The sequence below is a fragment of the Saimiri boliviensis genome, chromosome 4 (assembly GCF_048565385.1).
Source record: "Saimiri boliviensis isolate mSaiBol1 chromosome 4, mSaiBol1.pri, whole genome shotgun sequence".
Lineage (NCBI taxonomy): Eukaryota > Metazoa > Chordata > Mammalia > Primates > Cebidae > Saimiri > Saimiri boliviensis.
In genome coordinates, this window is record NC_133452.1 from 38071069 (window position 1) to 38215247 (window position 144179).

Sequence of the window (144179 nt, forward strand, 5' to 3'; positions counted from 1 at the left end):
TTTATACTCCAGGACATATTTCTCCTATTTTTCTTTGCTTCCCATGGGAAAAAAAAATTTGAAGATTTTATTATGCACTACTTTTCAAGAATTTGGCACTGCCCAATCAAAATCTCTCTCAGGAGATTTTAGAGGTAGAACAAACCTAGCATAGTGCCAAGGTACAGGGTGGTGGCAGGAGGTCATGGGAATGAAGCAACAAAGACTTCCAAGACCGAGTGGCTAGATACTTTGTCATCAGATGTTGACAATGACAGTGGGAGCAGAATGAAAAGTCCATGGTCCACTGACCAAAGTCCATTATAAAGATCAAGAAGGGCCAGGAGTGGTGACTCACACCTGTAATCCCAGCACTTTGGGAAGCTGAGGTGGGTGGATCACTTAAGCCCAGGAGTTTGAGACTAGCCTGGGAACATAGTGAAACCCCGTCTCTACTAAAACTGTAAAAATTAGCAGGGTACAGTGGCACAACTAGTACTTGAAAGGTTCAGGTATGGAAGGATCACCCAAGGCCAGGGAGGAGCTACAATGAGCTGAGATTGTGCCACTGCACTCCAGCCTGAGAGACAATGAGACCCTGCCAAAAAAAAAAAAAAAAAAAGTGGGGGTGAAGAAAGGTAAGAGAAAAACACTGGAATGATAATGAATCTCAAATGAGCAGGGTGAAAAAGTAAAGTCCAGAAAGTACAGGCGGCAATGCCAACTACAGATGTGGGCTTCCAATGGGTAGAGTGGAGAGAGGGAGATGCTTAGAAGCCGAATGCTGCATGGAGGACAGTGGAGGCTTAGGATGGGAGATAAACTGAACCAAGAGAAGAAATAAGGGAATGTTCCGAAAAAAGGCTGAGGGGTATACCGAGGGGTATACCTTGGTTTTCCGGTTTCCTGAGTCCAAGCCCCAGTCCTAATCCAAGTGACATGATCACCAACAAAGCAAGAAGAACCTATTGCAGAAAAGAAAAAGTCACTTTTATAATTTTTTTAAAAATTGCAAAGGTACAATAACCACCCTTTCTCAGTACTCTCTCTAAGTACCTGCAGCATGCCAGTTATGCCAGATACCAGATGCCACAATGATCTGGTGTCTGGCATAACTACAGGCATAGTATTTTATTTAATACTTGAAAATAAGAAAAAACATTTTGTAAGAATTTAAAAATATCGTGAATATACAGATATACATATATTACAGATTTTTAAATTCAAACACATGTACCATTCAAATGCAATAGACTTTACTGCAAAATGAGTTAAAGTTAAGAATTGAAACTATCAAACCATTTTTCTGGGCCATTTTTTTTTTCTTTTCTTTTCTTTATCTTGAGATGGAGTTTTGCTCTTGTTGCCCAGGCTGGAGTGCAATATCGTGATCTTGGCTTACCTCAACCTCTGCCTCCCAGGTTCAAGCGATTCTCCTGCCTCACCTACCGAGTTGGCTGGTATTAAAGGCATGTGCCACCATGCCCAGCTAATTTTGTATTTTTGGTAGAGTGGGGTTTCTCCATGGTGGTCAGGCTGGTCTCAAACTCCTGACCTTAGGTGATCCACCAGACTCAGCCTCCCAAAGTGTTGAGATTACGGGCATTAGCCACCGTGCCTGACCCATTTTTTTCTTTTAAAACCAGGCACCATTTGCAGATCATTTACTGAAAAGCACTCCAACACTATGAAATCCTTAACTGCCTCATTCTAAGGGAGCAGGGCTTTTTTTTCCCCACTCTATCACAGGATGATGATAATATTTAACATAGAGAAAAATATAGTGTCCAAATAGTTGCAGATCATGTATTGAAAAGCATTCCAGAACTATAAAATCCTTAACTGCCTCATTCCAAGGGAGCAAGGCTTTTCTTTTTCTATTCTATCACAAGATAATGATAATATTTAACATATATAAAAATATGGCATCCAAGCAGTTAACTGGCAAATGACCTGCTTTGGTCTTCTACTCATACAAACCACTTAGGGTAATTGGGAAACTGCCTGACCAAAGATTGTTTGTGTCATTCATTATCACTCTGCTTACAAAGCCCTTTGGTGTAACGGACTTTATGCTATGATTAGATTAAACAATGATATAATTAAAGAGAATTCTTCTATCTGCCCTCTTCCCTCGTCCATGAAGTTCAGTGATAAGCGTGCTGGATGACAGGGCTTGAATACTGTATGTTGTCATAAAGAATGGCAAAAAGGCACAATCAAATTACTTAGGAAAGTATTTTACAATAGGCTTGGTTATAGTTTAAGATACAAAAAATAACTCACAAAAAATCAGATTTTGCTCAGATAATTAAGAACTACGTAAAGCATTTTTTTGAGGGTTGTTTTCATTCTGAAAGTCAGCTGGAACATTAACACATCTAATGTTTACGATGGAAGTGAATTCAGCGATTGGGAAGCTATGTTAAAATACTAGGAAAACAATTCTCATATGAAGTCTCAAAGTTAGCCCAAGGGTCAGTGACTTCTCAGTATGTATTAATTTAGTGGAGAGAATGGAGAGGAGAAAATGAACATTAGTTTACTAAATAACACTATTGGATGAACTGCTGTTCATCCATTATCATGCTGCTCAGAAGACACAGGTGGCTGAGACTAGAGTTACTATAAAGCAGAAAAACAACGTTGGGAAACTCCTTCTGGTAAACCTCACACATCATAGACTTACAAATGAACATATTTTGGTTTGTCTTTGGTACTTTTGCTGTTCAAACTTGCTAGAAAAATCCACAACATCTAACTATTCTCAAGCTGCTTTAAAACTTTGCAATGTTTAATCTCAGAATCTGTTTCTTCATGATTTTGTGTTTGTTCCACATATTTGTGGCTTGTTTTCTACATTATTCTGTAAGCACCTTGAGAGCAAAAGTCTTATTTTTATTTATTTATTTATTTATTTATTTATTATGTTTTAGAGTTGGAGGTCTCACTATATTAACCAGGCTGGTCTGGAACTCCTGGCCTCGAGCGATCCTCTTTTCTCAGCCTCCTAAAGTGCTGGGATTATAGGCACTGGCCACTGTGCCCGGCCTAAGAGGTTTATTTTTAAGCTTTTATAATCATTTACATAGTCATTATTATAAATAGATAATTCCAAAAAAGCTTCTTGATATTGAGGTACACAAGTATCTTAAACTGTTATACCTTGCGCAAAGTGAGGAGAATTCTCTGGACATCAAAAACGTTTGGCTTTAGCTGGGCTAAACAAAGAACTCAACATTTGGCTTTAGCTGAGCTAAACAAAGAGTGCTAGAAACAGCAGATAGCTTTAAAATTTTTATATGAAACTTTAGTAAAAATTTGAAGATATCAGGGTAGTTTTGAAACAAGGATTTAAGAATATTAAACTTCATTACATATACTCAAAAACCACTAGAAAGACACAAAGAAGGGAAATTAATGATGTGCAAATTTTGCTGTGGAAGATTTTGTAACTTCCTGAATTGATAAGCTAGGATAAATATAATAAATAGACTTATGAACCCAACACTTTGGGAGGCTGAGATGAGAGAATCACTTGAGGCCAAGAGTTCAAGACTAGCCTTGGCAACATACTGAGACCTCATCTCTACAAAAGATTTAAAAATTAGCTAGGCATAGTGGCACAAGCTTATAAGTCCCAGCTACTCAGGAGGCTGAGATGGGAAGATCACTTGAGCCCGAGTTGGAAGCTGCAGTGAGTCTCGATCATGCCACTGTCTTCCAGCCTGGGCAACACAGCAAGAACATGTGTCAAAAATATATATATTAGCAGAAGAACCGCAAAGAGCACTCTAAAATTCCCAGAAGGATAAAGAATAAATGGAATATATTGAGGATTTACTTTGTCACTGGGCTTAATACTTACACACATTGTTTTTCATTGTTTTACTTACTTCTTGAAACAATTCTAGAGAGACAGAGATTAGTGGTGATGTTAAAGTATGGGATATAGGGAAAAGCTGCAGCTGCATAGGTGTGAAAAAATAATGCAGTTGGTTTTGGTTTAAGGTACTGAGCAAGGAATCAGGAAGCGGGCATTTGAAACAGGCTAGTGCGTGGGTCCACACACCTAGTCCCCAGTTACTCAAGAGGCTGAGTGGAAGGATTGATTGAGTCCAGGGTTCAGGACCAGCCTGGGCAACACAGTGAGACCTCACTCTCTAAAAATATATATATTAACAAAATAATAAGGTAAAGAAATTGTGTGACAGAGACTGGGCAAAAAGTCAGAGCTAACAGATTACTTAAAATTCTTGACTGGGGATATGACTCTTAAAACCACTAGAAGCCGGGTGCGATGGTTTATTCGTGTAGTCCCAGCACTTTGGGAGGTCAAGGCAAGTGGATCACTTGATTCAGGAGTTTGAGACCAGCCTGGGCAACATGACAAAACCCAGCCTCAAAAAAAAAAAAAAAAAAACAAAAAAACACACACACAAAAACTTAGCTGAGCCCCATGGCATGTACTTGTGGTCCCAGCTACTTGGGAGGCTGAGGCAGGAGGGTCACTTGAGCCTGGGGAACAGAGATTGCAGTGAGGTGAGATCCCAACAGTGGGAAACCCTGTCTCAAAAATAAAATTAAAATTAAAAAGATTATTAGAGAACATGAGGGTTTTTTTCCTTTGTCCATTTTTTTTTTATTATACTTTAAGTTCTGGGGTACATTTGCAGAAAGTACAGGTTTGTTACATAGGTATGCACGTGCCATGGTAGTTTGCCGCACCCATCAACCCATCATCTACATTAGGTATTTCTCCTAATGCTATCCCTCCCCCGGCCCCCACCCCTTGACAGGCCCCGGGTTGTGATGTTCCCCTCCCTGTGTTTGTGTGTTCTCACTGAGAATATGAGATTTCTTAAGAGATTTTAAATAGGATTTGGTGAAGCTTGTGTTGTAATTTTCAAGAGAATAAAAATAAATTGTTGGCTAAGAATGCAGATAAGGAAAAACATCAAAAAAATGAAAATGTCAATGTCATGGTGGAAGCAAGGGGAAAGAATAATTCAGAATGAGAAAGTACCAGAAAGCATTGTTGTTATGAACACTCAAGTGGACGCAGAACGAGGAGGACTGACTTTTGAGTGGGGGGCTTAGTACAGTAGAAACAAACAGACAGCAAAGGAATGATTGGAGGCTGAGAAAAATGAAGCAATGAAGTGAGCCCTCTTTTCCCCAAAAGTTTGATGGTAAAGGGAAAAAAGAGGGAGTAACAGAATCAAGGAAGTGGGTAAGCATATTTTTGGAGTAAAAAGAAAAAGAAAAAATTTAAAAATTAAGAAAAATAAAGAAAAAAGAAAAGAAAATCAAGGAAAGATTTTTTTTTTTTGGGAGGCGAAGGGTGGTGGCAGGAGACCTTACCACGTAACAGGACAAAAAAGAGAAAACAGGCTAAAGAGACTATCTCTAGGAGTGAAGTAAGATAGGATGAAATTGTTGGTTCAGCAAATAGTAGGATACAGTTATGTTAATTTCTCACTTCCTTGTCTTAAAATACTTGTAAATACAATTTAAAGATAAATAGTTGTAAATTATTTACTTGCAAATACTTGTAAATTTATTTACTTTAAAATACTTGTAAATACAATTTAAAGATAAGTAAAATAATACAATTTATTTTAATATAACAAGAATAATACAATTCATTTCATTAATCTCAAAAGTTGGAATCCATGAGAGAACGTTCTGTAGCATTGATTTTTTTGCTTGCTTATAACTAACTCTCAATCCCTTTTTTTATTGCATGAATATTTTAAGACAAGGAAGTGAGAAATTAAAATAATTGTATCCTATTATTTGTTACCTTAACTTGTTACCATAATTTCTTACTTGTAAAATATGATTTCAGATATTAACTTGCATTAGAGTTTTCATAAGAGATAATACCAAATACAGTTACTTAAAAGTTTAAATTTTAATAGCAATGCAAATCTAAATGGGAAATGATACACTTTTGACATTTGTCACAAAGCTAGAAAGACTCAAAAAAGAAATTATACTTACAATACAAGCTATTTTATATTTCTTAAGAGTGTTCTTCTTAACAGGTTGTTCTGTTGCTAAAGTCAGCATAGATTCCATTGTCCTGGTAGCTTTCTAGACCTGTTTTACCAGAATACAATCGTGCTCCTTCCTTCCTCTAGTCTGGCAAAGAGAAACTGTATGAGTTATATAGCTGTGCCTGACTTTTAAATGTTTAGGAAGATCACAGCTCTTCAGTGATTGGGCAATCTGGAGAGAGGAAAAATGTTGTAATAACAATAGTGTGAAAAGATTAAAGTTCCTTTCTAGTATATTGCAGACAGCTGTTCCTTTTTTTCTTATAACTTTCACTAAATACTAATCAAGACATATATAACAAGAATAATACAATCAACAAATTTTAATACAATCTGATCATGTGTTTTCTGTAAAAATAACCCCAAACACAAAGCCTTGTCCCAGAAATTTCAGACTTTCAGTTTCTCTACAAACTTCATAGCAGCTGAAAATCAACATAGCAAAACATGTGCTTTGACTACAGCAGAAATTCTGAAGCTCTATTGAACCAATTTAAAGTACTTAGTTCTGTGATGATTATGTCTTGAATTTTGCAGTGTTTACAATTTGACAAGTTTTTATACACATTAGCTCAGGTCAAACTTAACAATATCCCATATAAATATTTTATTATTGTTTTTAGGTGAGCAAATTAAGGCTCCAGTTATTTAAATTATTATATATGACTTATTGCTCAACGTTACTTATTTACTACATGCCAGCACTAGAACTGATACCCAAGACTTCTAACTCCCCAAATCCAAACAATTTTCACTAATCAATTTAAATTCATTATTTTCTTATTTATCTAGACTGGGCATCTTAGCATGTGTGCTCCAAACTGAAAAGGGGCTAGAGTTTTGTGATTAAAGAAGCTAAATTAATAATAGTGCTGGCCAAAGAGAGTTTTAGCAAATAGTAAATGTTAAGCTCTTCTAGTTTCAGTGACCCTAAACCAATGGCTCTCAAAGTGTGGTTCCATGGAACATGAGTTCTATGATAACCCTCTTGGTTAAACAAAGCTTGAATACCCTTCTTTAGTGAAAAGATTATCGAAATCCTGTAGACTGCAGTATACTCTTTGGAATACATGACTCTAACTAAACTCTTCCCACCCTAAAAGCAGTGAGAAAAAAATATGAAAAGAATATATTGTAATATAAATACAATGACTGAGTCACTACTCTAATTAAACATGTCTAAATCTTGGTATTTAGCCATGATTTCTGAAAAATCATTTCTAAATGCTCTTCAAGTTATTAAAGTCCACTCAAAATCTGGGCTCAGTGCAGTGGCTCATGCCTACAATCCTGGCACTTTGAGAGGTCAAGGGGAAAGGATTACTTGAGTCCAGGAGTTTGAGACCAGCTTGGGCAACACAGGAAGATCCTGTCTCTACAACAACAACACAAATTAGCCGAGCATGGTGGCACATACCTATAGTCCTAGCTACTGGAGAGGCTGAGGCATGAGGATTCCTTGAGGCCAGAGTTTGAGGCTGCAGTGAGCCATGACAGATATACAAACAAGTAGAGACAAATTTCAAAGACAAGAGAAGGTACACTCAGGCAGAACAGACTCAAAATGCACTCAAAACCTGATCTTAACTAAATGCAAAGTGGATGTATAGGCGAGCCCTATTGCTTCCCCGGAAGTACCAGGCAAAAGGCTTAACAAACCCAGATAGGAAAACAATAGGCTCTTGGCATACAATCTGGTTTCACCCTTTGAGCACGTCCACCCCCATCTCTGTTATTTTTGGGGAGGGAGAGGGACATGTGGTTTTTCACATGGGATATAGCCCTCAGGAAAGTCCCCAGGAAAATCTCACCTGGTAGCTGCTGGTAAGCTCCCGAAGACTATCTTGTCAGAAGCCAGTGGCTGATGAACAGAGCACCATCCCAGTGGCTCCTGGCTGGCTCACCAAATTTGTTCCTGGATCAAACCAGGGGTGGGGTTGTTTATTTTCGCAGTCCAGTAACGAGATGCAGATAAACTGAGAAAGAAGACTGGGCACAGGGCCATAAAAATATCACCAGGCCAACTCAAAATTTAAAAGTTATATATACCTTCCAAGCTCTATGTCTACATGTAAGTGTACATTCATCTAAATACATAAATGATTAATTTCTTCTAATCTATAACTAAGGTCTGAGTCTTGGAGACCTTCCTCTGGAGACTGAGGAAATTTACTTAATCCACATGGGTCCAGGCACCAGAGGTGATCACCCTTATCTTGTCTCCTGCTAAGTTATAGAGATCTAGGGAGTTCCTTTAGGTGCTCAATGAAACTCATTTAATCCTAAATGGGTCCTGGTATGAGGAGTGTGAGTATTCTTTCATTATCTTGTCATGCTTCAAGGCCCAGGACGGCCTGGGCAAGTATCTTGGTAGGCCTTTGTTACTTGTTCCAAACTTTGTGTAAGGGCACTGACTCTCTCGGCCTTTAATATTTAACCTAACTATTCAGTCAGTGCTGAAACAGTTGTTATGGAGGCCTGCCTGTTCAGCTTTTGTGAGCCCTGGCCTGCCACATGATCACGCTACTGCATTCCAGCCTGAGAGACAGAGCAAGGCCCTGTATCAAAAGATAAAAAATAGCTAGGTGTGGTGGCTCAAACCTGTAATCCCAACACATTGGGTAGCTGAGGCAGGAGGATTGCTTGAGTCCAAGAGTTCAAGCCCAGCCTGGGCAACAAGGCAAAACCCTATCTCTACTAACAATTCCAAAAATTGTCCACATGTGTCCTGTAGTCCCAGCTACTCGGGAGGCTGAAGTGGGTATCACTTAAGGCTAGGAGGTCGAAATCATGCCCCTGCACTCCAGCCTGGGCAACAGGAGTGAGACCCTGTCTCAAAAATACTTTTAAAAATGAAAAAATAAAAAATAAATCTGCAGCGTGAAAGTCATGTGTCCTTTTCTGGCTTTGTGGTTTTTTTCCCTTGGTCCAGTATACCCCCAACTTCACCAATCCCACCTATATCCAGCAGAAGCATCAGCATTAGTTGTTGATACAGAAGAATTCATTTTAGGACTAGAAGATCCCAAAAAGACAACCAAATCCAGGTTCTATTTCTTTCCAAGAATCATATGGACTATCATGTGTTAAAAACCAGAATTAAAAAATCTGAATAATTTAGGCACCTGATTCTCCGCACTGGATGAACTTAGAAGTACTCAGAGAAGTTCGGGCTTTTTTTTTTTCTTTCAAATTTTTTATTGTTCTAATTCTGAAGCCCAGGATCTACTTCAGTTTAATGATCTTCTGTAGTTGTGGTTAGGGCAGCAGTATTTTTCAAATATCCTGGCAGGGTCAAACCTGTAATCCCAGCACTTTGGAAGGCCAAGACAGGCAGATCACCTGGGGTCAGGAGTTTGAAACCAACCTAGCCAACATGGTGAAACCCATCTCTACTAAAAACACAAAAATTAGCCAGGCATGGTGGCAGATACCTCTAATCTCAGGTACCTGGGAGGCTGAGGGATACCTTTAATCCCAGGTACCTGGGAGGCTGAGGCATGAGAATCAGTTGAACCTGGGAGGTGGAAGTTTTGGTGACCTGAGATTATGCCACTGCACTCCAGCCTGGGCAGCAGAGTGAGACTCCGTTTCTAAATAAATAAATAAATATAAATAAAAATATCCCTCTTAGTGATCTGATATGTAACCCAGGGCAGTCTAAACACTTTACATTCAAATTCTTTTTTGCAAACATTTGGTCGTTATTCTAATCAGACTTTCGAATTTTACAGAAAGGGTCAGAGGACCACAAAAGGGATTTGGTCACTTATGAAAGAGTCTTTCAGTTAGTGATATCTCAGAAGGGAAATATCACCAGGTTCCTACTTCCGAGTATTTTGAATCATACTGATTTTTTAAAAACCAAGACCAAACCTAGGTCATAATTTGTCTCAAATGCAGGATATTCCTAGGATCTATGGTTTTTATCTAATCATTGGATATGTGCCTTCCATTTCTATGGGTTCTGATTTCTTACTTGATCCTACTCTGCCTTACCTCCAGTTCCTGGGAATCCTACTTTTCCTCCCTGCTGAGATGACTAGTTGTGTGTGTCAACTTGGCTAGTCCTTAGTATCCAGTTATTTAATCAAACACTAATCTAGGGTGATGTTGTGGTGATATTTTTAGATGTGGTAACAACTATAATTAACTGGCTTTAAGAAAAGGAAATTGTCTTTAATAATGTGTGTGCCTCATCCAATCAGTTGAAATCCTTATGAGCAAAAACAGGTTTATCAGAGAAAAAATTCATTCCCAAAATAGTAGCATTAGCCTCAGTTGCCGGCCTGCCAGCCTGCCCTGTCCTACAGATTTTAAACATTCCTTCCCCACTACAATCAGGTGAACCTGGGCTTCAGAATTAGAAAAATTAAAAATTAGTGCAGTATACCTCCAACTTCACCAATTCCACCTATAGGCCTAACCAGTGAAAGCATCAGCATTAGTTGTTGACCTTAACCTGGTTCTTTGAATCTAGGCTAAAGTCCAATGCACTATCCATTGCACCACAGAGCCTGCTCTTAACCTGGTTCTGACAGTCCAATTGCCCTTTCGGATGCTCTTCATAGTATCCTCCAAGATGTAACTTGATTCTATACCAGTTTTGTATACCAAGTGTATTAGTCCATTTTCACAGTGCTATAAAGAACTACCGGAGACTGGGGAATTTACAAAGAAAAGGGCTTTAATTGACTCACAGTTCCACACGGCTGGGGAGGCCTCAGGAAACCGACAATCATGGCAGAAGGCGAAGGGGAAGTAAGAAGCTTCTTCACGTGGTGGCAGGAGAGAGAGGAGAATGTGTGCATAGGAGTTACCATCAAACACATAAAACCATCATATCCCATGAGAATTCACTATCATGAGAACAGCATGGGGGACACCACCCCCAGAATCCAATCACTTCCCTTCCTCAACATGTGGGAATTACAATTCAAGATGAGATTTGGGTGGGGACACAAAGCCTAGCCATATCACCAAGGTACTACTGACTCTCACTCCGTATCTTTACTAAGTGATTCCTTACGTCCCACACTGCCAGAATTTATCTTCTCTCTTCCTTCATCCTCATCCCTCATCCTCTTTCTTTTTTTAATTAAAAAAAAAATTGTGGGTACATAGTAAGTGTATCTCCATCCCCTTTCAACCCTGAAAAATACACAAAAAAAATCCTAGATGGGGAAGTTAGGGGGCCTCTGACAAAGGCTTAGCTTGTAGGTGTCTGTTTCTATCACAAGTTAATTGATTCCGTACATTGAATTCTTCATTTTTAAGAATTATTAGAAATTATTAGATTATCTCTAAGTCACCAAATTTTGGATATTATAATAGAGACACATCTAGTCCTTCAGGTCCTGAGATCGGCAAACCTCAAAGAATCTACCTATGTAAAATATAAGTAGGTATAAGGAAGACGGTTGGCATTGCCAAGTCCTTAGCCATATTTTCAGCTATAATAATTCCTCTAAATGAACTCTAATCCCTAACTTTGTTGGAGTCTTTCAACTTCTAGAAACTTATTCCTGGCTGGATGCAGTGGCTCACACCTGTAATCTCAGTACTTTGGAAGGCTGAGGCAGGAGGATTGCTTAAGGCCAGTTTGAGACCCAGCAGGGCAACATAGTGAGACCCTGTCTCTATAAAAAATGAAAAATAAAAAATTATACAGGAGTTGTGGTGCACACCTGTAGTCCTAGCTGTCACTATTCACTTGGGGTGTCTGACAAAATATTAAAGATACTAACTTTTAGGAAAAGTTATAGATTAATCTCAAACCTTTTGGAAGGCCAAAAGGTTTTACTGGGGCAGGCTGAAGGCAGGCGGTGGGCTGTTCTATTAAGTTGGGGAGAAAATAGGGACAAGGCTTTTTCCAATTTAAGTCTGTTTACCCCACATCCCTGTGTCTCCACTCTAACTGCTTACTCATGTTAACTTTGTGCTGGATGGCTCTCTCAGTGGGAGATCAAAGGGGAATTAGCTGTGAATCGTATTTACTCAGGGCCCCGAACCTAAAGCTTTTATCATTCCTATAACCACTCTTTTAACCAGGTTAATTATCCACAAGTGTGTTAACTTAGAACCTCTGTTGTAACGTCTTGAGAGAATAAATGTGTAATGGACAGAGGGTCTGGGTCGACTGGTTGCATTTCACCCTCGGAGGGCAGCCAAAAGCCATCCCTAGCCCACTTGAAACACTATAATGGTATGAGAATGCATTCATTCATCCGTCGTTGAGTCAGGGTCTGCAGGTCAGACTTCCACAGACCGTGTCCCACTCACCTAGCTACTTGGGAGGCTGAGGTGGGAGAATGCAGGGAGGATTACTTGAGCCCAGGAGTTTGGGGCTGTAGTGAGCTATGATGGCACCACTCCATTCCATCATGAGCACCAGAGTAAGACGACCATCTAAACAAAAAGAAAGAAACATTCCTAACAGTTTACCTGATCAATGGACACAAGCCAAAACCACACCTTCAATGCAACTTAGACTTTGGAATAGATTGCCTATGTCACTTACATCTGAACCTACACGTTCTAAGTTAACTGGACCTTGAAAGCGTTGCTATTCTTCTTCAACTTTAGAACAATCTGTACCTTCTTTTATTTTCTTCTTCAACTTCAGAACAACCTGTGTCTTCTTTGTTCTGAAAACTTCACTCGGAACATTTTAATGCTTAATGGCCTAGAACACTTGCATTCTGAGAGGCAGCGACAATTTCATCGCCCATCAATGAAAACCATAAACATTCCTCATGTTACAGAAGGTCCCAGTGTCCACAGAATTCTGGGAGCTTTTCTAAAATCACAGAAAACCCATTTGATGCTGTCTCAGAAAAGCCCCAGGGGCCTGCTAACACCAACTTCCTTAAGTCTCAGGAACCTGCCTTTCCTGGTTCCAGTGCTAGAGCTTGGGTGGTAGGTGGACAAGTTAGACTTTGAGAGCCCGGAGCAACTAATCACACTGAGGAGGGTGGTAGAGGTGAGCAGATACTAGGCTCAGGTCCAACAGCAAAAGGAAGAACGAGTCCACGAAGGAAAGGAAGCCTCAAATAATAATATAATAGCAGAGATAGATGGGCAGGTGACTAACTTCAGGGAGGTCCAGTCATGAGGAAAAAGCAGAAAAATCTGCAAGGAGATTAGCAAGCACACAAAGCAATCAGAAAGGTAACCAGGTAGGCGGCTGGTATAGGAAGGACAGAAGCTAATCCTCAGCAAGTGGAGATCCAGCATCGCAGCTGAATTGAGGACTGGCTGTCTTGGTGAGACTGGTGTTAGCAGCGCCATACCAGGTCTAAGAGGCAATGGTACATACCAGGAGACAAAGCAAACACCTCAGCATGAAATAGAAAGCCCAAGTTCTTGGGACTGAACTATATAAGTAAAATGGCTAAGTGACTAGTCCAAACAATGACTATGGCAAAGCGGAATCAATGATCACAGATTGATACCAGTGTTTGCAAGTAACTAGGTGTGTGACAAGCTATTTTCTGACTAAATAAGTAAAAATCTCATTACTGAGCAGCACAATGAACATCTATAATCAGTTTGGAGATGAGGAACCTGATGTGAGGAATCTGTTGTATAGCAATTGTTTTCTACTGTACAGTCAGCAACTAAGGTTGTCTCTGGGTCCTGGGAGACTGTTCTTCTTACTTTGCCTCAAGCATAGACATCTTCACTAGTAGTGTCAGATTTCTAGGAGGCTTTTCTTGTTCATTTTGAAACTCAGAAATAATTTGATTTCCACACATTTTCCAGGTTTTCCTAGGCTCTTCTCATGTTTAGTGTACTCACGAGGGCCTCATTTATGACCCAGATTCTAGAGATGTCTCCAGACGAGAAATTCTAAAACAACCATTCTGCCTGGGCTCTTTGAGGTAGAGCTCAGTGCCACAGTGGCCCGCGGTGCCCATCCATGAATCAGAAGGTACAGGCTGTTCACCGTTTACATCTGTGAAACCTGGCATGAATCAAGTTATTTCCCCAAACCTTTAAATTCCTCTCTGCCATGTCAGCTCCACAGTGTCAGGGACTAGGTGAGTTCGGGCTTGCAGTTTTGTTCTAGTATTTAGCACAGTGGCCAACACTTAGAATACATTCAATGAACACTTGCTGAGTAAATTTTGTAACGGTTTCAGAAATAAAATTAGAAGTCTAAGCTATCACATACATAAATGTCCAGTAAACCCAATTGCTGGAAATTATGATAACTTTCTTAGTTATAACTCTTTAGGTCGTCCAAATCTTTCTCTACATCCAGCATTGCAGAAATAGCTATTACCTCAAAGGAAGTCTTGCCCATAAAATAACAGCACTTCGGATTTTTTGTTGTTGTTGCTGTTTTAAGACAGAGTCTTGTTCTGTCGCCAGGCTGGAGTGCCGTGGTGCAATCTCGGCTCACTGCAACCTCCACCTCCTGGGTTTTTTTATTCTACCCAAAGTAATGAATAATGACCAAGTACCACCAAGTACCATACTTTATGCCAGGTGTTAGGAAATGCAGGCATGTTTAGTTTCTGTATCCACTCTAAAGAACTTTAGTCTAGTGGAAGAAGTAGACATTTTAAACCAAAATATAATGCAATGCGTACAATACTGGTGGTGCTAATAAAGTGCTGGGGGAAAGAAGAGGAAATAGAAATTTTTCTGCAGAAAGGGATTTAGAAAGTTACCTGTGTGAGTTTGCTCAGTCTGCTGTGAATAGCAGAGTATAAACTGCGGCGATTCGAGTGTGAGCAGACTGAAAGCTGAGAATTCAGGCTTCTTGTTCCATTTGGCTGCAGGAACATTGGCAGCCAGCCAGAACTTCACCCACTTACTTGTAAGAGATTGGATGTATCTTCCTTGGTGATTCACACCAGCTTAAGAGGCGAGAGCTGATGATACTAACTTCTGGGATTCTCCAAGAAACAATGGCCCAGACTACATGATAATGATGCTCAAAGTTGACAAGCCCTGCCCAGCTGCTCAGAGTTTCCAGTTGGCTCTTTAGTCCCCCACTCTAAATCATAACAGGGCAAGGATAGAGTCCAGACAGCCGAAGAAAGCCTGTAACAAAGGCAATAGAAACCAAGACGAGTAAACAAGACTTATTTGGAGATAACAAGAAAATAGGCAGAGAAAAAAACCTTTTAAAAAAAACTGTGATTCATATTGATAAATATAGAAGACTGGGCACAGTGGTTCACACCTGTAATCCTAATTTGGGAGGCTGAGGTGGGAGGATCACTTGAGCCCAGGAGTTTGAGACATACTGGCAAAATAGGGAGACCTTATCTTTATTAAAATAATAATAATAAGAAGAAAAAATTAGCCAGGCATAATGGCACATGCCTGTAGTCCCAGCTACTCAGGAAACTGAGACAAGAAAATCACCTCAGCTCAGAAGGTCAAGGCTGCAGTGAGCCATGCTTGCACCACTACACCCCAGCCTAGGCAACAGAGTGAGGCCCAGTCTCAAAAGAAAAAAAAAAAAGAAAAGAAAAGAAAGGAAGGAAAACAAAACAAAAAGATATAAGAAAAAAATTTATAAAACAGGCAAAAAAATGAAACTTCAGAGAAAATAAAAATTTTTAGTTATCAGATACATGGTAGCAGAGATTAGGAATGTTATATGAGAAGTTCAATCTATCAAATAATGGAGTCCTAGAAATACAGAACCAAAAACATGGAGGGGGAAATAACCAATGAAGCAATTCAAGGAAATTTCTTAGAACTGAAGGGCATGAGTAGCAAGACTGAGGGGCCCATTGTTTTCCTAGAATAATGGATAGAAAATAAACAGCCATCAAGACACTTTGTAGCGAGATTTCTGAACACTGGGCAAAGCAGATTCCTGAGTTCTTATAAGAGAAAATAGGTTACATGCACTATCTCAAGAATAGAAAAGGCTTAGCTTTTCAATATCCACAATATTAATAAAAGCAATAAGAGTGGACACGGTGGCTCATGCCTGTAATCCCAACACTTCAGGAGGTCAAGGTGGGAGGATCACTGAAGCCCAGGAGATCGAGACCAGCCTGTGCAACATAGCGAGACACCGTCCCTACAAAAATAAATAAATAAATAAGCCAGGCCTGCGGCACACATTTGTGGTCCCAGCTACTGGGGAGAGGGAAATGACGGGGCTAAAGCGGGAGGATCGCTTGAGCTTGAGAGGTCAAGGCTGCAGTGAACTGTGATCATGCCGCTGCACTCCAGCCTGGGTGACAGAGTGCGACCCTGTCTCAGAAACAAAATGCATCTTTTAATAATTAAATGATTTCAAGGTCATATACTAATAACCCAGCTAAAGGTTATGGGAATTCCTGAATTCCTTTTATAGATAGAGAAGAGGAAGGAAGAGGGTGAGGAGAGAAAGGCAGGAAGGCGGGAAGGAAGGAGAAGAAAGACAACACAAACATGGGACGAATAACCTCCCTGAGTAAGCTCCCAACCCACAAGATAGTCTTATGTATTTATATATTTACGTATTTACGTTCTGAGACGGTGTCTTACTCAGTGACCCAGTCTGGGGTGCAGGGGTGTGGTCATGACTCACTGCAGCGTTCCCCTCCCAGGCTCAATGGATCCTCCTTACTCAGCCTCCTGAGTAGCTGGGAATACAGCCTTGTACTACCACACCCGGAATTTTTTTTTTTTTTTTTTTTTTTTTTTTTTTTGAGGTGGAGTCTCACTCTGTAGCCCAGGCTGGAGTGAAGTGGCACAATCTCGACTCACTGCAACCTTCACCTCCCAGGTCCTGGTTCAAGCAATTCTTCTACCTCAGCCTCCCTAGTAGCTGGGATTATAGGCAGGAGCCACCATGCCCAGCTAATTTTTGTATTTTTTAGTAGAGATGGGGTTTCATCATGTTGGCCAGTTTTGAACTCCTAACCTCGTGATCTGCCCGCCTCAGCCTCCCAAAGTGCTGGAATTACAGGCATGAGCCACCTCGCCTAGCCAATTTTTTTATTTTTTGAGAAAAATACAGCTATGTGCTACCACACCCGGCTAATTTTCCTATTTTCTAAAAAAAAATTAGTGTGGTAGCACATAGCTGTAGGGCATAAGATCTCCCTATGTTGCCCAGGCTGGTCTCATACTCCTAGGCTAATGGGATCCTCCTGCCTTGCCAACCTTCCAAAGTGCTGGGATTACATGCCTGAGCCACAGCGCCCTGCCAAGGTAATCTTTTAATGACAGCAAAATCTGTGACCAATGTAATCAGAAAGTAGTATTAAGATGAAAGGGCAGGGAGAATGTTTACCATTGTTGGGGTCATGAATTATGCAGAACTAATTCCAGAATTTTGCCCTCAGGCCTAAGGAGATAGTCACTGAGGAAAGGGGCTGAAACCCAAGTGTGTGAGCTGAGAGCCTCATGTTTGGCCCTATGGAAAATGAGCAGGGATGTCTCTTTGGCTTTTTCCCTCTGAATTTTAATCTAATATAAAGAAAAAAAAATAAGGGAAGGAATGGGAAGAAAAGGAGCCTTTAATGATTTCTTTCTTTCTTTTCTTTTTTTTTTTTTTTTTTTTTTTTTTTTTTTTTTTTGAGATGGAATTTTGCTCTGTTGCCCAGGCTGGAGTGCAGTGGCACGATCTTGGCTCACTACAACCTCCACCTCCCAGGTTCAAGCAATCCTCCTGCCTCAGCCTCCCGAGTAGCTGGGATTACAGGCATGCACCACCATGCCCGGCTAACTTTGTATTTTAAGTAAAGATGGGGTTTTGCCATGTCGGACAGGCTGGTTTTGAACTCCTGACCTCAAGTGATCCAACCGCCTCGGCCTCCCAAAGTGCTGGAATTACAGGCATGAGCCACCACGCCGGCTGCCTTTAATGATTTCTTATATTTCTCTTGCTAATCCTCCTCCACCTACATTCTCGCCCAAGGATATCCTTGGATTCAAATCTCATCTTCATAGCCACTGCTTCTTGTGAAGCATTGATGGAGGTAAAGTTCATATGTAAAGTAGTCTGGCACTCCCTTGAGAGACTAATCAATATAAGAGATGTTCAAAAGTACAGGGCAGACTTTACCAGCTTCTCCCTCCTACAAACCAAAAGAGTGTTACATGAAAGAACTTTTATTTAGAGAGTTAAGAGAATAGATTAGGCTAGCCTTGGTGGATCACGCCTGTAATCCCAGCACTTTGGGAGACCAAAGGAGAGCGGATTACTTGAGGTCAGGGGTTCAAGACCCGCCAGGCCAACATGGTGAAACCCCATCTCTACTAAAAATACAAAATTTAGCCTGGTGTATTGGCATATGCTTGTAATTCCAGCTACTCAGGAGGCTGAGGTGGAAGGATCGCTTGAACCTGTGAGGCGGAGGTTGCAATGAGCCGAGATTGTGCCACTGCACTTCAGCCTGGGCAATAGACAGAGACATCAACTCAAAAAAATAAAAAAGAGAGAGAACAGATTAAACATTGTCATGTTGCCCCACAATATAAATGGATTTTGGGCTACCACTGGCCTTCCAGATGTCTTGGACCCAATCCATTGTTTAGGAAAGGTCTTACAATGTCCTCGGTCATGGAAAACCTGTGGGCAACTTTCCATACACTTTCTGAAGGGATAGATGAAAGTCAGAGGTATGGGTGACATTCTCCTGTTTATTTATTCAATGAATATTTAGGAGAGTTTATTATGTGCCAAAGGAGTGAACAAAGAGACCCAAATTCCTGCCCACATAGATCTTACCTTCTTATGGCAGAAAGAATGTAGACAACAAACAAAGAGTAGAAACTATCTTTAGCTTGCCAGCCATACAAAAGTAGATGGCACACCAGAACTACCTTACAGGCTTTAGTCTGTCAATCGCTGATCAAAGACAGTGGAAGCACAGAGTTGACACTTACTGAGATGGGAACAACTTTTGAGAGGAGCGGACTGGGGCAAGTGGCAGAGTAGATTAGCCAGAGTTTGGATAATCCACCTGGGTTGAGTTAGAAGCAGTGAGGATGGAGACCATCACCTCACAGCAATGGGAAGGTCTGTTTCAGTGATAGATTCCTTTCTTAAGAGAAGAATTAATTTTTATTCTTGTTTTCATCGTACACCTGAAAGTTTATTTTACTGCCAGTTTAACATCTATCTACAAATTTACGTTTAGTGATTCCACAACCAAAAAAAGATCATGTTTTAAAGGTTACGAGTGCATTTACTTAATATTTCTCTCTCAACACCAAGCTTCACTTGTCACGCCTTCTTCCATTCGTTGGACTGATTAAGCAAACCATATGCAATATGGAAGTCAGTATATCTTCTGTGTGTGTGCACGCATGCATGTAATTTTATAGAAGAAAGGAAACCATTATTTAGAAAGAATGCATTGGATTTGTTTTCAGTTTGTCAATGGGAAAGGTCAAATAAAGCTATTTCTGTTGGTTTTGTTCTGGTTTTAACAACATTCTGTTCTCACTGAGGCAGTCATATTTCCCTTGGGGAAATATTAGTAGAAGCATCTCTGACTTGGAAAGAACATAGTCTCACATTTCCAAATCATATCTACTATATTGATTCATTTATCAAATATATTTATATTCATCAAAAGTTAATATAATCAGAATCCCAAGGGAAGTCTTCTAGATATTTTTATAATATCAAGTATGAGATGTTTTTTAAATATCAGATATTTAAAAATATATATAAATAAATAAAGTATTATGGTTCTTTGGATTTGCTTTTACTTAGAATTGTGTGTGTGTGTGTGTAATGAGATGATATCTATATGAGATGATATATCTATATTAGTCCTTCTTTTGGGACTTTCAGAAACAAAAGCACACAATCTGAACTACTGTCAACATTTTATTTGTATAAGCCATTTAATATGCATAGAGTGGAAGGTATTTTGTGGCAAAATGAAGGAGGGAAAGTAAGAACAAGTCACTTGAATTAAATAAATTTGAGTGTGAGTCTGTGGGAAATGGGAAGACAAACAGGGTTTAGAGCAGAGTAACATGATGAAAAACATGCTTTAGGAATATGTGTTTGGTTCTGGAGAATGAAATGAACCAGAGTGGGGAGAGATGAAGGCAGATGGGCCAGGTAGTTATAGCTGTCACATTTCTGATGAGAGGTAATAAAACTAGATCAAGGCAATGGAAACAGAAAATAGGAGTAGGTTTGAGAAATGTTGTGAAGCCAGCACTGCTGAGCTCAGAGAATGATTCTAAACCCAGGTAACTAGGGAAAAAGTCAAGCCATTAGGAGAGAGAGGCGGGGGGTACCAGGATGGGAGGCTAGTTTTCTAGAAAGGTAAGTTTGGATTTTAACTTAATGATACTGTTATTTATGAAACATGTATTGGAAATCTTCAGTATCAAAAGCAAAGAGAATGTATATATATATATATATATATATATATATATATATATGTATATATATGTATAATATACATATATACATATATACATATAACATACACATATACATATATACATATATATATATATAATATTTCCAGGCAGGGTTTCGTTGTGCTGCCCAGGCTGGTAGCAAATTCCTGGCAAAAAGCAATCCTCCCACCTCAGCCTCTCAAAAAGTATTACTTTAATATAAATGATATAACAAGTCAAATATCTCTCCAGTTTTCTTAGGCAACTATTGTTGATACTTTGACATTATATTAGTTTTCCATGACTGCTATAGCAAGTTACCACAAACTTAGTGGCTTAGAACAAAACAAATGTGTTATTTTACTATTCCAATGTTTATTAGTCCCATACAGATCTCATTAGGCTAAAAATCAAGGTGTCCACAAGGCTGGATTCCTTTCTAGAGGCTCTAGGGAAAAAATCTGTTTTATTGTCTTTGGATTTCTTTTTACTAAGAATTGTGTGTGTGTGTGTGTGTGTGTGTGTGTGTGTGTGTGTGTGTATTATATATACATAATGTTTGTCTGTTTCCAGCTTCTAGAAGCTATCCACACATTCCTTGGCTAACAGCTACCTTCCACCACCTTCAAGGTCAGAAACCTTTGCACCTCTCTGGTCACTCTTCCCTAGCCACATGTCCTTCTAACCCACCTCAAAAGATAAAAGATGGGCGGCCCGGTTCAAACAGAGAGCATGCATTTGCCCTTCCTCATTTTTTCTGTTCTATTCACAAAAGACTGAGTATCTACTTTTCTTAGCCCACTGATTCAAATGCTAATCTCTTCCTGAAATGCCCTCACAGACTTACCCAGAAATAATGTTTTGCCTGCCAGCTGGGCACTCCTTAGCCCAAATAAGTTGATACATGAAATTAACCAACACAGCAAGTTTGGCGGAGTCCCGCATAGTGAACCGTTGCTCAGGGATGGCAGAAGTAGTGTGGGAGATGGTACTGGGATGTGGGGCTTCTCTTCACCAGAGACCAGGAATGCTGGAAGCCAGTTTTTTTGTTTGTTTGTTTTTTGTTTGTTTGTTTTTTTTCTTTTTCTTTCTTTCTTTCTTTTTTTTTTTTTTTTTTTTTTGGCTGGTAGAGTAGGAAATAAAGTGAACTAACATGAGAACAGGAACTCCAAGGTCAGTACTGGAGAGGAGTACAGTAAATGGAATGGAGATGGCATGAAGACATGGAAGATTCTGAGAAGCCCGTGTGTCAAGCTTGCTAAGTGACCTCAGTCTATGTATGTAGTATTTACGCACGTATGCACACATACACGTAAAAACATAAGCATACACAAAAACACATACAAGTGCGCACACACACATACTTACAAATGGACTCCGTTGTTAGCCTGGGTTCACATTCTGATACTGCTACTTTGTGTGCCAGTCCCTTAATCTCTTGAAACTTCAGTTTTACCATCTGCAAAACAGCTCATTCCTTTGGAAAGGAAAATGTGCTTAAAGGATCCACTCTAGTACCAAGTATAGAGTAAGTGACCTCTAAGAGGGAGCTCTTGGTCACTTAGGACTTTTTGTGGTGATTCCCTTATTCCATTAGATGACTGGGTCCATCAACAGTTTCCATTACACAGCAGAACTATGATATAAATTAAAAGGTGGGAGACAATCCTTACTTCAGGGATAAGACCTTTAAAAGAGAAATTTAAGCTTTGTTTGATGCATATAGTTGAAGGGGAACTTATCCTGATAGATATGATGCTGGGAAAAATATTATTGGGAAGTCATTTAAGGTAACCCTACAAAGGAACGTCATCCAACCAGCTTAGCGTTTGTGTATGTGTTGGAGAGTGGGAGTAGGTGCAGGGGAGGCTGTATAGTAATGAGTATTGTGTGACCCTGTAAGACTTTTACCTTTAGGCCTGGTGCAGTGGCTCACACCTATAATCCCAGTGCTTTGGGAGGCTGAGGCAGGAGGATCACTTGAGCCCAGGAGTTTAAGACTAGCTTGGAGAACATAGTGAGACCCAATCTCTCAAAAAATCTTTTTTTTAAATTAGCCAGGTGTGGTGGCATGCATCTGTAGTCCTAGCTATTCAGGAGTCTGAGGCAGGAGGATCCCTTGAACCCAGGGGTTCAAGATTACAGTGAGCCATGATGGCACCACTGCACCCCAGGCTTGGCAACAGAGAGAGGCCCTGTCTAAACCAAGCCAAAACAAAACAAAAAGCAGAAAAAAGCAGTTTACCTTTGACCACAAAGAGATCTGGCCTTTGCCCTTAACTTGGAATGTCACCTTTAATAGAAATGTTTCTGCTTGACTAGAAGTCTTGGCTATCTTGGTTGTATCCAGATAGCCTAACAATATGTTTTGGAATGAGGGGATTTGGTATGGGCATGAATACATGTTTTGGCTTGCCTGGGGATCTTGAAAGGCCAACAATGTGATTTGGTCTTGTGTGTGGTTGGGTCGTGAGGTATCAGCTTTACCTCTGGAGAGACTGGAAAACAGCTCAGCAATATGGACGGTGAACCACACTTACATGATGGTGCCCCAATAAAATCTCTGGGCACAAAGGCTCAGGTAAGCCTCGCTGACTGGTAATATAATCTCTCTCTATGTATCTCCACATGAAATATATGTATAATCCTATTGGTTCTGTTTCTCTGACTAATACAGTTGCCCTCTTTAAAACCACTGAACTCCCTTAGCCAATGGGATTTTCGTGATCTTAACCAATGAAATTTTCATTTCAGAATCCAGGTTATTTTTCAATTTCAATGTTAGTTCATAGTTTTTTTTTTATTCATTCATTCATTTATTCCAAACATGTTTGTTAATCTCCTACCATAGGTGAGGCATTATACTAGAATTTGGAATAGAAAACCTAAAGATACAGATGCCCTTAAGTTACTTACATGCTGATGGCATATGCTGAGTGCTTCCCTACTTTCTACTCACATCTTCCAAAAGCCCTAAGCTGCTTTATCTCCATCTTCAGCATCCAGGGTTTCCAGCTTCCCATTAGAGTTCCACTAGGGAGGTAGGTATATCCCCTGACCCTCAAATCCAAACCAGTATTTCTTCTAAACCAAGTGTTATTTCCTTTTTCCTGTCTTTCTCATAGATCAGTTTATTATTTACCAGCCCAAGCAATCAACTCATTTGCTGCCAACTTAGACTATTCATCCTGGCTTTCAGGGCCCTGCAGGTCTGAAAGGTGTGTAACCTGGCCTCACTCTCCAGAGTAAGGTCGAGCCTACTTTTTGTCAGGCCAGCAGCTCTTACAAAGATCTGAAGATAATCAGCTTTTTTGAAGAGACAAACTAGGTGCTCTCACTTTGTTCCAGTCCTGCTAGCCACCTCTACCCTCTTTCTGCCTCTACTTGTTTCCTAAAACTTCTGACTTGGCTCCTAGACCCAATGAGATGGGATCATTCCCTTGACCTCAGCCCCCTTCATGGGCAGGAACTGGAGTGGCTCATTTCACTCAGCCTGCAGTCTGTGGATGGCTAAGCATTTACAGCTCACTGAAGGGTCAGGGCGTCCTGCACCTGCCCTTTTTGATTATTCAGTGTCCAGGAAGAATCAGGTAGTGTATGCAGTGTATGAAGGGTAGTGTATGCAGAGGGTTTTATTGGGCGATAAAAGTGGCTCTCAGCAGGATGGGGAACTGGAAAGGGGATGGTGCAGGAAGAAGGTGATCTTCCCCTGACGCCGACCCATCTCAAGTTAACCAGGTCTATCTATTGTCTCCTATGCTCAGCTGCATGTATTTCTGATGTTCAGCAGCTTGCATCCGTGACCACTTGCATCAGCTGCTTGTATTGCTCTGCTAGCCAAAATCTTTTCATGGGCACAGGATGGGGGCGGGGCGGGCCAAAAAAGCAATCATTTGGGTGGGAAAACAGGTCAGTTGTTTTCACTTAGAGCTGAGGTTCCAGGCTTGAGAGTGGAGTTTAGCTGGAGAGCCAAGCCATTCCGTATCACCCACAAGGAGCCTCTACCTTGAACAATTTAATAGCACTGGTTTGATTTAGCACTTTTTTACTTTTGCGTCCCTTCTTCCTCACCCTTTGCTTGATCTGCTTTTAGCTGCTCCAGGTAGTTAATTATTCCTTCTGATGAAGCCTTGGTCATTTCTGAGGAATGCTGGGACCATTGATATACTGCTCATTCAAGTGTATCTTCAACCAGTCCTTTTTTTTGGTATGTTCTCTTTTCATTCTAGTGATCATTGCAGTGGTTTGATATTTTCTTCTGAGAAAAGTATAAACCATTTTATAGAAATACCAGGCTAAAGATTTACAGAAATATATAAACTAAACTGACTGGTCCTTGGTTATGCCATAACAAAATTCACAGGGCCACCTCATTCTTGTCACTAAGAATTGGTTTGGAGAAAACCAGCTTTCAAATTCAAGTATTTGAGGGGACGTGCTGGCTTTCTTTATTAGTCTTATTCTTATTTGCAAATGAAGTTTGTTTCAGTTATTTTTAAATTTTCAAATATTTCTTCATAGAGACAGGTTCTCACTGTGTCACCTAGGCTAGTTTTAAACTTCCAGGCTCAAGTCATCCGCCTGCCTCTGCCTCCCAAGTATTGGAATTACAGGTATGAGCCACTGCAACTGGCTGGGTTTCTTTCTTTATGTTTGTTGCTTTACTTTCACTAATTTTTTAAATGTAGAAATAATTGGAAATCAGCAGAAAAGCTGGAGGTACCAATGCAAAGAACAATTTTCTTTCTGAACTATTTTAGAGTTCAGGGAGAAACTCTGGTTTCACATCCTTCTTCCTGCAGTTTATTCTTTTTTAAAAAATATTTTTTAAAAAAATTATTTTACAAATAGAGATGGGGTCCCACTATATTGACCAGGCTGGTCTTGAATGCCTGGCTTCAAGGAATTCTACCACCTTGGCCTCCCAAAGTGCTAGGATTACAGGGGTGAGCCACCTCATCTGGTCAGTTGGTACATATTCTATAAATAAAGACGTTTTCCTACATAACCACAATATTACCATCAAAATCAGGGGATTAACATTAATATATATCTACCATCAAATCTTCAGATCCCATTCAGTTGCCACCCCAGGCCCCCCCACCCCCACTTTTTTGTGATGGGGTCTTACTCTGTCTCCCATGCTGGAGTATGGTGCCGTCTCAGCTCAGCTCACTGCAACCTCTGCCTCCTGGGTTCAAGAGATTTTCATGCCTCAGCCTCCCAAGTAGCTGGGGCTACAGGTGTGCACCACCATGCCCACTCATTTTTATATTTTTAGTAGAGATGGGGTTTCACTATCTTGGCCTGGCTGGTCTCAAACTCCTGAGCTCAGATGATCTGCGTTCCTCGGCCATTTGACTTGTGTGTGTGTGTGTGAAAGGATTATATTCAAAAGCATGTTTTGCATTTACTTGTCATGGAACATTTCCTCCCTCATTCTGGAAGAATTTCTTAGTCAATACTTGACTTTTTTGACTTACACTTTTGAATATTACAGACCAGTTGTTTTGTAGAACATCCCTTAGGTTTTGTTTTATCTTTCCTCGTGATTAGATTCAGGTTACGCAACTGTGGCAGAAAAACGGAAGTTAGGTTGTAGTCTTCTCATCACATCCTAACAGGCTGGTGCGTGTTTTCAACGTCTCCTTTGCTCACTTGATTAAAATGATAGCTGCTGGGCTTCTTGGTCACAGAGTTACTTTTTGTCCTTTTTAATTAATAAATATTCTCTGTGGAGTTACACTGAAGCTATCTGACTATATAATTTCTCATCAGAAGTTTAATGTATTCACCTCTTTCTTCACAGCTTTGTGGACTCATGGTTTTCTATTTTACTTAATGAGTTGTAAGGCATTATTTGTTATTTTGATAATCATATTGTCTCTGATACGGCCAGTGGGAATGCCTTCAAGCTTCTCATCATTCTTTAAGAAATTTTGGCCCAGGCACGGTAGCTTATGCCTGTAATCCTAGCACTTTGGGAGGCTGAGGCAGGCAGATTGCTTGAGCCCAGGAGTTCAAGACCAGCCTGCGCCACAAGGCAAAAACCCATCTCTACAAAAACTACAAAAATTAGTCGGGCATGGTAGCCCAAGCTTGTGGTCCCAGTTACTTGGGAGGCTAGGGTGAGCTCGCAGGCATTAGCTTGGTGCCCGCCGCCGCTCCAGCGTTTTCCGAAGGCTGCAGCCTCTGGGTTCCAAGCTTTTTATTTCCCAACCTGCACACAAGTTAGCCTCGAGCAGGAAGCAACTCCCTCTCCAGCCGGCAGGTGGCGCCCTACGGTCGACGACGCCTCCGTGAAACCTGGGCTCGAGGTTCCGTTTGGGGGCGCTCTCGTCCGGCTTGCGGACCGCCCTTCAGAGACGGAACCATCCGGCGGCACCGCTGGTTTCCGCGGGGTTTGTAAACAGCGCGCACCGGGCTCTCCCCGTCTTCCGTGCGGGTTCCTGCTGTTGGCTGGGCGCTGTGGGGAACGCTCTTGGTAAAGCGCTGCGGGAGGGAAGCGACGCCGGGGAGCTGCGCTGTCCTCCGGAGGTCTCGGCCCCTCTGCCTCTTTCTTCCCAGAGCTCGGGTCTGACCTGGGCCTTTCCCGGCATCCGGGAAAGGCCGGGGTGAGAGTACAGATGGAGACGCAACTACAGAGCATTTTCGAGGAGGTGGTGGTGAGTTCAGCTGCCGGGCATCCAGGACTACGGCTCAGGGACGCGGAGACGCGGGGGCAGCCGACCAAGGAGACCGGCCTGGGCACCCTCCTCCCACGCCTGCCTTTGTATCCCCTTGTTTTGACACCGAGGCTGTATGCGGGTGGGGGGCGGCGGGGCTCCGTGGTTCTCAAACTGCTGTCAAGTTCTTTGTATCCTTTGAAATTGATACAATGACAGGCCAGAGAGGTATCGGTAGTTTCAGAGCTGATTAAGGTGACTTGCCCTGGGTTACATTGTAAATACTTCGCTAAGGGAGGCCCTTTTTAAACATTGTTTACATTTTTATTTTCTACAGAAAACGGAAATTATAGAAGAGGCTTTTCCTGGGTGAGTGTGTTTTTACGTGATTGTTATGTCAGATTTCACTTAGTTTCGTGTTGGAGGATTATAAGAGCCACTGTTCTGATTATGTGTGATTACCTTTTTAAAAGGAGTGACAGCTAACGAATTTTTTTTTTTTTTTAGCATGTTTATGGATACCCCTGAAGATGAGAAAACAAAACTAATTAGCTGTTTGGGGGCCTTCAGACAGTTTTGGGGTGGTCTTTCCCAGGTGAGCACTTCATTTTTAATACATTCAGCTGATGATTTTTGACCCCTTTTTTATTTATTTTTTATTTTTAACATTAACATTGATGTTGCTCTTAAGATCTTCCTGAGAAGGGAGAAATAAAATTGTCATCATTTTTTAATTCTGGTTTCCATCTGTTTTAATTTGTATATTTCAGTGGAAAACTTATGTTAAGGAGTCGTTTATACTGCACAGTATGAGATGTTAAAAAAAAAAAAAAAAGTAGCCTCCTCTATATTAGCTTATTTAAGACCGTTTTCATCCTGTTCGGATTTATTTGGTACCCTTGGAAACAGATGTGTTAAGCTGTACTTGTAAAAGATACAAATTACAGGTTTTTTTTTTTTTTTTAAACTAAATAAAGGAATTGGCACAGTGTTGATGCAAAGATGCTATAATAGGAATAGCAAGATTCTATTATAAGGATAGGAAGATGTTATAGTAAAAATGAGGAAACAAACTGTAAAAGTAACAAAGAACCAGAAAATATATCTATGAAAAAGACAAAATATGTCATCCTCGAACGCATGACCTTCTCATGGTGCACTATAGGTAGGGAAATGAGAACTGTTTGCATATCGACCACTGGTGATAAGATTTGCCACTCAGACATGGTCATATAATCTCAACAGAGTCATGTTTTAACCTTTAGTTTAATTATTTTCTGATAGGTAGTATATTCATATGGTTCAGAATGCACAAGTATAAAAGTGTGGATCCAATAATTAGTCTCCTTCCCCTCTCTTACCTGTTCTTTTTTCTGTCTGCAGCCAGTTTCCCCAGGTTATGTTTTCTTCTAGAAGTATTTTATGCATATAGAAATATTTTTATAGAATGATCATATATATACACTGTTCATTAATTAGTACTTTGCTTTTTTCTCTTAATAATCTGAAAGTAATTCCCTATTAGTCCAAGAGTTACTTGTTCCTTCCTTTCCTACTTTTTTTTTTTTAAATAGTAGTGTAATATTTTGTTGTATGGCTGTACCTTCCTCCATTTAACCAATCCTCTACTGACTTTTAAGTTTCTTCTTACTTTTTCTAATTTATCCAATGCTGTGATGAATAATATTATGCATGAGAAATAGGATAAATTCCTAGAAATAGTATTGCTGAATCAAAGGCCGTATCTGTTTGTAGTTTTTATAGAAATTCTTAAATTTTCCATAAGAGTTATACCAGTTTATACTTCCACCAGCAGTGTTTGAGAGTATCTTTTGCTTATAACCTCACAATAGAATGTTAAGCTTTTTGATCTTTGCCAATCAAAAACATGAGAAATTTTATCTCAGAATAGTTTTATTTTGCATTTCTCTCAGTGATGTTGAACATCTTTGCAACATTTTTTTTAAAATTCATTAAACACTTTATGAATTATGGTGTGGCCCTCTCATGGAGAAACCAGGAAGAAAATAGGTGTTTCTTAATCATTGTTATATGTGCCACAATAGAAGTATGTATGAGAACAGTGGTCATGCAGAGAAGCAGAACATTGTAGGGTCTTCTTGGAGATATGCTAGAAGACAAACTTTGATATGGGCACAACATTTGGGCATCATATTTAAAGTTTTGCAAGTCTAGAAATGTGTCATGTCATTGTATTCATAGTGAGCTCTTGTTTGGGCTCTTAGGCATTAGATTCACTTAAGGCTGATACATACTGATCCATAATGAATTTTAGCCCCAGTGATGGTAATATTTATATATTCCATAAAGGGCTGTTTACAATGCCTTGCAACAATCTGTGTTAAGAGTTTTCTGTTGACCATTAATATGTTAATTAGTAGTTAATTACTACTTTTGAAGGTCCCATGTAATAAAAATGGTGACATTTTATCTATATAATTGCAAAATTTTAAGCTTAATGTGACAAATACTAAATCTGATTTTTTATTTTGCTTTTTAAAAAATTATTTTTATCTACAGATGTTCATAGTGAAATATTTCATTCATAATATTGGTATACTTCCAGTTGTAGTATCAACTATTTGTTATAAAAATGTAACTTTAGACCGCAAATAAAATCATTCTCTAATTTTCCAGGAGTCTCATGAACAATGTATCCAGTGGATTGTTAAATTTATTCATGGTCAGCATAGTCCTAAAAGAATTTCTTTCCTTTATGACTGCTTAGCAATGGCAGTTGAGACTGGTCTTCTTCCACCCAGGTATGTTTAATGGGTGTGAACAATCTGAAGCATTATCTTTTCTATACTTGATTGAAAATTGGTTCAGGTTTTTGTTGTAAAAAGATAAGAGAATGAAGAAGAAAGTAAGGTTCATCAAATAAACCTTTATATAATACCTCAGGTTTTAGTTTCTAGGAGTAATTGTCTTTGAATTATATAATGCTTGTAAGGTCAAAACCAGGTGCCTTTTTGCCCAGGGGCTAAGATTAATCATTTTGGTTAGTTTGTAACACTTTACTTTTGCTGTACAACCTCAACACCTAATGGCTTTAAACAGTAATACTCAGGTTTTAAAATTACTATTCGTGGTCTTCATAGTTGACTGGGCTAATGAGGCACATTTCCTTCAAAGTCTTAATGGTGACAAGTGATGTAGCTGGCACTGGAGCATGGCAAAAGCTTACCCACTTAGATACCTGGTGGTTGGTTCCTGGCTGTCATCTGGAACCTCAGCTGGGATTTTTAGCCAGAACCTACACAGGCCTTTGCCTTGTAGCTTCGACTGTCTCACCTCATGGTGGAGTCTAACAGTAAGTGTATAAAAGAAGACTAGACAGAAATTGTCTCACCTTGTCATGGAAGTCATACTGCATCCTTTTGGCCATAGTCTTAGGCCTTCTCAGATCTACAAGGAGATAACATAGACCTTCCACCACCTCTCCTCGGGAGAAATGTCAGTGTTACACTTCAGAAGAAAATGTGGGATCAAAAATCTTGCCATCCTCTTGTAAAAATCCAAGGTGATAGATGGTAAACATGTAACTGAAAACTTTAAAAAAGTTTTCTAGTAAAAATATAGCATAATGAATATTACTTAGTTCTTTGTTTTTGATCTTTTATTTAAGTAAAATATGTTAAATGCTACACATATTTATAAGTATGCTTAAGTAATAATGCACTTTTATGAAAAATACTTGGTATGATAAATATCATACTCAGTCCACATATTATAACTGTATTCATTTGTCTGTCGCATGCTGCTAACAAAGACATACCCAAGACTGGGTAATTGATAAAGGAAAGAGGTTTAATTGACTCACAGTTCAGCATGGCTGGGGAGGCCTCAGGAAACTTACAGTCATGGCAGAAGGCACCTCATCACACGGTGGCTGGAAAGAGAATGAGTGTCCAGCAAAGGGAGAGGCCCCACATAAAACCATTAGATCTTGTGAGAACTCACTCACTATCATGAGAACAGGATGGAGAAAACTGCCCCCATGATTTAATTATCTCCACCTGGTTTTTCTGATGACACATGGGGATTATGGGAACTATAATTCAAGATGAGATTTGTGTGAGGACACAGCCAAACCATTATCAGTGGCTATTAGAGAACTTGGAAAATTCTGTCTGGTAACTGGAATGGCTGTTTCTTTTTTATAGGCTGGTTTGTGAATCCCTGATAAACTCGGACACTCTTGAATGGGAAAGAACACAGCTTTGGGCCTTAACATTTAAGCTGGTTCGGAAAATAATTGGGGGAGTGGATTACAAGGTATATTTTTCTCATTATAAAAAGTGATTGCTTTCAGATATGATTGATTTTTCGGTGTGCGTATCTTACTTTCAGGTGAGAGAAATGATGTGGAAGCATTTACAAAATCTGTCTATTGTGGTACATTTCCCGGAGAGATTTAAAATTGCTCAGTATTCCCTTGGCTCCTCTACTCCCCTCTCAACATTCTTATATATACAGGTGGCTGACATATTTTTATGAAGACTAGGGAAGTCACAGAGCAGAATCTGTATTCCTTCATGCTGCAAGTATTGTGATGTTAGCATCTTTTCAAATGAAAGAGCACAGAGCAGGGGTGTGTGGAACTGAGAAGGGATAGAGGCAAGACCTGCTTCAGCTCTAACTTGACCTCCCTTGGACGTGGGTTTTTCCTCAACTAAAATGTTGAGGAAATTAATCATATATATATATGATTAATAATATAACTGGTATTGGATATGTGGAGATGATTAACAGAATAGCCTTGGATATCCTTGAGAGATTAAGGTATGTGATGGATGAGAAGGGAGACTAGGCCAGTCACAGTAGCTCACACCTGTAATCCTAGCACAAAAGGGATTGAGCAGAAATAGTCATCTACCAAAAAGTTTAATATTGTTACTCAAGTCTTCAGTGCTTTAAAGTCCTATTCCAATATATTTCTGTCTGTATGTATAAATTAAGGTTTTTGACCCTTATAACAATGGAAACCCTTCTAATGTTATGAGAACCAAAAAAGCTTGACCAACTGTATAATGACTTTATTTGTTCATTGTATTGTAAGACAATGTTTAGAATTCTGTTTTGGAACATTACTTTTCTCTTGGATTAATGTTAGGGACTTAAATAGCAAGTCTGATTCAGAAAATTTAAGGATGTGATTTTGGAGGAATCTATAGCCCTAAAACCTTTGGATGTTTTAGCTAACACAGTAGACACTACTTAATTTTAACCCATGTCTTTTTTCTTATATCAGGGTGTTCGAGATCTCTTAAAAGTGATTTTGGAGAAAATTTTGACAATTCCTAATACAGTGAGCTCTGCTGTTGTACAGCAGCTTCTGGCAGCAAGAGAGGTAATTTAGACATGTCTGAAATTCATTGATCATAACCTCAAAAAAGTCTAGCTTTGTTTAGGTCTGTGCTTTTAATACTTAGGATATTTTATAAGATGCTCTATTTCTTCTACCAAAAAAAAACTCACTTCTATTTTAAAAGATGCTAATTCCCTTATCTTTCAGAAGGACATTTTAAATTTTAATTTATGGTTTTAAATTAGGAAAACAATGGTATAGAAATTAAAATAGCTTGAACCATTACTAGAACTCAGCATATGGACCACTTAAAAGATCTTTGTACTTTCTCACTAATATTGCAAGAATTGTTACGTTGGTCTGTTGCTCTCCCATGTAAGTATGCCAATATTTAAAGCATGTTCAAGGTTCTTTACTAACCATGAACAATCCATTCCATTGTTTATTAATCTTTACTTTTGGATACTTTTTACATATGTGTTCTTTTATGCTACAGTTGAAACCCAATAAATCCACAAAATAATATCTCTACATTTTATTTTAGTAGCAATTGTCTGTGTATATATATATACATTGTGGAATGGCTAAATCAGGCTATTTAACATATAGGTTACCTCATATACTTTTTTTTTTTTTTAATTTTAACACTTAAAATCTACTCTCTTAGCAATTTTGAAGTATACGCTATATTGTTATTAACACCTAGTCACCATAATTTACAGTACATCTCTTGAACTTTTTTCTCTTTTTGAACTGAAATTGTGTTCTTTGACCAACATGTCTCTCAGAAAGTAATGTCTCTACTTTTTAATATCCTTTTTGTTATTTTTGTCACTGTTGTATTTAAAAGGCTCATGTGATGTATTTAAAAGGCTCATGTCAGATGCAGTGGCTCATGTCTATAATCCCAGTGCTTTGGGAGGCCGAGGTGGAAGGCTCATTTGAGCCCAGAGTTGGAGACCAGCTAGGACATTTTAGGGAGACCCTGTCTTTACAAAAAATTAAAAAGTTATTTGGGCCTGGAGGCATGCACCTGTAGTCCCAGCTGCTGTATATGCTGAGGTGGGAAAACCACTTGAGCCCCAGAGGTTGAAGATGTAGTCAGCCATGATGGCGCCACTGCACTTTAAGCCTGAGCAACAGAGCAAGACCCTGTCTCAAATAATAATAATAATAATAAATAAAAATAAAGGGCTTATATATAGGACTAGCCAAGAATAATGTTGCCTTTTTATTTTTCTTAGGTAATAGCATATATATTGGAAAGAAATGCCTGCTTATTACCAGCCTATTTTGCAGTCACAGAGATCAGGAAACTGTATCCTGAAGGCAAACTTCCACATTGGGTAAATTTTATATTTCCTGAATTTTTAATATAAATTTTTGGCTTGGCTTAGTGACTCACACTTGTAATCCCAGCATTTTGGGAGGCTAAGGTGAGAAGATGATTTGGGGACAAGAGTTCAAGACCAATCTGGGTAACATAACAAGACTCTGTCTCTCCAAACATTTTTAAAGAGCACACACATTAGCCAGGCATAGTAACATATGCCTGTAGCCCCTGCTACAAAGGAGCTGAGACAGGAGGTTTACTTGAACCCGGGAGTTTGAGGCTGCAGTGAGCTGTGATCACACCACTGTACTCTAGCTTTGGCAACAGAATGAGACCCTGTATCAAAAAAAAAAAAAAAAAGGATATTTTATCAAAAACAGTTATATTAATCTTATTTTTGTATGCTTATTTTTTAAATGATGACTTTTATCCTTAGATAATACATATATTTTTAATCACGATGTATTTCTTTTATTTCTCTGCATTTCCATTGAGACAATTTATATGCCATGTGATAAATTATGCTCAGCTTCATCAAATAGCTAAGCATATGGTGGTGTGAGTTGGTTTAATTCAGGGACACATGAACTGGTAAGTGATTTTTTTGAAGGAAACAAAAGGGAGCTAACCTTTAAACAATTACCATGTGCCGGACATTGTACTAATCTTTACATATACTATCTCATTTTATGTAAATGATCACTGTATTTCAGGGGCAGTCTCAATTTTCTTTTATACTTATTTTTTTGATTTCCTCTCTCTCTCTTTAGTTACTTGGAAATCTGGTATCAGACTTTGTGGATACCTTCAGGCCCACAGCAAGGATAAACTCCATTTGTGGTAGGATTATAGTTTTAAATATGCCAAATAGTACCTGATTTTTAGTAATCTAACTATTGAACAAAGCTGAGGAATGGTCTCTTAATATGTGTCATTTTGGTGACTCTCTAAGAGCTTAATATAATGCCTTTCACTTGTTTTCACTTATTTTGTGTGCCAAGTACAGGAGGGAAAATAAACTCTGGAATGGGTGAGGAGCACTTTTACACTGTTGGTGGGAGTGTAAATTAGTTTAACTGTTATGGAAGATAGTGTAGCTATTCCTCAAGGATCTAGAAATAGAAATATCATTTGAACCAGCAATCCCATTACTGGTTATATACCCAAAGGATTATAAATTGTTCTGTTATAAAGACACATGCACATGTATGTTCATTGTGGCACTGTTTACAATAGCAAAGTGCTGGAACCAGTCCAAATGCCCATCAATGATAGACCGAATAAAGAAAATGTAGCACATATACACCATGGAATACTATGCAGCCATAAAAAAAGGGTAAGTTCATGTCCTTTTCCAGGGACATGGATGAATCTGGAAGCCATCATTCTCAGCAAACTGACATAAGAACAGAAAACCAAACACTGCATGTTCTCACTCATACGTGGGTGTTGAACAGTGAGAACACATGGACACAGGGAGGGGAACATCACACACTGGGGTCTGTTGGGGATGGGGAACTAGGGTAGGGATAGTGAGGGGTGGGGAGATTGGGGAGCAATAACATTGGGAGAAATGCCTGATTTAGGTGATGGGGGGATGGAGGCAGCAAACCAGCATGGCATGTGTGTACCTATGCAACAATCCTTCAAGTTCTGCACATGTACCCCAGAACTTATAATAATAATAAAGTGAATCTATACCTAAATAATCAAATACAACCAGAGGGGAAAAAAAAGAAAGTGGGTTTCTTGGTGATTCGAAAGACATTTTAATACAGCTAATAAAACACTAATATCTGAGTGGATATTGATACCATGTAGTGAATTATGGTGACAAAGTAGGTTTGAGAAGTATGATGAATTGAATTTGAGAAATGTTAAGCTTGAAGTGCTTGTAGAACATCCAAGTGACAATATTTGTTAGGCAGTTAGATATATGAGTTGATAGTCTTATGTGACATCTAAGGCCTCTAGGAATATAAAGTTTAATAATATTGACACTGGACTGGTGGTCTTAAAACTTTTTCTGTAAAGGGCCATCTAGTAAATATTTTAAGCTTCATAGGCAACAGAATCTGTTGCAACTACTCAACTCTGCCATTGGACTACAAAAGCAGTTTTGTTCCAATAAAATTTTATAAAACAGGTGACAGGTGATTATAGTTGATTGACCTCTGCCATAGACATTTAGACAAAAAGCAGTTTTGTTCCAGTTGTGACAGGTGGATTATAGTTGATTGACCTCTGCCATAGACATTTAGACAATGCAACATTTTTGAGTTTGGAAAGCCCATAACAAATTGATCTTCAACTATCTGAGCTAAAAATAAAATTCCCAAACTTCGGTCTTATTGAAACATTTTTTAAGTCATTTTAAAACCAAACCACCAACTAGTTCAGCATATATGTTCATTAAATATTTTTGAAGTGAAGTATTGTGTTCACATTTACTTAAAAACATTTTTGTAATACATATAGGTCGCTGTAGTCTTCTGCCAGTTGTAAATAACTCAGGTGCCATTTGTAATTCATGGAAACTGGATCCTGCAACTCTTCGTTTTCCTTTGAAAGGCCTTTTGCCATATGATAAGGTATGTTGCTAAATATAATGGAACTTTTAGTCCATCTGACAATCTTCAGCCCACATTATGAGTGATGCTAAATTGTTGCTTCATAATCTCAAGACGCAAATATTTAATGAAAGATAGTTTATAGTTTATCATGTTATTCTATTATCTAAATATACCCTGTGTTTTATGCTGTTGTGGGTGTTTATGCTCCAGTGGTCCACCTCTGGCAAAGTATTTGGAGATGGGAAACTGAAATTTTAAATGGAAAACTGAAATTTAAAACTGATTCATTGATTAAGGCCCCACATTTTAAAAGTGGTAAAGCTTTTTAATGTGAACTCCATCTAATTCCAGAATCTATACTCTTAACACCTTTGCTATCAAGTTATTTGTCCTTCCATATTTGGAAATAGTGTTTTTGTGTACATTTGTAAGAGAGTATTTAGAAACTGTCTCCATTCTTCTTAGATTACATTTCTGAGCAGAAAATTACTTCTTACAGTGATACTTAAGGCTAATGTGACTATATCTAAAGTCACATTTCTAAGCCTAACTCTAAAGGGAGGAGGGTATGTTTTTTCTAATCACTGAAATGTTGGTATACCCTTTAAGGGGCACTAGTCCTTCTAAACTGTTGCATTAGTGAACAGTTTTGCTGACTGGACTGATAATTTTTTTGGGTCTAGTTGCTCTTTTTACAGTTATATCTGCATTGTTAACTCTTGCTATAAGAACATCTTCTTAAAACAGTCACTTTGGTTATTGTTTTAAAACGTCTTTGAGAAGCTTTAAAACTAGTACATTGAAGTGAATGCTTATGTACTCAGACCCCTTTCCCAGACATTTTACTATTAAAATGAAGAAAGAAACAGTAAACAAAGACCATTCTGGTAGTTGGAGTGAATTGAGAAGGATTACAGGCTGATAGGAATGAGTTTGAAAGAAAAAAAAAGAAGAAATTTAATACAGTAACTGTTTCTAAAGTTTTTACATCATAGTTACAGTAGCACAGTCTTTTAAAGATTATTTTAAAAATCAGTATATAAAGTGATTTTCTTGTTTCTATCTATCCATTCATTCACCTAAGGGGACATTTTGAAAAACCCAGCTAACATTATGCAAACAGTACTTGACATTTATAAGAAGAAAAACTTTTCATTGACTTTATCAAAATGCTGTGTCTCCAGCAACATAGATAGAAATGAAAATGATGTGCCCTAGAAAGCCATTAGATGACTCAGAAACCATCTAGCATCATGGAAGAGTTAGAATAAACTAGAATGAAATTCTTCTAAATTAATATATTTAATAAATATAAATTAATATTTTTAAATATATTTTAAATATGGACAAGCAAAATTAACAAATATAAATAGGCTTATGACTGTTTCATCTACTTCTCAAAAAGTTGATACGCTTTAAGCTAAAAAGCTGCTTTTTGAATCTTACTAGAAAAATAGGGAATTGATTGGTCTATATTCAAGACATTGAATAAACATTCAGCCTGTCATTTGGAAAACTCTGAAAAAGATTTTGTTTTTAATGTCACTTTCTAGTATTATTTTTTTGTTTGATTGATTGTTTTTTCAGTCAGGCTCTCACTCTGCCGCCCAGGCTGGAGTACAGTGGCATGGTCACGGCTCACTGCAGCCTCAACCTTTCAGGCTCAGGTGGTCCTCCCCATCTCAGCCCCCTGAGTAGCTGGGACTACAGGCACATGTCACCACGCCCAGCTAGTTTTTTGTATTTTTTGTAGAGATGGGGTTTTTCCATATTGCCCAGGCTGGCAAACTCCCGGGCTCAAGAGATCCTCCCACCTCGGCCTCCCAAAGTGCTGGGATTATAGGCAAGAGCCACTATGCCTGGCCTGGTATGATTTATTATATACTGAATTTGGCTATCAGAAATTGTATACTTACATGCCTAGAAAGAATTCTAAAAAATTGACTTGTCAAGTTTGTTTTTATTTTTTTATTTTTTTTTATTTTTTTTAGCTAGAATCTCATTCTGTTGCTCAGGCTGGAGTGCAGTGGCACAATCTCGGCTTACTGCAACCTCTGCCTCTCAGATTCAAGTGATTCTCCTGCCTCAGCTTCCTGAGTAACTGGGGCAACAGGCATGCACCACCATGCCTGGCTGATTTTTCTATTTTTAGTAGAGACAGGGTTTCACCATATTGGTCAGGCTGGTCTTGAACTCCTGACCATGTTATCTGCCCACCTCAGCCTCCTAAAGTGCTGGGATTACAGGTGTGAGCTATCACGCCTGGCCTCGACCTGTCAAGTTTTAACAGAAAGGAAGCAAAGACATTCTTAATGATGCTTCTTTATGTCTAGGAAACATTATCACCTAAGACAAAATCTATATAAATTGGTGTTAGTGAAACTCTAAAATTTAAAAAATTTTAACCTTCTGCATTTTCAGGGAAAGTATAGTGGAAAGTGCACTGGTGAAGGGGGATTGGAAGATCTGGTTCAAGTGTTATCTTTAGTGTTACTCTCTGTATGATCTTGGGGCAAGCCATTTCATCTCAGTTGTCAAATGAGGCAAATGGGTGGGAACAGATTAACTATAAGCACTAAAATTCTATGATTTTTTCCCACTAGATACTGCCTACTCTGTGAAGGTAACAAGTGCCTTTAGAGGATTTTTAAATCTCATTTCTAATAATTTGGATTAATGTTGACATTGATCTCAAAGCAATGATTTTCTTATTTTCTTTAAAGGATCTGTTTGAACCACAGACTGCTTTGTTGAGATATGTTTTGGAACAGCCTTATTCCAGGGATATGGTCTGCAATATGCTAGGTTTAAATAAGCAGGTACTGTACTATGCTGGAAACCTAGTAAATTCTGCATAGAATCTGCACTATTCTTTTCTCTTTTCTTTGCTATAGCTAACTGAGCAAAACAGTTAAGAACTATTTAGTGATTTTAAAATATATATATGGTTTATTAAACAATGTATTATTCCTATCATTTATATATTGCTTTAAGAATGTTTAAATTAAAAAAGAAAAATTTTAAAGTTGATTTATTTTGCATTGCTTTTTTTTCTATAAGGCCAGTTTCAAGTATACCTTTTGCCAGAGAAACCTACACATGACTGAACCATGTTTTTTTGACTTTTTTTGTTGTTTGGGTGTCTATTTTTATAACCCTTGGTATCTTCAGCGTGGCCTTCTTGCTGATTTTTTTCTTTTTTGTTCTTTTTTTTTTTTTTTTGGTGTACGTTTGCTTGTTCTTGGTGGTTTAACATGTGGGAGGGTTTGTGCTGACTCTGGGTTCCTTGAGGCTGGCCTCATAGTCACTGTTTTGTCTTTTCTTTTTTTCTTCCTTTATTTTTGTTCTGTCCTGTCTTGTCCTGCCCATCCTCCAATGCTCTAGACCTTGAACATTGCTCAGGTATGTTCACAACCTTACTGTTGTATTGTGACTAACGATACGCTGGCCGCTTTGTAGCCACTGATTCCATTTAGAGAATACGTGTATGGTCGGGGCTTGAAATTGGCAGGACCATGCTGAGACCAAGGCCACTAAAAAACGATTTCTTCTTGGGATATGAGAGTTATTTTTGGTGGATTGTTTTTGTTTTTGTTTTTGGTGTTTGTTTTTTTTTAATATTCTTTTTTCTTTTTTTCATTTTTTTTTTTCTTTTTGGTAACAAGGAGACAACACCTGGCACTCAATGAAGCCTGTCCCTTTTTGATGATTTGTTTTTCCTTCCCACTCCATTTTACTTTTTCCTACTCTAGGGCTAAAGCTAGCCTGGTGGAATTTTCAGAGATGGAAAGATTTGTGGTGGCCTTTATCTTTCCAGACTACTAAAACAAATAAAGAAAAATAACAACAAAAATACTTAACGTTGCTTTGCCTTAAAACAAAAACAAATTAAAAACAACACAAAAAAGAGGAAAAAAAAAGCACTTTAATAGAGATATGCTGCTTTTAAAAGTTGGAGTGGTAAACTTTATACAGGAAAGGCTTTTTTGGAAACATGGGGATTGACTCAGAAATGTCAGACTCTTAGGTGACCCCACACCTGCTTGACAAACACCCTTCTTTGTCAGTCTTTGCCAGAAGTGCCCTCCTCCTAGAGTGAGCTCCTCTCAACTGAAGCTCACCTGTGGTGGGAGCAAAACACTGTGGCCAAACTTTATAAATCAAACTCTTAACAGTCCCAAGTCTGTTCCAGGACTTTTCACCTTTGATATTTTAAACAAAATAGTGGTTCCAACTATTTTTGTTAAAACTTTTTGAGCCCAACATATTAAAATACACCAGCTTTTTGATTTTAAAAAGACGTTCTTGTCTAAGACAGGTTATATAATATAGCGTTACTGTTTGCAATACTATAGTGAAGGTTGTGCCAGTGCTTCCATTTATAAAACCCTATTTTTAAGGACATATAGCTTGGCCATAAAACTTGCTCAGTGTTGAAACTTTGCATGCCAAACCTCACCCTAGTAGCAGTATCTCTTTTATTATTTTAAGTTTTTTCTTCTGAAAAATTTGCCAAGTTTCCTTCTTTGGACAAGCTTTTGTACATGTGAAACTGAAACTGCTTCACAGTAGAGTATCTGACAGTGACCTCATATAATCTGTCAAGTTAACATCTTAAATACCAAGTCATTAATTCTGATCAACTTTCATTGAATTAGAGGTAAGTATTCAATTAACTTTGAAAGAATGCTTCATGCTGTTTTAAAACTAATTTTTGCAGTGAACTTTAAGTCATACTTGACTCAGTTTTTTTACAGTTTGGTGGATAAATGTACCCATAGCCATTTGAGCTGCAAATACCTTCCCCCAGATGTCCTTCGCTATCCTAAGCATTTTTCTTTTGGTGGGGGGGGGGGGCAGCTCTTCTCAAACTAGAAATTGACAAAACAATTGAGAGTATTTCTGATCTGATCATTTTGATAACAAGTTTCAACCTAAAAAAAGTTTATGACTAAGACATAAATCCATAAAAAATAAAGTTTATAATGGAAATGCTGACAGAACATTATTAGTATTGGTCCCACTGTAGTGTAAACATTGTCAAAAATTCACAATTCATCAGTAATCGTTTTTATAGAAAACTCTTTAGTTAGGGAACGTGTAGATAGAAGATAATATGCTCAGTTGACTTGATATTTTTACCTGCTGGAAAGTAGACTAGAAAACGAGAACACACTGTATAAGAAGCATATGATTAAAGATCACCAAGTCATCTTATCACATCTTTTATCATTACAGAACTACATCCTACACTATACTTTCTTGTCCTTTCTCTAGCAATGTGATAATTTACTTACAGCTTTGAAACCTTAAGAGCTGTTGATATTGCATTTTCCAGTAGGAATTGGGTTATATTTTATGCTAATACTGGTTACATTCAGAAAGTCATAAATAGCCCAGTTCCATAACTGGCAAGGTGGAGTGTTAGATTTAAACTCACAGTGGAAAAATCTTGTTTTTTATGTGCTTACCTGGGAGTTTGTATTCTTTCTGCCAAATACAAGCATTACAAGACAAATACACTCATCAGGCTCTTATGTGATGGTGTATGAATCCTGGCTACTATGAGACAGAGAAGTATTTATCATTCATTTGATCTTATGTTAATCACTAAGTTTCTCTTTGAAATTATTGTGATTATTGGTAATTTTCTTGGTTAAAGCAAAGAATATGATACATGGCATTGAAAGGAATTTTTCTTCCCAACTTCTCCTAAATAGATATTATTTTAAAATTGATTGACATCACTGCAATAATAATTTAAAATTAAGCTCACCTAGGTACAGTATGTTAAAATTTCACTGCAAAAGCATTATGAGAACTACATGAATAGTGTCAAGTGCCACTCAATATAGGATATGAGATGCTAAGGCTGAAAAGCGCTATCATTGACCATTTGAAATAGTGGTGGAAGAAATTGGGCATAGGTTGGGGGTTAATATTAATGTTTTTATTCTTTTGCCTGATTTTTAGCTTTTATCAAAGCTGAAAATTTTAAATGAAGTTTCAGTATAATTTGGGCTACTATGTAGAAATAGAATTGTTAAAATACTGAGTTTAAATAGTCTTAAAACAGGTATTAACCAAATATGCATGTAGTTATGATATACACTAACAAATTTAACTTTATATGTCAGTATTTTGAGGACTTGATTTTACCAAAGCTTTCACAAAACAAGATGTGAACAGTCATAGGGATAGCATCCATTAGTTTATGAAATTATCTTAGCCTAATGATTGACAGTTAACTTTTATTCATGGATTCTGAAACTGCTTTACAAATGTTTGTTCCACTTAGTAAAACCATCTGCTATGTAGTAGAGAGTCTTAATTTTAATGTGCCTATCTTTAAATAATTGAAAACTAAAGCAGTTTATTGTTCTGAAGGAGTTAGCAGCAAAGATCATTTCGTATCTCAGATTTTTCCTTCTTTTTTGATATTACCAAAATTTTCAGATAAAGCAACTTATTTAAGCTGTCTTTAAACTTGAGTTGAGAAATATCCTTGGCTTTAACCAAAAACACCTGGGAAATTTGTAGTTAATCCTGACAGCTATTCTGCTACCATCAGGTACCAGAGCATTAGGTACTGTAGAGATTCCTGACTGACTGAATTCTTGACAGAAAAGTTCAGGGTAATCTTGAGTCATGCCATAAATTGAAAGACCATCAGCTTTAATTGTAAATTTCCTAGTGGTTCTTGCTTTGTCAAAATCTTAATCTTTTTGCTTTCCTTTAAAAATCATTAACTGTATGACAATAACTATATGCCTAATAATATGTAGGTGAAAATCCAGTTTAAAAAACAAAACAAAACAAATAGCTAATACTAAAAAGGGAAACTCTAAAGTGACTCAGGTGCTAAAAACCAATTTTATTTAGTTTTCTCTTTTTTCCTAAAGCAGACTGATGGAAGACCATTATGGGTGGAGAAATAGATGACAAATTTGTCTGTTTCCAAACTAGAGGCAAATTCCCATCACTAGTGAAAAATTCCTACTGGAAATCCTGGCTTTACTTCTTTTCACAATTTTTTCTGACTCTGTATACTTTGAATGATCTCACTCTAAATTTGTGTTGTCTGACACATTTCTTAGGTTGTTGGTGGTTGGCAGAACTAGTGAATTTCAAGCCCTGTACACAGTAGTTTTGCATGCTGATTTAAGAAATAGTCTGTAGTGTTGTCTGTTGCACTTTGCTCTGCTTTATAATGATAATTAAATTTGGAGGAAAAGTACTGTAGTCTCAACTGGTGGTGTTAATATTGCTATTTGTAAATCTGTAATGTGGTTGAACTGTGGTCATGGCATTGTGTTTTTGGAAAAAATATGAAACAACCATTGATGCTTATCATTTGGATACTTGTTTGTTTTATTTGCATGCTTTAAGAAAAACTGCAGCTATATTGGAGCTTTACAAGTTTGGAGCTGGCAAAGAGCATGCAAAAGAGGGGATGCTATTCATTATGTCTTGTTTATTTCCAAATTTGTCCCCATTTTGCATTTTTTTCCCTAAATTTGAAAAAATCATATCCCTTTTTCATGGCAAAAGACTGATAATCACATCTAAAGTTTAGAGGAAAGATCGGTATTAGTAATTACATTCACCAGAAGGGCTTCCAACTGCCTGCTACTAACTCATATAACGAATTTATAAAGGAAATATGAAAATGGCTTAAATATGGCTTATTTCTTTTGGTAAAAGTATATTTTTTAAATCACTTTTAAAAGCACAGATCTTTTTGCCTCTAGAAAGGGAAGTTGCATTCTCATTTTTAGTGTTTAAACTCAATTATTTTTCTTGTTTTAGATTTTAAAGTGGTCTAATTTAAAATTAAAGCTGCATTATGTTTGGCTTCCAAGAAGGGAAAGCAGAGATCAATTTTTTCCCCCCGTGGAAGAAGTTTCTACTTCAGTATCAGAACCAATACCACACATTGAAAAACAGACGTTGAATAATCTGTTAGCTACTTAGATATACCCTTGGATATAAAGTTAGTGTAAACTTGTAGAGGTTACTTTAAAATAAAGAGATTCGCATAACCGCTTTATTTGTTCTATCACAATGTTTGATCCCTGTAAATCTAGGGTTTTGATCTTTTGATGTAGATTGCAAAATTAATACTAGTATCCCTGTTTCATATGCCCTTTAAAATGTTACCTTTTCTCAAAGGATAAATAACAAAATTTTCTACTATGCATTGCCCTTTGTCTAATTGAAACAAGTGATGTCCACAGTGGAAGTCCAACGCTAACGGGAAGTCTGTTTTGTGGGAAACGTGAAAAAATAATTTTTTCTTGAAACTTATCCTCTATGATAATATAACATAATGCAGCTTTAATAGACTAAATCTAACCTTAACTTCTTAAGTTCAACTTCATTCCATGCTTCTCAGCCTCTTGTTACAATTAATGCCCGTTAACTGGTAACTTCTGAAACTAACCGAGAGGCTTTTGGAATACTGTATTTAATCTCTGCCCTACAGCACAAGCAGCGCTGCCCTGTGCTGGAGGACCAGTTGGTGGATCTGGTTGTTTATGCCATGGAGCGATCTGAGACCGAGGAGAAGTTTGACGATGGGGGAACAAGCCAACTTCTGTGGCAGCATCTCTCGAGTCAGCTCATTTTCTTTGTGCTTTTCCAGTTTGCGAGTTTTCCACATATGGTACTTTCTCTTCATCAGAAGGTATGTACTAAATCTTTTGGTCAGAGTGACTTCACCTGTTGATTAGCGTATTTTAGACTGCTATGGACATTCCCTAGTGATTTAAGAACTGGTAGAAGTTTTGAATCCTAATTTCTGTCCTATTCACTGCTTTTACGATTTCTTAACTTTTTACTTTCTTGTCACTTTAAAGCCAGGATTCAGCCATTCATTCTGCCTATTCCCAGTGCAGGCACCAGGGGATACAAGATGAAAAGGCACTGTAATATCCTCAAGGAGCACCTCACTAGAGGAGGAAATACTCATCCGCACGCGTGCGTGCGCGCGCACACACACACACACACACACACACACACAGACAACATGATTATATTTTAATAGTTGTCACAATGAAAGCACATTTCCCTGCAATACAAATAAAAGGAAATAGTCCCTAAGGTTGCAGTGAGCCAAGATCACACTACTGCACTCCAGCCTTGGCGACAGAGTGAGACTCTCTGTCAAAAAAAAGGAATGGTCTGTATTAGAGATATCAGGGATGGCGGTATCAAAGAGGTCTTTAAGCAAACACTTGAAGGATGACTAGAAAGTTGCTAAGAGAAAAAGACAGAAAAGTGTTTCCCTAGCAATAAGACTAGCATTTAGAAAGGGATAGGGATATGTGACAACTGGAAATAAAAATATAAAAGGGAAATCACTGTTGAGATAAGGAAGGTAGGAAAGGGAGGGCAGACATGGAGAACTTTGAATGGCCATGTGCCTGTTCTAAGGAGTTTAAATTTTCTTTTGGAGGCAATGCGGACGGGAATGCCATCATTGTATGCAAGTTGGGAAAATGCTAATGGCCACATGGAGGAAGAGAGTGGTGTAGAGATTAATGGGGAGAAAGCCAGAGGCTCGCTGTAACCTTAGGGACCATTCCCTTTTGTTTGTATTGTAGGGAAATGTGCTTTCATTATGACAACTATTAAGATATAATTATATTTCGTGTGTGCATGTGTAAAGCCAGAGGCAAGGAAATTAGCAAGGGAGATAACTGCAGTGGGTTAGGTGAAAGCTGCTAAAGGCCTAAACCAGGACAGAAAGGAGGAGCCAGAGATCGGGTGTACGGAGGTGGAATAGGACTAGGTGACCAACAGCAAATAATGGTAGTTTAGGCTTGCTCAGTGGTTCCTGCTCTGGGAATTAATAGAAGGGAGGATGATGAATCCAAAAAAGGGAGACAAGTGGAAGACTTAAGTTTGTGGGAAAAGTCACTTTTTGTCAAAAATTTTAGACATATTGAATGGGAATAAAATGTTGATTTATATAACATCTCCATGGCATGGATTATCATGGAGAAAATTTTTCACAAAAATTGTTAAAAATCCTTTTAACCGCCATCTCCTACCCACCCCCCCACCCCACCCCAACAATCGCCATTAGTTCCTGTTACAATGTACAGAAAACCAGCCGGGCCAGGTGGCTCACTCCTGTAATCCCAGCACTTTGGGAGGCTGAGGCTGGTGGATCGCTTGAGTTTAGGAGTTCAAGACCAGCCTGGGCAATATGGCAAGACCCCATCTCTATCCTTATTCTAAAGATGTAAATAAATAAACAAAATGTACAGAAAACCAGGAAGCATGTTTTATGATAACCAGTCCTTTATACTTTCAAATTTAAAAAAATATATCCTTTTGGTATGATAGCGTATTCCCTACATTTTGATGAGATTTTTTAAAAATAAGAATTATCCCATATTAAACTCGATTCCCTTGCATACATGATCAACTTGATTATGTTCTACAACATTGCATTTTTGGTGTGCTTAGTCGTTTTGGGGAGCAGGAAATATTTATATATAATATTAAAATAATATAGCAGGCTTTGCATGGTGTGTCTTGAATTGAGAATAAGTAATTACTAAATGCCAAAGTGAGATGCTGACTTTCTGAGAACAAGAACCAGGGTTTCTCCTTAAAAAACAAACAACAACAAAATCTTCCTCTGTTTATGTCTTTAAGTAACAATGTATACATGTGGATTTAAACATCTTTTATAGTTAGCAGGGCGAGGACTGATTAAAGGCCGAGATCATCTTATGTGGGTTCTCCTGCAATTCATTTCTGGAAGTATTCAGAAAAATGCATTAGCTGATTTTCTCCCTGTCATGAAGCTCTTCGACTTGCTATATCCAGAAAAAGAAGTAAGCTTTACTGAATAACTATTCATAACAACATGATGGGTAAATTATGTATAATTATGTTTAAGGATTTTAGTGTGGTTTTGTGAGTATTTCTAAAGTTTATGCTAAATCACAATTGAATACAAAGTATAGCAAGCTCTTTCTCTACATTCTAAGTAGGTCTACATTTTTAGAAATCACTAAAGCTGTTTTAATCTGTATACACCATTGAATGGCCAGACAACAGTCTCTATTAATAGCTATTTTTTTTTTTTTGAACAGTTGAGCCTCAGTGTGTCTCCTTGGTGTTTTATCATATGAGATATTTGAGTAAAATGTGAGGTACTTTGATGATTGCCATTTTCTAGAAGTACTTTATTATGAAAATTTTTTTAACATACACAAAAAGTAGAGTGAAGAGAACAGTAAACCTACCATGTTGTAACCATCATCAAGAAATACTCTCGTTTTATCTTCCCTCTTTATCTTTTTTGTCAATGTTGGACAATTTTAAAGCAAATCCCAGACATCAGTATCATTTTACCCATCAATAATCTATATGTTTAATAACAATCATTTAGATTGCATATTTCTTAGATTTTTCTATGTTCTTAAAAAGTATTCTGAGACTTTTAGAAAGTCTTGTGTTTTTAGTTACATTATCATATTTAGTAAGATTTCATGATATGTTTAAATTTTTAAAAAGTAAAAATTAAAAAATGATTTTTGTTTGAGAATGCTCTGTGATTGTAGGAAAAGCTTGACAAAGCACCTGTGAATCTGTGTTACTTTCTTAGCAAATAAAAACATACCAAATAAAGCATCTTGTAATAGTTTCAAAATTTTATGACTGTTAGACCTTCTGATTTGTATTATTGAATTATTGGGGCTAAAGTAAGATATGATATGTTAAAAAGAGATATATCAGAAATGATTACTAAAATACATGTAATTATTTAATTCTTCTCTTTCTTGTATTATTTTTCAAATTGTTATTTTTCAGTATATCCCAGTTCCTGATATTAATAAACCCCAGTCAACCCATGCCTTTGCAATGACTTGCATTTGGATTCATCTCAATAGAAAAGCTCAAAATGACAACTCCAAGCTACAGATTCCAATACCTCATTCCTTAAGACTTCACCATGAGTATGTTATCTGTTGCTTGATATTTAATTTTCTCATTTAATTAATAGTGGATTGTAGACTAATATTGGTGTCAGTGTCTGTGTGAAATTTGGAAATCTCCCCATACCCACTAGAGGTAAGGGTGAATACTTGATGTATAGGTCATACCAAAAGAATCTGTCCAGTACCTGTATCAGGAAACAGCTACAAGATTAGTCTTGCTTATATGAATTTTTTTTTTTAATTTCCATGGCTGATCTTCAATTGTGTATGTTATACTTTAAAGTTATTGATATAATGAAAGCATATCAATTTTTATAACTGTAAAAATGTTTCAGAATTTTTCAAGTTCTTGGAACTTGAACATGAGCTGACTGAGATATCGCTCATCACTGGGCTGCCAGGATTGATTGAACTCATCTGGCTGGCATGACTCTTAGTATCTCTTCCAAAGTTAATATCCCTTCATAGAAGATGGCAGGCCAGTCAGACTTGATAATTTCATTTGGTTTTCATTTTATGAGATACCCCTTAACTACCTTTTCATAGTGATATCTGTAATGAAGACATTGTTATGTTTATACAGGCAGATAATAAATAGAGTCCTGGTTCATGGACTTGTGAGTTATTTCTTCATTCTCTGAAACTTAGCCTAATATGGTGGCTGTATATGTTTGTAGTACGTACTTAACAGATAACTATTAATTGTTTATTTAAAATTATTTTTCTTCTGAAATGCTACCTAAATGTCTGTGTATGTTCCCACTCTACATTTCAAACAGAAACTATAGTACCTATAGGAACAAAGATAGCATTAGTGAATAATTGCATAAAATTGAACTTTTAAAAAATACAAATTAACATTATGGAAGTTATTTTTATTTTTTCTTTTTAATGGAACGTGAACTTTTAGGTTCCTGCAGCAGAGTCTGAGAAATAAAAGTTTACAGATGAATGACTATAAGATTGCCCTATTATGCAATGCATACTCTACAAATTCAGAATGTTTTACATTACCCATGGGAGCTCTGGTGGAAACTATTTATGGAAATGGAATTATGAGGATACCTCTCCCTGGAACAAACTGTATGGCTTCAGGATCTATTACCCCCTTACCTATGAACCTCCTGGATTCACTGACAGTTCATGCCAAAATGAGGTATGTTCTTTTTATTAATTTGGTTCCTTGTCAGGGAATTGCTAAGAATATAGCATAACCCTTTATTTCATGATTTTGTATATTATTTTATGGTCAGGTACATTTAAGAAAATAATGGCTTTATTTTATTACAAAAGTGAATATTTTGTATTAAGGAACTCTAGGATAAACAAACCCAAAGAAAGTGATTGTCATAATCTCTCCATGAGAGATAAGCATTATAAAAATTTTTTTGCACATATTCTTTTCTTTTTCTATGGATGGTTAAGTATGAGGACCAGTGTCACTAGAGCTTCCAACATTTTTGAGAAGGGCTAGAAATCCAGATTATTTTCCTACTAGTCTTTCAGCTTTTAAGTATTGGCTTAACTTTTAAAACAAACACTGTATAGGCCAAAGAGAATTTGTCTTTGAGCCTCCAAGTGGAGCATCAGTTCTAGTAGAGCTATACTCATTTTCAAATGGTAACTATTGTGGTAGAATTACACATGTGCTTCACTTGCATATATAACAGGTTCAAGCAAAGTCCCATTAGAACCTAACATTTGGGTCTTCGCAGTGATTTATTAAAGTAAAATCTGTGACAAAGTTATATCATTTCCCAAATGTATTTTTATGCATCATATGAGTGACCAAAATCCTTCAAGCATGCTCTTAGGAGTTTTTTTTTTTTTTTTTTTTGCTCTTAGGAGTTGAAGCCAGTTTGTTTTTCCATGAGCAGGGGAATCCATATGCACATTGAAAGCACTGTAGAAACCAGAGTGAGTCTCAGGTTGTGCGGTGCATCCTTACCAAGGGCCTTGCACGACTTAAACACATTAAATGGATCAACTTCATTTGAATCATTTAAGTTCAAAAGTATACTAAGTTACTTCTAAGTAGAGTAGCCCCTGTGTTTATGTCAAAAATATGGATTTTTATTTTCTTCCCTTTTTTCTTCTCAGCCTTATTCACAGCATTGCAACCAGGGTGATAAAACTTGCTCATGCAAAATCCAGTGTGGCCTTGGCTCCAGCCCTAGTGGAAACTTACAGTCGTTTATTGGTCTATATGGAAATAGAGTCTTTGGGCATCAAAGGATTTATCAGTAAGACAGGACTTTGTGGTGTCTATAACTATTAACCCATTCATTAACTCAAAAGGTATTTTTCTAGGTCCTGGGGGCACATCAGAGAACAAGTCACCACCATGATGGAGCTTATGGAGGGGGACATTAAAGTAAATAAATGAAATATGCAATATGTCAGATGATACATGTCATAGAGAAAAGTAAAGCAAAAAAAGAAGAATAGGAAGTGTGAGGGTCAGGGGGTTTGTGGCATTTTTAATTAAAGCGGTAAGAAAAGGTTAATGTGCTACTTGCTTGGAATGCAGTGAGCAGAGTAGACATGGTCCCTGTCCTCATTCAAATGGATTCTGCCCAAAACACTAATGCTATCCTCCAGTGCATACTAAGGCTGACTGGCAATAAAGAAGGAATTTTCCTGCATTGCAGAAGATACATTATAATGTCTCTTAGTTATTATATAGTTCAAAGTAATAGATACTTTCTAATATAGACATTTTTTCTGATTCATGGTAATTCCAGCTTTTCGCCAATGCAGCATAGTTTTAATTTTAACCATAGTAATTCTTCTTAGATAACTGAATATTGAATAAAACTTTTTTGGGGGAAGGAGGAAACAAGGGCAGGTATAATACAATTTTTGTATTAAAAAGTGAACCTCATACTTCAAAAGGTATAGAACATTAACTGTCTAAAAATAATTTAAAAGATAACAGAATTGAGAAGATTTTTTTTCATATCTTGTCTCATTTTATTTTTCTAGATAAACATGAGTATCGCTTGCCAAATTCCAGGAAAAAAAAAAAGCAAATTTGATATTATAATTAGGATCTGAATTTTTCCTTACTGTTAAAGTAGAAAATAAGAAAATATGGAGACTGTGTGTGTGTGTTTGTGCGTGTATATTTTCACAATCAAATCTTTACTTACATTTTGCTCAATGTGACTTTCTTCAAATATCTTCTAATGCATAGCTTTTAATAATTGGTACCTTAAATTGTCCTTTTCCTCCAGGTCAGCTTTTGCCAACTGTTTTCAAATCACATGCATGGGGGATCTTACACACACTCCTTGAGATGTTCAGTTACCGGATGCATCATATTCAGCCTCATTACAGAGTTCAACTCCTGAGTCATCTGCATACTTTGGCTGCAGTTGCACAAACAAACCAGAACCAGCTCCATCTTTGGTGAGCTCATTGAAGACCATGATTACTTAAGATTTGTTAGAAATTTTGTTGGAGATGAGGTTCTCAATCCTTTATCTTGCAATTTTTAAAATTCATTTCTATCATCAAACTTTCTGCTTCTAAAGTATTTTATTTCCAGTACAGGAGCAGAGTGTAGCTCTTTAAATAGAAACTGATTAAGATAGTTGAGTTCTTGATTCAGGATCTTTGGACCGAGAATTAGTACTTTCAGGTATTTATTATTAGGTTCTAACTTAGCCCTTTAGAATGCTGGATTTAGGTATACTTCAGATTGTGGTTAAAGTATCATGTCACATTGATGTTACTTTAAATTAAAGTATTTAGATAAAAAAATATAATTTTTGAAATGTAATATGTCCAGGTGAAATTTTTTAGTCCTATATGCGACAAGCCATCTTTTTCAAATTTGTAAAAATGTCACAATTTTCACTACAAAATTGGACTTTAGGTTTTTCTAAACAAATTAAGCAACATTTATTCTTACACAAAAGTTTTTTTTTTTTTTTTTTTAATTAGAGAAGGGATGGTCATAGTTTGCATGTTTTTCCATTGTAATTAACCTTAGAATTAAATTCCATAATTCTGAAATTTTATTATAACTTTTTCACATTTCTTTTTATTCTCCCACTTTTCAGTGTCGAGAGCACTGCTCTCAGGCTTATAACAGCATTAGGTAGCTCAGAAGTACAACCACAGTTTACTCGCTTCCTTAGTGATCCCAAAACAGTGCTCTCAGCAGAATCTGAAGAACTGAACCGAGCTTTGATACTGACTTTGGCTAGAGCAACTCATGTAACAGGTACAGTTAATCTGTGACTACAAACAAACAAAAATCAGATTAATTAAAGTGTTATGTGATTCTACTAATTACTATGGGTGTAACATACTAAAAAGATACTTTTCATTTGTTCAAAAAAAGCCAGTTGTTTTGATATCTTTAATATTTCATTTATGGAAGCTCTTTTGCATACCGTCGTTCTATTAATAACTGGAATGAGCATCAGTTTTCAGCTATCTTCCATAATTTTAAAGTAGTAATTCTTTAAGCTTTTTGGTCTCAGGACTGCTTTACACTGTTAAAAACAAAATTGAAATTCCTAAAGAGTTTCTTGTGTATGTGGATTGTATCTATGGATATTATTCTATTAGATATTAAAATAGAGAAGTTAAAAAATACTTATTAATTTGTTTTAAGATAGTAATAATAAACATTACATGTTAACATATGATGTTATTTTAAAAAAGTGTATTTTCTAAAGCAAAACATTAGTGAGAAGGGCTGCCATTGTTTCATATTTTTACTTCTCTAATATCTGATGTAAAGAAAGACAGCTGGATTCCCATCTGCTTAGACATTTAATCCATTGAAGTTTTAGTTGAAGTAAGTGAAAATGTGGCCTCACACAGATGAGGTTGGAAAGGGAGGAATATTTTAATAGCTTTTTCAGATAATAATTGTGAATGTTTTTGACATCACACTAAAATTGGGAAAATGCTAGTTGCTTAAAGGTTTCCTGCAATGTGGAAACCAAAACCCTTATCAGTGAACTTCATGTACTTTGTTACATTATAATCTGTACATCTGTCTTGTACATTTAGTAGATTTTAAACCCATGCATGTTTTGTAACATCATGAATTATTCATTTTGAAAATATTGGTTCGTTTTGAAAATATTGGTTCACTGAGTTACATAGATCTAGCAAATGTTGGCATTTTGTTATGTAGTATCAGAAAATTACATTTGTTGATATCACTACAAAGTTTATTAGAAAAGTCTAAGTTTTAGAATGCTATCATGTCATGGTAGTAGATACAGGTTTTCCAAAATTTCCATTTTTACTTAAAAGGTCAAATTTTATCATTGGTGAAAGATAATGTTATTTGTTTTCCTTGAAGTGACAAGTTCATTTTGTTATTTTCAATAAAATGCCTAAATACCTAAGTCTACCTACTATAGTTTTCTGTCAGATGTTCTTTCTTTCTTTCTTTTTTTTTTTTTTTTTTTTGGTCAGATGTTCTTTCAAGTAAAATTGGAATTCCAAAAAAAAAAAAAAAGCAGCTCATTTAACTCAGTGCTCAGTCAGTCACATAAGTGTTTTTCCTCAAGACAGCCATCAAACTTTAGAACATGAGGCACATGCTTCCCATGTTGTTAAATATGATATTAAAAATAGGTGTCGAGGTTGACATTGGCCCTTTCTTTCACAGAGTGCATGTGGTGGAGGAAAGCCTTTTCATCTAGTCTGGCACCGCTGTTTGATTTGTACTTAGGACCAGCAGTTTTACCACCATTGCTTTTGTACCATCAGTGCTCATATCAAGTAAAGAAGCCGATGATATCTTTTTATTATTATTTGATCTCATTGAATCTTTGAAGGGCTATTGGGGAGTCCTCCAGAGGTCTGCAGACCACACTTTGGAAACTGCTGTTTTAAAGAAATAGTTACTGATTTTGGCAACCTCAAATACATTTATGTAAATTATGTTCTTTTACATAAATAAGCCTCTTCAATTTTGAGATTTATACTTGCATTATGTCATTATTTCACCACCAAAAAAGTCATCTTCTTTCTTTATTTTATTCCCTTGGCCCAATAAAGTACTACCAAATCAGTGACAGAGTGAATAAACGGTAGTGGTGGGCCAGTATCACTGTTATCACTGGTACTCTATAACCTCAAAAAAAGAGAGATTCCAAATGTATTTTGTCATCTTTTCACAAATTGTCTCATATTTTCTAATATGATCATCTAGATCACTCATAAACTAAACAAATTTAGGTTCCAAGCTGAATATAACTAGTTAAGCAATGAAGGCACTGCAGTGAAATTCTCTATTTACATAATTATTATTTTCACTATAATCTTTTATGAATTGTGGATGTAATCATTTATATCTGGATTACATCTATTTGTTTATGTTTAGATTTTTTTACAGGCTCTGATTCAATTCAGGGAACTTGGTGTAAAGACATACTTCAGACCATCATGAGTTTCACTCCTCATAATTGGGCTTCACACACCCTGAGCTGTTTTCCAGGCCCACTACAGGTAATTTCGTCTTGAATTACTTGTGAATACACATGAAATCCTTCTTCCCGTTCACAGTGGTGTTCTAGAGTGAGTCTTGGTAACATCTAAATAAAATTAGCTTTTATTTATTTTAAAAAATATTTAGGCCTGGGCATGGTGGCACATGCTTCTAGTCCTAACTACTCAGGAGGCTGAGGCAAGGGGGATGGCTTGAACCCAGGAGTTCAACGTTACATGAACTATGGTCACACCACTGCACCACAGCCTGGGTGACAGAGCCAGACCCTGTCTCTAGAAAAAAAAAAAATTATTATTTGCAAAATCTCTCAAGTTGTTCTTCATCCTACTCTGTGACTGGACATATTTCTAAAAATTTAATTATTATGGTTTCAACTTAGTTAACAGTTTTAAGGGGAAGAAGAGTAGGAGGAGAAGAAAAATAAAAATGAAAAAGAGAAAAAAATAGTTAATGGTTTTAGAATCTCATGAAAATTAACATAGTACCAGAAATTTTTTTTCTCTTTCATAGAACTGAAATGAGGAGAAGTATAATGTAATGGAGCTTCACAGTTTTTAGTCACAGAAAAACTGTAAACCTGGCTTTTCTAATAGGGCAAAAGGCAAACCTCATCTGTCTTCAGGAAAAATGTTGGGCATGATGAACATCCACTTTTCATAACTCCTGGTAGGGCTAGAGCATTTGGTCCTCAAACTTACCACATCACCTGGAGGGCTTGCTAAGCTACAGATGGCTGGGCCCCCATCCACAGAGCTTCTCATTCAGTAAATCTGGGATAAGATCTGAGAAGTTTGCATTTTTTATAAGACCCAGATGATGCTGATACTGCTGGTGTTGGGACCACACTTTGAGGCTAGTGTAATGGATTTTTCCTGGAGACACTAACATATGTAGCCAAAGGGCAGAGAGGTTTCATTCTTTTTTTCTTTTTAAGATTGGCAGAAGTATCAACAGATGATTGAAGAAGCTTTGCATTCAGGCTTGCTTAGAATTTTTGTTTAGGAAATCTAGAAAAAGGAATCTTGGAGATAATCTAGTCAAGCTTATGTATTTTCTAGATATAGAAATTCAGGCCTTAATTGCTGAATTAAGATCACCTAGAGTTTATTAATGTCAAAATCAAGTCTAGAACTGGTTTATTAACTCCATATTCAGTGCTCTTTCTTTTTCTTTTTTTTTTTTTTTTAAGTTCTGGGGCATATGTGTAAATCTTGCAGGATTGTTACATAGGTATACACATCCATGGTGGTTTGCTGCCTCCATCTCCCCATTACCTACATTAGGTGTTTCTCCCAGTGCTATCCCTCCCCAGTCTCCCCACCCTCCACAATCCCTCCCCTAACCCTCACCCCCCAACAGACCTCAGTGTGTGATGTTCCCCTCCCTGTGTCCGTGTTCACATTGTTCAACACCCACCTATGAGTGAAAACGTGCAGTTTTTGGTTTTCTGTTTTTGTGTCAGTTTGCTGAGAATGATGGTTTCCAGATTCATCCATGTCTGTGAAAAGAACATGGACTCATCCTTTTCTATGGCTGCACAGTATTCCATGGTGTATATGTGCCACATTTTCTTTATCCAGTCTATCACTGATGGGCATATTGGTTGGTTCCAGGTCTTTGCTATTGTAAATGGTGCCACAGTGAACATACGTGTGCATGTATCTTTATAATAGAATGACTTATAATCCTTTGGATATATACCCAGTAATGGGATTGCTGGGTCAGATGGGATTTCTATTTCTAGATCCTTGAGGAATTGCCACACTGTCTTCCACAATGGCTGAACTAATTTACACTCCCACCAACAGTGTAAAATTGTTCCTATTTCTCCACATCCTCTCCAACATCTGTTGTCTCCAGATTTTTTAATCATCATCATTATAACTGGCGTGAGAAAGTATCTCAATGTGGTTTTGATTTGCATTTCTCTAATGACCAGTGATAATGAGCATTTTTTCATATGTTTGTTGGCCGCATAAATGTCTTCTTTTGAAAAGTGTCTGTTCATATCCTTCAGCCACTTTTTGATGGGGTTGTTTATTTTTTTCTTGTAAATTTGTTTTAGTTCTTTGTAGATTCTGGATATTAGCCCTTTGTCAGATGGGTAGATTGCAAAAATTTTTTCCCATTCTGTTGGTTGCCGGTTGCTTAAGTTTAATTAGATGCCATTTGTCTATTTGGCTTTTGTTGCCATTGCTGTTGGTGTTTTAGTCATGAATGGTATTGCCTAGGTTTTCTTCTAAGGTTTTTATGGTGTTAGGTCTTATGTTTAAGTCTTTAATCCATCTGGAGTTAATTTTAGTGTAAGGTGTCAGAAATGTGTCCAATTTCTGCTTTCTGCACATGGCTAGCCAGTTTTCCCAACACCATTTATTAAACAGGGGATCCTTTCCTTGTTGCTTGTTTTTGTCAGGTTTGTTAAAGATCAGGTGGTTGTAGATGTGTGGCATTACTTCTGAGGCCTCTGTTCTATTCCATTGGTCTATATCTCTGTTTTGGTACCTGTACCATGCTGTTTTGATTACTGTAGCCTTATAGTGTAGTTTGAAGTCAGGTAGCATGATGCCTCCAGCTTTGTTCTTTTTGCTTAGGATTGTCCTGGCTATGCGGGCTCCTTTTTGGTTCCATATGAAGTTTAAGGTGGTTTTTTTCCAGTTCTGTGAAGAAGATCAGTGGTAGCTTGTTGGGGATAGCATTGAATTTGTAAATTACTTTGGGAAGTATGGCCATTTTCATGATACTGATTCTTCCTAACCATGAGCATGGAATATTTTTCCATTTGTTTGGGTCCTCTCTTATTTCCTGGAGCAGTGGTTTGTAGTTTTCCTTGAAGAGGTCCCTCATTAGTTGTATTTCTAGGTATTTGATTCTGTTTGTGGCCATTGTAAATGGGTGTTCGCTCATGATTTGGCTCTCTGTTTGCCTGTTATTGATGTATGCCTGTGATTTTTGCATCCTGAGACTTTGCTGAAGTTGCTTGTCATAGTAAAGAGATTTTGGCCTGAGACAATGGGATCAAGTAGGCTTCATCCCAGTGCTCTTTCTACTATAACCAATAAAACAAACTTCTCATCTTCTTTTTAGGCATTCTTCAAACAAAATAATGTGCCTCAGGAAAGCCGTTTTAATCTGAAAAAAAATGTGGAGGAGGAGTATAGGAAGTGGAAGTCAATGAGCAACGAAAACGACATTATTACCCACTTCTCTATGCAGGGCTCCCCTCCTCTCTTTCTTTGTCTTCTCTGGAAAATGCTCTTGGAAACAGATCATATTAATCAGATTGGCTATAGGTAAGCCAAAAACCCAATTTGCCCTCCATGTGGCAAACTGTTGTATCCATACAGTAATGGAGTTTTATGTTTTACTCTCTGCCTTCCAGAGTTTTAGAGAGAATTGGAGCCAGGGCCTTGGTAGCCCATGTGAGGACATTTGCAGATTTCCTGGTATATGAGTTTTCTACATCCGCAGGGGGTCAGCAACTCAATAAGTGCATTGAAATTCTTAATGACATGGTTTGGAAGTATAACATTGTTACACTGGACAGATTAATTCTCTGCCTGGTAAGAATAAATGTTTCTAAGCGTATTCTCTTTTAGATCAAGATGTATGACTAATGTATCATGTGTCGATCTGTTCTATATTGCTTTGAAGGATTTAATGAATTTATACTATAACCATGAATTGCTGTCACTTCCCTAAAGAGCTAGAAATTTTCCAATTTCCTTTTTTTGTTTTTGTTTTCATTTTTGTTTGTTTGGTTTTTTGAGACAGGGTCTTGCTCTGTTGCCCAGTGCAGTGGTATGGTCATGGCTCACTGCAGCCTCAGCCCTCCTGGGCACAAGCAATCTCCTCCTGCTATTCAGCCTCCTGAGTAGCTGAGACTGCAGTCATATGCCACCATACCCAGCTTTTTTTTTTTTTTTAATCTTTTTTATAGAGACTGAGTTTCTTCATGTTGCCCAGGCTGGTCTCAAACTCCTAGGCTGAAGGAATCCTCGTCCTCAGCTTCCCAAATTGCTGGGAGGACAGGTGTGAGCCACTGCTTCCAGCTGCAATTTTCTTATTCATTTCATAAGTACATATTGAATATCAACTGTGTTCTATGCATAAAAGGTACAAAAGTAAATAAAATAGATGTGGTCATAGCCTCATGGTACTCTAAAAATATGAGCAATTAGACCCTGAGTTAATTCTCCAAAACACCCACTAGAGGCAGGAAGTAGCAGTAAATCACTGTGTTTCTTTACAGAGTGCTAATATAACCATTTCTGTATACTTTGGTAGCCACAGCCATAACTGAATGTTAATCATGGCCACCAAACATTCCCCAAATGTTTTTTTTTTTTCTCTCCTGACTTTGATATCTATTTCCAGTAAATTTCTTTAAAAAGACACTGAAGTAAGCTGGAAAATGCAACATTAAAAAAAAATTCTATGGCGATGATATTTGGAGTGGCTTAGTTTAACATTAACCCTTTAACTGTGGAGCATCGATATAAAAGTAGCTATTATCTTTTAGGGAAAATAATGTAAGTCTATAAATCAATAAGATAACAGTATAAGGTGGAGGTATAGAAAAAATATTTCCAGGAAATAGTGAGAAACCTTATCTGCTTAGGTGATAGATGTGAGAGATAGATTAAATTTTTAAAAATAAAGATGGACATTCCAGGCAGAAGGACTAGTAAGCCAAAAATAGGCAAGAAAGGTCAGATATGTTTGGGGAATACTGAACAGTTGGTTTGGGATAGACTGGATGTCTAATGAAATTATGAAAGTGAGATTTTATTTTATCAAATGTTAGGCTTTCAAATGGCCCTCATGGTTTTGCACAGGTTGAGAATTTTCATATAATTTTTCTTTTGTTCTTTAAAGGCCATGCGTAGTCATGAAGGAAATGAAGCCCAGGTTTGTTATTTCATAATTCAGTTGCTGTTACTGAAACCAAACGATTTTAGAAATCGAGTAAGTGACTTTGTGAAGGAAAATTCCCCAGAGCACTGGTTACAGAATGACTGGCACACTAAGCACATGAATTATCACAAGGTACTAGTTCGAATTGGTATTTTAAATCATACTTTTAAAGTTGTATTTCAGTATTTGATGAATTGATTTGGCTATTTTCTCTCTGGTTCTAATGTTTTTTCTCTGGTGTATATAGAAGTAAATTAGCTCTCTAAACTTCTTCAAGGTTGAGAGTTTCGGTAATGTTGAAAATAAATTGAAACTGCAGTTTTAGTGGACATATGTACTTACATTATAAAAAGAAGTAAAGTATAATCAAGTTTAATTTAAAACGTTTCCTTGTAAAAAATATTTAATTAATATTTTCAAGTTCATTTAGCTCTTTTAAGAGAATTTTTTGAAAAAATGTTCTAAACATTTATCATCTGCACAATTCCACAGAAATATCCAGAGAAGTTGTATTTTGAGGGCCTTGCGGAACAGGTTGATCCTCCTGTACAGATCCAGTCTCCCTATCTGCCCATCTATTTTGGGAATGTGTGTCTTCGATTCCTTCCAGTATTTGATATAGTAATCCACAGATTTTTAGAGTTGCTTCCAGTATCCAAATCCCTGGAGACTCTATTGGATCACCTAGGAGGCTTATATAAATTTCATGGTGAGCTTTTTCAAATTTTAATTTCATCTAAATCTCCATAATCAAAAGTAGTCTGGGCAGAACCACATGGTAATAGTGGTTCTAAAGGTCTGATTTTAATTATTTTAAAATGAAGTGTTCTGAGGATAAGTATTGTGGATGGTGCCATGAAGTATAAAATATACAACATAAAAATAGAAACAAAAGTCTGAGTTCAGAACAGGGTGATGTTACTGTAAACTAAACAGATCTTGCAGCCTTCTTGGATGGGTAGGATTTGAACTGTGATGCATCCAATTTATAGCAGCAGCAGGGAAAAGACAGCATACGAGGCAGAAGGGATAGTTTTGGGGAAAATCATAGAGACAAAATAAGGTATAGTTGAAGAAAAATTGCTTTGTTGGGTTTAATTGAAAATTCTTACCAGAGAGTTCTAGATACAAGGTTGGAAAGACAGATTGTACCTAACTGTAGCTCACTTTGAATGCTATGCTGATTTTATAATTGCAGATAATAATCATCTGGAAGTTACTGAGTATGATCATGGCATGGGAAACATTCTTTCAGAAAAGTGCATCCAGTTATAGTTGGCAGCAGTCTTAGGAGGAAGCCCTTTCAAGGACATGTCAAAAAGCCCAGTTGTGTGATTAGTATCCAAACAGCAATGGTGGCATTGAAAATGAGGGAAAAAAAGTGGGGGTGGGGGGGACAAATGGTCACAAAAGAAAGAACAGGACTTGATTGGTTGGTTATAGGGAGAATATTGAAAGAAAAATCAAAAACAGCTTTAAAGTTTTAAGCATAGTAACTGGAGAGTGGCAGGGTCAGGGACGGAAATACGAAGGTCATGGAGCAGCCCCTAAGGGAACAAAGTGTTTGGCAGCCAGTCCTTCTTCATCTTTAAGATACCTTTCCTCAAAGCAATAGTAATAATTGTGGGTTAACATGATAGAATAGGCATAAAGTTCAAATGAGCATTCTTTTAAAAACATTTTTCTTTTGGATTAGGTAATATATGCACTTGGTAGGAAGAATATATAGTGAAAAGTAGTTCCATCCTGCCTCCAGCTAGCCAGTTTCTTTCTTGGTAGGCAGCCAGTGTTACCAGTCTCTTACCATCCTCTCTTAGAGAGCCTGGGTGTTTTTGTTTTGTTTTGTTTTTAACACAAGTAAAATGTAATATACACATTGTTCTGTGCCCTGTTTGTTTCAACTTTATCATATATTAGGGTTGGCCATTTGTATCAATACATAAAGAACTACGTCATACATGCCATAATTTATCAGTCCCCTGTTTTTGACTTTTTAGGCTGTTTTTCATTTTTGGTAGTGTAAAGAGGGCTGCAGTGACATCCCTTGTTGTACGTCAAGGGATAAAAATTTATGCAGGATAAATTTTCAGAAATGGAATTGCTTCCACTTAAATAAAAACAAATGCAAATACAAACTGTATATTACCAGAAGCATTCTGAGCCTTCTGCCTCTACTCAGGTTAAAATATTCATAGTATACAATTGGCCAGCATGTGAAATTGTTTCATAATCTTCTGAGCTGTTTCTCAGTTATCTTGAAAGCAGTGGATTACTTTTTCACAGTTATGAGTAACCAGTTAAATGTTGTGGTGATGTTTTTGTTCTTGGCAGATCGTCCAGTGACTTACCTGTATAATACTCTGCACTATTATGAAATGCACTTGAGAGACCGCGCATTTCTCAAACGAAAACTCGTCCATGCGATCATCGGCTCTCTCAAGGATAATAGACCACAGGGCTGGTGTCTAAGTGACACTTACCTGAAGTGTGCTATGAATGCACGAGAGGAAAATCCATGGGTTCCAGATGACAGCTACTATTGCAGATTGATCGGCAGACTAGTCGATAATATCCTTTCTACTGTGATTTTACAGACTCTCCAGAAATAACAGTATTTTGATTTATGAGAACAAATTTTTTCTTTTTAAGGTTTTTAAAAATATATTCTAAGGTTTTACTTTTAAGATCACTTCCCTTTTTATCTCTCTAAAAATTTGAAATCTTAAATTAGCAGCATCATGCCAGATAGGCCGAAATACTATTAAAATTTATATTTTAGAACTTGAGGATAAATGGTTAAAAATTATATTTAAAAATAGACTTTATGGAGATTTGTTTCAAAGAAAAAAATTTATTCTTAAATGTACTATATTTTGTAGCGCATGCATCTGTGTGCTACTGGAGAATGTACCATCTTGTTACTTTTAAAAAAAAGCGTGTTTTTATTAATAAATGATAAAACATTTTTCTTTTTTTAGTGAAAAGGGATATTTTAGTGAAAATATACTTGTATGTTTCTTCATTTTGATTTTATGTTTTCATTTATTAGCACTCTATACTTTCATTTATTAACACTCTATACTTCATACCACTATTTTACTAGAAATTCTACGTTAATGAGTGTGACTTATTTTCCTACACAAAGGAATTTATTTTCTGAAGCAAAAGAAGGGCTCATTATAAAATAATGTTCATATTAATGTCTTATAACTATTAAAAGAAATAGGCTCATAAGCCTTGGTATACCTTGGTTGCATCTGTGGCTATTATACATCACATTTATAAGAGCCCACCTGTAAGACCAACCATTTATACTTGTGGTTAATTAAATGATTGCTCTTAATACATTTCAGTCATGTCAGTGTTATTGCTTTAACTGTGTTCACCGATGGCTGGCAAATCTCCTGGTCCCTTTCCAAACTGTGACTGGAGATTCAATGAGTTTCCCAACCCAGCTGCCCACGCTCTCCATGTTACTTGTGTGGAGCTCATGGCCTTGGCAGTTTCAGGCAAAGAGGTCGGGAATGCCCTTCTAAATGTCGTCCTGAAAAGGTATGTATTCTGGTTCATGCAGTAAAATTGGTTGTTTACTTGTAAACAGAATGGTGTTTTATTTGGACCTTTAAGACAGACCTGTTGCCACAAGTCTGTTGCACATTGGATGATGACTGTTTTCTGGTTCCAGAGCTTGTCTTTGTGATATAGGAGTTATGGAATGAGCCCTGGACAGGATCATAAGATCTGGGTTTGTTCCTACTTCTACTCATTAATAGCAGTTTGACATTTAATTTAGGATTAATGTTAACTTGTCACTTAAAACAAGATTCTCTTAATCTTGTTTTCAAGATTTCAAGATTCTCTTAAAAATTAGCACAAAATATGGGATAATGATTGGGGAAGAAGCATTTTTAAAAAGCCTTATTGAGTTTCTATGTATATTACATTTTTATGCAATAAAAAATTCCCCATTGTTTTATTGAAATGGATTAGTTGTCAATCCTCTGAATTATAGGTATTTAAAAATAAGATCCATTGTCAACCATCTAAAATGTTTTTATACTTTCGTACTTGTGTTCTTTTTTGCTGGTTGCAGTCAGCCTTTAGTGCCAAGAGAGAACATTACAGCATGGATGAATGCAATTGGTTTGATCATCACTGCTCTACCAGTGAGTTAATAATTGTGATTTGTACTTACTGATGAAATACAGCCCCTTGTTCCATGTCAGCAAAAAGAAAAGATGCATATAGGATGCCCTTGTACAAGGACGTCAGACAAATTAGTGAAGTATTTTATGTTTTTAAGTTTTTCATATTATTACTGCTTTAAAAATCTAGTGACTAGTTTTTGCCTTTCTGCATTAGATCTAAATATCTCTGTGTGACTTACATGTCTCTGCATTTTCTGGTACCACCTTACCTATCCAACTTTAGTTTTTACATTATAACCTGATCTACTCTTGGCCACTTAATATGTTGTATATCTGCAGCCTTTGTTCCTGCAGTAGTACTTATTAAGACATGTTTTAGGCACTTCTGAATGTGAGTGAATAAGACATTATTTTTATTCCAGAACCACCTTCTTTCCATCACCTTCTCTAAAGCCTATTTATTCTTTGCGAGCTTAGAGCCTCCTTTCTTAGTGAATGAAGCCTTACCTGACTTTTGCAGCCCACATGAAGACTCCCTTCTCTGACCTCCACACATATCTAAAAAAAGTTTATTTATTTATTTTTTTTTTTTAATTGCATTTTAGGTTTTGGGGTACATGTGATGAACATGCAAGATTGTTGCATAGGTACACACATGGCAGTGTGCTTTGCTGCCTTCCGTCCCCTCACCTGTATCTGTCATTTATTGTAAAATAAATAATAAAACTATTGATTTATTGTTTGGTAAGTTAATCGATTTACTGCATAGTATGTATCAGGTACCTAAATGAGCTGGACAGATAAATGTATGGAGCCCCCTAACTCACAGACACTTCTCCCAGGTTGTTACTGACTTAATTTGCCCAGTTACAAAGCCATACAACAGATTTCCAGCAGAAGCTGGAAAAGTAGAAAACTCTGAAGACTGAGAAAACACTATTATTTTAGCCTTTGTGGTGGAATGCTAGATAAGTGATTTTTTCACTAGCTTTCCTCCAATTTTAAAGGAGCCATATTGGATTGTTCTTCATGATCGAATTGTGAGTGTTATCAGCAGCCCCAGCTTGACGTCTGAAACAGAATGGGTTGGCTATCCATTCCGTCTCTTTGATTTCACTGCCTGTCATCAGTCCTACTCTGAGATGAGCTGTAGCTATACATTAGCTCTCGCACATGCTGTGTGGCACCATTCTAGCATTGGACAACTTTCTCTCATTCCAAAGTAAGTGTAATAATTTCTTAAAGAAATTTGACATATTTCATTTTTTTCTAATCTCATTAACAGATGAGGTATATACCTCATTCATTAGAACAATTTGCAAAGTAAGTTCATCAGAAAGCTCTTTTTGCTTCAGAATTGTTTTCAGAAAAATTGACTTGTATGTGCTAGTAATAATCTAGTAATGTAGCCATTGTAGTTTGAAGAGTCTTAGTCAAATGCATACTTTTTCCAGAATGTATCCTGAAAGTTACCTTTTAAACTGAATAACTGCTATTATCCTATTTCCTGATTATTTTTCTTGACCATAAAAGTGATATTAATTGATTCAAATTTCTATATAGTGGCATTTATTAGATTATTCTCTTTTTATTTCAGATAAATCTAGTTTTACTGTTAAGAATGATTTAAATCCAGTATTTCAATAAATAATCAAATGAAAGTAATAGCCAGTGAGACATATGAGATTAATTAGAAATATTATTGTTACCAAATTAAAAGAAACTTTTAAAATTATAAGTTTTGTTGTAATACTTTGTAAATACTATATTAACACAATTCAAACAATTTAAATAATTTCAAGTCACAGGAGATTTTTATCTTCAAATTTTAGGTTTCTCACTGAAGTCCTTCTTCCTATAGTGAAGACTGAATTCCAGTTGCTTTATGTATACCATCTTGTAGGACCATTTTTACAAAGATTTCAGCAAGAGAGAACTCGTTGTATGATAGAGGTAAAATATAATCTGGGTTTTCTGTGACATGGTTAAATTCTGAATTATCTGTGTAGGTTTCTTTGTGTTATTGAAACCTCAGGTCACAATCGTTAAGAGTAAAACTAGTTTAACAGGATTCAAGAGCAATTGTAGAGGACTTAGTGTGCCAGTAATGATTTGGGGTGGGATGTATTGAATTGGTTATGCAGGGGAAATACCCATTATGAAGGCTGAGAAGAGGTTAAGGATGGAGAAGTACATTTGAGGTCTTACAGTGCAGAGGAACTAATTAAACTCATGAGAATGGATGACGACAGTCATTTATAACAAGATGTCAAAAACAAGGAAAACGAGCCAGGAATAGAACCTTAAAGCAAGAGCTACCAAATGGAACAAAGAAAGTATAATCCAAAGGTTCCCTTGAAGTGGAGTTTTCCCAGACATCGAGAGATGGTGTCTAGAAAGGGATTGTTTATCTCTTAATTTCAGGAGAAATTACTAAACTATGAAGAGATACTTTGTTTAAGCCTTATTAGGGGCATTTTGTAGCACTGTAGATTGTTTTATAAATGCAGGCCACATTATATCTCCCAGGAGCATAGCAGTGTATATGGCATGTGACAGTTCTACAACAAACACAGTATCCGCCAGTGCTAGAGTTGTAATGGTGCCCATCTGCTTCATGCTGAATTATTGAATCACTTCACTTTTGACCCCTTAAATAATTTTACATTATTTGTAAATAGATTGGTGTGGCGTTTTATGACATGCTGCTGAATGTCGACCAGTGTAGCACCCATTTAAATTACATGGATCCCATCTGTGATTTCCTGTATCACATGAAGTATATGTTTACTGGTGACAGCGTGAAAGAGCAAGTAAGTTGAATTTGTTTAATTCTTTTTAATGATGTTTAATTTAGAAAATTTGAACATATAGTGATAGGCTTTTTTGATTTGGGTGATTATTTTTGTCTGATTTTTAAGGAAAAAGGGTGGATCTGAGACCTTTTTAGGCAACAGGGGCATATTATTCTAGATGAAGTATTAAAGTAAATACAAGTTATAACTTCTCATCCTTTTCTCTCTTGATATTTGCAAGAGAACATCTAAAAAAAGATGTAGAGGGTTAGCTATGAGCAGAGAGGTTGCTGTGTTCTGAGTAAAGGAGGTCCTACTTCTCCTGACACTTATGGTGATAGACAAACTGCAGCATAACTAGAAGGCTAAACTCAGGATTCCAGACTAAACCTGACTAGAGACCAACTCATGAAGAGTATTTAAAGAGCATGCGAATGCTGACCCTGAAGAAAAAAGTCTTAGGGAATTATTTATGACCTCAGTCTTTTGAAGGGTTTCCATTTGGAATACCTATTAGATTTGCTCTGTGTCACTTTAGAGGGTGTATGAATTCTGGTAAAGTTAAAGGGAGGCCATGGTAACTTAGCATATGAAGAGGAACTTCCTAATAGAGATGCCTGAAAGTAGAAAAAGACCTTGAGTCATAACTGAGTTCCTATGTGTGGAAAACAGAATCTGGGCTATTTTAAGGGGTGGAGGTAGGACAGATAGGGAAAGTTAAGTCCATCCTCTTCCCCTTCCCAATACTTTAATGTTATTTCCTTCTATAATGGAGAGGAAGATAAACTGCTGTGTAGCCATGTGAGTCTGCTCTGCTAAGCCTTCTTTCTTTGGAGCTGGACTTGGGAGGATGTTGACTCCTTATGTCTCAGCAGCAGTGTCAAAGAGAGTTGACCTGTTCTCCCTCATGTAAGAAAGAAATTGTATCTGCTTTTGTTACAACACAGAACATGCAGAAAACCTGTGAAGAAACGTTTTTGATTTTGTTTGTTTGTTTTTTGTTCTTAAAGTATTCTTCACGTCTGGGCCTAAGAAACTTTGACTAAAGGGAGTACAGAAAGGAAAAGGCCAAACAGCATTTGAGTAAAGCTAAGAAAGCTGTGGAACTACTTGATGTATTTGTCTCTTTAGTGTTTTTCAAAAGAGTAGATCTAATATTATTTATTTTGAATTCCAAGTATAAATCAAAACCAAAATAATTAGCTTTGTAGATAAATGTTGCAGACATGAGTTATCCAAAGAACTTTAAAATATAATTAATGCTTCATGCTTCTGTAAAGATAGCATTTTAAACGAATGATCAACTCGTTGGGTGTATAAAATTTCCAGTATAAACTCTGCTAGCTTTTGGTAGCGGGATGACTGGCTAGCTAGATAAATGGGTACGCTTTTGTAAGTACATGCATATATATGACTATACATGTGGTACATGTACAGACATGCCTATATAATATATAATGGGTGTGTGTGAGGGAGAACGTGTTGTTTCTCATGCAAGAAAGGTATAATTGTATCTGCTTTTCTTAAAACACAGAACATGTTGAGAAACTTCTCATCTACCCCACGCCGCTCCTTTGTTTATTGTCTCAGGATATATGTAAGTCCTGCTTTAAATGTGAGAAGTTGAAATTCTCTGATTAAAGTACTTTTTAATGTGTTTTTATTTCTTAGGTAGAGAAGATTATCTGTAACTTAAAACCAGCTTTAAAACTTCGTCTTCGATTCATCACACACATTAGCAAGATGGAGCCAGCTACAGTGCCTCCACAAGCCATAAACAGTGGGTCTCCAGCACCTCAGTCTAATCAGGTGCCAGTGTCTTTACCAGTAACTCAGTGAAGACAGACTCGACTATGGAGAAAGTGGAAATACATCCATTTTTGAGAGTGGACTCAAACCTGTTAAATCTGAATGCTGTCATGCTATAGTGATACTAGTAGAAGCAGTGATGATGTTCAGATTGTTTTATTTTGATTCAGATGATGAATCTGTTGACACCTTATAACACCCATCTCCCTAACTATATTTTTGTCTCTAAGAGATTAAGATACATGTTGTTCATATTCATAGCAACTTATTAGAGCTACGTAGGAACATAGAGGTATCTGTGATCAGATGACTTTTGTCATTGGCACTTTCAGTCTTTTCTAGCTGTTGCTTTTGTTTGTATTTTTTATGAATGACGTATTTGGTCTTCAGATATATTATTTTAAAGGCACCACACATGTAAAATAGTTATTACAGATCCTTTTATACATAAATCTCTTTTGGTGGATCTTCAGAATACTAGAGATTTTTATCAAGAAAAAAAAATCTAGACTTTGTTGCATTGTAGGAGCAAACAAGGCTTCATATTCTTTTTTAAATAACTTGAAATTTTATTATAAATTTCCATTGTTTCTATCAAGGTCAGTTGGCAGTTTTATTACCTTTGCTATGGACTCAAACTTACTGTATAAAATGAGCTGGAAGCCATGTAAAAAAATAACATCTGAACATTCTTAAATAAAACTATGCTTAAATGGTTGATTTTCCAATTTCTTTTTTTAAAAATAAGTTAATTGTTTTTGCAGGTTGACACTCTCTCCTGACAGATGATATAATTCTTCAGATTTTTATAATCTTAAAAATTTTAAATTTGTATATTTATGAATAAAGTACACATTTTATTTCTTCAGAATTTCTTAGAGTTTGAGAGACATTGTTAATTTGGAGGCAATTGGCATTGTGAGAGACTTGAAAACTAATGAGTAAAATCTGCTGAATGAATAAACCACGTGATTGTTTCATGACTCCATTGGAATGAGTGTCTGCTGTGTGCCAGGCAGTGTGTTGACTAGGTTCAGTTGGAAATGGGGTACTCTGTACACTACAGTTGGTGACTGAAGTTGGCCTAGGAATTAAGAGTTACAGATTCTTTTAAAAATAACTAGTGAATTTAACCAACTGTACTTCAAATTCATATTTCTAAATACATTCCCACTAGAACTTTATTTTCTTTGTAGCTCATGTTATTACCATCATTAAATCATTACTGGCCATGCAAGTCCAGCTAAAAATATATGTAATGGTAAAAGTAATTTTTGCAGACTCATTCTTAAAATTACCCAGAAAAAATGCCAGAAATTATTTCAAGTTATTAATCTTAACATAGTGTCAATATATTCTTGCTGCCTTGAGGAATATATTGCTTTTTGATCCTAGAATGAGAATAAAATTGTGACACTAGTGTTGTACAAACAGAATAGAGGAGGTGAAAATCAATATAATCACTTTCTCAAGGACATAAACATTCTAATTTATTAAAAATTCAGTTTTCCCTCTCTAGCTTAAAAACATGGGATAGATTTTTAAATAGGTTTTTAATCAGAAACTAAGGGAAGACAAACTTTATTTGGTTCTACAATACTGCTGATGGGAAAAATATGCCTTTATATTTATCACATCCGGAAAGTTTTTCTTTTTGAAAATAGTTTAGAGTGGCTCTGTCCAGTATGACTTTCTGCAATGATGCAAATGTTCTATACCTGTGCTATTCAATACACTAGTTAGTAGCTACATTTATCTATGAAGTATTTGAAATATGGATCTGGATTTTTAAATTTTAGTAAGCTTCAATGTGACCACTTGTGGCTGCTGTATTAGACAATATATCCGAGTGAGATCCTTCATAATTGTTCCCATCTAGAAGTAATTCAATAAAATGTTTATCTTTCAAAGGCCCAGTAGTTAGAGGTAACAGTTTTTAAATTCTGTGTTATGTTTGAAAAATCAGATTGTAGGGGTTGTTTATTGTATAGCTGTTAAAAACAGAAGAATTCCATTCATGGAGCCTACCTTATTCACAGAACCACCTGGGGTTTTTGCAAAAATTACTGAGAAGAGAAAAACTTTGCTTCCCTTATTTTGATTACAGTTTACTCCGGTTTGTTTTTTCCATTTTCCTTACTACATTCCAGAGCCAACATGAGTTTTTAGGATATAGCTGATGGTACCGTAATTGCAGGGTGAGTGAAGGGTGAAATATTGGGAGCCACAGGTAATTTTAGATGACATCCTCAGCTGAATTAGTCATTCTTAAAAACAAACTAGCAATATGATTTATCTGGCTCCTGAATAGATTTTTGGAAGCATCTCTCTTTTTTTTTTTTTTTTTGTTTCCCAAAGTCTCACTCTTGCCCAGGCTGGAGTGCAGTGGCGTGATCTCATCCTACTGCAACTTCTGTCTCCTGGGCTCAAGTAGTCCTCCCACCTTAGCCTGCTGAGTAGCTGGGACTACAGGTGCTCACCACCACACCCAGCTAGTGTGTGTGTGTGTGTGTGTTGCATGTATTCAGAAATACATAGACAGTGCAATCTTGTTCCAAAGTTTATTATTTAAAAAAAATCACATCTTTTGAATGACATAGACACATAGTACCTTTCAAGATGGGGTAGCTTTGTCTCCTGATTCCAGGAATCCCACTCTGTGTATGGGGGCTTTTGCTAAGTGTGCTTATTTTTAATGCCAGCAATTTTTTAATTGTAAATCAATGCATGCTTCTCTTTCTACGGATAAGCCTTTTGCCAAGTTAGAAAATATAGGCTTTTAAATTTCAAAAAAGAATTTCCACATCTTAAGTTTTACACCAAGAGGGAATTTGTAGAGTTTATGCTAGTTGGAAAAACATTTTTCTGAAGAACAAATCTTTAGAAGGATAACTGTATGCTTAAGTAAGTTACTAGATTTGCTAATTATGCCATTAGCTATGAGATTTGTATTGACTGTTTCTACATTTACTTAGGTGGCTTAAGGTAATCAATAGGCTTGTGATTACCCTCACGAGCAACTCCAAAACAAGCCAAGGTTATTGCTACTGCTGTGTTCACTGTTCGAATTACTTCTTCTGGTGTCTTCCCCAAGGATGGGTTCACTTCCATTATATCTAATCCTGAGAGTAGCCCTGCAACAACAAATTGTAATAATTTAATTTATAAAATAGTTGACATTTTGAAATTTGTACAGACAGACTTGAAAGATTATCTGCTAACAGAAAATGGTAGTAACCAAGAGAAAGCACATTATTGTGTCATGTGATTGGTGGACCTTCTAGAAGTGTCAACTGGGACTTGGTTTTCAGGTCAAGAGGTATAAATATATATTAGTCAAGTGTACACCTGCTTCTCTGTTCCCTCAGATTGTTACCTACCTGTTTTGTAGATTTCCTCTGTGATGTAGAGACCTTCTCTGTATGACAGACCTCCCACGACTGGTGTGCCAGTAGCTGGTGTGAAAGATGGGTCCAGTCCGTCAACATCAAAACTCAGGTGAATTGGCCTTTTCTTTCTTTTAAAAAGTGGGAAAGGATTTCAGTTTAAAGTTGACAGCTTCACATTCCATAGATAAATATATCATCTGTTATCTTGCTTTATAAAAAGTAGCAACTCATTATTTCATGTAAAGACTTTATTGATAATTTACGTTGGTTAATGTCAGCAGCAACCTTTTATGTTACACACGTGTGCACACACAAAAGAATCATACCTTCCTAGTAGATAGCTAAGTGTTTCTTCCATCACCTTGCCAATTCCCAGTCTGTCCACTTCAGTCATTGAAAAATATTTAATGCCTAGAGTTTTCAAAATGTAGCTATAAAAGAGAAGATAATTAATAATAAATAAGGCTGACTGTGCCTGCCTGCCTCCTTTTAAAGGAAAGATCAATGTAATAAAATATAGAAAATATGTAGGTTCTATAAACTGTATATATAGCCCAATATAGTTATATTTGTATTTATTTTTAACAGCAAATCGATTGAGATTTAATTACCTGGATACATACGTATACATACGTATGTATGTACATGTATATGAATTTACATGTGTTAGGTGTATGTTTGTGTGTCTTGATATTTAAAATAATTTTCTCTCATAGATTTGGTCAGTAAAGCACATCTAGCACACAAAGGAATAAAAATGAAGGCAAATCACATCAAAGAATAGGCTTACTGTTCCCCAGGGTCCACGTCTCTCAGGCCAATATACACAATATCCTTGGCAGATATGCAGGGAGTCACCCAGGAGAATCCTGGCACATCAGGAATCTAAAATTGCAATGTTTTCACTCGGTTATATACGATTCTCTTGAACAAATCCTACATTCAAAGTTAAAGACACTTATTAGATTGCACATATATTTAGAATATAAATATAGAATAAATCATGTAAAAATAATGCCAAATTAAGAAGGGGAGGTATGCTTCCTTTAGAGTACTTTGACTTTGTCTTGAACCACTTGGCATTTACCTACTTTGTGCGGCATTCCTGCTCTGCCCTTCTTTCCCAGGGCTCCTCTATAAAGAAATGAGTGTGCTCCCATGACTTTGGTAGGTTTCTTCTTTACTTCCCTTTCTCATTAAGTCCTTAATGTAGAGGATGGCCTAGAGCAGCTAAGGGAAATTTTTGACCCGTCCTTTGGTTATTCTTCACATCATAATATGATAATACCTGCTTTGTTCCGGAGCCACATTTAGTTTTTCCCCTGCGCTAGGTAGATATTTTGCAAGTTTATAAACCTATCCCTTGGTCATTCGCTCAAAAGACATTACTTCTGAGCATTTAACATAAGAAGATTTTAACCTCTTATATCATTATAAAGACTGAATATTATATCAATAAAAATGTTTTTATTTATATACTATGGCACATCAACAAAAGTTATGAGCTATAATATTAAATTTTAATCTGTCATTTTATTTTACATCTTTTAGAAGTTTCTAGGGAGCAGGAGATAGTTCTTTCTCTTATGATTTAGATAGGTGCTTCTCCCAGTAAAGATATTAATTCTTAAACCATTGTATTTGAAATTTTAAAATTCATTTTTTGAAAAGGTTCTGTGATGTAGAAGGGCTACTTGGTAAGAATGCAGGGCTGTGTGGCATGTAGTGGAAAGAGGAAGGAATTAGGAGACCTGGGGCTGGCCCTTGCTTTACTATAGGATTGGCATATATTCTGGGCAAGTTGGTTAACCTCTGAACCTCCGCTGATCTGTTCGTAAATGATTATTCTCTGCCTCAACTACTAAAAGTACAGTTTAAAAATTAGCAGAGAAAATATATATTAAATCAGTTTTCAAAGCAGAGAGAGCCACACTGTCTTTTATCAACCAACCCTTTGCTTATTGGCTACAGAGAAAATGATTTGAGATTACGCCAAGAATAAGATAGCATGGAATTTCTTATTTCCTTCAACCTCCTGAATGCCTACTAAAAAGTGTTCTTTTGCACTAGAGTGCCAACCAGTCCTTTACCTTGCCTTTTAGTTCCTTCAGGAGGAAAGATACAGGTTGTCCATGCAAGTTGCCAGTTGTAGTTGTCTGTGGAGTGTTGATATCAGTGTGAGCATCCACCCAGATGACTCCTAGATCAGGGTGGACCCTGGCATGGCCAGAGATGCTTCCAATTGCCAAACTTTGGGGGAAAAAATTCATGTGAACATCAGGGTTTCAGTGTCACTACATGCATCATACTCACTCACTCAATGCTCCCACTTGGTTTTCCTTTAAGCCACAGTGTCTGATATTTCTGATAGGTTCTAAATTAGAGATGCCAATTAGTTATAACAATAGAGAAAACATAACTTGCACTTAATGCTTACTAACTAGTTATATTTACATCAATTGCATTACCAAAAAAATTGTGATTTTTTTCCCCCAAAATCCACCTTGTAATAAAACCACAGATTAGAGCTTAGCCAAAAAACAAATGACTATAAAAATACTAGCCACACAAGAAATTCCTTAGCATGAGACACCATTCAATTCTCAGAGTTAAATTTGGATCATGTTCTGTACACTCATGTCTCTTGGTAAATACTTAATTTTCTCAAGTGAATTATGACCAAGTCCTTCAGTTTTTCTTAAAATCCAGCTCTTTTATAATTTGGGGGCATCACTCAGAAGTTCTTACATGTTCTGATTCAGAAGTTCTTTACCTAGTGTGTGGCATGTGTTCACTCATTCTAGTTCCCCACTCAACCAGGAACAGACAAAGTTCATTCCAAATACTTCAAGCGCCATTTTGCTGGGATGGAAGAGGTAAATGATATCTGGCACAGAAGTTAAAAGTTAGTATTTATTAGGTTGGTGCAAAAGTATTATGGTTTTGCCATTTAAAAACTGCAGTTACTTTTGCACCGAGCTAATAATTACACAATGCCTGTGTTCTCCCATTTTCAAATGTTTAAGTATCACTCAGAGAATCATGAACTTTTAGACTCTCGAAGTAGAAGCAATCATGCCTTAATGTCAGGTATGGATTACCCAGTGTGATGTTTGTTTTCCATTCAGGTTTCTTGTCTTTTGCCATGTGCCATTCATAAAATTTCCACTTACAAATTTCTCCACTTAAAAAAGAAAGCGAGCCTCAGTTCCCAATTGCAGTTTTGATACAGAGGCCCTGGTAACAGTTTGGCTTCAGAAGATGAAGCCGAGGAGGCCTGAAGTCACTGACTGCTCACCTCAAGATCCATAGAAGTGTTTCTGCTTTTAAATCTAATCAGGTTTCTCTGGTAAAATTATTCTAGACCTTGAGAGTAAATATTTTAAAAGGTTCATGCACAAAAATGGTCTTTGCCACATTATTTGTAATGGTGAGAATTTTAACGTACCTGAATATCTGACAATATGTACATATATAGCCGTATAACCCCTTGATGAAAAATCATGCAGCGGTTAAAAAACTGATGCTTACGATGCTTATGCATATTACATGAAGTAACAAGGAAATTTGTAGAGTGAGAACGCAACGTAGAGTATCCCTCTCACACACACACACACGCACACACACATGCACACACACACAAAATTGTTAAAGTCATCATATACAAGGAAAACAAGATACCATGAAAGAAACGTGCCGGATTTTCAAATCTGGTTGAAATGGTTGTTAGAGAATTACACCACATTTTTTTTTTCTTGTGTATGTGTCTGGTTCTTTCAAAAATGTTATAATCATTACTTTTATAATAAACACATACTTTGAAATTGTTGACCTATATGAGTTGTACATATTATTGGCAATTAAGAACAATACGCTATGAATTGCCTCACTTACTTATTTAGAAATGTAAGCTTGTGATGAATATTTAGTCAAATCCATTCATATTTCACATGTTTTCTGCTGTACTAGGTCAAAATACAGATATTGTAAGACTTCAAATAGAGCTAAGTCTGTTTCTGTAATAAAGCAGTAACCTATCACATTTTTTTAAAGGCAGAAAGTTTGCTATAAAATGTAGGTCAATGCTTTTCTGCGTATTTTCTCTTTTCTTCTGGCCTTGGTTACACTTCCTTTGTGCCAGACTCCCATAGACACAATTATTCAACAAGACCTGTGGTCTCCGCCCAGCACCAAGCTGACTCTTCCGTTCTTCTTGACTTCTTCCACCTTGCCAGCCAGCTGCTCGTTTGCTTTTCCCACAGACCTTGGATTCTTCACAATTTGAAAGGGACTGTCATTAGGGATGTCAGCAAAGGGCAGGTCCCCATAATCCTTCACATCACACTCTACAATTAAAAGTTTTGAGTTAGTAAATAAAAAAGTAGAGTATAAATCAGTCTGTGTAGGATGATCCCAATTGTATGAAATAGGTATATATTCACAAGTATAAGCAAAGGAAAAATCTGAAAGGTCTATAAACACAGGGAAGGTAGAACCCAGATCTGCTTCTGTTTGGCATCATGTTCCCAGGACCACACACCGGTGTGTGCTGTATACTAGGCTTGAATCTATTCAGTTAGACTAGACACTAAAATATAACAGTGATGGTCTTCTGATTTGGGCTTAATAGGGAATATCACTGTCTTTGTCTCTGTCTTCCCTCTCTGCTTATGTGCTTTTTACCTTTCTACAGTAAGCATGCTTCATTTTGATAACAATTAAATATATGAATAGATATATATATTCTCAGAAAATTTAGAAAGCACTGATGTATTTTCATCTGGGATACACACACACACACACACACACACACACACACACACAATATCCATTGAACCTGCCTCATAGTGGTATAATCAGAATTCAATAAGAATATGTGAATATGTGCTTAGCACTGAGCCTAGAACTTTGGAAGCTCAGAAAATAAAGCTTTTTTGTTATTCTTTTTGGTAAGGAAAAATGACAGGTAACCCCAAATTCCTAAGGACTCGGTGTGCTTCCTAAAACGTCTTGAATTAAGCTTGAAAAGTAGAGTTTCGTGTAAAACTGTGATATGGGATCAGTTCAGTGTTCCAAACCAACTGGCCATCATATATAGTATTTGTTACATGTCGGTGTGAATCGGATTCAGTAATGCCTCTGAGAACTTTCACCTGATATAACACGTGATGAAATTATGCTTGTTAGTTAAGGGACAAGTCCATTTATCCAAGCATTCTTTTCTCTGCGGGGTGTTTGTATTTTTGTCTTTTTTTTTTTTTTTTAAGATTTACGAGGTATAATTCTTCTTCATTGAAACCCACTCATTTTAAGTGTGCAGATCAGTGAGTTTGAACAAATCTAGTCTGGCAACCACCACCACAATCAAGATTTAAAACACTTCCATTGTCCCCCAGATTCCATCCTGCCCCTTTAGAGGTAATTCCTGCCCCCAACCCCAGGAACTGTGGATCTGCTTTCTTTTGGTATGCTTTTGTCTTTCCAGAATTTCATACCAATGGAATCACACAGTGTGTAGTCTTTCATGTCTTAGCATGCTGTTTTTGAGATCCACCATGTCCTTGACTGTGTGTGCAGTCCATTCCTTTTTATTTATTTATTTTAATTTATTTATTTAGAGACAGAGTCTCACTCTGTAGCCCAGGCTGAAGTGCAGTGGTGTAATCTCGGCTCACTGCAACCTCTGCCTCCTGGGTTCAAGCAATTCTCTGCCTCAGCCTCCTGAGTAGCTGGGATTACAAGCACCCATTACCACACCCGTCTAATTTTTGTATTTTTAGTAGAGATGGGGTTTCACCATCTTGGCCAGGCTGGTCTTGAATTCCTGACCTCATGATCCACCCATCTTGGCCTCTCATAGTGCTGGGATTACAGGCGTGAGCCATGGCGCCCAGCCCATTCCTTTTCATTGTTGAGTACTATCTCATTGCACGAATGTGACACTTTTTGTTTAACCATTTACCAGTTGACAAGCATTTTGCTGTTTCCATCTTTTGGTTATTATAAATATTGCGGCCCTCAAACTTTCAAGAACAAATCTCTTACCCAAGAGAAATGGAAACATATCCACACAAAGACTTGTTCTTGAATGTTTGTAATTATACTTCTCTCTACCTACAACTGCTGGGTCAAAACATAAATATATGTTTACTTAAGAAACTACCCACCTGTTTTCAAGGTGGCTGTATCACTTACATTCCTATCAGAAATATATGAGAGTTCTAGTTGCTCCACATCCTAACCGATACTTTATCGGCAACTTGTTTGTAAAGATAACAGAGAATTGAGCCCATACTTGAAAAATAGACATAATTTTGCATTGCATGCTTATGTATATGTGTATATATATACACACTATGCAAACACTAGGTGCTGTTATCATCATTATTACTGTTTTATTTTATTTCCTATCACAAATAGGGCTCCTGTGGCTGGTAGCATACTTCCTGCTGCCCCTTGCCTTCCATTTGCTCTTCCGCCCACTCCCCCACCATCCACCCCAACCCCAGTTCTTGCGCATGCAATTTCCCTTATACCACAGTTTGGCTGGAAAGACAACATATCTGAGAAAGGATGTACATCCAGCGATGCTTCCTGAGCATTCTCCCACACCATGCTGCTTTTGTAGGATGTGCTTCTAAGGTTATAGCCAGTACCGCAATTCTGCGTAAATATTCCAGACACACTCCACATTCACAGGGGCCTGCTCCTTCCTTCAGGGTGGGGAGGAAATCATGCTGATCATCTTTTAACTTTAAAATTACCTTGTTCTTTAAGTTTCTCAAGCAGACCGGCCTTTCTCAATACTGTAGGGCCTTCTTCCACACCTCCTCGTGGCTGAACGATTAAAAAATAAAGTACTTCAGACATTATCATCACCATCAGATGCTCACAGTAAGAACCCTTTTCATGATTTAATCAGTTGAACTGTCGCTATCATTTTTTGAGCTCCTACAGTGCTGGGAATTTACATTATCCCATTTAATCTTCACAGCAAGGTAGACTGAATGACTCTTATGCCAAATAGAAAGATTTAGAATCACAAAGGTTATATGGGTTTCAGACAGGCACACAGCTAATAAGTGGCAGAGCCTATGTTCATATTCAGGTCTTTGGATTCCAAAACCTGCATCCTCTCTTCCCATCAAACCATGTTATCAACAGAGTGAACACAGTTTGTGCAAAAGCAGTCTGGTAGATGAGCTCCAATAATGAAAAGCTTTTGTCTCTGAGTCCCTCATAAGCTGATTGGAGATATGGCATTTAACCCTAATTACAATACACAGCTGCTTCAATCAAGATATAAAATGTCATAGTAACAAAAACAGGATGCCCTTAAGACTATCGGGGACAGAGCGTGTCAGTAAATTCTACAAGAAAAAAAATGTTTACGCTGAGTCTTGCGACATGAGTAGGTACTCAATAAAACAATACAGAGTGATGGAAAAACTCTGCAAACCAAGGGAACAATTTGGGCAAAAGCATCGAAAGACTGTGGCGTGAAAGAGACCTACGTGCTTGTCCTCACAGCAGCAAGCCAGAGCTCTAGAGTAGAAAGCAGGCAACAGGCAAAATTATCGACTGGGAGATGAAAACTACAAACAAAGACCAACCCAGTAATTTCAAGTTTGGCCTGCTCAAACAGTAGATGGGAAGTTCTACCCTTGCTGCTTTGATGCTAGGGAAGCTAACACTCTTCCTCCAAGGGACAAGTCTTCCTTAGCCCCCTGACCAACTAGAGGTCTAAAGACACAGTTCTTTTCTGTATCTTTCTGATTCTAATTTCCAACAGGGCTTTCAGATGCAGAAAATTATTACATGTTGTCAGATGAGACAATGTGCTAACAGACATGTTGTGCTGAGGCACAATGTGCTAAGAGAATCCAATCTTTAGGATTGGGGCTGTGACATCAAAGTAAGCAAATATTTCTTCCTCATTCAAAGGACCAGAAGACTTGCCCTTGCTGCCAGGCAAATCCTTGGTGTCAAATTCCTGTCCCTGGCAGCAAGGGACCCACCCCATCCTCTGTCTGACACATTCCACTCCTTTACTCCCTTTTTGCTTCCTTTACTTCCTTCTCCCCAATCAAGTAGACATAATTTCTCCTTCTTTCAACCCCATCAGGGTGCTGCTTGGTTCATGTTTTGCCTTTAGTTGTGTGTCTGGTTTGTGTTTTCCCCGTTGTTAGATTTCAGTCCAGCTCTGTTTACATTTGGGCACTATATTTTGTAGTGTAGAGCTGACATGTAGTAGATGCTCAGTAATCCTCAGTTTGGTCAAACTCCTTGGCTTTTTTCTCCTTCTCCCTTTCAGACTTTAGAATAAATGTCATAGACCCCTTAGCTGACACTGTATTTGCTGTAACACAGTTACTAAATTTTCTAGCATTCTTTTTTATTTGCTTTATTCAAATGGCTTCTCATCATTGGCCTTTCCTTTTGCTTGCTGTATCTGCCCACTTTGGATATTGCTTTGTCAGCTCCACTGACTTTCTAAGCTGGACCCAATCCCTAACTGGCCACAAGTATAAAGTCCCCCTCGGAGTTGAATCATCTGAAGAAACATCAGTGCAAATCAAGGACATAGGCATTGGAATCAGGTTATCCTGTCTGGAATCATGCAATCAAGGCTGTGTGACTTTGAGCACATTACCAAATCTCTCCGAGCCTTTTTTCAACCCAATTGTAAGGTAAACGTATTATCTACCTCATTGTTTGCTCACTGCCCTGCAAGGGGGTGAGACAGGGAATGAAGCCGTTTCTCAGACTCAACATTTTAGTCATCTTCCCTCTAATCCTTTCCTTTCGCCTGCTTGTCAAACCTGTGCCTCCTTTAGGTGAGGACAAATGCTTATATGTCTGCCATTTTGTCCTTTTTGCTCTATGACTTAGTGTAAAAAAATCTCTCTCTCTTAGTCCTTACAATCATGAGACAATGAACTCCATCGTCATGGCCATGTTTTATTGGGAGAAGGGTGGTGGAGAGAGGAGACTTGCTTCCCTTTTGTCAGTTTTTAAAATTATATATTTTTTATAACTTGGACAAGAAGAGGTAAGCACAGTGTGGATTTTAAAAGGAACACTTCTGTGTCAGCAAAATACCCCTGTGTTTGGGAAAGACTTTTGGAGGATTTCCAGGGGAAGAAAAGTAGTATTTACTGACAGTCCAAATGCAGTTTGGGTCTCTAACCTCTGGCCTCTCTCAATTTGTTTTGCAGTAAAAAGTCAGAGCACACAACAAGGGTTCCGGATTAAGAGGAAGCAAAATGCTGCCCAGATTCTGAGAAACCTGGAGAAAATCAACCTTAGAAGAGTTTCAACACACACGTTGTCTTGTTTGATTTTGTTCTTTGTTTTTTATCCCCTTCAAGCACAGATACATGTTGAAGTCTATGGTGTTCTGTCATCTCATTCTCTTTACCAGAGTGAGTGTGCCCAGGCAGGAAAAAAAAAAAAAGGATATTCAAATGTTGCTGGCATGTGTGGATTCACAGCTGGTTGCTCTAAGGGAGTCTGGGAGTTTCATAAATTCATTCGAATCCTTTTAGACTTGCCAATCTGCAGTAGGATTTTCTTTCTTTTTTTGTTCTTTTTTCCCCTTCCAAGAGAGATCCATAAAGGATTCCACCTAGCCCATGAATGAGCAGTTTTATAGAATCATTAAAACTTTAACATAACATGAATTATTCACAAAGTTGCATGAAACAATAATAATTAGGTTATACAAATTATAAGAAGTCTGGAGGTTACCATCAAACTATTAAATTTTTCTAGGTATTAATTACATATCTAGACAAGTGCATTTTCTTAAAATCCTCTCTTCCTCTGCATACACACAGTAACATCAAAAGCAACAAGAACAGCTAAACCTAAACATGTAGCTACAATGCAGAAATAGTCCATTTCAATTCAAAGAAAAGCATTTTCTCCTAAAACCTAGGAGGAAACATTCTGTAGGTTCAAATGAATTTGACTTTGGCTTAGATCAGGAGCCACAGAGTAAGTGGGTTTGTGACTATAATTATACAATGTGGGGAAATGGTGAGAGGATTCTAAAATATGCATTTCCAGGCCAGATTATATCAGAAAACACAACTAACCAGACAATAACCTCTCACAAATTTTGAAGTCCCAAATTTTTAATGAAAGTTCAGGTATTCAAAGAAAGATTTTTTTACTTACCTGTCCCTTTGAGAAAGGAGCTCCGATAATCCCTATGGTTTTGGGCTTGGCACTCATGCTCTGACACTTCTCTTTGCCACACTTGAACTCTTCAGTTAGTCAACCCTCAATGACAGAGGCCACATCTTTTTTTTCCATTTATACTTGGGTTGAATACACAATATTTATTCTAATGAAGGCAGCTGGCTCCACCCACTGAACCAAAGAATGGTAGAGTCAACAGTCTTGCAAATTCTTCATATGTGGAGTAACCATAATTCCTTTGAGTCTAGGTCCCTAATTGAGTCACAATTATTCACGTTCTTACTTCACACCCTTTTCAAAAAACCAGCCAGATGACATTAATGTTTACTTAGACAATTGACAAGTTTCACAACTACATAAGAAGTACTATTGTTCTGACTCAGGGAACTCAGGGCAAGGCACTTTCCTCCTCCAGACCTCTGAAGACCTCCTTATAGAAGAAGGGCCAGGCTTGGCAAGATTGTCTGTCACATCCCTTCCAGCCCTAACATCCTAAGATTTCACACATGAGGGTAAACAGTAAATCTACGAGACACATTTCATAAACTTTTAGGGTACACTATCATAAAGAGTATATAACTTCCTTTTTTTTGATTATTGCTTTAAAAAATTACTTGATACAGAACTTAGAGATGTTGCCATTTTTGAAATATGGTATACAAAAAAGCTGTTGGAATCATATCATAATCAAAGTATAGAAATAAAAATAGCTAACATTGAGTTTTTAATCATGTGTCAGATGCTGTTCTGTTTCATATGACCTTATTTAATATTTATACCAATTTTTCGTGAAGTCTCATCATTGGTGCCATTATACTGATGAAGAACCTGAAGCTCAGAGAGGTTGCCAACATAGGTTGTAGAAGAGGAGCCGGGATTCAGTCTTAGGCATTCTGAATCCACTTAACCATTGGGCGTATATTCTAAATTTATAAATCAATCCATAGAGATTTGCCTTCAAATTTCATTGCTAGAATTTTTTCTTAGAAAAATTCACATCCTGAAAGTTCTTCCTATGCCAAACTGAGATTGCCTTTCTGTCGTTTGAACCATTTGTCACCACCTTTTAATCCAAGTGAAGCACATTATCTTTTGGCTGTCATGTCTTTTTTGGATTTCTATTGTTTGGGTTGAATATCTCCAAATACCTCACCAGTTTCTTGTGTTTCATAGTTGCCACTTTCCTTCAGGTCACCAACTGGGTCACTCTCTTCAAAATCTCTCGCTTCCCTCTGCCTTTCCTAAATAGGGCATCCAGAACCAAGTTCACATATCCAAATACAGGCAGAGTCATCTGGTCTATCAGACACACGTTTGCTAACACCTGACTTTTCCAAGTCACTGATAAAAATGTTGAACAAAGCAGCACTTTTATAAACACCCTGTGACATTCCACTGGAAACCTTAACCTAGATTGGCATAGCTCCATTAATTAATCATCAGTCGAGATACAACTGATCCCTAATTTCCAGCTCAACCACTCCATCCCGTTCACTAGGATATCATAAGGAAATTTTGCCAGGCTTCTCAATAAAATCTCACCACACTTTACTACCTTTAATCTTCTGCCAGTCTGACTTCTCTGTCAAAGTTGATGAGCTGACCCTGACGAGTCCAGTTCCTGGTGAACTCATGCTGACTTCTAGTGATTGCTGCTTCCTTTTTATTATTAACACAAGCTATTTTTTCAATCTCCAAAGCCATCATCTCAAGAATTCTAAAGGTAGAAAATAGGGGGCATCTCATCTATATCACTCTATCAAAGATCCACTTTTTTTCAGCTCAATTCTTTAATTAATCTTAGGGTATGCATATGGAGGTTTTAAAAGCCCTTCTAACATGGCAGACCTCTTAATCAAACATTGAAAGAAAAACCCTACCCGGCATTTTCCTGGGAATGAGACCACATCTTATTTGACCTTAATCCAATGCTACTGGAATGAGATTTGACACATAATAGGCCCTTGTATTAGTCTCCTGTGGTTGCTTTAGCAAAGTACAAGTACTTTGTGAGTGCTTAAAAAAAAACAACAGAATTTTTTTGTCCATAGTTTAGAGGATGGAAGTCTGAAATCCAGGTGTCAGCAGAGCCGTGCTCCCTCTGAGACCTGCAGGGGAACACTTCCTGCCTCTTCCTCGCTTCTGGAGGTTTTCTGGCAATCCTTGGCATTTCTTGACTCACAGATGCAGCCCTCCAATCCTCCATCTTCACTTGGCACTCTCCCTGTGTCTGTGTGTTGTCACATGGCTGTCTTTTTTTGGGGATACCAGTCATAGGGTTAAGGGCCCTCCCTACTCTAGTATGGCATCACATTCACATCTGCAATGACCCTGTTTCCAAACAGAGCCACATTCTGAAATACTGAAAGTTAGGACATCAACATATCTTTGGAGGGACGTAACTGGACCTCTAGCAGCCCTAATTAATATCACTGAAATGATAAAGAGAGTACGAATTAAAGAGTTACATGATGAGAGGGGCAAAAAAAAAATGACACACTCTTGCCCTCTACTTGTTTTTCTTTCTGATGCTCCAAACTGCAGCCCATTTCTGCACTGTCTTTTCAACAGCCGGCCAACAGATAAGAATTCTTTCCAGATGAGGCCCAGGATTCTTAGCACTTTCAGCAAAGACTGTAATATACACAAAATCTGAAGGACTAAATCTTGAGTTGGGTGACTTCAGGGAATCATTTTGTTTGGTACATGGCCTAGACCCCTTAAATCCAATGTAGGAAGGTTGGACCTGGTCCTGGAACACTAAACCCTAAGGTTTTAATGAAAAGTTCAAAGTGAATGATCTCTGAGTAAGTTACCTAGTCATTTCTTTGAGTAGGAACTCTCTTAACCTCTTAAGGCATATTAGTAGCCTAAGCAGAGTGAGTCACCAAAGAAAGAAGGTTCATAAGAAGAAGTGTCTAGCTCGTGTTGCTTGTTGCTTTACAACTATGTTTTAGTAAACGCCTTCTCTTTCCTTCCTTTTCTTTCTCTTTACCTTCCAGACTTGAGGTAGCACTCTTACGAATATGGAGGCTATAGGAAACAAGCTGTTAAAGAGCAGTGCTAGTGTTCTCTCTCTGAGCATAGGGAGCTCAAGACAGCACTGTTCTGGGACCAGGTGGCAGAGAGAAACCCAAAGAGGGAGCTACACCCACTTTGGTGCCCTGAGGTCTCCGGAGATGTCACCCAATGTCCAAACCAGTCCCTGGATTATAGCGTTGAAGTCAAGGGAAACATATTTAAGTTTTGTTTTGGAGGCTTCTGCTACAGACCTCTAAAGAGGGTCTAAAAATAGTTAAGAAGACAGAAGGTGTAAATAAAAGGGCATTAAAACCAGTAGGTTCAGGAGTACATATGGATTGCCACTCCGTATTCTTAGAAATAATTCAAAGACTTAACATTCCACAATACTGGGTGAGAATTATAGCCGGGAAACTAATGTGCATGTCTATTATTGAGATCTAGATTTATCCCAAGGTCAGTGTGGCCTGGAGCATAGAATTATAGAATATGAAATAACTGTGGCCCCTGAGGTAAAGTGGCATCTCCAAGTTTTGTAGCCACTTGAGTCTAGAACTGAGAATGAAATCCACATTTCTTGAATCCTCCATGTTTCTTGGATAATGCTGGATTCTTCAAACATTCCTCCCACATGCTGATGTCACCTAAACCTGCAAGACTTCTTCATGCTTGTAAACAAGAGTCAATCTTTAGCTTTTAAAAGATTAAAGGAATTTTCAGAATCTTTCTGAAACCAAATTTGATGAGTAATGGACTACACACTCGGAAAAATGGGAAAAAATAGCCTGAAGAAAATCAGTCATGCTTTCTACACAAAGGCAGAGAGTCAATCAAAGTTTACATTTTCTTTTTCAGTGATTTCTTTCTCTCGATTTCATTTATTAAGTGATGGATGCCTTCAAAATCTAACTTCTCAGAAAAATAAAACTAAAAGTAAAACAAAATTTTACTGTTTGCTGAAGCATTTTACTGCATCTATCTATTAATTAACACTTCATATCAGTTTCTTATAATTATTAAAACCAAAACTGTATTAATTTAAGAGATGGTAGTATTTTTGTAAGATAAACTTGGCTCATGTCCCGACCTGCAGGACAACAACGGGAGCTCGAAGGGAGGGAGTGGGGATGGATGGGCAGGAGACCCGAGAAATGCAGACAAGACAGGAGTCTGATCAAGTCTCGTTTATTGTAGCTAAGTTCACAGCTTAAATAAGCACAGGCAGAGAGGCAGGGCAAGGGTAGCTTGCCATTGGAAAATTCCTGCCTAATGGGAAATTCCAGCCTAAGTAAGTCTCAGTAGACTGAAACTTATCAGCTGGGAGTAGACTGAAACTTATCAGTTTATCAGCTGGGAGTAGACTGAAACTTAGCAGCTTATCAGCTGGGAGTAGACTGAAACTTATCAGCTTTAGCAAACCACAACATGGCTGAGCAGATCACAAAATGGGGGCTATTGCTGCCCACAGGCTCATACTCTAGAAACTAACTTATCTAAGCTGTCGTTGAAGCATTTCTGGAGGACAGTGGTTTTGGCTAGATGTTTTTCAGATTTCTCTCTTTTACCTTGACATTCTGTAGCCTTGGTGTGATGTATCTTGGTATAGATTTTTATATATCCTTTTTAGATTTCATATATATTTCTTGGATTTTCTAGCCTTCATGGATGTGTAGATTTTGCATTATTTATCAATTTTTACAAAAATCCTGGCTTTTTTTTTTTTTTTTTTGATTAGCCTTCTGAGCCAGGGTAAGGTCAGAGACTCTGAAATCCTGACTATTTTTTATGTGAGCTTCCCATTTCAGAAGCTGAAAGTCTACAGGTATATTTTTGAAAATAGACAAAATACAGTGGGAAGTTTAATTTACGATCTTTCCAGTTACAGTTCCCAAAAAGAGAAGTAAACAAGGTACACATTCTCCGTATAGACTCTGAAGATGTGGTGAAGACATGTCTGCAAGGAGGCCTTGCTCTCTAGTTCTTCAGGGTCAAGAACAAATAATTGGAGTGATTGCTGAGATCATGAAACATCTTCACTTGGCAGAGTCTGGCACCTGCAAAGCTAGCCAGTTTTGCTATAAATTATCTGATGAAGGACAGAACTACTCTGGCACACCTAACTGCATGCCTGTATTCTGTGGGTGGTTTTGAATAAATACTCCTAAGGAAGAGGCGAGCTGATGAAGTAAAACACCCTATACATCTAGATTCTTCAATAATTAATCAGCCAGTAAGTATTTACTAAATAATCATTTTACTTAGTGGTTGCTTCTATGTGGTTTGCTATTTGAGATCCAGGAAAATAATATATGATCAGTACCCTTAACACAGGATCAGCTTTCATAACATTGCCATGTATCTTTAGTCTCCTTTCCCCTGGTATTGTTGCTCAGATTTTCTTTGTCTTATGTGAACTTCAACTTTTGCAGAGTCTCTCAACTCAAGTTGAGAATTAAATTAAATTCAAGTTTTGCATTTTTTCAAGAATACTACAAAAGTAATGTGATGTACTTCTCAGTGTATTACATTAGGAGGGATTTAACATTGATTTGTCCATTACTGTGTTAACTTTAATCACTTGGTTAAAGTAGTACCTCTCAAGTTTCTCCTGTGTAAATTTGCTATTTTTCTTTTGTAATAAGTAAGCATCATGTGGTGGCAATACTTTAATATTGTATAATTATTCTGTTTCTCATCACACTTTGATCCACTAAGCTTGGATCCAAGAATCATCCATTGATGATTCTTGACTAAAGTAATTGTTGCTGTGATGTTTACCAGATGGTAATTATCTATTTCTATCACTTTATGTTATTTTTAAGAAAATAAATACTAGTTAATAATTTGATAGATTTAATTTCTAAATGAAATTAAGAAAAATGTAAGTTTTATGACTATTCATCAATTTAATATATGCATTTCAATGAGTTTTTACATATGCATACATCCATATACTATCACCACAAATAAGACACTAACTCCAAAAAGGGAAAAAAACTGTAAATACCGTAAATCAGAGTAAAAAAGTAAAAGAAAAAATATTTTGTTTGAAACACTTTGAGCAACAAAGGGCCAATGGCCTTAATGAAAAGAAGCTCTTAAAAATCATTAAAGAGACGTAAATCTAAGACCTCAAAACTATGAAACTATTACAAGAAAACACTGAGGAATGTCTCCAGATTGTTGGGCTGGGAGTAATACCCCACAAGCACAGGCATCAAAGCAAAAACAGACAAATGAGATCAGATCAAGTTAAACAGCTTCTGCACAGGAAAGGAAACAATCAGTAAAGTGAAGAGACAACCTGCAGAATGGGAGAAAATATTTATGAACTACCTATCTGACAAAGGATTAATAACCAGAGTATATAAGGAGCTCAAACAACTCTAAGAAAAAAATCTAATCATCCAATCAAAAAATGGGCAAAAGATTTGAATAGATATTTCTCAAAAGAAGACATACAAATGACAAACAAGCCTATGAAAAGGTGCTCAACATCACTGATCATCAGTATCATCACACCCCAGTTAAAATGGCTTTCATCCAAAAGACGGGCAATAACAAATGCTGGTGAGGAAGTGCAGAAAAGGGAACCCTCGTATACTGTTGGTGGGAATGTAAATTAGTACAACCACCCTGGAGAACAGTTTACAGGTTCCTCAAAAAAGTAAAAATAGAACTGTCATATGATCCAGTGATCTCACAGCCAAAACGAAGGAAATTAGTATATTGAAGAGATATCTGACCTACCACGTTTATTGCAGCACTATTCATAATAACCAAGATTTAGAAGGAACCTAAGTGTCCATTAACAGAGGAATGAATAAAGAAAATGTGTTATAGTTGCACAATGAAGTAATACTGAGGCATAAGAAGAACGAGATCCTATCATTTGTAATAACATGGATGGAAGTGGAGATCATTGGGTTAAGTGAAATAAGCCTGGCACAGAAGGACAAACATTGCATGTTCTCACTCATTTGTGGGATCTGAAAATCAAAACCGTTGAACTCATGAACACAATTGAACTTGGACGTAGAGAGTAGAAGGATGGTTATCAGAGGTCGGGAAAGGTAGTAGGAGGATTGAGGAAGGTTCGGATTAAAAAAAAAAAATGGAAAGAATGAATAAGACCTACTATTTGATAGCACAACAGTATGACTATTGTTAACTCATTTTCCCACTTTTAAATAACTAAAAGAATATACTCCGATTGTAAAACAAAGAATAAATATTTGGGGAGCTGGATACCCTGCTCTTCAAGATGTGATTATTACACATTGCATGCCTGTATCAAAAGATTTCATGTACCTCAAAATAAATACATATACCCACTGTGCACCCACAAAAATTAAAAATAATTTTTTATCAAAAATAATTAAGGAAAAACAAAGGAGAACAAAATATGGAAAAGCAGCTTACTCACATATGGCAAGTAAATAAATTGTGAAAAAGAAACCAGGATTCCCACAGTCCGAAAAAGGAGTTAGATATAAGGAAAGGCAAAAGGCTAGAACCTGTTCAGTGGTGTTAAATCAGAGGATCCATAGGAACTCATGGTCTTCAATATATTTTCAAGTGACTAGATATAGAAATAAGAAGTGTGTGTGTGTGTGTGTGTGTGTGTGTGTGTGTGTGTGTGTGTATACATATATTTCCCAGCTCTCTGCTGAAAGAGCCTAGAGATTGATTTCCCAGTAACAATGAATACCTCTGCACATGCTTCTTGGTCTGCATCTACCATTCTCTCTTTTTAAAAAAACTATTTATTATATTTTAAGCTCTGGAGTACATGTGCAGATAGTGCAGGTTTGTTACATAGTTATACAGGTGCCATGGCGGTGGTTTGCTGCATCCATTGCCCCTTCATCTACATTCCATCTACCATTCTCAAATAAAAGAGACCAGGGCTCCTTAGAGACACGGGTCATTCCAGGGCTGGAAGAGAGAAAGTATAAGCTGCAAGTTCAAAATAAGCCTGAAATCTCTTGTGGTACCAGAAAGTAAGGAAGTGCTCGAGACGTGTGAGGATCAGCTGACTCAGAGGCAACACCTGTAATTCCAGCACTTTGGAAGGCCAAAGTGGGTGGATGACTTGAGCCCAGGAGCTCAAGACAAGCCTGGGCAACATGGTGAAACCCCATGTTGTACAAATATATTAAAAATTAGTGGGGTGTGGTGGTGCCTGCTTGTGGTTTCAGCTACTCAAGAGGCTGAGATGGGAGGATCGCTTGACCCCAGGAGGTTGAGTCTGCACCTGGCACGTTGAGGCTGCACCTCCCAGGGTTCAAGTGATCCTCCCATCTCAGCCTCTCAAGTAGCTGGGACTACAGGCATGCACCACCACGGTGACAGAGCAAGATCCTGTCTCAAATAAATAAATAAATAAATAAATAAATACATACATACATAAGTGGATCATGTAAAAGATACAGCAGTCAAAATATTGGCTAAATCTGGGGCAATAAAAGCCACAAAATTCGTAACGATAGTAATTGATTATAACAAGTAGAGTAAAATAAGAATTTCTGAGTCCATGGTGATGCAAGTAATAAGTAAATAAATGGGGAAGAAATAAAAGCTCTTCCTTAAAGTAGTACATGTTACCTTCAAATAAAATAGTAAATAAGGCCGGGCGCGGTGGCTTAAGCCTGTAATCCCAGCACTTTGGGAGGCCAGGGCGGGTGGATCACGAGGTCAAGAAATCGAGACCATCCTGGTCAACATGGTGAAACCCTGTCTCTACTAAAAACACAAAAAATTAGCTGGGCATGGTGGCACGTGCCTGTAATCCCAGCTACTCAGGAGGCTGAGGCAGGAGAATTGCCTGAACCCAGGAGGCGGAGGTTGCGGTGAGCCGAGATCGCGCCATTGCACTCCAGCCTGGGTAACAAGAGCGAAACTCCGTCTCAAAAAAAAAAAAAATAGTAAATAAAAGAGCTGACATTTTTAAAGTAATAGATACATCAAATTAACACACAAACTGCAAGCAAATGATGCTGCCTAAGCACTACTCATTTTATTTATTATTGTATTTTTTTTTAAGACAGGGCCTTGTTCTGTCACCCAGGTAGGAGTGCAGTAGTACGATTACAGCTTACTGAAGCCTCCACCTCCCCAGGCTCAGGTGATCCTCCTGCCTCAGCCTCCCAAGTAGCTGGGACTACAGGCGCGTGCCACTATGCCCAGCTAATTCTTGTATTTTTTGTAGAGATGGAGTCTTGCCATGTTGCCCAAGCTGTTTTCAAACTCCTGGGCTCAAGCTGTCCACCCGCCTTAGCCTCCCAAAACACTAGGATTACAGGCATGAGCCACTGTGGCACTTATTTTATATGATCTTAGTTAGCTTAAACATTCTCATAAATATTACGTTATTTATGCTTCCAATATATTTAGCCAGCAGTCTTCTCTACCAATAATTCTATTATAAACAAGCCCAGAAAATGATCACAAATGGGAATAAATGTTTTGCTATGTGTATTGATTATATACACTGCTTCATGATCTATATATTTAGGTGTACTTCTTCGAATTTTCAAATGAGCTTTCTTAACATCACATTTTGCTTTTACTTATCAATGGTCTATTATAAATGTGATGTGTTTCATATAAAATTGATTATAGTTATCATTTGGCTTCAGCTAAATGATATAGTTATCATTTAGCTGAGACTTTTGTCCCCTCAATGTTAACTGAAAGTTTATTGGAGCAAGGGGAGTGTAAAAAAGTCTTAAAGTCAGGGCATGATGCAACTTCTACCTACCTCATTTGATGTTAACAATTAAAGAATGATTGTGAAATGCATCAATAAGCATGAAGCAATTTATATCGTAAATAACTGGTTTGAACGGCCCTCTGCATTCGCATGATTGCAGAGGCCGATGTTCTGCCAGGGAGAAGAGGGGAAGACTAAGTGATCCCTAAAAATCTGCACTATACATGGTCATTTTGGGAAAACACTTGAAGAGATTATTCTCCAGCACCATGTAACATGTGAACTAGGGTTCACCATCTCGCCAGCTTTATTACTAAGGCATACCCAAAAAAACCTTTACTAGCAGGACTGGAGAAACATAATTATGTACAGGTGAGGGGGATGAATATTTTGAAACAATAAATCTATTTTTTCCTTTTTCCTTGTATTTCTCTCTTTCCCTCTTTCTCACCTAACAGAGAACAAAGTTTTGTGCTCCCAGATTCAGTGGAGGGAGCTGGCAAGGCAGAGAGCTAAATGCAGTTGCAAAACTTGTTAACTTTTATTTCCTAAAGTCTTACAGTAGAGAGAGGATTTGAGTCTAAATAAAGTGTTTTGGCTAAAATTGCAAAAGGAAGGGATTTCTTCAGGAAAAACCTAGAGATACCCCCAGAAACCTGGAAGCCATCAGAATAGAGGGGTTTGGTTTCTGAGTGAGAACGTGGCTTCTGGGCAGACAGCTCTCCCCTTTGCTCCTCCCTATTCCATCTTGCAACAACTGGTTGGGCATGATAGGGAGGTGTGCTTCTGCAGATGGATGGAGAGCAATCAGAAAGATTTCTGCCTCAATCACAGCTTGGCAGTAACTGAGGACCACTGGATCCATAGGAATTTTTACTCTGGTTTGTGGACACCTTCATGGCAACCTACATGGACCAGCAACCAGTTGGGACACCATTCACACTGAAACCTGCCCCAGGGCGAGACTGTGTCACAACTCAGGATAGAGGCCATGGAGGGAAACGGAAAATGATTGAGAGTGGTTCTTGCCAACTGGGAGAGGGGCTATGAATAGAAATCAAGATGAGTTTTAGGAAACCAAGAAAAATCTATTTTTGCAAACTTGACATAGGGAGCTTTAATGCTGATGTTATTTTATTTTTAAATAAAAAAATTTTAAATAAATTACCTTTGTTATTCAAAAAATAGAATCAGAACCATATAAGAAAATCCAAAAATATGATCACTATTACTATATTGGGGAATTCTGCTGAAATTTAAAGATTTGTCGATCAGCCAACTTCTGAAGCTCTTAGATACCAATTTCTCCTGAAGCTAAAGCTGTAACTAAGGGCAAAGGAGAGGGAAACTGTACCAGCTGAAACTCCAAGGGAATATGAAGGGAGCAGGTTTGATCTTTACAAACTGAAAGATGCAAATCACATGTAGAAGGGGGGTATAAGATTCTCTGTTGGACCTACTTCAATAACCTTGGGTTGGGCTGAGCATAGCAGCACATGCCTGTAACCCCAGCACTTTGGAAGGCTGAGGTGGAAAGGCTGCTTGAACCCAGGAGTTCAAGACCAGCCTGGACAACATGGCGGGACCCCATCTCTACAAAATATTTTAAAAATTGGCTGAACATGGTGGTGTACACCTGTAGTCCCAGCTACTTGGGAGGCTGAGGAGGGAGGCTCTCTTGAGCCCAGAAGATTGAGGCTGCAATAAGCCATATTTGCACTACTGTCTTCCAGCCTGGGTGACAAACTGACACCCTGTCTGAAAAAAAAAAAAACACATAAATTTTATTAAGGATCCTGTCATTTCTCTTATAAACAACCCATGAAATGATATTTGAGTCTAAAACACAAAAATAAAAATAAAACTTACCATAATTGCTGACTGTCATTTTCAAGTTAATGGATGAGATTTTTGATTGGATGTGCTGATCTCAAGGGGCTTGAGAAATTAGCAGGTTTATTTTTCTCCTGAGTGGATCTGCTTATTTTGGTATATCTTAGGCCATCTCATATGTATGCATATAGGAATCAAATTTCTTATTTATCCTAGTTTCTGAAGTAAACCATACATATATAGATTCTGAAATTTCAAAGTAGTAGAAGAGTTTTCCAATCCCTCACACACTGTTAAATTAGTTCCTTGATCTTTCTTGACATCTAACCATCATACATAGTGTTCCCAGTGTACAGAAAGAAAATTGATTCCCTCTCCTGTGTGATATTAAAATGACTCAAATTCATTAAATCTTTTAAGATCTGAACCCGGGTAATAAAATTTAATCTCACAAAAAAAAAACTATAATACAGATCTCAATACTGGGGAAATTTTAAAAAATACTTCATTGGACATTTTACCAGTTGTTAAGTACTTAATAAAAGCTATGTGACAAGATCACAGAGGACCTGATTAGGAGAGGAGAAGAAACACTCTGTGGGCCAGGCATGGTGGCTTACACCTGTAATCCCAGCACTTCGGGAGGCTGAGGTGGGCAGATCACCTGAGGTCAGGAGTTCCAGACCAGCTTGGCCAACATGGTGAAATGCCATCTCTACTAAAAATACAAAAATTAGCTGGGTGTGGTAACAGACACCAGCTACTCAGGAGACTGAGGCAGGAGAATCTCTTGAACCCAAGAGGTGGAGGTTACAGTGACCCAAGATTGCACCACTGCACTCCAGCCTGGGTGACAGAGTGAGACTCCATCTCAGGATGGAGAAAAAGAAAGAAGGAAGGAAGGAAGGAAGGAATAAAGGAAGGAAGAAGAGAAAGAGAAAGAAAGAAAGAGGAAGGAAGGGAGAGAGAGAGAAGGAGAGAAAGAAAAGAGAAAAAGAGAAAGAGAAAAAGAAAGAGAGAGAAAGAAAAAGAGAAAGAGAGAAAGAAAGAAAGAAAGAGAGAGAAAGAAAGAAAGAAAAAGAGAGAAAGAAGAAACACTCTGGGGTGTCCTACTGCCTCAAGAAGCTTTTCCAATCTGCCCATAAAGGTCTCAACAACTCCAGCTCTCAACTTGCAGACTTGTTATTGCCAGGAATGTTCACTGCATCATTTGATAATATCGTCATTTAATAGAATGTAATTCTAGAGGTTGCCTCCTAATTCCATCTGTATTAAGGAGTCATATTTTCATTTCTTTTGACTCTCTGAAAGCATTATGTGGGTGCTTAAGCAACCACATGTTAAACTGAATGGGTGTATTAGGCAGAGAAAGCTATAGATACAGAATTAATGAAAGATATGCAGATACAGAGAAAGATATTTATTATGAAGAATTGGGTCACTAGACTATGGAGGCTGTCCCGCAATGTGCTGTCTGCCAGCTGGAAGCCTAGGAAAGCCAGTGGTGTTGGGTGTGTTTCCAGTCCAAATTTGAAGCCGTGAGAATCAGAGGAGGCTATGATGTAAGTTCTGGTTCAAGTCTGAAGGTCCGAGAACCAGGATGGCCAATGTCCTGCAGCAGGAGAAAACGGATGTCTCACCTCATGCAGGGAGAACAGTTGCATTTCTCTGCCTTTCTGTTCTATTCATGCCCTCAGTGGATTAGACGATGCCCAGTTGCACAGGTAATGGCTCTCTCCTTTACTCAGTCTGCTGATTCAAATGCTAAGATCTCACAGCAACACCCTTACAGTGACATCCAGAAATAGTGTTGTGTCAGCTCTCTGGGCATCTCAGCCCAGTTAAGTTGGCACACAAAATTAATTATTGGCCTGGTGCAGTGGCACATGCCTGTAATCCCAGCACTTTGGGAGGCCAAGGCAGGTGAATCACTGGGGGTCAGGGATCTGAGACCAGACTGACCAACATGGTGAAAACTTGTCTCTCCTAAAAATACAAAAAAATTAGCCGAGTGTGGTGGCATGTGTCTATAATCCCAACTATTTGGGAGGCTGAGGCAGAAAAACACTTGAACCAGTGAGGTGGATGTTGCAGTAAGCCAATATCATGCAACTGTACTCCAGTCTGGGCAATAGAGCAAGACGCCATCTCAAATAAATAAATAAATAAACAAACAAATAAAATTAACTATCACAACAGGTTAAAAAAAACTTTAGGCAGAAATTATGAGAATCATTTTCAGAACCATTAGTCTGAGCAAAGTTCGGACAGTCATTTTAAAAACTTTAATAGGCATAAAAATAATTTCTGAAATCTGCCTGGTGATCATAGAGTAAAACACACTTTCATGTTATTTATGTCATTTGACTTTTTTTTTTTTGACCTGGTTACACTTTGTCACCAGACTGGGGTGGCAGTGGTGCCATCTGTGCTCACTGCAACCTCCACCTCCTGAGTTCAAGCGATTCTCTTGCCTCAGCCCCCTGCAAGTAGCTGGGATCACAGGTGCCCAACACTGTGACCAGCTAACTTTTAATATATTTTTTGTAGAGACAGGGGTTTTTCATGTTTCTCAGGCTGGTCTCAAACTCCTGGACTCATGAGATGCATTCACCTCGGCCTCCCAAAGTGCTAAGATTGTAGGCATGAGCCACTGCACCAGCTGCCATTTGACTTTGGATTATATATTCCCATGTTTCAACGTGGAAATAAGTTCGAAGAGACTCGTTAACTTGCCCAAAGCTGATTTTAACAGGAAGCCAAGTTTGAGCAGAGTAATTTTTAGTCCAAATATTATCTTACTAGATAATTTTGAAACATTTTGTCCCATTTAATTACAGCTTTACACCATACAAATATCAAATGTTACAAGCTGACGCTTTAAAAAATACATTTGTAAAGCAATTTGGTCTACAAGTAGTACCAAGATTAATATTTGAATAAAACTTAATTTTTTATGCAAGTCCTTTTGTCAGTCAAGGTGGAATGACTTCTCAGGATATACTGGCTTATTCCTTGATTTTATTGAAGAATATGGGCTCACGCCTGTAATCCCAACACTTTGGGAGTCCAGGTGGACAGATAACTTGAGCTCAGGAGTTTGAGACCAGCCTGGGCAACATGGTGAAACCTCATCTCTACAAAAAATACAAAGAAATCAGCTCAGGGTGGTGTATGCCTGTAATCCCAGCAATTTGGGAGGTCAAGGTGGGCAGATCACTTAAAGTCAGGAGTTCGAGACCAGTCTGGCCAACATGGTGAAACCCGGTCTCTACTAAAAATACAAAAATTAGTAGGGCATGGTGGGATGCCTGTAGTCCCAGCTACTTGGGTGACTAAGGCAGGAGATTTGCTTGAACTTGGGAGGCCGGATATTGCAGTGAGCTGAGATCACACCACTGCACTTTAGCCTGGGTGACAGAATGAGGCCCTCTCTCAAAAATATACGTAAAAAACAAATAAAACAAAATTTACGAAAAAGGAAAAAAAAGAATTATTTCCAGGAATTCTCACTGAATAATTTAATAACATCATCATTTAATAGAATGTAATTCTAGAGGCTGCCTCCATCTGTATTAAGGAGCCATGTTTTCATTTCTTTTGTCTCTCTGAAAGCATAAACCCCACTATTTGCTTCATATTCAGGTATTTGGCTGGAACCTCCTTTGATCAGTGACACTTCATATCTGCATTTATTAACAGGTGAATAATCAAAGGTGAAGCAATCCATGCATTCTGATTTTCAATGTAGGTTTTATTCAGAGTTCATTCTAAGAGTATGACATCCTTAGGCACTACTTTGATTCAATGCAGACTAATGTCTCTGGGTTGCTTTTTAGCATCGTGAAATTGACCTGTTTGGAAGAACACAAGAAGCAGCTTTAAAAAAATCTACATCAATATATGCTGTGTGGTAATTCTGCATCATATCGTTAAAAAAAATCCATACACAAGTACATTGTGTGCTTTCTTTCAGAACTTTCAGAACTTAATGCTATGAAATCTTTTCTTGGCCTGAGAAACTCACGTTTTCTTCTTCTACACAATGAAGACTATGTAAATGACTTTTCTTTTGGTTTACAGTTTCCAGGAAACTCAAAGCAAAATTTATTCCCTACCTGTAGCCAGTTATGTCAGACTGTATTACTTGAATGTTTGTTAGATTGGTTTTGTGTGTGTGTACAGTTTAATTTTTCTGGTTCTAATTATTTTAATTGGCAAATAATAATTGTTCATATTTACATGGCTTTTAGTGATGCTTAGATACATATAATGTATAGTGATCAGATCAGAGTAATTAGCATATCCATCATCTCAGACATTTATCATTTCTTTGTGCGGGTATGTTCAATATTCTCCTTCTAGCTATTTGAAACTGTATACCATTGTTAATTGTAGTTTTCCTTAAGTGATATAGAACCCTACAACTTATTCCTCCTATCTAGCTGTAGTTTTATATTCTCTAACAAATGGACTATTAAATTTTATGTGTAGCCTAAACTCACCCTCAAATTTTTTATAATTTCAAAACATGGGGAAAAAATAACAAAGAGTAATGTGAAATGGTTTGAAATAGTTTACATTGGAATATCATAGGTGGGTTTACTTATATCTGTTGAAAAAGAGGCCCTAAATTGCTTGTAAGGGTCAGTGGTCAGTGGATAAAAGGATCCTAGGGAATAGCTACAAACCCCTGAAAGTACAAAAACAACTATTGTTAAGGATAAGTGGTTTCTTAAGTGGGTGAATGCAGTCACTGTCTCTTGGATTTAGGAGTTTCCATTGCTTACCATTCCCCCTAGGTCTAGCTTCTGAGCATGGTCCTTCTAGAGTTTCAAAATTTTTCCAACAAGGCAGTTGGAAGCAGGGCTATGAGCAGTATTTAATGTACGACATCCGGGAACTTGGCTGCCAAACTCTGTTACAGGTAAACATCAGGGTAAAGTTTGAGCCTTGGGGAGGAGCTTCTGTTTTCGGTGCTTTCAGACTATTGGATGCAAGTTCAAGGTCTGATACGCTCTTTTATACTGACAGAAAAAAATTATGTCACACCCGTATTAAAACATCTGCAGTTTTAGTATTAATTGAATTCATATTGCTGTGTTTATAGCATATTAAAACTAATCTTTCTAAATAAGGCCTAGAAAAAAGTATAATTAAAATATTTATACAACAAGTACTTATAAACATACTTGCTGTTTGGTAAATTCATTCATTCATTCATTCATTCATTCAGGATGTATTTATTGAGAACACACTTTGTACAAGCATTTTATACTCTAATTTCAGCACAAAAACAATAAATGCAAACAAACTAATATATTATAAAAACAAACTTCCAAGGAAGTTATTAAGAATCTGTGGTTTTATTAAACAAACACACTTTCATGAAAGTTTTGTGTCCAAACATAAATATTGCTAATGAAATTGACTGGGGACATTTATCATTTCAGTTAGTAAACTCTTAGCTATTTATTGGATGATTTGTCACATCTCTTATAATTATTCTTTTTCTTCCTGCTGATAAGCCAAACCAACATTTTCTTCTTATTAAAAAGTGAATAATGGCTGAGTATGGTGGCAGGTGCCTGTAAACCCAACTACTCTGGAGGCTGAGGTGGGAGAATTGCTTGAATCTGGGAGGCGGGGGTTGCAGTGCAACAAGATTTTACCACTGCACTCCAGGCTTGGCCACAGTGTGAGATTCTGTCTCAAAAATAAATACACAAATAAATAATTTTTTAAATAAAAGTGGATGTGTTTCCTTATAAACTATTTAAAACATTCAAAATAATAAACAAGAAAATATACATCATCCACAACCCTACATCCTGTATATATAAATATAGCTAATATTATGCCATATTACTTTATAATATTTTGTGTATTTACATATTTTGTTCATTGGGGACTATTTTATGTCTTGCTTTTTCTCTTAGAATTATTTTATGAATATTTCTATATTATTAAAAATTCTTTTGAAAATGTTTCTAAAAAGATACTAGCATTCTGCCAAATGATTACATCATAAAATTGTCTGAATAATGAATAGATTATTTCACTTTTGACTACTATTTAAAAATACTGTTAAACTTTAAAAGTTCTTTCAGCATTTCCCAGAACAGCACAAACAGTATGCAAATGAATGACGCTGGCATTTGATACAATAATTGCTGAATTTAGGCATTCTCTTTTTTCTTATACCAAGAATTGTGATTCCCAACAGGATTAATCTTGTATGGATTTAAAATTCTAATTTTCTGAAAAGGTACCTTAATGTAACAAATCAACATTTATTTATGGATGGAGAAAACATTATTCTTAACAACAACCACCTCATCCCTTTCTTAAAAATTTGGCATTTCCTACAAGTAAAAACCACAATGAGATACCATCTCACACCAGTTAGAATGGTGACTATTAAAAAGTCAGGAAACAACAGATGCTGGAGAGGATGTGGAGAAATAGGAACAGTTTTACACTGTGAGTGGGAGTGCAAATTAGTTCAACCACTGTGAAAGACAGTGTGGCAATTCCTCAAGGACCTAGATCCAGAAATACCATTTGACCCAGCAATCCCATTACTGGGTATATACCCAAAGGATTATAAATCATTCTACTATAGAGACTCATGCACACGTATGTTTATTGTAGCACTGTCAACAATAGCAAAGACCTGGAACCAACCAAAATGCCCATCAATTATAGACTGGATAAAGAAAATGTGGCACGTATGTACCATGGAATACTATGCAACCATAAAAAGGAATGAGTTCATGTTTTTTGCAGGGTTATGGATGAAGCTGGAAACTATCAATCTTAGTGAACTAACACAAGAACAGAAGACCAAACACTGCATGTTCTTACTCACAAGTGGGAGTTGAACAATGAGAACACATGGACACAGGGAGGGGAACATCACACACTGGGGCCTGTTGGGTGGTGGGGACTAGGGGAGGGATGGCATTAGGAGAAATACCTAATGTAGATGACCAGTTGATGGATGCAGCAAATCACCAAAGAAATCTCATCACAACAACTTTTAAAAATGGCATTTTTCACATTAGCACAAGGTATAAGCATTTAGAAGACATGGATGTGGTGAGAAAACAAGGAATCTAGGTCAAAATTACTTCATTATTCATCTGCAAAATGGACTATAAGAAAATTTAAAAACAAAACCAGAATTACTTTATCGTTTTTACCTAAGCTTTCCTTTTCCCCTAAACTTGTCACTTTTATTATTTTCTATTTTTTTCTATAACATGCACTTCTATAAAACCTAGATGACAGTTTGATAGGTGCATCAACATGATACAGTTGAAAGTTTATATTATCATTCATGAATAAAATTTGCCACATCAGGAGGTGAAATTGGCATATGATATAATGCTAAACTGTATAATTGTGTAAACTACATGTGAATCTGATCAAGTCAATGAACTTATGTTGCCAAAGGATTTCTAACATCTTCCTAGGAACTTATAAACTAGTCCTTCGCATAGGCATGGAGAAAGATTTTGTGACGAAAATGCCAACAGCAATTGCAACAAAAGCCAAAAATGACAAATGGGATCTAATTAAACTAACATCTTCCTAGGAACTTATAAAGTAGTCCTTCACATAGGCATGGGGAAAGATTTCATGATGAAAACGCCAAAAGCAATTGCAACAAAAGCCAAAAATGACAAATAGGATCTAATTAAACTAAAGAGCTTCTGCGCAGCAAAAGAAACTATCATCAGAGTGAACAGAAAATCTACAGAATGGGGGGAAATGTTTGCAATCTATCTGACAAAGGTCTAATATCCAGAATCTACAAGGAACTTAAATAAATTTACAAGAAACAACCCCATCAAAAAGTGGGCAAAAGATATGAACAGACACTTCTCAAAAGAAGACATTTACACAGCCGAGAAACATATGAAAGAAAGTTCAACATTTAACTGATTATTAGAGAATGCCAATCAAAACCACAATGAGATACCATCTCATACCAACCAGAATGGTGATTATTAAAAAGTCAGGAAACAACAGATGTTGGCGAGGCTGTGGAGAAATAAAAACGTCTTTACACCATTGGTGGAAATGTAACGTTCAACCATTGTGGAAGACAGTGTGGCAATTCCTCAAGAGCTAGAACCAGAAATACTATTTAACTCAGCAATTCCATTATTGGTTATACACCCAAAGGATTATAAATCATTCTATAAAGACACACACACAAGTATATTTACTGCAATATTATTTATAATAGCAAAGACATGGAATCAACCCTAATATCCATCAATGATAGACTGGATAAAGAAAATGTGGTATATATACACCATGGAATACTATGCAGCCATAAAAAAGGAATGAGATCATATCCTTTGCAGGGATGTAGATGAAGCTGGAAGCCATCATTCTCAGCAAACTAACACAGGAACAGAAAACCAAACACTGCCTGTTCTCACTCATGAGTGGGAGCTGAGCAATGAAAACACATGAACACAGGGAGGAGAACAATGCATACCGGGGCCTGTTGAGGGTCGGGGTTAGCAGAGGGATAGCACTAGGACAAATAGCTAATGCATGCAGGGCTTAAAACCTAGATGACAGGTTGATAGGTGCAGCAAACAACCATGACACATGTACACCTACATAACAAACCTGCATGTTCTGAACATGTATCCCACAACTTAAAGTAAAATATCACAATTAAAAGAACTATCCCATTGTTCAACACCTGCCTATGAGAACATGCAATGTTTGATTTTCTGCTCTTGTGTCAGTTTGCTGAGAATGATGATTTCCAGGTTCATCCATGTCCCTACAAAGGACACAAACTCATCATTTTTGATGGCTGCATAGTATTCCATGGTGTATATGTGCCACATCTGCACATGTACCCCCAAACCTAAAATACAATAAAAAAAAGAACTATCCCAATTAAAAGAACTAGAGGAGCAAGATCAAACAAATTCAAAAGCTAGCAGAAAACAAGAAATAACTAAGATCAGAGTAGAACTGAAAAAGAGAGACACAGAAAACACTTCAAAAAATTAATAAATCCAGGATCTTGTTTTTTTAAAAGCTCAATAAAATAGATAGGCTGCTAGCCGAACTAATAAAAAAGAAAAGAGAGAAGAATCAAATAGATGCAATTAAAAATAATCAAGGGGATATCACCACCAATTCCACAGAAATACAAACTACCATCAGAGATTACTGCAAACACCCCTATGTACATAAACCAGTAAATCTAGAAGAAATGGATAAATTTCTGGATACTTGCACACTCCCAAGACTAAATCAGGAAGAAGTTGAATCCCTGAAGAGACCAATAACAAGGTCTGAAGTTGAGACAGCAATTAATAGCCTACCAACCAAAAAAGTCCAGGTCCAGATGGGTACACAGACGAATTCTACCAGACATACAAAGAGGAATTGGTACCATTCCTTCTGAAACTATTTCAAACAATACAAAAAGAGGGAATCCTCCCTAACTAATTTTATGATACCAACATCATTCTGACACCAAAACCTGGCAGAGACACAACTAAAATAAAAAATTTCAGGTCAATATCCATGATGAACATTGATGCAAAAATCTTCAATAAAATACTGGCAAATTGAATGCAACAGCACATCAAAAAGCTTATCTATCATGATCAAGTAGGCTTCATCCTGGGGATGCAAGGCTAGTTCATAATATGCAAATCTATAAATATAATCTATCACATAAACAGAACCAAAGACAAATACCACATGATTACCTCCATAAATGCAGAGAAGGCCTTCGACAAAAGTCAACAGCTCTTTATGCTAAAAACTCTCAATGAACTTGGTATTGATGGAACCTATTTCACAATAATCAAAGCTATTTGTGACAAACCCACAGCCAATATCATACTGAATGGGCAAAAACTGAAAGCATTTCCTTTGAAAACTGGCACTAGACAAGGGTGTCCTCTTTCACCATTCCTATTCAACATAGCATTGGAAGTTCTAGCCAGAGCAATCAGGCAAGAAAAGAAATAAAGAGTATTTAATTAGACAAAAAGGAAGTCACATTGTTACTATTTGCAGATGACATGATTGTATATTTAGAAGATTCCATCATCTCAGCCCCAAATCTCCTTAAGATGATAAGCAACTTCAGCAAAGTCTCAGGATACAAAATCAATGTGCAAAAATCACAAGCATTCCTATACACCAATAACAGACAAACAGAGATCCAAATCATGAGCAAATTCCCATTCAGAATTGCTACAAAAAGAATAAAATACGTAGGAATACAACTAACAAGGGATGTGGAGGACCTCTTCAAGGAGAACTACGAACCACTGCTCCAGGAAATAAGAGAGGACACAAACAAATGGAAAAACATTCCAGGCTTATGGTTAGGAGGAATCAGTATAGTGAAAATGGCCATACTGCCCAAAGTAATTTATAGATTCAATGGTATCCCCATCAAACTACCATTGACCTTCTTCACCAAACTGAAAAAAAAACACCTTAAACTTCATATGGAACCAAAAAAGAGCCTTCATAGCCAAGACAATCCTAAGCAAAAAGAACAAAGCTGTAGGCATCATGCTACCTGACTTCAAACTATACTACAAACCTACAGTAATCAAAACAGCATGGTACTGTTACCAAAACAGAGATACAGACCAATGGAACAGAACAGAGGCCTTGGAAGTAATGCCACACATCTACAACCATCTGATCTTTGACAAACCTGACAAAAACAAGCAATGGGGAAAAGGATTTCCTGTTTCATAAATGGCATTGGGAAAACTGGCTAACCATGTGCAGAAAGCTGAAACTGGATCCCTTCCTTACACTTTATGCAAAAATTAACTCCAGATGGATTAAAGATTTAAACATAAGACCTAACACCATAAAAACCTTAGAAGAAAACCTAGGCAATAGCATTCAGGACATAGGCACAGGCAAGGACTTCATGACTAAAACACTAAAAGCAATGACAACAAAGGCCAAAATAGACAAATGGGATCTAATTAAACTTAAGAGCTTCTGCACAGAAAAAGAAACAAGGATTAGAGTGAACCAGCAACCAACAGAATGGGAAAAATTTTTGCAATCTACCCATCTGACAAAAGGCTAATATCCAGAATCTACAAAGAACTAAAACAAATTTAAAAGGAAAAAACCAAACAAACCTATCATAAAGTGGGTGAAGAATGTGAACAGACAGTTTTCAAAAGAAGACATATACGAGGCCAATAAACATATATAAAAAATGCTCATCGCAGAGATCGTGCCATTGCACTCCAGCCTGGGTAACAAGAGTGAAACTCCGTCTCAAAAAAAAAAAAAAAAAAAAAAAAAAAAAAAAGCTCATCATCACTGGGTATTAGAGAAATGCAAATCAAAACCACATTGAGATACCATCTCACGCCATTTAGAATGGTGATCATTAAAAAATCTGGAGACAACAGATGCTGGAGAGGATGTGGAGAAATAGGAACACTTCTACACTGTTGGTGGGAGTGTAAATTGGTTCAACCATTGTGGAAGACACTGTGGTGATTCCTCAAAAATCTAGATATAGTAGTACCATTTGACCCAGCAATCTCATTACTGAGTATATACCCAAAGGATTATAAATCATTCTATTATAAAGACACATGCACATATATGTTCATTGCAGCACAGTTTACAGTAACAAAGACTTGGAGTAACAAAGACGTGGAACCCATCAATGATAGAGCAGATAAATAAAATGCTGGCACATATGTACCACAGAATACTATTCAACCATAAAAAAGGACGAGTTCGTGTACTCTGCAGGGACATGGATGAAGTTGGAAACCATCATTCTCAGCAAACTGATACAAGAACAGAAAACCAAATACCACATGTTCTCACTTATGAGTGTTGAACAGTGAGAACACATGGACACAGGGAAGGAAACATCACATACTGGGGCCTGTTGGGGGTGGGAGGTGGTGGAGGGATAGCAAGGGGTGGGGAGATTGGGGAGGATAACATTAGGAGAAATATCTAATGTAGGTGAGAGGGGCATGGAGGCAGCAAACTACCAGGGCATGTGTATACCTATGTAACAATCCTGCATGATCTGCACATGTATCCCAGAACTTAAAGCATAAAAAAAAAGTATTTGATGAATATATACAATATGTATCTGATGACTGTATATAATGTGTACAATATAAATGTAATATATATTCATTTAATAAAGACCACTCCATTGAATAAGGCAATGACTATTTTATCTGACTTTATTCTAAATAAAGCAGATATTCCAAAGGGCAGTGACTTGCAAAAACTGCTTCTCGTGTGAATTGAAAGCCTAGAAACTCTTCAAAGCCAAGATTTTTCCATTAGTTGTGAAATAGATGTGTCTCACAGAAACTGTTAGCAGAGTGGCTGATCAGTGACAAAAATTGATCTATTTGCAGCTAAGGACAGCAATTGGAAGTCAAAAGCCTCCACCCCAAGAATGAATTTCTTATCTTTTAGTTTCATATAGAGCACTCAGAGATTGTATCTTATGTTAAAAAAAAAAAACTCTAGAAGAGAAATGAATGTTCATTAATTAAGTAGAAAACAGGATTTGAGGCTCCTGCTCTTGAAGAAAACATTAACTGGGGGGTGAAGGTGGTATTAGAACACAGCGTCCTAAATGCCACATGATTGAAGTGCTGCTGGCTCCCATACTGAACACATTGTGCTACCACGCATGCTGGTTTTGGAATACTAGCACATATATTGATACGTAGGTGTGGACAACAGAAATTTCTTCTTTTGGAGATTAGATATGTTCATCAGAAACCAGAAAGTACCTCCCCAGCATTTAAAGCAAAGGGTCTCAATAATGCTTGCATGTAAGAAGTTCCTGGAGAGGTTTTTAAAATGCCAAGGATTGGGCTCCACACCAGACCAAATAAATCAGAACTTTAAATCAGAACTTCTGGGGGCAAGGCCTGAGTATGGTGTAGTTTGGCTTAAGCCAGTGAATCTCTAACAAGCCTGCATCAGAATCACCGGGAGGGCTTGTTAAAACACAGATTGCTACTCCACATCTAACAGAGTCTCTCCATAGGATAGGTGCCCTAAAAATAATCTCAAATAAATATTGCTAGATTTGCATTTAAAAAGAACAAGCTTCTGTCTCAGGGTTGATTAATTGTTGTCCATGGATGGGCTCAGTGGTCCTTGAGCTTCTGAAGTTGTCTGTAATATTTCATGGGCACGTGCGTTCAGAAGACAGTTCCTCACTCATCAGATTCTTAAGGGAGGGCGGATGACCTAGAAATATTACAAACCACTCTTGTGGGAATTAAATGTGTTTTATTTAGATTTTTTTCTTCATTAACAGAGTGAAAATTTAAATAATTGTCTGTCACTGCCCCCCAATTTTCCTGGGGTATTGACATGCACGAAATGCATTAAATTTTTTGAAAAATAAGTCTGCCACTAAAGACACTGGTCTCTTCATCTAAGAGCCTTTTGCAAATGAGCTCCCATTATTTGAGAAATGCATCTATGCTTGTTTTAGTTTGAACGGAATTTATTGTAGTTTGAAAAATAAAGAATAAGACTGTCAGCTTCTCCGGAGCAGGGACCCAGTCCTGTCATCTCTGTGCTCCAGGGCCTGCCCAGGAGAGGCACACAATGACTAGTTGAAAGTTGAATTATATTGAAGCTATACATTACTCAATTATGAAAAAGAATTCAAGGAATATTAATTAAATATCATCGTTATGGTGTTCTGCAGTTATGACCTTTAAAAGATTTGTGGTGGTTGTTTTTGAGACAGGGTCTTGCCCTGTTGTCCAGGCTGGAGTCCAGTGGTACGATTTCAGCTCACTGCAGCCTCAACCTTCAGGGCTGAAGCCATTTTGCCATCTCAGCTTCCCCAAGTAGTTGAGATTACAGTCTTGCACCACCATGCCTGGCTAATATTTTAAATTTTTGTATGTTGCCCAGGCTGGTCTCAAACTCCTGGGATCAAGTGATTCTCCCACTTAGGCCTCCCAAAATGCTGGGATTACAGGTGTAAGCTACCACACCCAGCCTACATTTAAAAAAATTTTTTTTCCAGAGAAATACATGTTTTAATTTTTTTGTGCGTGTTCCAGCCAATTCTTGCCCTTCAAGACTCAAAGATTCACCTTTTTCAAGACAAAATATTTTTGTTAAATACAATTCCCTTTGCAGGTGTAGAATAATTATTTTTTTAAAAACAGGTTTTTAAAAGTAATACTTGGTTTTATAAACTAATAACTTCATTAGATTACTGTTAGATATTGTTGGATATATTACTGTTGGGTACATTAATGCTGCAGTGTTGTGTAGTTTAAAATGGAATGGTAAGTATTATCATTATAGTTAAGAATGGAGCTGTGATGCTCGGTAGAGAAGCCCCCAACCAATGGCCATCACTTTCACTGCAATTATTTTTTTTCTTTTTCTATGCCAGATACTTCCCAAATTCACATACAACTTTAAACTAGAGAAATTATCTCCTGAATGCTCTGTTCTATTTAGGGCCCAGTGAAGGTTGTACTGATTACTGCTGGCCGAACAGCACCTGTTCCCCAGGGCACCAGGCGAAATAGCAGTAAACTGCATCTCTCTTTCTTTCTGTCTCTGTCCCTCTTTCCCTCTCGATGTGTAGAAAGAAATGAACTTTCAGAGTTAAATTTCGTGCATAAACTTTTTTCTCATAAATGGACCATTCTACATAGATCTTAGTGACTTTTTTTTAGGTTTACAATGCATCTTGAATATTTTTCTACGTTAATAAAGATCTGCCTTATCCTTTTGAATGACTGCAGAATGTTGCCTTGTATGGATGAATGATAGTTTGTTTTGTTTTTAACCAGGCCACTGTTGATGAACATTTAGAGTATTTCCACTTTTTCCCCGTGATAAACACAGCAGTGAATATGTAAGTACAGCTTTGTGCCTGTGTCTTACAGGGTCATAATGTACCTCTCATTAGAATTTGACAACGTGACCTCCAGCCTCAGTAGTCAAAAATCCTGGATATGATCTGTGTCTGTCATCCAGTAGTCATAGCAACTTGGGGAAATCACTCACGTTTTCTTTTTTTGTGGTTTGGAAATGCCAGTCTCTTCCTTGCCCCTCTCACATAGTTGCTGCAAAGAGGAGGCAATGGGTGTGAACATGCTTTGAAAACTGTGAAGCCCCATGCTAATGCCAGATGATGCTATGCCATCAGTTTTTTGTATTCTCTTTCTAATGCACTGTATGCGTTAGTGTTTGTTCAAAACGGCCAGTTCAATTCTTTGCACTCAGTAAATGTTCATTAAATGAAAGACTGTGAAGGAACCCTACCAGTGTTTCTTAGATTTTGGTCTGTGGACCACCTGCCAATGAGTTGGTGCAGTAGTTTAAAAGGCCATACTCCTGTGTGGGGAAGAGGGAAGAGGGAAGAGGCCGTGATTCTGTCGTTTCTCAAACTTCCCAAGTGACTTTGATACAGATGAAAATTTGAGAAGCACTGAACCGGACTGACATTGTCATTGCTCATCCTCATTTAAAGCTCCCTGGTAGCAAAAGGTAACATTACCTTCTTGTCTTGAGGATAAGAAAGTTTAAGATAGGAAACTCTCCTACACATTTTCCAGATATGAATCCCATCATAGTATCTTCAGAGATCTGTCTCAGCATAGTCAGTCTGCTCAAATGAGTTGTACATTTCTTACAAATCTATTTCCCAAGAGGCACTTCAGCTTTCTCACCAAGTTTTAGGGTTGTATGGATGTCTAGATTTGGCTTGAAAAAAAAAATCACGTGCCACGGTTGCTAACAGTCAAGCAGAATGCAGGCTGTGCAAAATGTCCCTGAGGAAATTAGAAACTAGGCCAGCCCTTTCTGGGTAAAGAGGCCATGAGATGCACAGAGAATGCAGTTACTTTTTATGTAGTTCTTACTGTGTTAATATTCCAGACCATTTTAGAAAGAAGAAAATGCAGCAAAATAAGAGAGGGAAGATACCTTAAAAATGGTAAGCATGGCATGCGTATTCAACAACTTCAACATTAATTTCTCATATAATATGGTATCTAATTATATCAGAGAATGTAAAATAAGAGAACTTTTCCAAAGATCAGATCATAAGAAGAGTTCACATTGAGAGAGCTTGCTTGGTGTCAAAGCTGTGTAAAGTATGAGATATTTTACATATATTATCTCATTAAACCTCATTAATTTTGCCAGTCAACACAAAGTTTTAAATAAAATTCAGTGTAGAATAAAGTCAAGAAAACATGAACAAGCACTCCAAATACTTTGAGTCAACCAGTGAAGCCAGAAATCCTGGTTTGTTCTAAAGGTTATGAAGTTCAACCTCTGTAACGTCATTTGACAGGCAAATTTATTGAATAAGGTTATGGTTTGGTGAGCCACCAGGTGAAACTGCTTAGGGAAGTGCAAGGCAGTCCTCTTGGGAAAGAAAAACAAACAAGTTTGGAACATCTAGTGCTGTTTGATATTTTCACCTATGACGCTGAGGACAGAGACTCAACCATTCCCCCGGTCAGAACTGAGAAGCATAGATGTCAGTTCACATTTTAAAATTCTCCTGTTTGCATAGTTTAAAATATAACACCTCCTGTAGAAGGTGATTTCCCTGTCTCATCAGAGCTTATAATCTGTTACGGGAAGGAGTGCAAATCCCCACACATTTTAATTTATAAACATGTATATGTTAATAATAAAAAGCAGTTTGATTCCTACAGATTAATAAGTAGAATCAAAAGATGAAAGCCAAAACAAATGAGACTCATTGAGCCAGTCAAAGAATCCTGTACTTGGAGTTGTCCTAGCTCCAAGGGAGAATTAGTGAAAGAGGGAGGAGCCATGGAAAGCATCTGAGATCACTTGTGGGCTAAAGAAGACCAAAAGAGAAGGAACAATTAAGACTCTGGTTAGTAGCCTTGTCCAGGGCAATTCAGACTTTACCCAGATCTGCTTCTGGGGGTTCAGCGATGCCTGAATGTCAAAGTTTTCTCTCTGCATTTCAAGCTTTCTAGGACCACCATCTTCCTTTCCCCTTTTGCTGAATCTCACCAGGCTAACTTCAGCTCCTTCAACATTGGACTCTGGTGGAGTGACCAGTGGAATATAGGGCTCCAGGCTTCTCAGAATCCTATGTTCTACTTATTTCTGAGCTCTGAGTCTCCCAGGTCTGAGTGTGTATGGGGTCTTCCGGTGCACTAATGCTCTCTAAGGAGTCAATGGTTGCTTATTCCAGTAGCCTACAGTAATTGGCAAGTGCTTTATTCCAGCAGTGGCCAAGGCATGCTCCTGCCTATTCATAACAATGGTGATAATAACATGAAGTGACAACATTCTCACATAGCTCCCATAATGCAGGCAGTAGGCTAAGTGATTCACAACGAGGATCATGATATCAAGGGCAGGCAAGGGTCTGTCATTTGTCTTCTTTGCTGACACCTATTGTTGATGTTAATTGTTCCTTTATTGCCTTGTTGACTGCTTCTGCTGTGCCCCTCTGCTCCTGGGTGACCAGACGTGCAAAGCTCTCTCCTAGTCTCCCGCATCACCTTAGGTACACCTTCCCCTTCAATTGCCTCTCCTTTAGGAGTAAGAGACAAGCCCAAACCCTTTCTTATCACATCTTCATGCTTCTCAGCTCTATCGTTTGGGCATAATTTAATCTGTGAGATCTCAAAGTTTTGCTTGTTATAATTGAAGATAATATTTTGGGCTTCCAAAAACCAATTATGAAATTAGTCAACCAGCCTGGGCGTGGTGTCTCATGCCTGTAATCCCAGCACTTTGGGAGGCCGAGGCAAGTGGATTGCTTGAACTCAAGAGTTCAAGACCAACCTGAGCAACATGGTGAAATCCTATCTCTACAAAAAATGCAAGAAACTAGCTGGGTGTGGCATCATGCATCTGTAGTCCCAGCTAGTTGAGAGGCTGAGGCAGGAGGATCCCTTGAATGTGGGAGGTCACGGCTACAGTGAGCCATGATTGTGCCACTGCACTCCAGTCTGGGCAACAGAGTGAGAACCTGTCTCAAAAACAAAAGAAATTAACCAAACAAATTTATTGGTATCCTCAAACATCTGGCTCTTGCAATAAAAAAATCATGTTTTGAAGATTAACATATCCAGAATTTGACTCTTTTCTTTTATCTTGAGAGCAGTCCATTCACTAGGCCATGTTTGCTGCCAGAATAAAGTAAGAATAATGGGAACTGAGAAAAGCTGATGGGTAGAGGTGTAAATTTCACCTTAACATCTGCAATTACCATTCCGGTACACAAGAAAGAAGCAAAATGGGGAATTCAAAACTTAGCGTTTTTTTTTTTTTTTTTTTTTTTTTTTTTAAGCAGAATAATGAGGAGAAAAGAAATGTCAAGGACAGGCCGAGAGAGAGCAGATAAAAGTTATTACAAATGAATAAAGGACAGAGGAACATTCCTTTTCTCACTTTCTATATTTAGTGTTGTTAATCATTATTTTTTTTATATTTAGGTCAGAGTTCTTAGAATTCAGCAAGAAAAGCCTTCTCTAGTCAATTAGGCAGAAAAGGAATTTATTAACAGGATCCCAGGTAGCTAAGAGAAGTGCTGTGTGGGTGGGAACACCAGGCTCAAGGCTAAGTTTCTGGGAACAAGGTCCCAACATCACTGCACAGGGGGTCTAACAAGGAGACCCTCACAATGGCTTTGCCTACACAGTACTGGATGCTACTGTTTGTCCTGCTGCCAGGAAGTGGATGCTACCATAGCTGCAATTGTCAAAATCACCCATGCCACTTATCCACCAGAAACCAAGCTGAGAACCACTCAAAAGCCTAACAGCCATGCTGCCACCCACACCATCAAAATTGACATTATGCAAAGCCTCCTTCCTCAAGAGCTCATTTCCAGGGCAGTCTGATTGGAGGAACCTAGAAAACACTCATATGCCATTGTTGCAAGAGGTGAGTGGGGTGAGGGAGACATGAAAATAAGGGATTTTTGCCAGCGGATCCAAGATAGCCGAATAGAAACAGCTCTGGAATGCAGTTCCCAGTGACAACAATGCAGAGGGTGAGCGAACACCACATTTCCAAATGAGTTCTTACTGCCCAGAGACCAGGAGATTCCCAGGCTGAAAAGTGCCATGAGTTTCCAGCATGGCTGTTTCAGCTAGCACAGTGAGTCTCCACACAAAAACTCACACAAATCTGGGCAGCCATTTCAACTGGTGCCTGGAATGCCTGGGAGACAGAGTTGCGCATTCAGCTGAAAAAAAGGGGGCTGAAAGAGGGAGCCAGGTGATCTAGCTCACAGCTCAGCCCCTGGACTCCTATAAGGGACAGACTGTCTCAAGCAGCTCTCTGACCCTCATATATCCAAAGAGTCACCTGATAAAGGAGAGCTCAGGCAGACATCTGGTGTGTTTCCTTCTGGGACAAAGATAACAGAGGAAGAAACTGGCAGCAACTCTTACTGTTCTGTAGCTGCTGCAGGTGATCCCCAGGCAAGCAGGGTCTGGAGTGCACCTCCAGCTGTCCAACAGCAGAGGGGCCTGACTGTTAGAAGGAAAACTAAAAAACAGAAAGAAGTAACTTCATCATCAACAAAAAGGATGTCCATTCAGAGACCCCATCCAAAAGTCACCAACTACAAAGACCACAGGTAGATAAATCCATGAAGATGGGAAGAAACCAGTGCAAAAAGGATGAAAACACCCAAAAACCAGAACGCATCTCCTCCTCCAAGGGATCAGAACTGCCACTTCCTGGCAGCAGAACTCATCACCAGCAAAGGAACAAAGCTGGATGGGAATGAATCTGAGGAATTAACAGAAACAAGCTTCAGAAAATGGGTAATAAAATTATCTGCGCTAAAAAAACATGTTCTAAACCAATGCAAAGAAACTAAGAACCTTTCAAAAAGGTTTGACGAAATGCTAGCAAGAATAAACAGCTTAGAGAAGAATACAAATGACTTAATGGAGCTGAAAAACAATAAGAGAACTTCATGAAACATACACAAGTTTCAATAGCCAAATCTATCAGCAGAAGAAAGGATATCAGAGATTGAAGATCAACTCAATGAAATAAAATGAGAAGGCAAGATTGAGAAAAAAAAGTGAAAGGAAATGAACAAAGCCTCCAAGAAATATGGGATTATGTGAAAAGACCTAATCTATGTTTGATAGGTGTACCTGAATGTGATGGAGAGAATGAATCCAAGCTGGAAAACACTCTTCAGGATATTATCCAGGAGAACTTCCTCAAGTTAGCAAGGCAAGCCAATATTCAAGTACAGGAAACACAGAGAACACCACAAAGATATTCCTTAAGAAGAGCAACCCCAAGGCACATAATCATCAGATTCTCCAGGGTTGAAATGGAGGAGAAAATGCTAAGGGCAGCCAGAGAGAAAGATGGGTCACCCATAAAGGAAAGCCCATCAGACTCACAGCAGATCTCTCGGCAGAAACCCTACAAGCCAGAAGAGAGTGGGGGCCAATATTCAACATTCTTAAAGAAAAGAACTTTCAATCTAGAATTTCATATCCAGCTAAACTAACCTTCAGAAGTGAAGGGGAAATGAAATCCTCTATGAACGAGCAATTGCTGAGAGATTTTGTCACCACCAAGCCTGGCTTACAAGAGCTCCTGAAAGTAGCACTAAACAAGGAAAGGAACAACCAGTACCAGCCACTTCAAAAACAACAAATGGTAAAAAGCATCAACACAATGAAGAAACTGCAAAACTAATGGGCAAAACAACCAGCTAGCATCAAAATGGCAGGATCAAATTCACACATAAGAATATTAACCTTAAATGTGAATGGGCTAAATGCCCCAATCAAAAGTCACAGACTGGCAAATTGGATAAAAAGTCAAAAACCATCAGTGTGCTATATCCAGGAAACACTTCTCACATGCTAGAACACATATAGACTCAAAATAAAGGGATGGGGGAAGGCTTACCAAGCAAATGGAGAGGAAAAAAAAAAAGCAGGAGTTGCAATCCTAGTCTCTGATAAAATAGACTTTAAGCCAACAAAGATCAAAAGAGACAAAGAAGGACATTACATAATGGTAAAAAGATCAATGCAACAAGAAGAGCTAATGATCCTAAATATATACACACCCAATACAGGAACACCCAGATACATAAAGCAAGTTCTTAATGACCTACAAAGAGACTTAGACTCCCACACAATAATAGTGGGAGATTTTAACACTCCACAGTCAATATTAGACAGATCAACAAGACAGAAAATTAACGAGGATATCCAGGACTTGAACTCAGATCTGGACCCAGCAAACCTAGTAGACATGTACAGAACTCCTCACCCCAAATCCACAGAATATACATTCTTCCCAGCACCACATCACACCCACTCTAAAACTGACCACATAATTGGAAGTACATCACTCCTCAGCAAATGCAAAAGAATGGAAATCATAACAAACAGTCTCTCAGACCACAGTGCAATCAAACTAGAACTCGGGATTCAGAAACTAACTCAGAACTGCACAACTTCATGGAAACTGAACAACTGACTATTGAATGTTGACTGGATAAACAATGAAATAAAGGCAGAAATAAAGATGTTCTTTGAAACCAATGAGAACAAAGACACAACGTACGAGAATCTCTGGGACACATTTAAAGCAGTGTCTAGAGGAAAAAATAGCAATAAATGCCCACATGTGAAGCAAGGAAAGATCTAAAATCGACACCTTATCATCAAAATTGAAAGAGCTAGTGGAGCAAGATCAAAAACAAACAAACAAAAAACCCTCAAAAGCTAGCAGAAGACAAGAAATAACTAAGATCAGAACAGAACTGAAGGAGATAGAGACACAAAAAAACCTTCAAAAAAATCAATAAATCCAGGATCTGGTTTTTTGAAAAGATCAACAAAATAGTCAGACCACTAGCCAGATTAATAAAAAAGAAAAGAGAGAAGAATCAAATAGATGCAATAAAAAACAATAAAGGAGATATCACCACCAATTCCACAGAAATACAAACCACCATCAGATATTACCAGAAACAGCTCTATACACATAAAACAGTATGGATAAATTCCTGGACACTTGCACCCTCCCAAACCTAAACCAGGAAGAAGTCAAAACCCTTATTGAATAGACCAATAACAAGTTGGTATCTCTCCTTGTGAAACTATTCCAAACGATCAAAAGGAGGGAATCCTTCCCAAATCATTTTATGAGACCAGCATCATCCTGACACTAAAACCCGGCAGAGACTCAACAAAAAAAGAACCTTCAGGCCAGTATCCATGATGAACATAGATGCAAATATCTTCAATAAAATACTGGCAAACTGATTGCAACAGCACATCAAAAAGCTTATCCATCACGATCAAGTAGCCTTCATCAAAGGGATGCAAGGCTGGTTCAACATAAGCAAGTCTACAAATGTAATCCACCACATAAACAGAAAGAAAAAGAAAAACCACATGATTACCTCCATAGATGAAGAGAAGGCCTTCAACAAAAGTCAACAGTCCTTTATGCTAAAAACTCTCAAAAAACTAGATATCGCTGGAACATATCTCAAAATAATAAAAGCTATTTACAACAAACCCACAGCCAATATCATACTGAATGGACAAAAACTGGAAGCATTCCGTTTGAAATCTGGCATTAGACAAGAATGTCTTCTCTCACCACTCCTATTCAATATAGTATTGGAAGTTCTAGCCAGAGCAATTAGGCAAGAAAAAGAAATAAAGGGTATTCAATTAGGAAAGGAGGACGTCAAATTATCTCTATTTGCAGATGACATGATTGTATATTTAGAAGACCCCATTGTCTCAGCCAAAAATCTCCTGAAACTGATAAGCAACTTCAGCAAAGTCTCAGGATACAAAAATACATCAATAACAGACTTAAAGAGAGCCAAGTCATGAGTGAATTCCCATTCAAAACTGCTACAAAGGAATAAAATACCTAGGAATACAAGTAACAAAGAATGTAAAGGACTTCTTCAAAGAGGACTACAAACTACTGCTGAAGGAATTAAGAAAGGACACAAACAGATGGAAAAACATTCCAAGCTCATGATTAGGAAGAATCAATATCATGAAAATGGCCATATTGCCCAAAGTAATTTATAGATTCAATGCTATCCCCATCAAGATACTGATGACCCTCTTCACAGCACTGGAAAAAATCACCTTAAACTTCATGTGGAACCAAAAGAGAGCCCGCATAGCCAACACAATTCTAAGCAAGAAGAACAAAGCTGGAGGCATCATGCTACCTGACTTCAAACTATATTACAAGTCTACAGTAATCAAAACAACATGGTACTGGTAACAGACCAATGGAACAAAACAGAGGCCTCAGAGGCAACTCCACACATCTACAACCATCTGATCTTTGACAAACCTGACAAAAACAAGCAATGAGGGAAGAATTCCCTGCTTAATAAATGGTGTTGGGAAAACTGGCAAGCCATGTGCAGAAAGCAGAAATTGCACCCATTTCTGATACCTTACACTAAAATTAACTCCAGATGTATGAAAGACTTAAACATCAGGCCTAACATCAAAAAAACTCTAGAAGAAAACCCAGGCAAAACCATTCAGGACATAGGCCTAGGCACAGACTTCATGACTAAAACACCAAAAGCATTGGCAACAAAGGCCAAAATAGACAAACGGGATCTAATTAAACTTAAGAGCTTCTGCACAGCAAAAGAAACAAGGATTAGAGTGAACTAGCAAACAACAGAATGGGAAAAAAATTGGCAATCTACCCATCTGAGAAAGGGCTAATATCCAGATTCTACAAAGAACTAAAACAGATTTACAAGAAAACAAACAAACAAACCCATTCAAAAGTGGGTGAAGGACATGAACAGACAGTTTTCAAAAGAAGACTTTTATGAGGCCAAGAAACATCTGAAAAAATGCCCATCACCACTGGTCATTAAAGAAATGCAAATCAAAACCACACTGAGATATCATTTCATGCCAGTTAGAATGGCAATCATTAAAAAACCTGGAGACAACAGATGCTGGAGAGGATGTGGAGAAATAGGAACACTTTTACACTGTTGGTGGGAGTGTAAATTAGTTCAACCATTGTGGAAGACAGTGTGGCAATTCCTCAAGGACCTAGAAATAGAAATTCCATTTGACCCAGCAATCCCATTACTGGGTATATATCTGAAGGATTATAAATCATTCTATTACAAAGACACATGCACATGTATGTTTATTGCAGCACTGTTTACAATAGCAAAGACCTGGAACCAACCCAAATGCCCATCAGTGATAGACTGGACAAGGAAAATGTGGCACATATACACCATGGAATATTATTCAGCCATAAAAAATGATGAATTCATGTCCTTTATAGGATCATGGATGAAACTGGAAACCATCATTCTCAGCAAACTGACAGAAGAACAGAAAACCAAACACTGCATGTTCTCACTCATGAACAATGAGAACACATGGACACAGGGAGCGGAGCATCACACATTAAGGTCTGTTGAGGGGTAATAAGGGAAGGACAGTGGGTGGTAGGGAGGTTTGGGAGGGATAACAGGGGGAGAAATGCCAGATATAGGTGATGGGGGGATGGAGGCAGTAAACCACATTGCCATGTATGTACCTTTGCAACAGTCCTGCATGTTCTGCATATGTACCCCTGAACCTCAAGTGCAATAAATATATATATATTTATATATATATATATAATAAAATATATACATATATAAAAATATAAAAAAAGAAATTAAGGTTTTTTTTTTTTTTTTTTTTTTTTTTTGCTTTATCTACCCTCATGAGGCTACACAGTCCTCAAACAGTCAGAGTATACAGAAGTTCTCAATTAGATAACTCAGTGGAGTACTGTATGCAATCATAAAAAGGTAGAGACATGCTATTGTGGAGAGATCACAAGTTCATCTTGTAAAATACAAAAGCAAGGGAGTATAGCAATAAATAACTTCCTACCTTTTGCATAGGAGAAGAGAGAAATACGACAAAAATGCACTTACAAAAATCAATAGGAGGATAAAGAAGACACAATTAAAAAGGATTACCTATGATGAGAAGAAATGAGGTGGAGGAGTAAAGTCAGGAAAAAGGATATCACTTATCACTAATTAAAATAATTATTGAGCTAACTCTTTGCTCTAAAATTGTGAATAATGGGCAAGAATACACAATTCATCCTTCTTTTAAGCAGGAACTGTATCACAGGGTAACAATAAAGCTCCAATTAATAAGGAATGTCCCCAGTCAATACATGTGAAGTGACAAAATTAGAAAATAGGCATTTTACAACACTTAATTAAATTAACCAGTCAGGTCAAGAATGGGTATTGACACTATGAGATGAATGATTGATGGGGAACTAGACACCTGTATGAGGCCACGATAACCCACAGAGATTAGTTGCTTCTTGCAATATAGGGATCAAGATGTTATCCCCACTCTGAGTGGTCTGTCTCAGTATCCCCCTGGTGAACAACTAGATACTGTGGGTCTACTAATGAGATGCAATATGAAGTAAAACGCATCATCTGTGATGTATCCTAGTGCAAATCAAATAGAGCCTCTGTATCTAAATTCCGATTTACAGAAACAAGCTAAATGATATCAAAAAGAAACAATCAGAGAAATCCAGAATTTGGTGTATTTTCTTTATTATGAGCTGTTCTCTTCAGCAAGACAGTGCCATTAAAATGTGACTGGCATGATTAAAAGGGGCAAAAAATAGCATTTAGATGCAACGTGTGGTCTCAAACTGGATCCAGTTTTGGACAAACCAAGTATACATGATTTGGGGGACATTTAGGGAAATTTAGATGTGGAGTGAGTATTAGCTAAGATGAATATTTAAAAATAATGTTTTTAAAGTCAGAAAATGTTATTTTGGCTAAATATGAGAATGTTCTTATTTTTAAGTGATGCAGCTGATATAGTGAAATGTCTTGATGTCTATCACTACTTTAAAATAATTTGGCATGAAACTGGCAACATATAGAGAAGCTCTAACAATTACATAAAAATAAACCAAATAGAAAACAAAGAATGGGCCAGGCATGGTGGCTCATTCCTGTTGTCCCAGCACTTTGGGAGGATGAGGCAGTTGGATCACTTGAAGTCAGGAGTTTGAGACCAGTCTGGCCAACATGGTGAAAATCCCTCTACAAAAAATATGAAAAATTAGCCATAGTAGCATGTGCCTATAGTCCCAGCAACTTAGGAGGCTGAGTCGGGAGAATCCTTAGAACCCAGAGAGACGGAGTTTGCAGTGAGCTGAGACCGTGCCACTGCACTCCAGCCTGGGTGACAGACTGAGACTCCATCTCAAAAAATGAAAACAAAAATAAATAAATAAATAAAATCTGCATAAAAATGAACACTTGGAAGGTTGCTGGGCAATTAGAAAGCACCTCTTTTCATGAGATAATTATTTTTTACAATAGATTATATTACAAAATTATCATACCTCTAGGGATTTTTAATTGCGCAGCCTAAACCTACAGTCTGTGCTGGCTGTAACAACCCACCACCCCATTGACAGCAAATGTGGATGATTGATTGTCTAGGGCTGCCATAATAAAGTACCACAAACTGGGTGACTTAAAACAACAGAAAAAATTTATTCTCTCACAGCTCTGGAGGCTGGAAGTTCAAGACCAAGATGTCAGCAGGGTGAGCTCCTTCTGAGGGCTGTGACAAAGAGTCTGTTGCATGACTCTCTCCCAGCTTCTGGTGGTTTTCTGGCAATCTGTGGTGTTTCTTGGCTTGTAGAGACATCACCCAGACCTCTGCCTTTATCTACATAAATGTCTTGTTTTTTTGTTTTTTTGTTTTTGTTTTTTTTTGTAAGGACACTAATCATATTGGATTACAACCCATCCTACTGGCTTCATTTTAACTTGATTTCCTTTGTTAAGGCCCTGTCTCCACATGTCACATTCTGACGTGCTAGCAGGTTCGGACTTCAACATACAAGTTTTGTAAGTTACAGTTCAGTTCATAGCAGTGCAGAAGAGCAAAGTCTGTAATTGTGCTGTCAAACCATGGCCCCAAGAAGCCCAAGGATTCACAAGCCGCACAACCCTCAGTTTCCACGCAGGGGAGGGACAGTAGACCGGACTTCTCCTTTCTTGCCTTGGATCAGAGCAGCACTGCCTCTCCCTGTTGATACGTTGATTTTCACATGAGATTTCCTGAAGAAAGAAAAATGGTCAGAAAACGCTGGCAGTGACAGCAGCATGCCACAGACGGTCACCTCCTAGCTATCACTGGATCACTGCATTTTCTTCTTGCCCTGAAATTCTAAGAATTGATCCAAATGAACTGTACTGTTTTACAATATTATTTTTCCTTTTGCCTGTAAATTTGAGTTTCTTAAGAAATGTACTGATTCAGAACAGTGGTTTTTGTTTACGGACAGTCATAGGCATGACATTAGACTTGCAACCTCAGTCCTGTTCATTTCTATTTTTTTAATTATATGCACTTTGGAAATACAAAGAAAATAAAATAACATTATCCAATGAGTATGTTCTTTAGAAATTATAAATCAAAACATGATATATACTCTCAAACTTTGTTATTAAAACCTATTACACAAGAGGGCGCTAGATTAACATATACGAGGATGACCCACAAAGGCCAGGCATGTAAATTAGCTATAGTATACAGCATATAATATAACCTAAAGTTAAGTTTAGCCATTGTTTATGTTCTTTTCAGAGCTGAGAATTGACAACATTTACTAATTATTTTTTTCACATTCCATGGAATTTAATTTCTTCATATCTGAGAATCCAAAAATGTATCTGAAGAAATTGCCCCAACAGACACAGACACGCACACACGGGGGAGCGGGGGGAGAGGAGAGAGAGAGAGAGAGAGAGAGAGAGAGAGAGAGGAGAGAGAGAGAGAATGATCCACCCCACAAATGCCTGGACAATATGTGGACACATCTCTCACTTGATCTGAAACAGCAATGAGGTCTTTTGATTATTAAGTGTTTTTATTACCTATATAATGTGTCATGCTAAGTAATTAGAAGTAGTTGTCAAAATAAATAAGGCAAACTCTACTGGTGATGCAGCTTGTCCTTAAAAAGGTTATTCATTTCTATGTTTACTTAGTTTGAATCTATAAGGACATTATGTGTTGCTAATGCAGTTCATTCTGGCAAGCTTGTTCTTCCTAGCTTTACAGTTCTTCATCATCCCACAGAGTTGTTTATAGACATCATTGGGACAAATCAACATTTGGCACAAATGTGCCAAATTTTCAAGAACAGGAAGAAATATGCATGTCCGCATTTTAAATTTGCCCAGTTTAAACATCCAAAGTATGAAGATTTGAATTTATGTAGAGGGAAAAAGCCATTAAGCTCTGGTTAAAGTTCGAGGGAAAAGATGCTCACAATTCTAAATCTCATTCTACAGTCAAGTCTTCTGACTAGGTATCCAATTAACAACTCTGCAAAGATAATTAGAATTTTTACTAAGTCTCTCGCCACCCCCATCACACTAGACTACATTAAAAACAGTGTGGGTTCTGGGGATTGATGGACTTGGGTTTAAATCCCAGACTCTGAGGCTTGATTTTCTCATCTCTAAAATGGAGCCGATATTCCTGACATTTGGTATATCATGATGGCATTTCAAATAAGACAATGTTTGTGCATCAGGCAGATCAAGTATTTATAAAATGTTAGCTGCCTTTCCTCTTTCCTCTTTCTTTCTTCCCTTTTCTTACTTCCCTTTCTGCTTTCCTGTTTCCTTCTTCTTCTTTCCTAATTTGTCTGATTTCAAAAGGTGTCAGGCTTCCAAGAGTGGCAAGCTTTATATGTTGTGCTTACAAGCACGTTTCATATTTGGTTGTTTTTAGCTGTGAACCACTCCTTGCCCCCAGTCGCATCCCATTGCCCACACTCACATTTAGAAATTCACACTGGTATTTCCCTGGGGTGGTGTTCTCTGAGCAGCACACACAGTGTCTGATGCAGAGTAAGTGCTCTAAGCGTTCTTTAATATATATTTCAAAAGGGGGCATATTCTTTTCCTGTTATTGTTCATTTCAGCTCTATGACACACTGTAATTCTCTATTAGACAGGATTTTTGTGTCAGGCAACAGAATCATCCACTCCACTAGTGTTAAGACAGAGACTGTTTAAGGGATATGAGTAGTTCATGTTTCAATTGCTGGGGTTATTGCAGAATCAGACTGAGTTTCCAAGAGCTGTTGAATCGAGAGCCCCTGCCACAGCTGCCAGCACAAATGTGCCAATTTAGCTGTGACCTCCATTAACAAAAAGGGGACACCTCAAGCCCTGCCTTTCTCTATACATGACTCAGCTATGAATCAATCTCATGTGAAAGCCTCTAAGGGTAGAACCTGAGTTATGTTTGGAATGCTACTTTTAAGAAAGACTGGGGTCAGGCATGGTGGATCATGCCTGTAATCCTAGCACGTTGTGAGGCCAAGCTGGGCAGATCATGAGGTCAGGAGATCAAGACCATCCTGGCCAACATGGTGAAATCCTGTCTTTACTAAAAATATACACACAAAAAAAACCTCAAAATTATCTGAGTGTGGTGGCACGCACCTGTAGTTTCAGCTACTCAGGAGGCTAAGGCAGGAGAATTGCTTGAACCTGGGAGGCAGAGGTTGCTGTGAGCTGAGATCGTGTTACTGTACTCCAGGCTGGCGGCAGAGCGAGACTCCACCTCAAAAAAAAAAAAAAAAAGAAAAGGAAGAAGAAGAAAGAAAGACTGGGAAACACAATTGTTTTGCATAATAGGAAGGCACAACGAAATGCTGTGGGAGGGATTTTAAATGAGCTAATTCAGAGAATCGCTACATTCTTTATTTTCTATTTGGTCTATTTTTATGTAATTTTTAGAGCTTCTATATACATTGCTAAACAGAAGTCACTGTTACTTCTAGTATTACTGGTGAGGAAGATGAAATATGCAAAATCCAATAATGGAACCCTGTATTTAGGGTCTATTTTGAAACTATGTATTTTGACTATTCCTGCAAATAACCAAATTTAGTAATATCATATTGTCTATTTCCCTAAATAGAATTCTATATCGTACCTTGTTAAAATATAGCATTTTAAACACCAAAGAAGACATGGGTCTATGGATTATTGTTTTTAATTATTCTTTTCCCCAAAGATATTTGTTTAACCCCTCCCAAAAAAGGCTTAAACACTGTAGTCTCCAGTAACTTGGACTTTAAAATCCACCTGAAATTGTTTTAAATCTTAGGATAATTCAGAATATACAAGCAGTAACATCATCAAATGAATAATTGCTACAGTTTTTTCACTGGGCTGATTTGATAATTCCCCAGCTCCGCCTTAGCCCCTACCTGGCCTATTATGTAGTGTATGACCTTTTACAAAACTTATAGAAGACATTCCCAAATAAGAAAGATTGTTGGCATAACCAAGAGGAAAATTAGAGTAGATATGGGCTCCTTTTGATATGTTAAATAATTTCCCATATCTTTGCTTTCCAGATCTGACTTCTGCTCTGTAATTTCCATAATAATATCACAGAATGGAGGTAATATTGGGTTTGCAAAGCACAGTGAACTTCAAAATTATTGCAATAGCTCAAATTTCTACTTCTGAACATTTTTCCTAACCCTTTCATTTTTTTCTTTTAAACAAAGCAAATGTTATAGTCTTCATAACACCAAAGGATTGTGCTAGGCTCTTTATATGCATTGCCTGTGTAACTCTGATTGGAAAGCTGCAAGTAGTCCAAATGGTTGATAACAGGAAAAAACAATTTTGACACCAGTAGAGATAATAATTATTGATCTAATCATTTAAATCATTCAGGACTTAAATAGATATTCAATGATCAGAAATACTTGATTTAAAAACCATCCACATCCATATCCAGGTTATAGTGGGATGAACGGGATAATTTACTTATCTCTGTACTTGGTGCCTAGCACAAAACACAGGCACAAAATAAATGATTTAAGGACAGTGAGGTAAAGCAACAATTCACAAAACTGTGGGCAGAGCTTAGTTAGGGAAATGAATGTGAAATAGTTATCGCTCAGAGGCTAGTAACTGTTGGTAAGAAAGGAGAGCAGGCACGTGTGTGGTTAGCAGAATCTGGATCAGACAGCTGCGTGTAGAGGGCTGAGTGATAGGAGCCAACCTTGTCTGTAGAAGGATGAAGAAAACATGCTATAGCCTAGCAAGGACATGGCTGGAGGAATAAATATTCCAACTTCACCTTCCTCCAGTCCTTCAATAGTTTGCTGCCATCTTGCATTGGCTGAACTTAACCAGAGACAAAAGCAAGAGAGCCCAGTGACAGTTAACACCGTCACAGGGCAGAGAGCCAGAGGGGAGAGTGGACCTGGAGGGAAACAAGAAAGAATAGGCCTTTATTTTTTGCCTGCCTGAAAATTCTTCATAGATGCTCTCTAATTTAAACATCACAAAAATCCTACAAAGTGAAGATTATTTTCTGTATTTGCATACTAGAAAATGGATGATCAAATCTATTACTGTAATTCACCACATCCATTAATGTAAGTAAGTCATCACAGTAATAGATAGAAGAAAAAATCTAAGTACCTGCAGGAAAAAAACACTAGAGAAAATTTAATTTCCAGTGGTGATGAAATGTTTTAGCAATCTTCTCATAGAAGGGAATTGTCTCAAATTAGTAAAGAATATATATTTTTATGGCCTTTTTTTTTTTTTTGAGACGGAGCCATCTCAGCTCACTGTAACCTCTGCCTCCTGGATTCAAGAGATTCTCATGCTTCAGCCTCCTGAGTAGCTGGAACTACAGGCATGTGCCATCATGCCCAGCTAATTTTTTGTATGTTTAGTAGAGACAGGATTTCGCTGTGTTGACCAAGCTGTTCTCGAACTCCCTGCCTCAAATGACCCACCAGCCTTGGCCTCCCAAAGTGCTGGGAATACAGGTGTGAGCCACCAGGCCCAGCTGAAAATATATGTTTTTAAATCTACAGTAAATATCATACCTGTTGATGAAAATGTAAAAATACAACTTTAAAGTTAAGAACAAGTCAAGAATGTCCTCTACTGCAGGACATATATATATGTGTGTGTACGTGTATGTATATATATATATATAATACATAGGATTGCTGTGGTTTGAAAGTGTTTCCAAAACTTTATGTATTGGAAACCTAATCCCCAGTGCAACAGTGTTAGCAGGTGGGGCCTAATGGGAATGAATGAAAGCCACCACAGAAAGGGTTTATGGGAGTGGGCTCTCTCTCTTCCACTCTTCTGCCATGTGAGGAGACAACAGTCATCTTCTCTTATTCTTCTGCCTACACCATGTGAGGACACAGTAAGAATAGCCACACCAGATTCTGAAACCTTGATTTTGAACTTCCCAGTGTCTAGAACTATGAGAAATAGATTTCTGTTCTTTGCTTGTGCATTGTCAGTGGGAATGTAAATCAGTATAGCAACTATGGGAAATAGTATGACAGTTCCTCAGAAAACTAAAAATAGAGCTACTGTATGATCCAACAATCCTAGTGCTGGGTATATATCGAATAAAAAGAGAAATCAGTATATCAAAGAGATACCTATACTCTCCTGATGATTGCAGCACTATTCCCAGTAGCAAAGATGTGGAATCAACATAAGTATCTATCAACAGATGAATGGATAAAGAAAATGTGGCATATATACACAATAAAATATTCTACAGCCATAAAAAGAATGAACTCCTGTCATTGGAGGGAACATGGATAGAACTGTAGAACATTACGGTAAGTGGGATAAATAAGATACAGGACAAATGTCACATTTCCTCACTCAAATGTGGGAGCTAAAAAAAAATGATCACATGGAGGTAGAGAGCAGAATGATGGTAAACAGAGTGTGGGAAGGTAGAAGGGAGAGGAGGATAAATAGAGGTTGGTCAATGGCTACAAAAAAATAGTTAGAAGAAAAGAGTTCTAGTAACTGATAGCTTAATAGGGTGACTGTAGTTAACAAAAGTGTATTGCATGTTTCAAAATAGCTAGAAGAAAAGACTTAGAATGTTCCCAACCTAAAGAAATAATAAATATTTGAGATGATGAATATCTAAATTACCCTGATTTGATAATTATGCATTGTATGCATGTATCAAACTATCATATATGCATCCCACATATATGTACAATTATGTGTCAATAATAAAAGCAAACAAATGAAATCCTTCTTTATAAATTATCTACTCTATGGCATTTTGTTATTGTTGTATAAAATAGACTAAGACAAACATTTTTTACAAAAAACAAAAACATTTTCATAGTCATTATGGTTGCCTGAATAGAAAGCCCAAGATAATCTACTGTCCAAGATAATCAGTTATGAGACCTAAGCAGAGAATTTAGCAAGACTGAGGAATGTAAGAACAATATATAAAACTCAACTGCATTTTTATGTGTCAGGAACAGAGAGTTAAAAGATGCAGTTTTAAAGTATAAGGACTTTAGAAATAATCTGAATAAAATACGTGCATGACTTGTGGTGAAAATTATAGACTCCTGAAAAATACTAAAGTAGGCAAATAAATAGAGAGGGCTATATGTTCATGTCTAGGTTATCAAAACATAATGGTTCTTTCAGATTAATCTATACATTTAATGTAATTCCAATAAGAATACCAACAGAATTTGGTAGAACTTTAAAATTCACCTTAAAATCTACCTTAAAGAAACAGAGTCAAGGATACAATAAAACAAAAAACAAACAAACAAAAAAACAGCACTGAATAAGATCAAGACATGCCCTACCAGGTAACAAGATTTACAAATCTATGAAAATTAAGTAAATGTGACACGAAGGGAAAGATGAACAAATAAAAGAAAAGAGATAGCCCAGAGGCAGATTCCTATGTATCTGGTTATTGATTGTATGACAGAGGTGGCAGTAATCAGTGGACTTAAAGGATGCTACAGCAATTAGTTAGCCATGCGAAAAAAACATAAAATTAAAGCCCACTTCACACTACCAACACAAATATCATCTCTAGGTGTATCATGGACCTACATTTAAACACAAATCTTTATAAACATTTTAGAAGAAAATATCTTTATGGCTTCGGGGGTAAGAAAGGTTCTCTTAAATAAGATGTAAAATGCCCATATCGTAAAGGAAAAGATTATACATTTGTTTGCATCAAAATTAATGACATTTGCTTGACAAAAACAACATAAAAAAATAAAAGAGAAGCTATAAACTGGGAAACTACATTTGCAATGTGTACAACTGATAAATCAATAAGAAAAACGGTGAATTTTTCCTCCAAGAAGGCAGATTAGAAGCTTTTGATGTGACTGATCCACTTGGAAATAGCAAACTAGTACGTAAAGATCAAGACAGTGAGGTTTTATTCAGGAAGGAATGTGAGAATTCACCTAAAAAATGAAGGACATTCCAGATCCTGGGGAAGAGAAGATTTACAGGTAGACTGCATGGTGGTGTTTGGCTGATGGAAGTGAGTGAAGGCCAAGTACATGGGAGAGGCAGAGAGTCTTCCTCTGTGATTCACTTTTCTGCTAGAGACCCAGCCAACCAAGGTCGTGGGAGAGCACCTTATTTTTCCCAAGCCATGGAGCTAACTTGAGGAGAGCCCGGAAGACAATGAGAGAGAAAGACACCGGGAGAAGCACGGGCATTTTCCCGGACCCAGGACTGAGGGGAGGAAGGTGCCATTTTCAATTCGGACTCTTACAAAGTCAGTTATTATATGACAGCCTGGCAGCAGAGGGCACCACTTCTTTGATTAGAGATTGGAGCACTTGCCCTGGAGTGGGGGAAGGGTCCCAGCAGCCAGAATTCAGTGGCAAGTGTGGACTGTACCGCAAAAGTAAGTGCTTGAACTGGGCTGTCTCCTGTGGCCAGATTGGAGTGGGAGGGGAGTGCTGAAGCTGCCGTTTCTCCTGGGAGGTGGGATTTGAAGCCAGAAAAAGCTCTGTGGCCTGGCCTGATTTGCATGTGTCATTGCTAGGCGCCCCACACTCCTCCCTTAGTTGAAGGAATTTATCCCACCAGTTTTGAGCAACCAGTGGAGGCATGTGGACCCCAGCACTGCTTGACTGGATTTGGAGCGTGAACCACACCTCCCTTCCCTTGCAAAGAACGTGGTGCTGCAGCACCCCCTCCACTTCACAACTGGTTTATTTCCAGTCACTCCGTGTACCTGCTCACCCGAAATAGGGGCCTGAGCTCATCTCCCTGCTCCTCTCCTCCAACTCCCTCGCCAATATCCTGTTGTAGCAGCAGTTACTCCTTTTCTCTCTAGGAGACATATTTCCAGGCATTGGGCTCACCCTGGACATATCTCTAGGTATTTGGAGCATCCACTTTTCTAGATTAAGAGTCTAGGTGGTCCCTCCTTTCCCGGGCAGAGAACTTAGGGAAGTGAAGGTTTCTTCACTCCATGCCCAGGCACATCTACAGGCAGTTGGCAGCTGCCTCCCAGACCTCATTTCAAACCTAGCGCTTAGCCATTGGGGGATGTATAGGCAGGCTTGGCTGGTCTGGCCCTGCCCAGCTTGGTTACTTCCATCTGGGGAGTGAGCAGGGAGCTTAGACCACTGTATATTCCACAAAATTGCCCATTGCCCGAGGCAACAGAAGGCATCTCAGGGTAAACAAAGATCAAGCCTATATCTCTCTGTGTCAGCCACAATTAGCTCTTATTCATAAGTGCCACTCACTGGCCTGAAGGATGAACTGCACAACTCAGTAGAAAAATCTGTTGACACAGCATACAGCAATAGGGAATGTGATAAGCTTCCTGAGTCCTCTACCACACCAGCCTCTCAAAAGGTAGTGAGCCTGCTTACATACCCAGGACATCACTACTACAACCAGCATCTGAGAAATCCACCATACAAAGGTTACCCGTAACCAAGGAAAATGAATAGAGTCTTTCCACTGAAACACTTAGAACGAAACCCAAAGGATGCTACAAAACACACATTATAGCTCAAGGGGGGAGAAATTCCATTGGATCAAAAGTAAATTCAGAAATAAGAAGGAGAGCTAGCTTATCCAGATGAGAAGGAACCAGAGAAACAATTCTGAAAGTATGAAAAAACAGTGTTGCAACACTCTCAAAGGGCCACAATAATTCTCCTGCAACAGATCCTAATCAAAATGAAATAGTTGATCAAATGAAGAATTCAAAATATTGATTTTAAAGAAGCTCAGTGATATGCAAGAGAAAGGTAAAACCAGCACTGCAAGAGAAAGGTAAAACCAACACAAAAAAATTAGGAAAAAAAAAAAAAAAACTTTTAGGACATGAAATAAGAGATAGATAATAAAAACAAAACAGAATTTCTAGAAATAAAATATTTATTTGAGGAATTATAAAACGCAGTTTAAAGTTTCAGCAATAGACTTGACCAAGCAGAAAACAGATTTTTAGACTTGGAAGACAGGTCTTTTGAATTAATCTAGCCAGATAAAAATACAGAAAAATAATAAGAAAAATGAACGAAGCCTTTGAGATATATGGATCTATGTAAAGTGACCAAGACTACAAATTATACATATCCCAGGAAGAGAAGAAGTAAAAGTAAAAGGTATAAAAAATATAGCTGAGGAAATAATTCAGGAAAACTTCCTTGGACTTACTGGCAATCTAGACTTTCAGATACATGAAAGTTTAGAGAACTCCTGGAATACTCATTGCAAGGAGAATCTCACTAAGACATATTGTCACCAGACTATCCAAAGTCAACATGAAGGAAAAAATCCTGAAAGTATCAGACTATCCAAAGTCAACATGAAGGAAATATTTTAAAATGCTCAAAGGAGTTCTAAACATGAAAAATTAAAGTGTAATAACTTCACAAAAACACAAAAGTATGCAACTCACATATTTTGTAAAACAATTTATACAATCCAGACTTTAAAGAAACTAGGTAATAATTAACATTATGACAAGAACAAAATCTCACATATCAAATGTAAATGGACTTAAATGTAAATAGAATAAATGCTCCAATAAAAAAAATATAGGCTGACTGGGCGTGGTAGCTCACGCCTGTAATCCCAGCAGTTTGGGAGGCCAAGGCAAGTGGATCATGAGGTCCAGAGATCGAGACCATCCTGGCCAACATGGTGAAACCCCGTCTCTACTAAAAATACAAAAATTAGCTGGGCGTGGTGGCGTGAGCCTGTAGTCCCAGCTACTCGGGAGGCTGAGTTAGAAGAATTGCTTGAACCCAGGAGGCAAAGGTTGCAGTGAGCCAAGATTGTGCCACTGCACTCCGGCCTGGCACCTGGCAATGGAGTGAGACTCTGTCTCAAAATAATAATAATTTTTTTTAAATATAGGCTGATGGAACAGATTAAAAGCAAAATCCAGTGATATGCTGCATAAAAGAAACCTACCTAACTGGTAAAGACATTTACAAACTCAAAGGAGTGGAAAAGATAATTCACACAAGTGGAAACCAAAAGTGAGCAGGGATAGCCATACTTAAATCAGACAAAACAGACTTTAAATCAACAACAGTTTAAAAAAAAAGACAAGAAGATTATTATATAATGATAAAGGGACCAATTCAACAAGAAGAGGTGACAGTTCTAAATATATATGCTCCCAATACCAACACTAGAGCACCCAGATTCTTAAATACTACTAGACTTGAGAAAGAAAATAGAAACCAATACGGTAATAATGGAGAACTTCAATACCCCACTCACAGCAATAGACAGATCATCAAGGCAGAAAATCAACAAAGAAATTCTGAACTTAAATCAGATGCTAGATCAAATGGACCTAACAGATATTTACAGGATGTTCTACCCTATAACTCCACAGAACATGCATTCTTCTCTTCTACATATGAAACATTCTCAAAAATTGACCATATTCTATGCCACATGGCAAGTCTCAATAATTTTTTAAAATAGAAATTATATCACGTGTGGTCAGAGTGGTGGGAGAAATTATAGGGAAAGGATGTAAACCTTCTTGAAAGGTTATAAGGTTTTGCATCGCTTCAGGGAAGAATAAGTTGAAGGCAGCTGTTCTCCTACCCTGAGGAAAAGGGCAAGGAGTAGGTACAAGGAAGTATAGGGGAATTTATATTAAATGGATTTGTTTACTTATGTTGTCCTAAAACAAAACTTTGCTAACCTGTGTGCATGGCTGCTCCCTATAAGGGGGAACAATAATGTTAATTACCCACAGATTGTGTTAGCTCCAGGCTTTTGGCATTATTTCAGTACTGAATAAAAGCAAGCAGTGCCAGTTTATTGGCACTGCTCACTCTGTGGGCAGTTCCTTAGTGCTCTTTCACTGCATGCCTGTGTCTGTGTACTCCTTTCATCCATCGCTTGGTCAGAGTCTGCAGGACAGACTTGGCAATCAAGTACCTTCTTGGATCACAGTAGAATAAAACTAGAAAACCAACACCAAGAGGAACTCTCAAAAATATACAAATACAAGGAAATGAAGTAATCTGTTCCTGAATGATTGTTGGGTCAACAATGAAATTAAGGCGGACACAAAGAAATGGAAAAACATCCCATTGGAAGAATCAATATTGTTAAAATGATCATACTGTCCAAAGTAATCTATAGATTCAAAGACATTTCTATCAAACCAGCAGTGTCATTTTTCACAGAATAAGAAAAAAATGATTCTAAAATTCATATGGAACCACAAAAGAACATGAATAGCCAAAGCAAGACTAAACAAAAAGAACAGGCCAGCTGTGGTGGCTCATGCCTGTAATCCTAGTACTTTGAGAGGTCAGGAGTTCAAGACCAGCCTTACCAACATGATGAAACCCTGTCTCTTATACAAAAATTATCCAGCTGTGGTGGTACACACCTGTAATCCCAGCTACTCAGGAGGTGGAGACAGGAGAATCACTTCAATCTGGGAGGCTGAGGTTGCAGTCAGCTGAGATTGTGCCACTGCACTCCGGCCTGGATGACAGAGTGAGACTCTGTCTCAAAAAAAAGAACAAGGCTGGAGATATCACATTATCTTACTTCAAATTATACTACGAGGCTATAGTAACAAAACCAGCATGGTAATGGTATAAAAATAGATACATGGATCAATAGAATAGAAATCATAAAATGGAAAATTCAGAAATAACACCACATATCTACAGCCAACTGATTTTTGACAAAGTTGACAAAAATAAACACTGGGGAAAGGACATCCTATTCAATAAATGCTGCTGAGATACTTGAAGAGCCATAAGAAGACAAATGAAACTGAACCTCTATCCCTCACTGTATAGAAAAACTAACTCAATATGGATTAAAGAATTAAATGTAAGGCCTGAAACTTAAACAAAACAAAACACTTCTAGAAGAAAACCTAGGAATAACTCTTATGTACATTGGTGTAGGCTATGAATTTATGACTAATTCCTCAAAAGGAAATGCACCAAAAACAAGAATAGTTAAATGGGACTTAATTAAACTAAAATACTTCTGCACAACAGAAGAAATAATCAGCAAAGTAAACAACCTACAGAAAACGCAAAAATATTTGCAAACAATGCATTTAACAAAGGGCTATTGCTCATAATCCACAAGGAACTCAAACAACTTAAGAAGTCAAAATCAAGTAACCCTACTAAAAGGTGTGCAAAGGATATGAACGGACATTTTTTAAAAGAAGACATACAAATGCCAAACAAACATATAAAAAATTCTCAATAATACTAATCATCAGAGAAATGCAAATTAAAACCACAATGAGACATCATCTTATCTGGATAACCAGTCAGAATGGCTATGATTAAAAAGACAACAAAGATCATTAACAAAGCTAACAAAAACAAGCAATGAGGAAAAGACTCCCTATTCAAGAAATGGTGCTGGGATAACAGGCTAGCCATATACAGAAGAAGATTGAAGCTGGACCCCTTCCCTAAACCATAAACAAAAATCAACTCAAGATGGATTAAAGGCTTCAATGTAAAACCCAAAGCTATAAAAACCCTGGAAGACAACATAGGAAATACCAGCCCCATTAAAAAGTGAGCAAGGACATGAACAGGCACTTTTCAAAAGAAGACATACATGTGTCAACAAGCATATGAAAAAAAATCTCAATATCACTGATCATTGGAGAAATGCAAATTAAAACCACAATGATATACCCTCTAACACCAGTCAGAATGGCTGCTATAAAAAGCCAAAGACAGCAGATGCTGTTGAGGTAACAAAGAAAAGGAAAAACTTACACACTGTTGGTGGGAGTGTAAATTAGTTCAGCCATTGTAGAAAGCAATGTGGTGATTCCTCAAAGAGGTAAAAGCAGAACTACCATTCAACTCAGCAATCCGATTATTAGGTATATACCCAGGGAAATGTAAATCATTCTACCATAAAGACACATGCACACCAATGTTTATTGCAGCACTATTCACAATGGCAAACACATGAAATCCACCTACATGCCCATCAGTGACAGATTAGATAAAGAAAATTTGATACATATATGCTATGGAATACTATGCAGCTATATAAAAAAAAATCTTGTCTTTTGTGGGAACATGGTTTGAGCTGGAGGCTATTATCCTTAGCAAATTAATGTGGGAACAAAAAACCAAATACCACATGTTCTCACTTATAAGTGTGAGCTAAATGATAAGAACTTATGAACACAAAGAAGGAAACAACCAGCACATGGGTCTACTTGAGGGAGCCGGGTGGGAGGAGAAAGAGGAGCAGAAAAGAGAACAATTGGGTACTGGACATAATACCTGGGTGATGAAATAATATGTACAACAAACCCCTGTGACATATGTTTGCCTATGTAACAAACCTTCACATGTACCCCCAAACTTAAAATAAATGTTTCTAAAAATACAAAGAAATAAGTATGAATTTTAAAAAAAAAGTCAAAAAATAACAGATGTTGGTGAGGATGCAGAGAAAAGGGAATCCTTTATACACTGCTGGTGGGAGAATGTAAATTAGTACAGCCACTATGGGAAACAGTATAGAGATTTGTCAAAGAACTAAAAATAGAACTACTCTTTGATCCAGCAATTCCACTACTGAGTATCTACACAAAGGAAAATAAACTATTATATAAAAAAAGGTGCCTGTACTCTTAGGTTTTTTGTAGCACTATACATAGTAGCAAATTTACGGAATCAACCAAGTATCCATCAGTGGATGATAGGATTAAAAATGTGGTATATTTATACAATGGAATAATACTGAGCTATAAACAGAATGGAATCATATATTTTGCAGCAATATGTATTGAACTGGAAGCCATTATCCTTAATTTTTGCAGTTTACCCATCTGACAAAGGGCTGATATCCAGAATTTACAAAGAACTAAAACAGGTTTACAAGAAAAAAACAAACAAGCCCATTCAAAAGTGGGAAAAGGATACAAACAGACACTTTACAAAAGAAGACATACATGAGGCCAACACACATATGAAAAAATGCTAATCGTCACTGGTCATCAGAAAAATGCAAATCAAAACTACATTGAGATATCATCTCACGCCAGTTAGAATGGCGATCATTAAAAAATCCAGAGACAGCAGATGCTGGAGAGGATGTGGAGAAATAGGAACACTTGACACTGTTGGTGGGAGTGTAAATTAGTTCAACCATGGCGGAAGACAGTGTGGCGATTCCTCGAGGACCTAGAAATAAAAATTCCATTTGACCCAGCAATCCTATTACTGGGTATATATCCAAAGGATTATAAATCGTTCTACTGCAAGGACACGTGCACACAAATGTTCATTCCAGCACTGTTTACAATAGCAAAAACCTGGAACCAACCCAAATGCCCATCGATGATAGACTGGACAGGAAAAATGTGGCACATATACGCCATGGAATACTATGCAGCCGTCAAAAACGATGAGTTCGTGTCCTTTGTAGGGACGTGGATGAACCTGGAAACCATCATTCTCAGCAAACTGACACAAGAGCAGAAAATCAAACACTGCATGTTCTCACTCATAGGCAGGTGTCGAACAATGAGAACACATGGACACAGGGAGGGGAGCACTACACACTGGGGTCTGTTGGGGGGAAATAGGGGAGGGACAGCTGGGAGTGGGAAGTTGGGGAGAGATAGCATGGGGAGAAATGCCAGATATAGGTGACGGGGAAAAAGGCAGCAAATCCCACTGCCACATGTGTACCTATGCAACAATCTTGCATGTTCTTCACATGTACCCCAAAACCTAAAATGCAATAAAAAAAATTAATTGAAAAAAAAAGAAAAGAAAATCAAAACCATGTGTTCTCACTTCTAAGTGGGAGCTAAAAATGGGCACCCATGGGCATACAGAGTAGAATAATAGACATTGGGGATACCAAATGGTGGAAAGGTGGCAGAGGGTTAAGAGATGAAATACTGTCTATTGGGTACTGTGTACACTATTTGGATGATGGGTACATTAAATCCCAGATTTCATCACTACACAATACATCCATGTAACACAACTGCACTTGTGCGCCTAAATATATAAAAATCAAAAATTAATTTCAAAAAAATAAGAAAAATTACAAAATAAAATAGAAAAGACATAAAGATAAAATTACAGTGAAACCAGTATTTTTATCTAACGAAGCATAAAGTCCAAATATGTAAAGAACTATAATAAAACATTGATTTCTATGGTTTCAGCAAGACACAAAAATCACAAACAATGAATAAAAAGACTGATAGAATTAACTATGTTAGAATTAAGTTTTGCATAACAACAGACATACTAAATAAAGTGAAATGACAGGTTACAGACTGGAAGATACGTAATAATATATGACTGACAAAGTCCTAAGTCTGGAGAAGACATGGAACAATCTTTGCTCATATCTTAAATTCTTTATTATTATTAAAAATAAATCAAACTGTTGATCAAAAATATCAAATTATAAAATATTTAAAGAGATTTCTTCAAATATGAGTGACCAACAGCCCATGATGAAACCCTCAGGAGATTCTGAGAACATATGCCCAAGGTGGTCGGGCCACAATTTGGTTTTTTAACATTTTAGGGAGACATAAGGCATCGGTCAAAACGTGTAAGATATGCGTTGGTGTACTTCAGAAAAGTGGGGCCACTTGGGCTTCCAAGTCATAGGTAGGATCAAAGATTTTCTGATTGGTAATTAGTTGAAAGAGTTATTATTAATAGACAGAAATATCTAGGTTATGATAAGGAGTTGTGGAGACCAAGGTTTCATGCAGAGGAAGCCTCCAGGTAGCAGGCTTTAGAGAAAATAGATTGTAAGTATTTCTTATTAGAGTCTGTTCTGTCAGTAATTCCAAAAGGAAGGAGGGGGTAAGGAGGCATGTCCAGTTCCCCACCTACCATCATAGCCTGAACAAGTTTTTCAGACTAATTAATTTTGGAGGAGGAGGCCAAGAGGAAAGGGTCATTCAGATGGTTGGGGGGGCCTTAGAATTTTATTTTTTGTTTACAAAAAAAAAACTAAAAGGTGGTGTAATGAAGAGGTAATTACATGAGTAATTAAAGAACACAGGCTCTGAAGTTTTGAATCTGGCTTTGAATCCCAGCATTCCCACTCTTGAATCCTGTGACTTTGGCTAAGTGACAACTTCCCTGACCTGCATGTGTTAAAGAAGTGTATTCACAGTTCCTATGTCTTCTCACATGTACCTACTCCATGTTATCACTTGGGAAGTATTTAGCAGAGTATTTGGTGTCTGGTAAATGTGCTCTCTGTGGTTAAACCATGCTGATCTTTAAAATTTTTTTTTCTATGATCCCAGGACCTATCCACATGTTAATGTTATGACTCGACTTCACTGTGCTCATCTAACTAGGTAATTATGTACTTATAGGGGCATTTTTTTGATTAATAACTATCTTATCACTAGGCTGTAAATTCCATGAATCAGAAGAAGTATTATTTTTGCTCAAAAATTGTGTCCCCAGAACCTAGTAGATTTCCTGACTCCATTGGAATATTTTGGTTGAATAAGAAAATGATTAAACACTAAATAAATAATAACTGCTAATATTTTTTTTAATAATTTGAATAAAGCCACATTATTAGTAAGTAAAAGAGTTGGGATTCAAAGCCATCTGAAGGAGTGCAAAAGTCCTTCCCACCGGGCTGATACTTTGTAGTGAGGTCTCCTGAAGAAAACTCCAGTGAGGTACCAGGTGAACTAGGAACTTGAAAGAGAAATGTCTTAGCTGTGGTTCTCAACGGGAGGTGGTTTTGCCCCATGAAGTGAAACAGGAGAGTTCCCTGATCCGACTGGCAAGGGGTGCACTCAAACCCCTTGTGAAAGGGAGGTCATGCAGATAGGTGCAACAACCTGGGTGAGCGCTTTTGGGCACCAGCATTAGCAAACCCCATGTGTGTGGGTCCCACAGCAGTGTCTAGGGGTGTGTGCCTGCAACTCTTGAAGCCCCAGTGGGCATGCCACAGTGTTCTTTTAGCTCTCCCATCCACAGACAGCTTGCTAACCAGCTCACTGCCCTCTTGGTACCCAAGATCTTGTCCAGCATCAGGAAGAATCAGGTCACACACAGACTTGAAGGAAGGGGAATGTGGTGAATTTATTGGGTAATGGAGGTGGCTCTCAGAGGGATGGATGGGGAGCTAGAAAGGGGATGGAATGGGAAGCCGATCTTCTTCTGGAGTTCAGCTGTCCTATGGCCAATTTCCTCTTTGATCATCTATCGCTCTCTTCTTCATGTTCAGTTGCTCCTTCTCTTCTCTCCTTCTCTGCCACCCTTCTCTTACATCCTTCTCTTCTGCTTTTCTGTTCATCTGCTTATCTTCTTGTCTAACCATGGAGCTGGGGTTTGGGGTTTATATGGGCACTGGATAGGGGATCATGGTGGGCCAAAGGCAACATTTGGGCTCAAAACCAGGAATATCTGTTCCCATTTAGGGCCACAGGTTTCCAGACTTGAGGGTGGGACCTTTGCCAGGGAACCGCTCTCTTCTACCCAGTATTTCCCAGCCTCTTGCTCATAAAAAGGGGACATTTGGCAATGGCAATGTTTAGGGACACATTTGACAGTCACAGCCCAGGGAGTGGATATGCTCCTGACATCTAGTGGGCAGAGGCCAGGGACACTACTAAACATGAGACACACAATAAAGAATTCTCCAGCTTAAAACAGCAATGGTACCGAGGTTGAGAAACCCTAGCCTAGGCCATCCAGTTATGTGTTCTAGGGTTAGCCCATATTTTAATCACCCCAGGAAGACACAAATTTGTAGAGCGATCTATAGTTTCCCCTGGTAGTCACAAATTAGAATAATTTGTCTGCTCTCTAGCTAAGTCTCAGATTTCTGGCTATTTATTCAAGTTGCTTTCAAGTGGCCAGGATTTTAGAGGCTTACCCATTAACTCTGAAGCACTAAAGAGCTCTGTTTTTCTTTTTAAACTCTGATTTTTCTTTCTTGCCCCATTTACAGTTCTCTGAGTGAAACTTAATTTTTTCTATTAACTCAAGTTTTTAGTTTTAGGATTGTTTTCTTCTGTTTTGAACATTATAAATATTTCTCAGTCACAGAAAGATGAGGATAAAATGTTTTGATGAGATTTTTACAGTATAGAGTCTGTAAGGAAATAACGACTTCTAGAGTTATACTACTAAGTCTTTCCATTGCATTCATGTACACTGTGCATTTTCGTTTCATCCCAAACTGAGAGTTGTTTTCTCTTTCTTCCACTCACAGCAGGGTTGCCTGCTAATGGACTAATTAAGCAAAGCCCATTGCGTCACTGCCACCTGGAGTCAGTAACATGCACTGTGAGACCAGGATGCAAAACAGGGCTCTGGGACGTGAAAGGAGAAGGCCTGAATAGAAACATCAACACTGCAATGACTTCAGGGTAGTTTTCTGGTTCTAGAGCCTGGCTGGAGATCAATTGGTAACATAGAGCCACAGGAAGTAGGCTTTACTCATAACAAGAGAGAAGTTAATAACCCAAGATATCTGGCAAGGGACTAGAATGTCTTTGCTTTAAAAAATAATCACTCATAGTACAACTTCTGATATTACTTTGAGAACAAACAAAATTAGACATTTTACTAATGAGTTCGAATACAAGATCCAGAATTTTCTCCATTTTGCCTCTACCATTTAGGAGCTAGACAAATTATTTAATCCTTTAAAGCCTCACGTTTCTTATCCTTAAAATGGGACTAATGGTAGAAGTACATACCTCATTAGATTATTATAAGAATTAAATTAGTTGATAAATATAAGTAGACAGATCACCATGCCTAACACATACTGAGTGCTCAATAGTAACTATTGTTACTTGAAAGTGGTACCAATCAGACCCCAAAAAAGAGTTCTTGGATCTCAAGCAAGAAAGAATTCAGAGTGAGTCCATAGGCCAAAGTGAAATCCAGTTTATTAGGAAAGTAAAGGAATAAAAGAATGGCTACTCCATAAACAGAGCAGCACCGAGGGCTGCTGGTTGCCCATTTTTATGGTTATTTCTTGATAAAATGCTAAACAAAGGGTGGATTATGATTATTTATGCCTTCCCTTTTTAGACTATGCAATGGCATTTGTAAACTGTCATAGCACTGGTGTGAGAGTAGAAGTGAGGATGACCAGAGGTCACTCTTCTTGCCATCTTGGTTTTGGTGGGTTTTAGCTAGCTTCTTTATTGAAACCTATTTTATCAGCAAGGTCTTCATGACCTGTATCTTGTGCTGACCTCCTATCTTATCCTGCAACTTAAAATGCCTTAACTGTCTGGGAAAGTAGCCCAGTAGGTCTCAGCCTCATTTTACCCAGCCCTATTCAAGATGGAGTTGCTCTGGTTCAAACTCTGCTGACACTATTATTATTATTATTATTTTTATTATTATTATTACCAATCCCAGCCAGCTCTGCATGCCCTCCTTAACCCTAGAAAAATCCTCAAAGATGATAACTAATACTGAATATGTAATATAATCAAATAATGTAAACTTTTATTTTGAAGAAAACTTTTTAGAAGCACATTTTGTTTCATGAAAGAAAGGAAGATGTTTCTTTACCAAATAGATTTTGAAATACAACAAAGACAACCCACTGATTGAAATTAACACACTATTTTCTTTCTCCCTAATTTGGCTGGCTTGTCACTTGATGAGTTATAAACTCTTCGATGTTATTTATCATGTACTCTGATATTTTCAGAGTAAAATCTAAAACAAACTGCAAATGTCAGGAGACATTGCTAAATGATTGTGATTGTGTTAGAGGAAACGAGTGTAAAGCTATGTGACCATATTATCTCTAATCTTAAGTTTATAGATTCATATATACATATGAAGGAAGGAAAGGTGATTTTGCTTATCTTTGTGTTTCTGGCACCTAATTTTAACACCTACCAGATATCAGATGCTCTGCTACTTGTTAAGGGAATAAAATCATTCTTAAATGCTAAAGAATCATGAGATGTCTCACATGACTGTGTGAACAAATTTAATAAAAAACTTGTATTATGAGTTTTAAAACAAAACTTAATATGTTTATTATCTCTGGTTTTATTACAAAAAAAGGTTAAGGCAAAAGTGGATGGAATGAAGCTGAATATTCTATTTATAACACATGCCTAATGGTCTGAATGGGACTATGGACAGTGTGTTGTCATGGTGACAGTATGTAGGGTTGTTGGGCACAAAGTCAACGTCAGTATAAAAAGAGATTATTTGGAGAAATGTTCAATTGTTCCTATTCAAAGGTCCTAACAATCATCATCTAGGGATTATGATAATGTAGTAAATTGGCCAAGGATTGAAATTTGAGGCTGTGCACTGTGAAGTCTAATGTCACAATTAAAGATGACTGAGTCATTCACTCAGTAAGTCTCTAATGAGTTCCCCATTGTGCCAGGCCCTGTTTAGGTTTGGGAATAAATAATTAGGATTCATGACTAAATATGGACTTACTGGTATTGGCAAGGATATAACATTGGAAAGTTACTTGGTTTCTTTGACCCTCTGTTTCCTCACTTATTATATCATTATACCTAGAGCAAAGGATATTAGAAAAATAAGACAAGATATGTATTACAGCTGCTTCTTGCAGCTCATGTTTTCCCATAATTATAATGCTGATTATTAAAATGTGCTGGGCCACAGGTAATCCCAGGTGTCAAATGAGTTGCATAGACTCTAAAGACAATTGGTGTCCAGGGACAATGTGGGACTGGCAGGTCCCTGAACTGATTCTGACGATCATTTTCTTTGACTTTTCTCTTGTTTTTTCTTTTTCTTTTCTTTTTCTCACTCATTCTCTTTCTCACTCTTTTTCTATCTCACTCTTCTGTCCAGGTTGGAGTGCAGTGGCACAATCTCAGCTCACCACACCCTTGACCTCCTGAGCTCAGGTGATTCTCCCACCTCAGCCTCCCGAGTAGCTGGGACTACAAGCATGCTCCAACACACCTGACTAACTTTTTTTGTATTTTTTTGTAGAGATGAGATTTCGCCATGTTGCCCAGGCTGGTCTAAAATTCCTGGGCTCAAGTGATCTCTCTACCTCAACCTCCCAAAGTTCTGGGATTATAGGCATGAGCCACTGTGCCTGGCCACTTTGACTTTTTTCTGCTCTCAAGTCTATTATCTATTTCAGTTGGGAGTATTGCTCTTCACTCCCTGTTCCTTGTCTACTAAAAAATTATGGAGATTTTTCCTTTGAAATAGACCTAATTTGATTATGTATGAAATATGCTCTGATGTCAAAAGCCAATTATTTTAGGAAAACTATCACAGTCTTATATGAATAATGCAATTACCCCAATACATTTAGCTCTAATATTCATTTATAGCCTTAAAGGTGCTAGAGATGATTTATTTTTTACTATACATATGATACATTTATTAGGTACTTTCGGCTGCAAGTAACAGGAAAAATAACTGGAATTGGCTTAAGAAAGAAGGAAATTTATCAGTTCACACAGTAGCAGGATTGATTTCTGTGTTAGTTAATTTTGCAAGTTGATGATGTCAGTGGGGACCCAGGTCTCTCCTAGTTCATCTACAGTGTCAGTTTCATCCCAAGTTTGGTTACACCCCTATTTGTAAGACATAGAAGTAGAGCCATATAAATAAACTTGCTTGTTTATACCCAGTGGGAAATACAGAAAACATAGCTTCCCGTATTTGTCCATTCTCATGTTGCTATGAAGAAACACCAAGGCTAGGTAATTTATGCAAGAAAGAGGTTTAATTGACTCACTGTCAGGTCTCCATATGCAAGCCTGGAGCCTGAAAGTCTAAAGTCCTGCTTGCCTCAGCTGATCACCTCCCACCCCCTACCTGCATTCACTGTTGTCCCTAATCGCCCAGCGGAGCTTCCCTGGACAAGCACCTCACCCCACCCTGCCATCTTAACTGTTATTTCAATAATACTCTTATCCCACCTGACATTGTAACTGACTTATGGTGATGTATACTCTTTGCCCCTATCCCCACCACCGTAACTGATCTTACTCTGTAACTTACTACTGCCCACCCTAAATCTATCAAACCAACTCCTATCCCACTGCCCTTTGCTAACGCCCTTTTTGGCCTTAGCCCACCTGCACCCAGGTGAATAAACAGCCACGTTGCTCATACAAAGCCTGTTTTGGGGGGGAGAGGTCTCTTCATTCAAAGCATGCGTTTTTCAACATTCACATTTCCACATTGCTGGAGAGGCTGCAGGAAACTTACAATCATGGTGGAAAGCAAAGGAGAAGCAGGGACCTTCTTCACAGGGCAGCAAGGTGGAGTGACAGCAGAGGAAATGCCAAACGCTTATAAAACCATCAGATCTTGAGAGGACTCATTCACTACCACAAGAACAACATGGGGGAAACCACCCCCATGACTCAATCACTTCCCACGGGGTCCTTCCCATGACACGTGGAGATTATGGTAACTACAATTCAAGATGAGATTTGGGTAGGGACACAGCCAAACCATGTCACTGTCCTTCCCATAGTTTTCTATAAGATTCTAAAAGCTTAATTCTCTGGTGACCTTGGCAAGCTTCTTCTTGTTTTTCATTTACCAAAATTGTCCTGGGCCTGGCCACCATTAAATCTTTACTGACAAGGGAATGGGATTATCATGATCAGTTTAGATTAATTAGTTGAGGTGGAATGGATGTTGGTGAATAAATAACAATGTCCCACTGGGGATTTTATTTTAATGTTTAGTTATTCTTCACTCATTCTATTTTATTTCATTTTAAGAATTGGATGAGGTCTTTGGCTTAATCAACCACACCTGTGACACAGTCAAAAAAGACTACAAGTTCTAATACAGGAACCTCAACATTTCTTCACTACAGACACATCTGAAATAGTGGTGATTCAACAATACAAGAGGTCATGAAACATTTTTTCTTTTTTACCTACACCGCTTTGGTGATCTCATGTAATCTCATAACTTTACATATCAACTCTTTATTGATGACTTCTGAAATTTTACATCTAGCCTATATCTTTTCTGACACCAGATTTTTATCCAAGAGCTTAATAACACTTCTACTTAGTACCTAATAGGTATCTCAAACTTCAGACATTCATAAGTGAGCTCTTCTTACCCCCAAACCCCTTCCCAGCCCAAATCTTTCCCAT

At 37.7% G+C, this 144179-nt stretch overlaps 3 protein-coding genes across 4 annotated transcripts in view; 1 reads left to right on the forward strand and 2 right to left on the reverse strand.

Moving 5' to 3' along the window:
- ENPP3 (ectonucleotide pyrophosphatase/phosphodiesterase 3) overlaps positions 1–8335 on the reverse strand; it is a 286041-nt gene extending 277706 nt beyond the window's left edge. The window contains exons 1-3 of the mRNA XM_003932436.3: positions 7853–8335; positions 5986–6126; positions 869–944 (exon numbers count right to left, since the gene is read on the reverse strand). Of these exons, the coding sequence (XP_003932485.1) occupies positions 869–944; positions 5986–6063 (154 nt within the window). The 5' untranslated portion in view covers positions 6064–6126; positions 7853–8335. The remainder of the gene's footprint in view (positions 1–868; positions 945–5985; positions 6127–7852) is intronic.
- An 18457-nt stretch (positions 8336–26792) lies between these two features.
- On the forward strand, positions 26793–69371 carry MED23 (mediator complex subunit 23). Of its 2 annotated transcripts, XM_010343009.3 has the most exons (30): positions 26793–27040; positions 27378–27409; positions 27548–27635; positions 29699–29823; positions 31228–31339; positions 32316–32414; positions 33617–33718; positions 34476–34545; positions 36184–36296; positions 39002–39097; positions 39663–39680; positions 44764–44964; positions 46985–47128; positions 48111–48256; positions 49149–49394; positions 50339–50481; positions 51475–51649; positions 52306–52469; positions 54597–54721; positions 57807–58012; positions 58102–58282; positions 59598–59768; positions 60129–60345; positions 61968–62204; positions 63023–63188; positions 63730–63802; positions 64792–65006; positions 65617–65737; positions 66466–66597; positions 68251–69371. In XM_010343009.3, the coding sequence occupies exons 1-30, from the start codon at positions 27002–27004 to the stop codon at positions 68416–68418; spliced, it is 4125 nt and encodes a 1374-aa protein (XP_010341311.1). In that variant the 5' UTR covers positions 26793–27001; the 3' UTR covers positions 68419–69371. The 2 variants fall into 2 exon arrangements, with proteins under 2 accessions (XP_010341311.1, XP_010341312.1); XM_010343010.3 differs by lacking the exon at positions 39663–39680.
- A 1564-nt stretch (positions 69372–70935) lies between these two features.
- ARG1 (arginase 1) lies at positions 70936–82094 on the reverse strand. The gene is made up of 8 exons (XM_003932435.4): positions 81960–82094; positions 78542–78614; positions 75949–76123; positions 73868–74027; positions 72568–72662; positions 72104–72208; positions 71769–71905; positions 70936–71522 (listed from the first exon to the last, which is right to left on the reverse strand). The coding sequence occupies exons 1-8, from the start codon at positions 82014–82016 to the stop codon at positions 71356–71358; spliced, it is 969 nt and encodes a 322-aa protein (XP_003932484.1). The 5' UTR covers positions 82017–82094; the 3' UTR covers positions 70936–71355.
- Positions 82095–144179: the final 62085 nt, after the last annotated feature.

Coding starts and splice junctions, on each gene's coding strand:
- MED23 (XM_010343009.3), top strand. CDS start 27,002: ATGGAGACGCAACTACAGAGCATTTTCGAGGAGGTGGTG. Junction 33,719..34,475: donor AAGGCAAACTTCCACATTGG/GTAAATTTTATA, acceptor CTCTCTCTTTAG/TTACTTGGAAATCTGGTATC. Junction 47,129..48,110: donor TGCTATATCCAGAAAAAGAA/GTAAGCTTTACT, acceptor GTTATTTTTCAG/TATATCCCAGTTCCTGATAT.
- ARG1 (XM_003932435.4), bottom strand. CDS start 82,016: ATGAGTGCCAAGCCCAAAACCATAGGGATTATCGGAGCTCCTTTCTCA. Junction 78,615..81,959: donor CTCCTTTCTCAAAGGGACAG/GTAAGTAAAAAA, acceptor TTAATCGTTCAG/CCACGAGGAGGTGTGGAAGA. Junction 71,906..72,103: donor CTTAGCTATCTACTAGGAAG/GTATGATTCTTT, acceptor ACTTTTTAAAAG/AAAGAAAAGGCCAATTCACC.